This window comes from Anabrus simplex, chromosome 5, assembly GCF_040414725.1.
Source record: "Anabrus simplex isolate iqAnaSimp1 chromosome 5, ASM4041472v1, whole genome shotgun sequence".
Lineage (NCBI taxonomy): Eukaryota > Metazoa > Arthropoda > Insecta > Orthoptera > Tettigoniidae > Anabrus > Anabrus simplex.
The window spans coordinates 440548258-440692436 of record NC_090269.1 but is presented as its reverse complement, the minus strand read 5'-3'; the positions used below and the strand labels follow the sequence as shown (position 1 = coordinate 440692436).

At 39.0% G+C, this 144179-nt stretch overlaps 1 pseudogene; it reads right to left on the bottom strand.

Annotated features, from left to right (window-relative positions):
* Positions 1–51374: 51374 nt before the first annotated feature.
* On the bottom strand, positions 51375–113754 carry LOC136874624 (uncharacterized; annotated as a pseudogene).
* Positions 113755–144179: the final 30425 nt, after the last annotated feature.

Sequence of the window (144179 nt, the reverse complement as noted above, 5' to 3'; positions counted from 1 at the left end):
AGGTGTTAGTCTAACATAAAATGATTAGAATGTCCTTGGTTAAAATCGTAGTATCAAGCTGCATGTCACAAGTTCACAAGATTACACTTTCCAGAGCCCTGAGTCAATGCACCCAAAATCTGTTGAGGGTAGAGCAATAAACAGCTCAGTCTTTATAAAGAATGTGTTTCCTTGAATACTCATATTGGAGGATAAGAAAAAGTAAAGCTGATAACTGTTAAAGATGTTAATTTTTTATGTTCAGTTAAGACAACAGTCTTCTTAAGTAGCTGTTCAGCTGTCTATAGTCTTATTTAACTGGACTGAAGGAGTGAAAGTTGAATGTGTTACGATAAGATAACAGTCTTCTTAAGTAGTTGTGGGAGCAAGGAAAGTTTTTCGGCTGTCTATAGTCGTATTTATGTTGCTTGAAGGAGCAAAAGTCAAAGGTATATTGACGTTGATTAGAGCTTTTTGTTGTGAAGTCTGTAACAAGAGGAGAGTGAATGCTTAGGAAGGGTATTTTTGAAGTGAATGTGAGTTTAAAAAGAAAAAATTGGAGAATGTATAAACACTTACCCTTGCGTCTGTAAAGATGTAAATCAGTTATGGTAAGGTTTGTTTATGAAAACAATGTTATGTGTGTGTTCATTTATTTCTTTGACTGTTATGGTGTTAATCAGTTACTATGGTAGCATTGAATGAGTGACACTTGTGCTTCTAATATTGTATCAATATGAGATTGGCAGAGGAGGGTGTGGTGGATGGGAGGGGGTAGATGGGGCGTTAAGTTTAGTTGTTGTTGGCTGCGAGAGATTTGCGTGGTCGGACAGGGAGGGAGTCGTGTTGAGTTGCTGGAGATTTGCAGGGGCGGACATGAGGGGAGTCATGTTAGTTAAAGTAGTGGAGGTTCTAGAAGATGTTAATTAAAGATTTTTAAGAATGTAGTTATGTTTTGAATTTAGAGTTTGTAATAATTTTGGTAAACTTTTGTATAATTGATTCTTGACTTCAATTAAATCATTGAGGTTTAGATTTTTGTTGTAGTATTGGTACAAAAATATATATATGGTTTCAAGTTCATTCATCAACTTTCCTATGTCTACTCTTTTAATAATTGTGAGGTCTTGTTCTATTGTTGTGAAGAGATGTCCTGTTTCTTTCATATGGGAGCTCGTAGCAGAAAATTTATTGTGCTTATTGGCATTATAGAGTTCTAAGTACCTAGTTTGAAAACTCTGGCCTGTTTGACCAATATAAGAGACATTGCACTGTGTGCCGGTGAGCCTGTATATGCCTAAGCCTGAGTAAATGTGTTTGCTTGAATTGACTGTTGTGATTAAAAAATAATTTTTGGTTAGTGTTTGTTGTTCTAAAAGCTATACAGGTATTTTTGTTTTTTATTGGGTTCAAGACTTGGTGAAAGTTTAGATTGTTTTAGGTGAAGATAACGAATTTGGATTTTTTGTGTTTGTCAGGAATGAGGTTTTTTGTTCATTTGAATTTGACCTTATTTATTAAACAGTTAATCATTTCAGGTTTATATTGATTTTTGCCTCCTCTGCGAACCATGTGACCTTGCCGCGGTGGGGAGGCTTGCGTGTCCCAATGATGCAGATAGCCGAGCCGCAGGTGCAACCATACCGGATGGGTATCTGTTGAGAGACCAGACTAACGAATGGTTCATCGAAAGGGGGGTAGCAGCCTTTCGGTAGTTGCAAGGGCGGCAGTCTAGATGATTGACTGATACGGCCTTGTAATAATACTCAACATGGCTTAGCTGTGTTGATACTGCTACACGGCTGAAAACAACGGGAAACTACAGCCGTAACCACCTCCCGAGGACATGCAGCTCGCTCTGTATGAATGATGTACTGATGATGGCTTCCTCCCGGGTAAAATATTCCGGAGGTAAACTAGTCCCCCATTCGGATCTCCGGGTGGGGACTACACGAGAGGGGGCGATCATCAGGAAGATGGATACTGACATTCTGCGAGTCGGAGCGTGGAATGTTAGAAGTTTGAATCGTTGTGGTAGGTTAGAGAATCTGAAAAGGGAGATGGATAGGCTAAAGTTAGATGTAGTTGGTATAAGTGAAGTACGTTGGCAGGAAGAACAGGATTTTTGGTCAGGCGATTACCGAATTATCAACACGAAATCAAACAGGGGTAATGCAGGAGTTGGTTTAATAATGAATAAGAAAATAGGGCAGCGGATAAGCTACTACGACCAGCATAGTGAAAGAATTATTGTCGCCAAGATAGACACCAAACCAATGCCCACCACAATAGTGCAGGTCTATATGCCTACTAGTTCAGCGGATGATGAAGAAATTGAAAGAATATATGAGGAGATAGAAGATTTAATACAATATGTCAAAGGTGACGAGAATCTAATTGTGATGGGAGACTGGAACGCAGTGGTAGGCCAAGGAAGAGAAGGTAGCACAGTAGGAGAATTTGGATTGGGACAAAGGAACGAAAGAGGAAGTCGGCTGGTTGAATTCTGCACTGACCATAATTTAGTCCTCGCCAATACTTGGTTCAAACACCACAAACGACGGCTGTATACGTGGACGAGACCTGGAGACACTGGAAGGTATCAAATAGACTTCATTATGATTAGGCAGAGATTCAGAAACCAGGTGTTGGATTGCAAAACTTTCCCAGGAGCAGACGTGGACTCTGACCACAACTTGTTGGTCATGAAATGCCATCTGAAATTGAAGAAATTGAAGAAAGGAAAGAATGCAAAAAGATGGGATCTAGACAAGTTGAAAGAAAAGAGTGTGATGGATTGTTTCAAGGAACATGTTGCACAAGGACTAAATGAAAAGGCCGAAGGAAACACAGTAGAGGAAGAGTGGAGAGTCATGAAAAATGAAGTCGGTAGGGCTGCTGAAGAAATGTTAGGAAGGAAGAAAAGATCAACTAAGAATCAGTGGATAACTCAGGAGATACTAGACCTGATTGATGAACGACGAAAATACAAGAATGCTAGAAATGAAGAGGGCAGAAAAGAATACAGGCGATTAAAGAATGAAGTGGATAGAAAGTGCAAGGTAGCTAAGGAAGAATGGCTGAAGGAGAAGTGCAAGGATGTCGAAGGCTGTATGGTCCTGGGAAAGGTAGATGCTGCATACAGGAAAATCAAGGAAACCTTTGGAGAAAGGAAATCTAGGTGCATGAATATTAAGAGCTCAGATGGAAAGCCACTTCTAGGGAAAGAAGACAAAGCAGAAAGATGGCAGGAGCATATCCAACAGTTGTATCAAGGTAACGATGTAGATAATTTCGTTTTGGAACATGAAGAGGCTGTTGATGCTGATGAAATGGGAGACCCAATTTTGAGGTCAGAGTTTGACAGAGCTGTGAGTGACCTAAATAGGAACAAGGCACCTGGAATTGATGATATTCCCGCTGAATTACTGACTGCCTTAGGAGAAACCAGCATGGTAAGGTTATTTCATTTAGTGTGCAAGATGTATGAGACAGGAGAAGTCCCATCCGATTTTCAGCAGAATGTTGTTATACCTATTCCCAAGAAAGCCGGTGCTGACAGGTGTGAAAACTACCGCACTATTAGTTTAGTATCTCATGCCTGCAAAATTTTAACACGTATTATTTACAGAAGAATGGAAAAACAAGTTGAAGCTGAGTTGGGGGAAGATCAATTTGGCTTCAGAAGAAATGTAGGAACACGTGAAGCAATCCTGACTTTGCGTCTGATCTTAGAGGATCGAATCAAGAAGGACAAGCCCACGTGCATGGCATTCGTAGATCTAGAAAAGGCATTCGATAATGTTGATTGGACCAGGCTATTTATGATTCTGAAGATGATAGGGATCAGATACCGAGAACGAAGAATTATCTACAACCTGTATAAAAATCAGTCTGCAGTGATAAGAATCGAGGGCTTTGAAAAAGAAGCAGTAATCCAGAAAGGAGTGAGGCAAGGCTGCAGTTTGTCCCCTCTCCTTTTCAATGTTTACATAGAACAGGCAGTAAAGGAAGTCAAAGAGAAATTTGGAAAGGGAATCACAGTCCAAGGAGAGGAAATCAAAACCTTGAGATTTGCCGATGATATTGTTATTTTATCTGAGACTGCAGAAGATCTCGAGAAGTTGCTGAATGGTATGGATGAAGTCTTAGGTAAGGAGTACAAGATGAAAATAAATAAGTCCAAAACAAAAGTAATGGAGTGCAGTCGAAAGACGGCAGGTGATGTAGGGAATATTAGATTAGGAAACGAAGTCTTAAAGGAAGTAGATGAATATTGTTATTTGGGTAGTAAAATAACCAACGATGGCAGAAGTAAGGAGGACATAAAATGCAGACTAGCACAAGCAAGGAAGAGCTTTCTTAAGAAAAGAAATTTGCTCACTTCAAACATTGATATCGGAATTAGAAAGATGTTTTTGAAGACTTTTGTGTGGAGCGTGGCATTGTATGGAAGTGAAACATGGACGATAACTAGCTCAGAAAGAAAGAGAATAGAAGCTTTTGAAATGTGGTGTTACAGAAGAATGCTGAAGGTGAGATGGATAGATCGAATCACGAATGAAGAGATACTGAATCGAATTGGTGAGAGGAGATCGATTTGGCTAAATTTGACGAGAAGAAGAGATAGAATGATAGGACACATCTTAAGACACCCAGGACTTGTTCAGTTGGTTTTTGAAGGAAGTGTAGGTGGCAAGAACGGTAGGGGTAGACCAAGGTATGAATATGACAAACAGATTAGAGCAGATGTAGGATGCAATAGCTACGTAGAAATGAAAAGGTTAGCACAGGATAGGGTGGCATGGAGAGCTGCATCAAACCAGTCTATGGACTGATGACTCAAACAACAACAACATTGATTTTTGCAAAATCTTTTATATAATTTAGTTCTGTTTCAAGGTTCTTGGGTGTTAGAGGGATTTTTTTTAAAGCTCTCTATGCCGGGCTGAGTGGCTCAGACGGTTAAGGCGCTGGCCTTCTAACCCAACTTGGCAGGTTCAATCCTGGCTCTGTCCGGTGGTATTTGAAGGTGCTCAAATGCGTCAGCCTCGTGTCGGTAGATTTACTGGCACATAAAAGAACTCCTGCGGGACTAAATTCTGGCACCTTGGCACCTTAAAAAGTAGTTAGTGGGACATAAAACAAATAACATTATTATTATTTATTAAAAGCTCTCTATATTAAACTGTGAAAAGTGGCCAATTTATGGGAGTTAGGATGTAAAGAAGTATTTTTGATTTTTAATGGGGTGTGAGTAGGTTTTCTGTAAATTTGAAAATCAAAGTTGCCATTAATGTGAGTTACTGTCAGATCTAGGAAATTTAAGGATTCATTGACTTCATCTTCCTTGGTGAATTTAATATTTTGGTCTAGGTTGTTTAAATAATTTAAAATATCAGTATTATTAATTAGATCTTTATTGATTATTACCAGGGAACGCATTCATATGTACTGTACTAATAATTGTTGAAATATGTACATATATATTTAGTTATTTTTATTGAAATATAGAATTATATATGGACTTAAAATTACTCTTATAACATTAATTTCTATTTATCAAAGTTCAAAGAAGCTAAACAAAAATAGATCTACTTGCAACATAATGTTGCACTTCTCATTTTAATGTATATGAAGAACACACAATCTTTTATTCTTTGTTACCAAAAACAATGGACTACAAAATGTTCTTTTAAGTGCTGGAAAGTGAATCTTCTCTTATTATCTCTAAGGACAGATTTATATTGACTGAAACTGTGTTCAACATCAGAAAAGGTAATGGGGGCATAAATGAAATGGCGTATGGCTTTTAGTGCCGGGAGTGTCCGAGGACATGTTTGGCCCGCCAGGTGCAGGTCTTTTTGATTTGACGCCCGTAGGCAATTTGTGTGTCGTGATAAGGATGAAATCATGATGAAGACGGCACACACACACCCAGTCCCCGTGCCAGCGGAATTAACCAATGATGGTTAAAATTCTCGACCCTGCCAGGAATCGAACCCGGGACCCCTGTGACCAAAGGCCAGCACGCTAACCGTTTAGCCATGGAGTCAGATAATGGGGGCATAATTCAACTTCACAATATCTACTGGGGTTAAATCCAATGTTAATTTTACACTTAAATCTCCACACAGTATTGCAGCAACCTTTGTCTTTTCTTCATATCCAGGGTTCTTTGAAAGTACAGTGGCCATCTTCATATTTGCTACATCTGCAACTTTACCTGTACCACGATTTAGTTGTTCCACATATTTATTCAGAATTTCACAACTTTCAGAAAGTAAGACATGCAAGTTTTGGAGCTTTTTCAGTGTTTTTGTGATGCATGAAAAATTATGCTGAATGTAACATAAATCATTTCTCACACTTATATTGCAGACAACTGTTTTTGCGGCTTCAATTGAGGCTGCATCTTCAGAGTCCGTGACATGCAGAACGTTCTGAATACAGTCTATATATTCAACATAATATTCAACCGCTTGCAACCACTTACCCCACATAGTTAGAATTGGCTTAGGCGGCAATGGAATCCCTGGGTATATTTCTTTCAAAAGATGAACTTTTCTGTGGGCTTTGAGAATTTTTTTTCACTGAGGAAATCAATAAATCTACTTTGGGGTAACTGCCTCTTATTACTTCTGCCACATGATGAAAGGCATGTGCTACACATGTTATCATATAAGGTGTGGCATCGCTAATAAAAAGTAACACTTTATTATACTTAACGGTCTGTGGCCATAGGATACCCATAGCCTTATTGAACAGTTTAGCTATAGTTTTGTTATCGCACTTTTCTAGAACATCACAGTGTAAGAAAATCCTTTTACAATAATCTTTGCTTAACATACCAATGATTATGTTGCCAATTAGCCTGCCTTCTTTGTCTGTTGTCTCATCAGTGGAAACCCAAATTGGACCGTCTGTAATCTCTTGCCTTATCTTCTGAACAGTTTCATCGTATATGGCTGAACAGTACGTTTTTCTGAACGTTGACTCGTCCGGGATGGATCGTTTAGTATATTTCTAGAGGAATTCCCTGAAGCACTGATTATTCAGTTTGAAGAGAGGTAAAATTTACCACCAAGATGGCCTAGCTATGGGAGATCCCTTAATTAGGCATCTAGCTGACATCTACTTGGATTCTTTAGAACATCATAAAAAATAAATAAAATAAAAGGCCTTAGCTTATGGCTTCAGTATGTAGATGACACATTCGTAATAATCAATAAAGATCTCAATAATAGTACCAATGTCTTAAACTATTTAAACAACTTACACCAAAATATTAAATTCACCAAGGAAGTTGACATCAATGAATTCTTAAATTTCCTAGATCTGACAGTAACTCACATTAATGGCAACTTTGATTTTCAAATTTACAGAAAACCTACTCACACCCCATTAACAATCAAAAATACTTCTTTACATCCTAACTCCCATAAATTGGCCACATTTCACAGTTTATTTTACAGAGCTTTCAAAATCCCTCTAACACAAGAACATTCAAACAGAACTATATTATATAAAAGATTTTGCAAAAATCAATGGATATAAACCTGAAATGATTAACCATTTAATAAATAAGGTCAAATTCAAATTAACAAAAAACCTCATTCCTGACAAACCCAAAAAATCCAAATTCGTTACCTTCACCTAAAACAATCTAAACTTTCACCAAGTCTTGAACCCAATAAAAAACAAAAATACCAATATAGCTTTTAGAACAACAAACACTAACCAAACATTATTTTTTAATCACAACAGTCAATTCAAGCAAAAACATTTACTCAGGCTTAGGCATATACAGGCTCACCGGCACACAGTGCAACATCTCTTATATTGGTCAAACAGGCCAGAGTTTTCAAACTAGGTACTTAGAACTCTATAATGCCAATAAGCACAATAAATTTTCAGCTATGAGCTCCCATATGAAAGAAACAGGACATCTCTTCACAACAATAGAACAAGACCTCACAATTATTAAAAGAGTAGACATAGGAAAGTTGATGAATGAACTTGAAATATATATATATTTTTGTACCAATACTACAACAAAAATCTAAACCTCAATGATTTAATTGAAGTCAAGAATCAATTATACAAAAGTTTACCAAAATTATTACAAACTCTAAATTCAAAACATAACTACTTTCTTAAAAATTTAAATTAACATCTTCTAGAACCTCCACTACTTTAACTAACATGACTCCCCTCATGTCCGCCCCCGCAAATCTCCAGCAACTCAACACGACTCCCTCCCTGTCCGACCACGCAAATCTCTCGCAGCCAACAACACATTAACTTAACGCCCCATCTACCCCTTCCCCTCCACCACACCCTCCTCCACTAATCTCACATTGATACAATATTAGAAGCACAAGTGTCAGTCATTCAATGCTACCATAGTAATTGATTAACACCATAACAGTCAAAGAAATAAATGAACACACACATAACATTGTTTCCATAAACTAACCTTACCATAACTGATTTACATCTTTACAGACGCAAGGGTAAGTGTTTATACATTCTCCAATTTTTTCTTTTTAAACTCACATTCACTTTAAAAATACCCTTCCTAAGCATTCACTCTCCTCTTTTTACAGACTTCACAACAAAAAGCTCTAATCAACGTCAATATACCTTTGACTTTTGCTCCTTCAAGCAACATAAATACGACTATAGACAGCCGAAAAACTTTCCTTGCTCCCACAACTACTTAAGAAGACTGTTATCTTATCGTAACACATTCAACTTTCACTCCTTCAGTCCAGTTAAATAAGACTATAGACAGCTGAACAGCTACTTAAGAAGACTGTTGTCCTAACTGAATATAAAAAATTAACATCTTTAACAGTCTATCAGCTTTACTTTTTCTTATCCTCCCATATGAGTATTCAAGGAAACACATTCTTTATAAAGACTGAGCTGTTTATTGCTCTACCCTCAACAGATTTTGGGTGCATTGACTCAGGGCTCTGGAAAGTGTAATCTTGTGAACTTGTGACATGCAGCTTGATACTACGATTTTAACCAAGGACATTCTAATCATTTTATGTTAGACAAACACCTACATTGATATCCTCTTTTTACTATTTGTAAGAACAATCAGGATCCTGATTATTCACCTTATAGGTTTGAGTTTGGGGCTGATGATGCCCTTAATATGGGCAAAACATGTCCCTTGTAACTTTTTATGATAATATTTAATTCTTAATTTACTAGATCTCTTTGTATTGAATAGGTGGATATTAAAAATAACACTTCTAACATACTTTGTATTTACGTACATTTCAATACGGACCTAACATGGGAATTATAACATGTAATGCACATGCTATTCGCAATGCTGCTCTTCATTGTTTCACAGCTATCATTGTCCTATACTTTCCTATCTTCAGTGATTCAGCCCATTCCTTGGACCCATACAGAATACTGATTGGATTGTTGACATCAGAAGTCGTCGTATGCTGGATCTTGGACCTTTGTTATTGCCCATCAGTCGGCTAAGTGCGGTCAGATATTTCGCTGCCTGGTCTGTCACCCTCCGGATGTGATGCCAGAATGTGAATTTGGCATCAAGCGTAATGCCGAAATATTTCACACTCTTATTTTTTTCAACGGCTATTCCTCCAACTTGAAATGGGACAATGGTCTCAATTCTTTTTCTTCTCAAAAGAACATTTCTGTTTTATGATCAGCAAGTGTTAGTCTGTAGTTAATCATCCATCCCTTTACCCATCGCATCACTTGATTCAGTTTAAGTTGCTCCAATTCCAGATTACGTGTCACAATCAAGACAGCCACGTCGTCAGCATAACCTATAAGTGTTGTTTCTCCGGGCATCTCTAGTCACAGTAAGTCATCATAAGTATTGTTCCAAAGGTCTGGGCCAAGGATGGATCCTTGTGCTTCACCGGCTGTAATCTATTCAGTCTTTTGTCCACTCTCTGTATTATACAGCACTAAGCGATCCTTAAAATAGTCTTTCAATATTCTCATGACATACTCTGGAAGCTTGAATGTTTCTTGAAGTACTTTCAACATGCCCGTCCATCTTGTTGAGTTAAAAGCATTCTCCATGTCCAAGGTCACAAGAAGCGCCACTTTACGGGAATAATGATTGCCCATTTGTGCTCTTTTGGCAATGTTCATGACTTCTAATACTGCATCAACTATCAATATTATTAAATAATAATAATAATAATAGCAGCTGTTGTTCCCGTCATTGATGGAACTACCACTTAGCATCTATCATCCCCTTATCTTGCTGCTGAAATCCTGTCCGCCTTATTTCCTGGTTTTCCCTGGCCCTGTGCTGTTTCATCGTGTTTTACATTTGATCTGTTCCTTCTGTTTGACCACTCCTCATCGTTAATTATTGCTATTATTTTTTATATTGAATCCATTTGCCATTTTTGTAATTGATTATTTATCAGACACTTTATTTCATCCCATTAATCGTGCACAATAGAATTATTCATTTTTAATAGATTTGATAAGGGTAGATGTACAGGGTGGCCAGATGGTTTGTCATACTGATAAATAATTTGGAAAAAATTACTTAGATATTTCACGCTGTTGTAATTTTATTAGCTGTTGAAATTGGCCAATCAGATCGCTTCACAGGCAAATTCAAATGGGCTTTGCGAGGTGGTGTTGCTAAATCAACATGTGAGTTAAGATCACTTTGATAGCCGTATGAAGAAATCAGCATCAAACACAAACACAGCATCACCGTAGCGTACTTGGTGTCACCTCGGAGGTCTGTGTTCAAGTCCGTCCCATCGCGGAAGTTTTTCCTTCAACTGGTGCTTTCGAGTTGGTCTTAAGGAGCCACGTGCAGTTTTAACAACACCGCCTCGCAATGCTCTTTTGAATTTGACTGCGAAGCGATCTGATTGGCTAATTTCAGCAGCCCATGAAATGACAACGGCATTAGATATTATTTATCAATGTAACGCTCATATACTTGGTTCGAGTTGTTTCCAACCACCCAGTGTATACCGAGATTTGTTCAATTTGAACTTAGGGTTTTAACTTCAAAAAGCTGGCAAGGTGGTTAACCAGACACATCCTTATAATTTAGTTTTATGCACACCTTATGGTGAATAACGTTCTCCCCTACCTGTGTTATCAGTGTAAATTGATCCATGGACCTAGCTAAGGAAAAACTACTGTGCAATGTGCCGCACCAAATACTAAGGACCATTCTGCAAACATACATACATTATCATTATTAGCCATCAGCAGCCTCTGTGAATTTATTAAACATCGCCACAATCCTCTATTTACAACTAGCACTGTGGACTCATTTAGTTCTATACCTCTTTTCTTTAAATTGTTAGAAACTGAATCTAACCATCGTCGTCGTGGTCTCCCTCTACTTCTCTTACCTTCCATAACAGAGTCCATTATTCTCCTACATAACCTATCCTCCTCCATTTGCCTCACTGAAGCCAGTTTATGCGTACAGCTTCATTCATCAAGTTCATTCCTAACTTAGCCTTAATCTCCTCATTCTGAGTACCCACCTGCCATTGTTCCCACCTTTTGTACCAGCAATCGTTCTTGCTGGTTTCTTGTCTGTTTCTTCTAACTTACGAATAAGATATGCTGAGTCCACCCAGCTTTCGCTCCCGTAAGGCAAATTTGGTCTGAAAACAGACCGATGTTAAGATAGTTTCATCCAGGAGCTGATTTCCTTCTTACAGAACACTGTTGATCGCAACTGCAAGCTCAATGAATTACCTATACTGCACCTTGATTCAATCTGACTTACTATGTTACCATCCTGGGAGAACACACAACCTAAATACTATCAGCTTTGTATCACCAATCTGACATTCAATTCTGTTGAATTTCTTACTGACTGACATCGATTTAGTCTTCAAAAGGCTAATTTTCATACCATACTCATTGCGCCTATTTTCAAGTTCAAAGATATTAGACTGCAGGCTTTCGGCACAGTCTGCCATTAAGACCAAGACATTGATTCTTAACTGCTTGGTCAGGTATTCCATTATAAATTCTATAACCTTGCGATTCAAAATTTTCTTCTGTAGTGTTCTGCATTTCTTGAAGGCCCACTATTACAATTTTTTTGTTTATCTAATTCATCTGTGAAAGTCTTCCAGTTTTACAGAGAGAATTAATATTGTGTTTTGCAATGTAGTTAATGCTCCAACTCATTGCTGTCCCTCAGTTGGCTACCCACAGAATCCAAAGCAGCCTTCTCCTGAAGCCTAATTGGACAGGATGGTGGAATTATTTTCCTAAAAGACTTTGCCATATTGACTATCAAAGGTAACGAACCGTACCTGGAGGAAGCTCCGATTTACTACTATGGTTGTTAACCGCAGAGGTTTTCGTGTGTTTGGTCTGCGAGAGCTATTTTATTTTGCTCAAGTCCACCGGCAAGCTGGCGAGGACACGCCCTTTCCTCGTTAGATTCACATATTAAACTTATGCTTGAATCTGAAGTCAATAGTTTGTTATATTTTTGGATCTTACAGTTACTAGAAATATTAATTCTTTTACCTAGGATATTAAAGGAAAACCACACAAACCTGGAATATCATAAGACATGGTTCCCAACATCCAGGCAATCAGATAAAAGTCACTTTCTATACAGAGCTCTAAAAATCTACATATGAATGTGGTTGATGTTGTTTCAAGAATGCAGGGATACCATTCCAGAATTATTTGAACAGTTTTTTTTTTTTTTTTTTCTCATTTTCATCTCAGAAATAATCAGCTTTAAGAGGCTGTCTTCAGCTAACTATCACTAATACCTTGGTCAAGACGTATGTAAGACACTTGGCACAGCACAGCATAAATTGTCTCCCTTATGGTGTTGTGCTTCTTGTATGTTGCAGCAATGATAAGAGGACTGGAGGACCGAGATAAGGAAACACCAGGCAGTAAAATGTTAATTGTCAGTGACAGTATAATGCCTTCATTACTGAGCGTACTGGACCGTGACGGACTGGGAGCTACTACCTCGGTCATATCCACAGGAAGCTATGATGGTTTGTTCTCCTGCCCTTTCATAACATGTACTAACTGCATTGTCTATGATAATACCTGACATTTATAACCTTTAAGTTTGAAGCATTCCATAGCAAAACTTGCCTAATCCAAGTATGCACATTTTTCAGGAAGCATATAAACCAAGTGTAGGGTTTGTTACTGGGAATATTGTCTTAAAAAGTTTTCTGTTCCTAAATAAAATTTTTAAAGAGACATTTTGCATTGCAAAATACAGTAGAATCTCAATTATACGTTCCCAGAAACTACGTTTTCCCATATTATTCCTTCAAATTATGTGGTTCCGCGAGTATCCTTATTAAATCATGTTGTGAAAATCCAACATTATCCATTCCTCGAAGAAACGATTTCCCGGATCAACAGTCCAGAAATGTCAGTCCCATCGACACTAAATGCTCGATCACGCATTTTTCAAGAAACTGTGTTTCAGGAAAGGATGGCTATGGCGTACTTACGGATCTTGATGTTAACGTCCGTCATCGTGGTAATTTGAGGAAGTACTGTACTGCACTGCAAAAGCGAACGGCAGTGAACGTGCATAAGGGACCATCTTAGCATTGCATTTGGGTGGTATGGTTTAGAGAATCCTCGGAAATCATATAGCAGAGTGTGTCTACAACAAATGGAAGGAGACAGAGCGCATTTCAACAGATCTGCTTGCAGACGGAACGATTTTCGTCAAATGTTCGTACTTGCAAAATGTCTACATTATGTCCAGGGTTACATGGTGTATCGTCGAACACGTTTTCGGCACTTCCATCACTGGGCTTTCAGGCAGGAATCAAAACTGCTCCTTCTTATTATTACTCCATTATTGTTCCATCTAATGATGAGTTATGTTTTGTATAATTTTTTTCCTTTGTAAAGTGCTCCTTCTTAAGTAACACAAATTTAGTATTTTAATATTATAGTATACGATTATGTTATTGAAGTCAGTCCAGAACAGATGTTGCACCTTACATGGGAGGTTTTGGGATTACCTATTACTGGTTTGGTACTAATATAAGACGTTTTTGTGTTAAAATGTTATAAAAACTGCAGTCGTTTTATTTGCGCATGTTACATTTAGAAACTTTGTATGATTTCACAGTCGTACGGACTTGTACAGCTAAAGTGCTTTCCAGCTGAGCTCAAGGTCACAAATAACCATAATTTCACAAGTGTTAAAAATAATTTTTCTCTTTCCAATCTGATTGTGATTAGTGCATTCGAGAACTTGAGGATCGATATTTACATTCAAAACCATATTCTTGAGTTCAACATAACCTTTAAAAGTTGATATGGGACTAATTTCCGCAGTACTGGTACAAGATTTCCATAAACTGACTACGAACGGTGTACCGGTGACCAAATTACAATGGAAGAAAGAAAAGGGATTTTGCCATCATGTTGGGCACTTTGGTATCTAATATGCTTTATTTTATTAGAGTATGCAATTAAAAAGTACTTATGGTCGATTTTTGTTTGGCTTGGCATTACGGGTATTAGATTTTCAAAGAGTGATCAAAGTTGCTGAACTGAAAGAAGTTTTTAGAGGAAACTGACAAAGTTTTCCCGATAAAACAGAATATAAAGTTTTGAGATTTTTAAGTCGCGTACTAGTAATTAATTATTGAAGCTGGCCCCGCGGTCTAACTTGCCTGCCTCTTATCCGGAGAGCCTGGGTTCGATTCCCAGCCAGGTCAGGCACTTTTACCCGGATATGAGGGCTGGTTCCAGGTTCACTCATTCTATGATTTTGAGGAGCTATTTAATGGTGATATGGTGACCCTGGTCTAGAGAGCCAGGAATAACGGCCGGGAGTATTCGTCACACTGACCATAGGTCACCTCGTAATCTGCAGGCCTTCAGACTGAGCAGCAGTCGGCTGAAGGCCCATTGGGATTTTACTTTGGTTTGGTTTAGGGGTGTTTGTAAGATTATACATATTTTATTTTGTGATGTTTAGCAAAATTGTTGATGGCTCATTTCTTCCCGGATTTTCCGTTTTCCCGTGTTGTATGTTTTTTTCCGTGGTCCCTTCAAAAATGCAGAATCGAGGTTCCACTGTATTGACATACATTGTAAAAATGTAATTATCTGGATATCCCAAGTCTTGCAGTAACTCCTAGTGTGGTTGTTCACATTGATTTGGCTATTAAATTAGTGGAATGTTCAAGAATTCAAGTAAAAGGTGTTCTTTATTGATAAACTCTTCCAGTCATAATAAATTATGTCACCATCACAGATTTTACTGTCACAGTTTTGATGTTTTAAAAGATTGATTATTTTTTTTACTACAAATAGGCAAAATTGAAATTATTAAGTCCACTTGTTCTTCACACCAATAAAGTGATTATTGTAAAATTAGACTTAGCCCTACAGTTTATCAATATGATATTCATAATGACAATGTATAATACACAAAATTCTCTTAAAAAGCTAGAACTTCAGTCAAAAATGTTCAACTACAATCTCATTTTTCCATTCATTCCTATGATATCACCAATATCTATTCAAACATACCAGCTCATACTATTGAACTTATTGCTAAGACTCTCAACACTTACAGTAATTTAAGGAAAAATGAAATTAACAGTTTAGTAACTCTTCTGAAATTTGTCCTTGAAAAGAACTCTTTTTCTTTAATAACATTATTTAAACACAGGATGGCCTTCCCATGAGATGTCATGCTTCAGGAATTCTAGCTGATATTTATTTTGACAATATTTAGCGCACTAAATTACAAGGCATCACATTTCAGACTAGATATGCAGATAGTGATATCATCAAAGAAAGAAAGGAGATAAGAAAATGGACCAGACCCTGTTATGAATGGTGTGAAAATTAAATAATTGAAAAAGAGGTTCAACCTATTCAATGTATTGAATTGTATTTTATTGTATTGTAATTTTTAACGTTAATACTTTCAATACGGAACAGTTAAATTTTTATCTTTAAATGGTGTGAAAATATCGCTCATAGCGTCAGTTGCTGCATGCATTTCAGTGGGCTTGTCAAACTGATATGTAATAGCAACTTCTGGCTCGGTGAGGAAAGCAACGGGAAACTACCTCACTCCTCATTTCCTTAGTATGCCTCTTCAGTGACACCTAGGCTGTTTATGGCAGCTGTTGTCAGAGCTGTAGAGGATCAAACCAGCCTTCGGGTTGAATACCCAACACACAACATAACATACTTATTAGGAAAGGGCCAGTATTCTTATATCATGGTGTGGGCTACTATAGTCACGCCCCAGTTCATGAACTATGGGCAACGGCTGAGTGGCGTAGTAATTGGTCGTGAGTCCGACCCCATGGTGTAGGGGGCAACATGTCCGCCAGTCACCCGGTGACCCCGTGTTCGATTCCCGGCCGGGTCACGGGTTTTTAATTGTAAATGATTAATATCCCTGGCCTGGAGACTGGGTGATTGTGTCATCCTTAACGTTCCTTTCCTCACATTCAACACTTTACACTTCTGCCATTAACATAATACACACGAAGGTTCCTCACATATAGTGCAATTAGGGGCAAAAGATCTTCATAGGTCGACGCCTCAACAAATAGCTTTTTTTTTTTTAAATGGTCATTAGAGTTGGGATGCCTTTTGGGAGTGTTCATCATGGACATATTCTGAGTCATATCCCACCTTGTGCTCAGGCAGTGAAAACTGTACAATCCCCTGGTGGTCCCTAACCTGTTAGAGGAAAGAAGTGGGGTAGCATCCTGCTTCACAGAATTTACCAAGCTCAGAACATTTTAAGCAAGCCTTGGACCTATCAGAGTAATAGAGTCCCCACTCCCTTTTGATAGGTGGGGGCTCCTTGGAAACAACGTGGCAAACAAAATGGAAATTGATGGGGAGCTATCAATATTAACGGGGCTTATGGAAGAAAGAAAGTAGAACTGGCTGAGTCAGCCAGGAGAATGCATCTGGATATGTTAGGAGTTAATGATTTTCAGGTAAGGGGAATGAAAGAGGAAGAGGTAATTGATTATGAAGTGTAATTGACGGGTGTTAAAAAGGGAAGGGCAGAATGTGGGGTAGGGATGTTCATTAGGAATACTATTGCACAAATATAGTTTCTTGTAGGCACGTAAATGAGCGAATGATGTGGGTAGATTTGTCAGTTGGAGGAATTAGGATGAGAGTTGTCTCAGTGTATTCATCATGTGAAGATGAAGTTGACAAGTTTTAGAAAGCATTGAGTGACGTCATAGTCAGGGTCAACAGCAAGGAAATGATAGTGCTACTGGGCAATTTCACTGTAAGAATTGAAAATAGAACTGTAGGATATGAAAGTGTAATTGGTAAATATGGGGAAGATATGGAAGCTGATAGGAATGGGAAGCGTTTGCTGGACTTCTATGCTAGTATGGGTTTAGCAGTTACGAATAGTCCGACTTGTTGGCTGAACGGTCAGCGTACTGGCCTTCGGTTCAGAGGGTCCCGGGTTCGATTCCCGGCCGTGTCGGGGATTTTAACCTTAATTGGTTAATTCCAATGGCACCGGGGGTGGGTGTATGTGTTGTCTTCATCATCATTTCATCCTCATCGGGACGCACAGGTCGCCTACTGGCGTCAAATAGAAAGACCTGCACCTGGCGAGCCAAACCCGTCCTGGGATATCCCGGCACTAAAAGCCATACGACATTTCAGTTACGAATACATTCTACAAACATAAGGCTGTTCACCGCTACACATGGGAGGGCAGAGGCACCAGTTACATAATAGACTATATCTTAACCATCTTTAAATTCAGGAAATCTGTTAGGAATGTGCTGGTTTTCCACGGATTTTTCAATGATACATACTACTATCTAATCTGTAGTGAACTAAGTATCACTCGGCCTAGGATAGAGAATGTGAAATCTATCTGCAAATGAATAAGGATAGAAAATCTCCAGGACAAGGAAATTAGACAGAAGTACATGGATATGATTAGTGGAAAGTCCCAAACAGTGGACAGTAAGCTGGATCAGAATATTGGAAGAGAATGTGTGGCATACAGGGATGCTATAGTAGAAACAGTGAGGGAATGCCTAGGAACAACTGTGTGTAAAGATGAGAAAAAGCAAACATCATGGTGGAATGATGAAGTGAGAGCAGCTTGTAAACGTAAAAGGAAGGCTTATCAGAATGGCTCCAAACAAGGTCTGATGCAGACAGGAAATTGTATGTACATGAAACTAATAGAGTGAAACAAATTGTTGTTGAATCCAAAATGAAGTATACTTTAAGGTTAAGTCAATATTCCACCTTTACAATACCATAAGTTTATTGTTTATTTATTTAAACAACATTATTAAATAATACGGGACATGTTTCGTCTAACTTGTAGACATCATCAGCCGTAAGATATTCAAGAAAAAGCTTTATACGTAGGACAAGACGGACTTTACGATGAAATTTATTTTATGTAACCAAAATGAAGTGTCGGTCAAGCAGCATGGACGGTAAATAATCTTAGGAAGGGAGCGAAAAAAGGAAATTAATAGTGTTTTAGGTGAACTCATAATAGAACCCAGGAAATCAGTGGAGAGGTGGAGGGAATATTTTGAAAACCTTCTCAGCATAAAGGAAAATCATTCTGGTGGTGTCACAAACATTTGAGCTTATGGGCAGGAGGAAAGTGGAAAGGATGTTAAATAAACTCCCATTGTCATAAAGCAGCAGGGATAGATGAAATTAGACCTGAAGTGGTGAGGTATAGTGGGAAGTCATGTATGAAACGGCTTCATAGAGTGTTAAAATTAGCATGGATAAGATACTTACTGAATGGCCAAAACCAGTAATTGCACCTATCTATATGCAAAGGAATGGGAAGGATTGCAACAACTATTGATCAGTATAGCAGGCAAAGTATTCACTGGCAAAAGAAATACTGCTCTTATTTTAAATTTTAAATTTCTTTCCATTCTTTCTGTCATCTTCCTTTCTATTTTCTCTCCAATATTTTGGATAGGCCTAGTTGTGATAATTCCTCGATAATTGTCACATATCTCTTAAACACTGGTATGTTACACCACTCATAAGGTACTTGCTTTTTCCTCCATATACACCTTAGCATCCTATAGAACCAAGTCCTGCTGCCTTTATCATTCCCACGCGTATTTCATCCATCCCTGCTGCTTTTCATTTATTTAACAGCCATTTCCAAGTCTGTCATTGCAATATCACTCTCCATTTCTGGATCATCCTCATTTACCACTACACTCTCTTCTGCATCATTTCTCACTTTCAGAGGTTTATTGAAATAACAGTGTATGCATAAGTCTTTTCCAGTTTTACTATGAGATGGCGCCAGCGAATGGTACGCAGCATATGAATTTGACACACTCGTCAGTTTTATTCATCTGACATTAACCTACCAACACACAATAAACTAAACGCACTAAACATTAGTGTCTATGTTGTATCATTCAGTGATAATGTTGACATTATTGTCTGCAAAAGAACATTTGCGGTATGCGTTGCTTTTCTTATTTAATAAAAAGGAAAAGGCTGCGGAAAGTCATTGTTTGCTGGTAGAAACAGGTTGTGAACACTCTCCATTGATTAGAGCATGTGAGACATGGTGATTTCAATGTGAAAGACAGTGCATGCTCTGGTAGACCACAAAAGTGCGGGTGTTACTGGATGATGACCCAACTCAAACTCAACAGCAATTGGCACAAGCTTTAAATGTATCACAAGAAACAATCAACAAACATTCATGAGCAATGGGGAAGATCAGTAAACTCTGTACATGGGTCCCAAATGATTTGAATGAACAGCAAATGGAAAATCGCAAAGTCACTTTTGAAATGCTGCTTCAGTCCCACGAAAAAAAATCATTTCTGTACCGAATTGTGACGGGTGATGAAACATGGATTTGTTTTGAAAACCCAAAGCAGAGAAAATTGTGGCTGTTACCTGGCGAAGCCGAACCTTCAACACCAAGGTCAAATCACTTCGGCAAGAAGACTATGCTTCCAATTTCTTTGCAATCATTAAGAAAAGACTCGGAAAACAACAGATAGGGAATCTGCCACCTGGGCAACTGACCTAAATGCAGGTCATTAGTGATTGGTTGGTTGATTGGTTGGTCGGTCGGTTCTCCTTGGCATCTCACATTTGCAACTTTCTTATTTCAAGTCTGTTCGCTATATGTACACTCATGTTCATAAAAAAAGAACACCATAAAAGACTAGAGATAGGAAGCTCATATTCACAGAACATGTTCATTAGTATGTTGTGCAGAAACGATTTGCATTTGAGTCACCTAGGTTCAGCATGTGTCATGTTGCCTAGCGGGCACTGATAACTTGTTCCATGCTTGATGGCATCAATGTGATAAGGCATGATTGGCATCCTGGAGTATAGCCATCCATGTTGCATTCACCTTGTTCAACAGTTCATCTTTGGTGGTAGGCATTGGGTCACAGCGCCGCATTCCTTCGTTTCACCATATCCCACACATTTTTGATTGGCGACAAGTTCGGTGATTGGGTGGGCCAGGGTAACAGTTTGACATCCTGTAGCAATAAGAAGGCTCACTTTCGTGCAGCAACATGTGGTCACGCATTGTCCTGCTGAAATATGGCATCTAGGGTATCGTGCAGAAAGGGTATGGCTACGGGTTGCAGAATATCATTCACGTAGGTCAAACTGATCACAGTGCCCTGGACATGCACCAACTGTGATTTGTGGTCGTCCAAATTGCACCCCACACCATAAGGCCTTGAGTTGGTGCTGTACGTCTTGTGCGAATGCAGTCACTGTGAAGCCTCTGCCGCTGTCTGCGGCGAACCAAAACACAGCCATCATTTTCAAACAAACGGAACCTAGATTCAGCTGAAAACACTGTCTAGTGCCATTCTTGTCCCCAGTGACATCGTTCCATACACTATTGCAGTCTAGCATGTTTATGCACATTAGTCAAGGGTAGGCAGAGAAGTGGACAACACGCCAGTAATCCAGACTGTAATAAACGCAACGGACTGTCACTCCTGGTAGAGTATGATGTGTTACATGATTTCACTGTTGCACCAGAGCCAAGGAGGATACAGATCTGTCTGCAATGCCATTCGTTTGAGGTGTCAATCTTCTCGGGGGGTGGTCTGGGTGGTGCGACCATACCAATCTCTTCATGTTCTATGGCCTTCTGTGAACCATTCTGTACACACCCTTTGCACTGCCGACACACTTTGTCCCACATGAGCAGGAATTTTCCGAATGGATGCATCACGTCCTCTCATGCCAATAACGCGCCCTCTTTCAAACTCACTCATTTGGTGGTATGATGCTCGCATACATCTGTGAGACATCCTGCATGTCTGCTCAAGTCACACTGATCCATTACCTTCAGTTTATAGCAACAAGGCGAGCCGCAGGCATATTTTACCAGTCGGTGGGGGTGCGCCGAGATATCGATGTGGACCTTGAACCTGAGGGCCAACATGGTTCCATTGCTAATCATTTCTTCTGAACATAGTAATTCATATGTTCTGTGAATATGAACTTTGTATCTCTAGTCTCTCAAGGTGTTCTGGTTAACATGAGTGTAAAAGGCATTTGAAATATCGAATCCATGTTTGAAGTAGTGATAACTGAACTTAAGTGGTGTTAGGTTAATTTACTCTCTCAGTCACGTCAGGAATATTATTAATCTCTTTAGGGGACACACACGCATATAACACCTTTGGGAAGACCGATAGGAAGACAATGCACTGCAGACTTTTCCATCCACCATAGAGAAATGTTCAACCACTATTGTTTTTTTCATCATTCAGGACTACCGTAGTAGGCAACAACTTCTCTTCCTGGGCACTAATACATTGCACCTAATCCCAGATTAAGTCGGTTGTTTCTTTCTGGAACTCTCTCCACCAGCTAAGAACTGCCATGCACCAGGCCTGGTGAGGTTTCCCATGTTGCGTCAAATTAAGCTGCAGACTCCACTACTGGGGGTCCCCTTCTGTAATTTAATGGGCCTGCAGTAATGAGATGATGAAGGTGTAGGATTGTGCCAAATTGTATCCTGGTTTCCATTGTTAATAATAATAATGTTATTTGTTTTACGTCCCACTAACTACTCTTTTACGGTTTTTGGAGATGCCGAGGTGCCAGAATTAAGTCCCGCAGGCGTTCTTTTACGTGCCAATAAATCTACGGACATGAGGCTGACGTATTTGCGCACCTTTAAATACCACCGGACTGAGCCAGGATCGAACCTGCCAAGTTGGGGTCAGAAGGCCAGCGCCTTAACCGTTTGAGCCACTCAGCCCGGCGGTTTCCATTGTTTGGGTAGCTATAAAATGCTGAAGGGGCATGAGTGAAATGCAAAACAGAGACTCATCAGTTAATGATTGACCGTGTGAAACTCTCTGTTTGTAGCGACTTTGGTCTGAACCCTCATCACAGCCCCACTTCATTACAAGTTATACTGATGTTTTCATTCTTGATTTGCCAAAATCAACATATTTCCTTGTATTTGGTAAATTTGGCATTCTGTATGGTCAAGAATCACTTGTAATCTGACCTCTCCAGATGAATCAGTGATTAAAATATCACTGGGGTAACATTCGTCTTTTACTTCTTCTCACTAGATATCATCATCATCATCATCATCATCCTAAACCATCTCCAGTTTACCGAGTGTGGTATATGAGCCTCCTCCATCTCATTCTGCCCTTGTACCATTCCTCCTCCACTAACTTGTCCCAATCATGACCTCTCAGCAGTACATCTATTCCTATTCCTAATTCTGCTCTAATTTTCTCATTCCTAATCTTGTCTTTCCTGGTTTTCTGGATCATAGTGTATAGGAATTTCATTTCAGCTGCCTGAAGTTTGGAATTATCGCTATTGGTCAGTGTTGTGATTTTGAGACTGTGTGTAAGAATTGGTATATAATAGGACTTGTACAATGTCACTTTTGTTTTCATAGGTATTTACTCATCCCTCAGCAGGTGTCTTACCTGGTGGTAAAATTTGTTGCCTTACTGATTCGATTGTTCACCTCATGGTTTGCTAGGTTGTCATTTGATGGAACGCTATCCAAGTATTTGAAAACTGGAACACTGTCCAGTTAGGCTTCATTTAACATGACTATTGGTTCTGCTCCTTCCCCATACACTTTCATCACCACCGTCTTGGTTTTACTGATGTTTAAACCATATTTCTTGAACTCCTCATTCCAGCTTTGCATTCGCTCTCCCAATTCCTCTTCTGAATAACTCCAGACTGCAACATCATCTGCAAATGTGAAGGCTTTGATATCTCCATGTTCTTTCCTTTTAATAGATTTCATTACTACATCCATCACAATAATAAACAGAAGAGGTGACAATGAGCTGCCCTGCTGCACTCTTCTCTTTCTTTCAAATCAGTCTGACAAACTGCGTCCTTCTTGAATACAACTTCTATTCCCACATACAACATTTTCACTTTGTCTGTGAGGCTGTCTCGCACTTGAAGTTCTTTCATGCATTGCCAAATTCTTTCCCTTGGTACACTGTCGTAAGCTTTCTCAATGTCCAAAAATATTAGAAATAAAGTTCTTCTCCCAGTATTTTTCCATTAGCTCTGTAGCTGACCTTCCTGGTCTGAAATCATACTGCTCTTCTTCCAAAATTGGTTCAACAATACCTCTTATTCTGGTCTCTATTATTTTTTCCAATATTTTCAGGACATAAGACAGTAGTGTAATACCATGATAATTAGTACATTTTTGTTGGTTTCCTTTCTTGAACAGAGGTACAATGATGCCCATCTTCCAGTCCTCAGGAATAGTATTTTCCTCTCATATCTTGTTGAGCAGTCTGTAGAGCCATTGGGTTCCAGGAATTCCTGCCGCTTTCAGCATATCTGCACTTATTTCGTCTATGCCCACTGCCTTTCCTTTCTTCATGCTCTTGAGCGCATTTTCAACCTCAAGTCATGTAATTGGTGGTTCAGTTGTGGTTCCTTGACTTGGCTCTCCTCTATCCGTTGTTATGTTTTCTGTATCTCCATTCAGCAGCTTTTCAAAATAAATCTTGAGTTCATGTTTAATTTCTTCCTCTTCTTGTGCCAGAGTTCCATCATCACGTTCTATTGCTTTATGGTCTTTTGATCCATTCGCTTGTTTTCCACTTCTCTGTATAGCAATTACATATTTCATATTTCCTCTACTGTCCTCTTCCAGTTTGTCTGCAAACTCATTCCATTTCATCTCTTTTTCTTCCCTTACAATCTTCATTAAAGCAAGTTTCTTGTTCCTGTATAATCCTTGGAGTCTTTGTATTTCTTGTTCATTGCGTTCTTCTCCGTGTTTTTATTTTTCCTTGTCCAGTGCCTTCTTTATTTGGTTTCTTTCTTTCACCCCTGTTATCACTCTATCATTTCACCATGGTGTCTCCTTTTTTCTTTTGATGGAACTTGTAACTCCAGATAGGTTATGAGAGTAAAGGAGAGGGCGTACAAGTCTCTGGTAAGACCCCAACTAGAGTACGGCTCCAGTGTGTGGGACTCTCACCAGGACTACTTGATACAAGAACTGGAAAAAATTCAAAGGATAGCAGCACGATTTGTTGTGGGTGATTTCTGACAAAGGAGTAGTGTTAATAAAATGTTGAAAACTTTGGGCTGGGAAGATTTGGGAGTAAGGAGATGAGATGCTCGACTAGGCGTTATGTTTTGAGCTGTCAGTGGAGGAGTTAAGTTTAAGTAGGAAAGACCATAATATGAAGATAAAGCTGAAATTCAAGAGGGATTGGGGCAAATATTCATATATAAGACGAGGAGTAAGGGATTGGAATAAATGTTTGATAAATTTCCAAGTTCGTTGAAAATATTTAAAGAAAATCTAGGTAAACAATTGGTAGGGCGACCGCCCTAAATGCCGATCATTGATTGATTGATTACATCATGTTTGTAATCCCACACTATGTCTTATTACTCCATTGCTACTCTTTACAAACATAGGTATATATTATGGTAAAATGACATTGTATGATATTAGTATCTCAGAATTGAACTGTTAACTCGTAGTTTTCAAATAATAATCAATAATTATGGTTACCAAGTTGTTACCGTTAATCTTAAATTGATAAAATATTTCACCAAGTCTATTTGCGTGTTTATATCTTTACAGAAGTTGGCGCGGTCTCCAGCCGTGAAGCCAGGATAAAGGGGATTTCCAAGATACTGCCTTCCGAAGCCATTCGAAACATCCGAGAAGAAAGAGAAGGAAGACTAACTATCATCTATGAAACTCTGTTCCCCAGAAAGTTCTTGTGTAAGGTCCTGTTGGATATTCATAGTTAGGAAAGTATTTAGGGGTTGTAGTAAGGATGTAAAGAGAGGGGGGTCCCCAACAGCATGATTTATTTGATATTGCTTTCTTGTGAGAGAGGTGACTTACCTTGAATGAGACATTATTTACAAAACTGCTACTTCATAAAGGATTTATTTACATTAATTAAATCTCAACTATAGAAGCTGCCTACTATCTCCCTTCAGCCCATTTATTTATTTATTTATTTATTTATTTACTCATTCATTCATTCATTCATTCATTCATTCATTCATTCATTCATTCATTCATTTGATACAGCCTATTGATGGCCATTTTACAATAATAATAATAATAATAATAATAATAATAATAATAATAATAATAATAATAATAATAATAATAATAATAATAATAATAATAATAATAATAATGTTTAAATAAGTATAAAATATCACAATCGGTATATACAACAATATTAAGTATTAGCAATAAATTATTAACAATAACAACTAGGAAATGATAACTGGCAAGTGTCGGTTACAGAATTAGGAAGAGGAAAGGTCAAGGGTTGGATGGACGGAAGAAAATGGAAATCTGGAGAGAACTGAGAAGGAAGCTTTTAATTTTTTGTTTGAAGGAAGAGAAAGGTGTGAATATGTCAATATCAGGTAGTGAGTTACCAAAAGTAGGGAGATGGTGGAAGATAGAGTGTTGTTGTAAGGTTAGGCATGGATGGGAAACATGATGAGTGTGCCGCTTGCCTGGTAGGTGGGGAGGAACGTGTATAGGAAAGTACGCCGGAAGAGTATTACATTTGGTGCAGCCATTGATTATTTTATGAAGGTAACATAGGTCAGCGAACTGTAAACGGCTTCTCAGGTCAGGTAGTTCAAAATGTCAGATTTAGTTTTGTGAGTCTTAACAATGAAAGTGAAGAAGTTGAAAATACTATATACTATTTAGTTAATACATGTTAGTGATAGCAGATGAGGACCAAACAGGGGAACAAAAGTCAATAATGGGGAGAACATGCGAGACAAGGTATAATTTTAAGGCTTTAATATCATTAATTTCAGCGAACCTATAAAGAATGCCTAGGGTACATATAGCACAGGATTTTATAGAGTGAATATGAGCAGAGAAGGTTAGTTTACAGTCTATTATAACACCTAGGTCTCTTACCTGAAACGCTGACTGCAATGTATTTTCCTGGATGGTACAGACAGTGTTCACTCCTTGCTTTAGCAATGAAAAGGAGATAATATTGAACTTCTTAACATTGGGAGAAAGATCCCATTTCTTAAACCAGTCACCACACGAACTGTGAACAGATTGTAATTCATCACAATCATCAGGCGTAGACACGTCACTTAGGATTTTCAGGTCATCGGTGTACAAGAGGAGGGATCACTGACTATTTTGGGTGCATCGATATAGAGAACAAAGAGTAGAGGTCCGAGAATACTGCCTTCAGATACACCTGATAACACAGATAACCATGATGAGACAGATTCAGAGAATTGCTTTCTCCCAGAGAGGAAACTTGTTATCGATGACAAGACGGGGCCATGGATATTAAATCTGGTAGGAAGCTTATGAAGAAGTGCGTGATCCACTGAGTCGAATGCTTTTGCCAGATCTATATAGATTACATACTAACTGAGATTTATATTCTATTGCTGAAATGATGTGGTGATTGAGAACTGCGAGGTTAGTGAGGCATGATTTTCCGGGAGTGAATCCGTGTTGTTCTTCAGCTGTGTGAAAAAGAGGAGTCGGCAGTGGATTATTCTTTCAAGGACAGAGGATAGTATTGGGAGGACAGGTATCGGGCGGTATGAAGAAATATCATGTTTATTGCCAGATTTGAAAATAGGTGTGATATCAGTTTGTTTCCAACTGTCGGAGAATGTACCAGTAGCCATACACAGGTATAAAATTGTAGATAACTGTGCACAGAGAGATGCAGAAGTATTTTTGAGAACTATTGGGCTGATATCATTGAGCCCGGTGGAGCAGTTTGTTGGTAGACTATTGAGAATATTTTGAACTTTGTTAGGGGTCGTTGATATTTGTGACAGTGAGCAACTGCAAACACTATTGGTCTGTGGTAGTTCTGTGATAGGTGTGGGGGGCTAAAGGTAGAGTGAAAGTACTCATTGTATTTTTGAGACCTTAATTCAGTTGGGACATCATCACTATGTAGTTTAAGATTCAGTAGTAGATTCAGCCTTTCTACGTGATGAAATGATGGTCCAAAATTTTTTAGAGTTGTTTTCAAGGTTTCCAGTTATAGAAGTGATGTGCTGATTGTAGTCATTCTTAGGATGCAATTTTGAAATTTTCCTGAGGTGTTTAAAAGTATTATACATGTGTGAATTGGGGATAGACTTCCAGAGTGGCCATGCACAGGTTTTGTTCTTTAGTAGCAGTTTAGTTTCAGCACTCAGCCAGGGGGGATATTTGTGTGTTCTGGGTATGGAGAAAGGTACATACTGTTTAATAGTGGTAAATATTAAATCCTCAAACAGGCAAACCGCATTGTTGACGTCACGCTCAGCTGCTAACCAGCACCAAGGGAGGGTTGACAAGTCCTGATTGACAACTAGCCAGTCTACTTTACTCCATAGAGGAAATGCTTGCCTCGCAGCGAGTGGGAAGTCTTCATATCGATAAGCAGGTAGGCTGAGGGTAGCTTCGATAGAGTCATGATCAGCGCTAAGAATATGGTCAGCGCTAAGAATGTTTCTGCCAACAGACACTCTAACACTATTTACTTTAGAGAAGAGGAGGTCCAATGTTGCCAGATTTCAGGTGAGTTTTAAGTACAACTGATGTAGATGAAGACCGTTTATGAAGTTCGACAAAATAAATGAGTCTATCTGCAAGAACATAGGAACCTTTGTGACCAGGAGCAAAATAATGACATTTAAAGTACAAGACCAGACACCTTTCCTGGCTCTACATGAATTTCCGGTGAAATCTCAACCTTGTAGCTGCTAAGGATTTGAACCAAAGTCATCCAGCTATTTATTGTAGCCAGATCAGATGAAATGAAATGGCGTATGGATTTTAGCGCCAGGAGTGTTCAGCTCGTCAGCAGGTCTTTTGATTTGACGGCTGTAGGTGACCTGCATGACACATACACCCAGCCCCCGTGCCAGCGAAATTAACCAATTAAGGTTAAAATTCCCGACCCTGCCGGGAATCGAACCCAGGTCGCCTGTGACCAAAGGCCAGCACGCTAACCATTTAGCCATGGAATCAGATGAAATGAAAACTATTAATTACTCTAAAATAAATCCTTGGTTTGTAACAGGAGGATTGTGATCGTCGTCGCCTGTAACTCGATCTGAGTATATATAACTTCTTCCTGTGTACATTGACCAGTTCAACTCAGTTTATGGATGTGTTTATGATGACTAAACAGACCAATCCTGGCATAAAACATATGCCACACAAATCATACTGAATGGATGCAGGAGGACGGGATTGTAATTGGTGGAGTTTTCTTGCTTGTCGCTTGGCCTGTTGATGTCTGCAACATTCTCTTTCAAACAAGTTGACAGCGATGGATGTATACTTCTGCCACAATGAGCAGTCCACAGCACATTATTCCCATGTCTGTATATCTATACCGGTTGTCTTCATGATGTGTTTCAGCTGGTCCTTAAAACGCTTAAGAGGGGCTAAATGAGGTCTAATGCTGGAGTAAAGTTCACCATAAAGAATTTGGTGGGGAAGCCTGGTATCACCCATGCGGTGAACATGGCCTAAACATCTCAGTTAATGAGCGATGATTGTTGCCTCAATGCTATTTAGCTGCGCTTTGTTGAGAACTGCTTTGTTGGTCACAGAGGCCTCCCGCTTAATATTCAAGATGAATCTCATTTTCTGTTGGAGGGAGCACTCAAGTTTTTGGATATCATGGCGATAGAGTGCCCAAGTTTCACAGCAGCGTGGAAATGACAACATCTTTGTACACCATGAGTTTGGTATGCAGTTTTAGGTTGTTATTCATGAAGACTCGATGCATTAACCGTCTGAATGCTGCATGAGCAGCCCCAATTCTTTTATCAATGTCTTGTTCACAGGTACACTGTTTAGACAAAATGCTTCCAAGATATGAAAAGTGATCAACTATTCCAATGTTGTGTCTAAGATGGGACAGGTCGTGCATGTACCTTCGTTTTCTTCACATTAATGGCAAAACCAAAGCAATCCCATGCAGTTTTAAAGCAGTTGACTGACTGTTGTAGTTCTGCAGTTGTTAGAGCAGGAGATTTGGTGTCATCGGCATACTGCAGTTCTGTCACCCGGGTAATCAGACTATGTCTTTGTGAGTGGAGTCTTGCCAGATTGAAAAGGCCTCCATCAAAACAAATTTAATCTCCATGCCTAAGTTGTTTGCAGATGATTCATGCAGCATGGCAGCCTTGTACAGTGCAAAGAGTGTAGGAGCAAGCATACAGCCTTGTTTCAACTTATAAGCTTATAAATCTCATATTTTATCCCGTATTGGCTCAACACAACTAAGGTTACGTTATAAGGAGGTTCCCACCTTCCAATACTTATCAATTTCTATATAATAGTTTTATTAATTACATAATATAAACCAGCTTAATCTCTAGGACATGTTTCGTTCTGATTATGGAACATCTTCAGCTAAAAGATTTGACAAAATGGCAAAACAATTAAAACACATTGATAGTTATGATGATAGCTAAAAGATTTTAGCTGAAGATGTTCCATAATTGGAACGAAACATGTCCTAGAGATTAAGCTGGTCTATATTATGTAATTAATAAAACAATTATATAGAAATTGATAAGTATTGGAAGGTGGGAACCTATTTATAACGTAACCTTAGTTGCCTTGTTTCAATCCATGAGTGTTTGGGAACGAATCTGATACTGAGTTAACCATGAAAAACCTGTCCAGACATGCCATCATGAAGAGCTTGAACCAATTTCACGTAACATTCAGGCCATTCAAAATATCTCAATACTTTTCACAGAGCAGATTTTGGTGTTTTCCAGATCATAGAAAACTAAATGCAGAGGCTGCTGTTGTTTTCTGCATTTTTCCTGGAGTTGTCTAGCTCAGAAGATCATATCTGTTGCGGCTCTGGAGGTTCGGAAATCACATTAAGACTCCGGCAAAATCCTTGCTGAGATAACTCGGAGCCAGTTTAGTAGAATTCTTGTGAGAATTTTACCTGCAATTGACAAAAGTGATATACCACAGTCGTTCTCACATACACTACAATCTTGAAGATAGGATTGAGTTTGCCAGCCCTTTGGTGCATCTTACCATCTGACGTGATTACAGTTGAGGATCTAACCGATGGTGAGATGACGGCCCCGGTCTAGAAAGCCAAGAATAACGACCGAGAGGATTCATTGTGCTGACCGTATGACACGCCGTAACCTGCAGGCCTTCCGTCACCTGGTAGGCTAAGATCCTTCGGTGCCATTCTACCATGCGGCTTGGTTCATTTACTTTGAGTTTAAGAAGCTGATGCGGAATATTACAAAATTTGGATTATGAACCAAAGGGCTTACCAATTTTACAAACTGTAAATGGATAACAGAGTCTACTACCCTGATTCTAGCAATGTAGTTTAGCAAGGAAGCTGGCATATGCAGCCTATGACAACTTCTCATTGAACAGCGTTGAATTAATGCCCTTCTGGCACTATTAGGGATATACTTCTTAAGGATCACTTCATGAAAATCATTAATGGGACAACATTGTGATGTAGCATTTGATATCTCATCTTTTAACACACCTGTTGTGTGTGGAAACAAGACCCCAAAAATGTTGGAAGAGTTCAAATTAAAAACTTTAGCAGACTCTAATAGTTCCACAAAAAATCTTAGGAAGCGGACAGTTTCTTCTACTGGTTCTACAGTAAAATCAGAATTCCTTTTGAATATGTCAGTAATCGAAGTTGGGATGGGGTTTAGTTTCATTAGGTCATGCTCATCTAAGGGAATAACACAGTCCTTGGTTTCAGTTTTACAAGCACGATGGTCTGGAGACCATAAAACGGAATTATTTTCCTCATCACACTTACTATTATGGTCACGCAAGGGTTCTGAACAAGAGCTAGAAATATTTTACAAGTTCACATTGATGGTTAACATATCAATATCACATGCTAGTGTAGTAACCTCACATAAAAACATAGAACACTTTTCTAGGTAATTGGGGTTTTTAATTTCAAGAGATCCCTCACTCTATTCAGGTAATGTGACGTACGAGCTTTTAATCTTTTCAATTGACTAATAGATGGGTTACTATCCTCTAAGCAACAAATGCAGCACTTAATTTCATTTACAGCATTAGCAATAAAGGAAGTCGACCTACTCACCTCTTCCTCAGAGAGATCGGGTATGATAACAGGTACCTGCATTGAGTCCTTTAGTAAGGCAATATCTCCTTGGTTAGTGCCAGTAGATTGTAAATTACGAATGGATAATTCATAACAGAGCTTGGTTTTCCTCAGCAGGTAAGGTTCAGGAATCAACCGTGAACTCACAGCCATATTTACATGCAACAGAAGGAAAAAATACAAGTATGAGACAAGTTATCTGAGCCTTACAATAATAATTTAACCCTACCTAATGGTCTCACTTCACAATTTATAGCAAGGAGCAGATAACATGAACATTTAAGGTAATAAGGGTGGCATCAAAATAGTAGCACAAGGTAAAAAAAAAAAAAAAGAACCACGCGTAGCTGCTAACAAAAATTACTGTCACAGAACAATACTTACCGAGGACAGAATTCAAAGTGGAAGGGAGAAGCCCACTCCAAGAGTAGAATCATCAAAAGGCCAGGAACAACTCCTACCTAAAGCTTTAATCCTCCTTACCATGTTATGAGAAATGAGCCGCGCCATAAAGGTTAAAGTTTTTAATTAATGCATTTATACTTACAGAAGCAGTTAAAATTTTACTAAATAAAGAAATGCCTTGTCAATAAATTAATATCAGAAGTTGAAATATTTCTTAGATCGAGATAAAATAAAAACAAAGGTTGAGGTACCTCAGAACAACCTTAATTATATCTTAATCACTTATTATTATCACAATAAATTATTATTGAAGTGTGAACAGTATGTGGAACCTCAAAATTAGATTAGGCCTTGATTAACTAGGCAGGGAATACAGTTAAAAATAAAAAGGAATTTTGGTACTTGACATGCACAATCAACTGGCAATATCAAAAAATCGACTAGCACAAGTAATTCAATAAACAGGATCCACATTTAACGGATTAACTAGCAGAATAAATGACCAAGTCATCAAGCACTATTCCAACCATCAGTGGCTCATTGTCGCTCACCATGATGAACTGAAAGCTATATTTGAAAACAGTTTATTTCATATAATAGCTGTAAGTGAGAGTTGGCTATGTAGTTCAATTCCTTCCAGTGTGGTTGAAATACAAGGGTATCGTATTCGTCGATTTGATAGGATGAGCAGGCATGGAGGTGGTGTTGCATTGTTTTGTAAGCTTAATCTCAGGAGTACAGTGGTAAAAACTTCTACCACTATACAAATCCTGTTCCTGAATTTATGTTTGTTGAAATTATTATAGACACTGTTAAAGTACTCATTGGGGTTGTATATAGGCCTCCAAATGCAGGGGGCATTGGTGAGTTAGAGGCCGATTTAATGAGACTTTTACCATCTTATGAATACGTGATTATACTAGGCGACTTTAATACAAATTTGTTAATTCGGACTAGTGAAACAATACGTTTTCGGAATATTTTTCTCTCCTGTGACATGACAATATTGCCCTCGGAACCAACTAACCACGTTCATACTTCCACCGTCTCTTCCGATACACTAATTGATCTCATGATAACCAATAATCCATACAAGGTTCTTAAACATGGTCAAATACCTGTTCCTGAAATATCAACTCATGACCTTATATACTTAGCGTATTCGCTAAGAGTTCCTAAATATAGGTCAAAATACGTGACTTTTAGAGACTTTAATAATATAGATTTCAATCACCTAAAAGAAGATGCATGCAAATGTTCTTGGAGTGACATAATACTAATGAATGACATAGATGAAAAACTGGAAAATATTAATTCTCATATTCATGGACTTTACAATAAGCATGCTCCTAAGCGTTGTGTGAAAATAACACGGCCGCCCTGTCCGTGGCTGACAACTGAAATTAAATCTTTGATGGCTCAGCGTGATTCGTTATATAGACGTTACAAACGAAATTTATCAGCTGACACATTTGAACAATACCGTGTACTGCGAAATCAAATTAAACAAATTATCCGCAATAAGAAATTCGATTACTTCCGGCGTCTATCCAATAATATAAACGCTGGTAGTACTTGGCGACAACTTCGTTCATTAGGTATTGGAAGGCCTCCTGTGAACCATGCTAAACCAGAAATACCGGTTGACGAGATTAATAGACACTTTTCAACACATGTTTTTACTCCTGAACACGATATAGTGCAGGCCACCATCAAGTCTATAATACGACAAAAATCATCTGATCGTCCATATTTCGAATTTCGAACAGTTTCAGAGTCTGAAGTGAGACGAGTACTGATTTCAATTAAATCTCATGCAACAGGGGCTGATGAAATCCCTATTTTCTTTATTACTAACATTATGGATATAATATTGCCGGTTATTACTGACTTATTTAATGCATGCCTCTCCCGTAATTATTTTCCGACAAAGTGGAAAGATGCACAGGTTGTCCCAGTTGCAAAAAGGTCGCCACCTAATGTAGCATCCGACTTTTGTCCTGTATGTATTCTTTCAGCACTGTCTAAAGCTCTAGAAAAATTGATCTATAGCCAACTTGAACAATATCTGGAAAAATATTCTCTGCGTGACCCCTTCCAATCTGGTTTCAAGAAAGGACATAGCACAGGGACAGCACTACTAAGAATTACGGACGACATTAGACAAGCTATAGATGAGCGGAAAGTGACTATACTTATTTTACTTGACTTCAGTAGTGCGTTTGACACAGTAAATATTGACATATTATTAGCAAAACTACAAAGATTTAATCTGAGTCCCTCTGCTATTCAGCTCTTTGCTTCGTACCTCACCAATCGGCGACATCAATGATGGCTCGGCTGCATGTTGTCCTATTGGCAGCATCCAAAAATGAACAGCTTGCCAAATAAACTTGTTGTTCTGCAGTTGGCATGGTCATCCTGAATAGACCAGCAAGGACACATCTACCTTGGTTTTCCGATGTCTCATCTTTGATTATTACATTGGGCTTCCTTGTCCAATGCAGCATTCACCTCTGCCCTTGCTGAATCATAATCTTTGAAACATAATCTTTGCTAAGGGTACTACCTTGAGGCAGATCTCCAGATTCCAGGATGTACCTATGAGGCTAATAAAATTTAGTTAAACATGCTAATAATAATAATAATAATAATAATAATAATAATAATAATAATAATAATAATAATAATAATAATAATAAAGTTTAGGGGCAAGGACAAATACTTAAGTATTTAGTGAGTCACTTAATGAGTTTTGAAGCTTTTCCCGATTAACTTCCAAGTGATTAGTTTACACCCTAGATGGTCTATTAAATTGTAACATTTTAAAATGACGTCCGTCCACATTTTTTTATGGTCAAAAATTTGAATAACCCAACCTAAAATTCCATGTGAAGTCATCATATTAGGAAATGTGCATCCACGAGGTTTTTGGTCGAAAGTTTAAGAGACCTAACCTAAAATTCAACAAGGCCATATAGCAATTGTAATACTTCAAAAAAAAAAATCCATTACATACATACATTATCATTATAGACTGTTATGCCTTTCAGCATTCAGTCTGAAAGCCTCTGTGAATTTACTAAACGTTGCCACAATCCTCGATTTGCAACTAGTGTTGTGGCCTCATTTAGTTCTATACCTCTTATCTTTAAATCGCTAGAAACAGAGTCTAACCATCATCGTCTTGGTCTACCTCTACTACTAAAAAGAACATATACGTGGTTCTTTTTTTGGGACGGGAGGGGGGTTTTAAGCTAGTTTATGAATATTTCACAGTATTTTAGGCTATACCACTCAAGGTGGTGTAAATGTATTTTAAACAAAAACATAAGTAACGCCCAAAAATAAATCTGAAATCGGCACTTACTTTTGAAGGTAGTCTCTTAAATCAGAATGGTCCAGCTTGTGGATGGGGATATTAGTCTGCAGGCACATCTTCACAGTATCCTCAATGAATGTTTGTTTCTCACTTCTTGCTCCTTTTTGCCTTTCCACCCATTTTGGATATTGTGGATTGCCGCTTGATGCCACACTCTTCACATGCTGATCATAAGTAATAAATTTCATATTATTCCATATTGAAGAGCGATATAATGTTCACATGCTGGTTGGAAAAAAAAACGCTCCTTTACTAACGCATGGTCTTTGCTCTTGCAGCGTTTATCGAAACATATTTCTTCTTCCATCAAGTCTTTGATTGCAAAGTCTGCACATCAATATATCTGTATCACTTACATAAAAATGTTCCAATTTGTAAGTCTCAGCATGCTGGTTAATCATCACTTCACTTCTACCCATGGCCACCAGCCAGTAAATCACTATCGTACTTTAAAGCAGAACTACTACTCAAGAGAATAACTGCTATGATCAAGGTTCAACACAAAGTGAATGAACATGTGTGTTTGAAAGTATATTAAACTGTTTGATTGGTTGGTCCTTGCACTGCTCTTTGGCCATTGCATGATATTTCACACATTGAAAGATATAAGGTGCCGTAATAAATCTTTCCCCTGAAATAACATATATCTTATTTTTAAGAAAAATGCATCGGTTTTGAGAAGATATATGTTTATTTTGCATGAAACCCAGAATTTTGTATCTATTTCACATAAATTGTAAAATTTTTCATTTTCAACCAATTTTGCATTTCACTGCTAATTCAAAATCGCTAAAAACCACTTGTAGGGGTCATAAAAGCTGAAAGCACATACACTGACAAAGTTTCAAGATGTTTACCATTTATTGCAAATACTAAAACCCACAAACTCTAATGATGAGTTCTTCCTTGGCCTTGATGTGCAGGGTGGAGAGGTGAGGAGTGTTAGCATCAGGGGAAGGGAAGTGAAGTGGTTGGAACACTGTTAAAATTGCTGTACTTGTACATCAGAATTTTAGTGGAAGATTTCTTCTTAGTGCAGAGAAGAGAGAATGGGTGCCCAGTTAGAATCTTAAAATCAGTAATGGAAAAGAATGGACTATCACTATCTCTACTGATTTGCATTTAGGGCAGTCGCCCAGGTGGCAGATTCCCTATCTGTTGTTTCCTAGCCTTTTCTTAAATGATCGCAAAGAAATTTGAAATTTATTGAACATCTCCCTTGGTAAGTTATTGCAATCCCTAACTCCCCTTCCTATAAACGAATATTTGCCCCAATTTGTCCTCTTGAATTCCAAATTTATCTTCATATTGTGATCTTTCCTACTTTTAAAGACACCATCCAAACTTATTAGTCTACTGATGTCCTCCCACACCATCTCTCCACTGACAACTCGGAACATACCACTTAGTCGAGCAGCTCGTCTCCTTTCTCCCAAGTCTTCCCAGCCCAAACTTTGCAACATTTTCGTAATGCTACTCTTTTGTCGGAAATCGCCCAGAACAAATCGAGCTGCTTTTCTTTGGATTATTTCCAGTTCCTGAATCAAGTAATCCTGGTAAGGGTCCCATACACTGGAACCATACTCAAGTTGAGGTCTCCCCAGAGACAAATATGCTCTCTCCTTTACATCCTTACCACAACCCCTAAATACTCTCATAACCATCTGCAGAGATCTGTACCCTTTATTTACAATCATATTTATGTGATTACCCCAATGAAGATCTTTCCTTATATTTATACCTAGGTATTTACAATGACCCCCAAAGGGAACTTTCACCCCATCAGCGCAGTAATTAAAACTGAGAGGATTTTTCCTATTTGTGAAACTCATAACCCGACCTTTATCTCCATTTATCATCATACCATTGCCTACTGTCCATTTCACAACATTATCAAGGTCATTTTGCAGTTGCTCACAATCTTGTAACTTATTTATTACTCTGTACTGAATAACATCATCTGTGAAAAGCCTTATCTCTGATTCCACTTCTTTACACATATCATTTTTATATATATAAGAAAACATAAAGGTCCAATAATACTGCCTTGAGGAATTCCCCTCTTAATTTTTACAGGGACAGATAAAGCTTCACCTACTCTAATTCTCTGAGTTCTGTTTTCTAGAAACAGAGCCACCCATTCAGTCACTATTTTGTCAAGTCCAATTGCACTCATTTTTGCCAGTAGTCTCCCATGATCTACCCTATCAAATGCCTTAGATAAGTCAATCGCAATACAGTCCAATTGACCTCTTGAATCCAGGATATCTGCTATATCTTGCTGAAATCCTACAAGTTGGGCTTCAGTGGAATAACCTTTCCTAAACCCAAACTGCCTTCTGTCAAACCATTTATTAATTTTGCAAACATGTCTTACATAGTCAGAAAGAATGCCTTCCCAAAGCTTACATACAATGCATGTCAAACTGACTGTCCATAATTTTCAGCTTTATGCCTATCACCCTTTCCTTTATATACAGGGGCTACTATACCAACTCTCCATTCATTTGGTAAAGTTCCTTAATGCAAACAAAAATCAAACAAGTATTTCAGATATGGCACTATATCCCAAACCATTTTCTTTAGTATATCCCCCGAAACCTTATCAATTCCAGGTGCTTTTCTAGTTTTCAACTTTTGTATCTTGCTGTAAATGTCATTGCTGTCATAGGTAAATTTTAATACTTCTTTAGAATTAGTCACCTCCTCTATCTGGACATTATCCTTGTAACCAACAATATTTACATACTGCTCACTGAATACTTCTGCCTTTTTTTAGACCCACTGTTAGGGGCAGGTGCTTGAAAAGTCTACTCTTCAAGTTAGCAGCAGCCTGATCAGTTCTAAAATGTCTTTGGGTGTGGCATCCCCATCATATTAATGCACTACAAAATCGATGTAAATGTGGTGGCTGGGAAAATGGTATTTTGTTTTATGGACAGTAATATATTACTTATCAAATGTCAGTTCTAAAAACTTAGTACACAATATACTGTATTTTCACTGCCTGCTATATTTTGTCTCGTCCCCACATGAAAAAGTTCTAGAAGATTATTGGGACGAATGTTTCTTCAACTGTGCGAGTATACTTTTAATTGGTGAAAATGACATTGTGACATTTGTAAACACGTGTACTGCCAGTGTAATTGTGACAGGTGTATTTCAGAATGAATGAAAGCAATCTTATCCTAAAAAGAAAATTTATACATGATTTTTGGTTGCGTATTTCATTCAGAGTTCCGACCTCTTTCTCACGTGCCGTGAAGTTTTATCCTGGCACTAATTACTCACAATACAGGCTGATTTCAACTGGTGAAAATATGATTGAATTAGGGCCGGTTCTACCATCTGCTGGTAAAGTGGCTGGCAGCTGCCTGGGAGGTAAACTACCTGGAGGTGTAAATCGGCTGGTACTTTGGCTTGCGTCCAACCACCTCCGCGCAAGCGCTAGGTAGCTACCTGGAGCTAGACACCGATATACGAAGTTGGCTAGACTGATTTTCAGCGATTTCTCGCTTTCGAGTGTGGTGCTATCTATCGTCAGATGCATGAAACCCATTTCGATTGTCTTATTTCCCTGTGGTTGCGTCTGCTGATTATCACCAAAAAGCCTAATAAGGGGAGTCTTAAGAGTTATGGACAACGATTCATGTCAAGCTTTCGTGATTTTAATCTATGATCTTCAATATCAATACCTAATTGGGATTAAAATCTCGAGATTGCATTTTCTTACGCCAGTTATAACCTGCCATGCAAGGCAGCGTTTTTGAAAGGTATTCTCGTATTAGACTGGTCAAGTCGCTCGCTCCGTAATAGAAGGTACGCAGGTTTTCATCGTATTTCTAATTTACATTTTAAAGTGTATTTTCGTTCCCTGCCGTTGTTCTTAACTCTCTTTTACGCGCTTCCATATACGTATATACACACATCTTCTTTACGGACTTATTGCCTTTGAGCATTCTATCTGCAGGCTTCTGTGAATTGATTAAGTATCTCCGCGATGCTCTATTTGCAACTAGTTCTGTGACCTCGTTTAGTTTCAGATGCTTCCATTTATTGATAAAGCATTTCATTTTAATTTTTAACTTTATGAAGATAAAGTTGGAAGGTACTGTAAATGTAAAGAACTAATCGGGATAAATATCCATTCATAGGAAGCGGAATTTGGGAATGGAATAGTTTCCAATTTCTTCGAAATAATTTACAAGCCTATGTAAACAACTAATAGGGAATCTGCTACCTGGGCGACAGTCCTATATGCTATTAATCATAACATCACTTACTATAGGTAGCATACATATAAAGCAATTTTCCTAGTAGACATAATATTGTGATAAGAACGTATGAAAAGAGGCATACAGATTAACACAACGCTAATAATGGAAATAAAAAAGATTCGTCATAATAAAGACTCAAACCTCCACACTTCGTATTACGAAGCGTACGTGTTAACCACTACGCTACGAAAATGCTTGGGTTAAGTAGGATACATACAGTAATATATATCTCCTGTCCAAAAACTGAAAAAGTAGAAAATTAAAGCCCATTTGAAATGATTTCCAAATAGATTTTGATTTTACATCCTTTTAGAGTTTCTTTACGAAAGCTTGACGTATAAAATGTGTTCCCTGCGCTACCGATGCGAGAGGCTGGTGTGACCGTTGCAACTAAAGGGAAGCATTAATGTTCAAAATCCTGCAATACAATATCGATGACTGTTACAGTTGCATATCACCAGAAATACAGCTAATAATGTTCAGCTCTCAGAACTTGCCCGGCAGGTAAAGTCTTATCGGGCCCTCAAAGTGGCCGAGAAATTACGCGCCGGGTAACGACGATGTATGCTGCCGATAGCGCTACCTGGGAGTGGTCGGACGGAAACATCCTTTTACGCGGAGGGCAAATTACGCGCTACTTTACCAGTAGGTGGTAGAACCGGCCCTTAGTTGTTTTAAATACCTGTACTGCCATTGTAACCGTGTTATGTGTATTTCATATTGACCGGAGAAATCTTAACCTAAAAGCAGCCCTTAAACATGATTATTGGGTGCGAATTTCAGTGTTCAGACTGTTCGTTCATGTTCCATGCAGCTTTATGCTGGACTTGGCTATAACTACACACAGGCACACACCAACCACACAGCACGTTCGATACAGGCACATTCCCGCTGGCGCGGAGCGTGTAATGTTGCCTCGCTAAGTTCTCTCTACTGCGCAGTTACAGTCCCGCGTCCCGTGCGCCCACTGCACATTCAGCTAGTTGGCGAAGGGCAGTGCTTAGTGGCGCTTCTGATGGGAAGCGATCAGTATCTCCGTCTCGCTTGAGAATGTTTCGGAACAATTGACACTTGGTGTCCTAATAATGTTTCCTGGTGTGACAGGCTGTGTAGCAATGATCTCGGTGCAGCGGCACACAGCAACGTTTGAGGGGATCAGTTGTCTAGCAGTCTTTCCAACATGACTCTTTTTTTTTTTACGTGTCCTATCAAAATAAACAAAGCAAGAAATGTTCGCATCTCACTACCAGTTATACCAGTCCAGTTCAAGCTCTTAGGGGCATCTTGTGTGATGTAGCAGTTTTCTGGTGATACAAGTTCATCTCCTCGGCAACAAGTTCAAAGAAATTGCAACAAAAAGTTAGTCCTACTACTTGGTCAATGTTCTGAGATTCATCAAGTCTTACCGTTATGCCAGGAACTTCTGGGAAATCCTCTAAAGTTGCTGAACTATTATTTTCTACCCATTCAACAGAAGAAACAGACATATCACTTCCATTTGCACTCACAACATCACTTTCAGCCTCTTTCTCTAGCACCACTACTTCACGTTGTTTTGGAGGGCATACATAATTATCACCCGAGACACTTTAGTCAGAATAGCTTTCAACATCAAACTCATGATCGTCAACATCACTGGGGAATCCAAATACTTATCCGTATATAATTAATTGAAAATCTCACCTGCGAGTTACGAGTTACAGTTTGCTTTACGTCACACCTACACAGATAGGTCTTATGCGACAATGGGACAGGAAAGGCCTAGGAGTGGGAAGGAACCAAGCCTGACCTTAATTAAGTTACAGCCTCAGCATTTACCTGGTGAGAAAATAGGAAACCATGGAAAACTATCTTCAGGGCTGCCAACAGTGGGGCTCAAACCCACTATCTCCCAGATCCAAGCTCACAGCTGAGTGCCTATAACCGCACATCCAACTTGCCCGCTAATCTTGTCTGCGTCTAAACTCGTGTTCAGTCTGGGAAGCGCCATCTTACCCACCACATGAACGATGTAAACATGAGGTCGGAAAACTTAGCAAAAGGATCATAAAGCAAAGCTAGCATGGAATAAACAAAAGCTTCAGCACAGAGATTCTAGTAACCTTGACTGCCAGCTAGTTTCAGATGTTTCAAAAGATGTCACAGAAGGTACGAGTTAACTCATCTCCCATCCGCAGTGCTCGGCCAGTCTCCCATTTGCAATGTGCTGAAACGTTGAAGTGCGTCCCACAGCCCAAGGCTGTTCATTTCACTTGCAGAGTATAGAGAGCTGTCTGGCATGTCTGAGGTAACTGTGCTTCTCACAATCTTGCTGACATGAATTAAGAAGGACTGAGGGATTTTGTGATATTATCGTGGTATTGAGTTATACTCAAACAGTTAAGTTGTTTATGTTAGCCTTGTTTGCATTCTCCTACCCTTTTCTATCATTTGCAGGGGGTCAACAGCTTTTATGAATACTAGCTGCTATAAATTATTATCATTGTTATTAATATTCTAAATTGAGGGAACCTATGGCACCCATCTAGATGCAGTTTTGGCAAATTATAAATTATAGTTGTTATTGTCATCATTTATCTTGTTTTAAATGTTATTTTAGTGCAAGTTGCCAAGTTATTATTACATTTCATTGTGGGAAAAAAATGAATAGAACCTATTTCCATAATATTAAAATTGTTAAGTTAGTGTTTATGGGATTTTCACCAGGATTGCTTCATCAAAGAAGTTGAAAAGATCCAAAGGAAAGCAGCACAAATTGTTCAGAATGATTTGTGTTATGAAAATCTTGCAAATTTTGGGTTGGGAAGTCTTGGAAGTAAGTAGAGGAGCTGCTCAACTGAGCAGTATGTTTCAGGCTGTCATCTACATGTATAAAATAAAGATTTTTGTCTGTACATTGCTCAAAATTTGAAAAGAATGGTATTTCTTTATTAGTTATGTCCACAGTAACAAGGAAATGCACTTTTTACTTTTCCGTAATGTCTGTCGTCTGTCTGTCTGTCTGTCTGTATGTATGTATGCATGTATGTATGTATGCATGTATGTATGTATGTACATGCATCACTAGAAAACAGCTGAAGATAATTTAATGAAAATCGGTATGTAAAGTCGGGGGATGAGCCACTACAGTCTCACGCTGAGTGAAATGGTAGTTTAGGGGAAGGCCTCATATTTAATTCTCAAATATTGATATTATTAGTGGTCCTATCGATAAATAGTACATAACTAAAGTTACATTGAATTCAATTTCTGATCATTTATGTCATACATTTTTACCGTACTGGCTATGATAACACAGATATTCATGAATTTGTATTTTTGTTGCTAAGTCCACATCAACGTCGAGCCATGAGAAAATGGGTTGACATAATTTAATGAAAATCGGCATATGGAGTCGGGGAACAAGAAACTACAGTATAAGTTATAAAAAAATTTATTCACTCTGGACAAAATTGTAGTTTAGGGAAAGGCGCCTAAAATTTAATTCTTAAATACCTATGTTATTGGTCCTATTGAAAAGTACTACATAACAAAAGTTATAGAGAATACAATTTCCAATCATTTATGTTGTATTCAGTTTTACCGTACTGACTATGGTAAGAGTGATATGTTACAGCCAGAAGATAACTAAACGTGAAGGCCTACAATATCGAAACCACATAACATTGATCAACAATAACATTACATTGGCCATTGTTTGTTGTGATGTTCTGCCAGTCAAGTCTGAGAGATGGGATTACTGTTGCGTACCGAGTAAAACTGCCTGACTGAATATTGGTGGGAAATAGCTGGGGAGTTGGAATACTCTTCTTAGCATGCCATTCCTCTGTTTCATATATTTTCTGATAACGTTCTGCTGGTACAGAACTCACTTGTTCATCATAGTATTCCAGCAATTCGATCCCTACTCTGACGCGCTGTTTTGAATGAGCGGTGTGGACTCTTAAGGCAGAGGCTCACTTAGTAGTAGTAGTAGTGTGACCTGGTCTAGAATTACAATTTAGGCCTATTTCAAATTATAGTTTCCCAGTTCACTAAATAACTCAAAATTCAACCCTGAAAAGAGCCATTTCTTAAGAAAAGCTTCTTCCTCTTCACTTTTATTAAATTATACATTCATTTTGTTCCAGTTTTCTCCTGTGGCTTGGAGTAAAAGTTTGCCTCCAAGTCATATAGATTTTTCCGCCGCCAGTGTAGTGAATTGAGGTTTCCGACTTATCGGATATTCCTAGGGAAACAGATTAGTAAGAGGGCATAGATTTTGCCCTGGGACTCTCCACTGTTCGTCGTCGCCGTCATCCCGCCCCCCTCCCCCCCCCCACGCTGCCAAAAAAGAGCGTTCACGGATCACGGCTGTCATCATCTTGGTTATTCCAGCTCTGGAACTTTGGACTGTTAGATCAGCGGCGTAGTACCATTTGTTAAAAGTGAGAAATGTGGCGTTTTTCATTTGATTGAGTATTTTGTATGAAAGCATTGCTTTTATTCATGCCATTCCTACTGACATCATTGTAATGACCTACGTTCATTTCAATTGGGAAAACCAGTAAGACAGTCTTTTTGAGGATGTAAAAAGGCAGGTGGAGAGTGAGTGTCTGCCATTATAAGGAAAACTCTCCAACCTGATACTGACTGATGGTAGGCTAACCCAGTCTTCATATGTGAAAAGTCGTTTGGTGACTGCTCCGTTGTGTTTCTAGGGTAACGTTAACAGCTATGCAATTTAATACAGTCTTGCTCACAATGTGTACACCACCTAACCTAGAATTCTGTATAAATTATAGAATTCCATAGTGAAGCATGGGTACATCAGCTAGTGTTGGATACAGCGTGGATGGAGTTTTTAAAAGTAGAAAAGATAATAGGAAATGGAAGTTGGAGTTCAAGAGAAGAAATTAAGGCAAATATTTATTTGTGGGAACAGAAATTAGTAAATGGAATAATTTACTTTTGATTGATTGATTGATTGATTGATTGATTGATTGATTGATTGATTGATTGATTGATTGATTGATTGATTGATTGATTGATTGATTGATTTGCATGAAGTCTGAATATTTTCCTTCTTGCAGATCTCCTGAATGAATTACCATTCCAAGTAGACAAAACTCTGGTGTCAGAATGTAAAGAAATCTGTGAATGTCATGAGCAAAAATTTGTGGCAGAGTCCAGTGTCCACAGACCTATTCTCCTAAAACTAATGCAGATGTTTGAGACCATTGGAATGGAGGATTTCGTTCTTCCTCCATTTGACGGTAAGACTTCTTTCAGATAGAGTTACATCTAATTTCCTGTATAATACCATGGTTATGCTTGAGTAAGCAGTTGAAAACATGTCAGTTTTATATGTTTGTTTTTATCTAGATGCAGTATTACCCCAAACAAATGTTGTGTACATAAACATTAGATGCCTGTACTGGTATGTTTGTTGTTCCCTGTCGTGTTGTGATGTCCGCAATGCACTTCAAGGATTACACACAATGTGGTTTCTGCATTTCACTTCCTTAGTGACAGTTGACAGTGTGCAATCATTATTATGGCTCCAAGAGTGGAGATATCCATACGAAAAGTGCCGCAATGGTAGCACTCTGGCAAGCAGGTTTATCAATTCACCAAATTGCAAAACAATGTAGTGTGTCTGTACGGGGAGTGCAATACACCCTCCACTACCAGACAACAGGTTGCAGTAAGGAGAGATCACGACCAGGACAACCTCGTAGAACAATTAAAAGTGATGAGAAATTCATCAGAATTTCTAGTTAGAGAAATAGGTTCCAAACAGTGCCACAAATTTGTGCAGAATTGGTAGAAATGAACAAGAAAAAAATGTCTGTTGCAACAGTAAAAAGAAGACTGATTGGAGGTGCCTTGAAAGGATGCGTAGCAGCAAGAAAACCCCTTCTGATGCCCATAAATAAAAAGAAGAGACTCAAACGGGATAGAAAACATTGTAATTAAACACATGAAGAGCATAAAAATGTGTTGTTCACAGACAAATGGAAAATTCTAAGTTCCCATGGAGGGAATTAGATATTTTTCACCAATAGAGCTTGTCAAAAACAGATCAGATGTAAGGCTTTTCAGGCATTTGCTCTATTAATCAGCATTCAAAGTTCAAGATTTTTGGAACCAGAAGGAGGATATTTTTTCATTGATCTGAAAGGGAAAAGGTGGGTTGGCAGTGCATTTTAGTTATAATTAAGTATGGTGGGGGTTCTGTTATGGTTTGGTGGGGGGAGGGGGGTGTGTGTTGCAGGACATAGAATTGGAGACATTACTTCACTATCATTCAATACCATGTGGATTGTACTTAATAGGGAAAGGGTTCACCTTACAACAGGATAATGACCCAAAACATTGGTCAGCCTTCTATAAGAAGTACATTGGATCAAAGGAAAAACAGAAAGTACTGAAAGATATGATCTGGTCATCCCAAAGCCTGGATTGTAATCCCACTGAAATGGTCTGGGATGAAGTGGACACATGTATCAGGGAAGTTCTTATATCCAGCAAGGAACATCCCTGGAATGTTTTTAAGAATGTGTGGAATCATATAAACTCAAAATGCCTACAAAAACTGATTAACTGCATGCCTCAAGTTTCTGAGGCAGTCATTCAATCCAAGGGAGGATACTTTGATGAAATTAAAATATTATTCTGTTTGTGTTATAAATGTTTAAGTTTATATAGTTATATTTTTGGAAAAATAAATTTTGTTTTATATTCATATCTGAAATACCAGATAACAGTCTTGATGTATTGAAATTAATGAGCAGTAGGGTATAACATAAGTATTCAATCCTGTTTTCCCTCCCTGTCTTCTGTGCATCTGATGAGATGCTTGTAGAAATGTGATATATTAATATTAGAACTAATTTGATCATATCTGCCAAGATGCATTATGTGCATAATCTGCTTGTAGATAGAGAATTGGTTAAAAATTTTCTTCATCAAAATAGCAATGCGGAAGTATTGCAGGCCATGTAAAAGCACATAGTAGTAGTCCTCCGCTGGTCACCGTAGTAAAGCTGCTAATTGTCTGTTACTGAGCTCGATAGCTGCAGTCACTTGAGGGCCAGTTGTACAAACGAGGAATAAAGCTGGGCATTCCAGCATTAGCACCAGAAACCAGTTGTACGACGACTGGATAAGTTGTATTCCGAGTATAACCTCGGAAAACATTACACGGGCATGAGACGGAGGGATAGTGCGTTATTCTTAGAATAAACATGGCGGATATAGTAATAGAGTCTGATAGTGACGATGAAATCTTTCGTGATTTATTTTTAAGAACAAGGAAGAAGCGGAATGTGAGACCTCGTCCAGATTTGTTTAATAAATTTGATGATAATGAGATTTTCATCAGATTTTGCTTGACGAAAGTGACTGTTTTGCATCTTCTTGAAATGATCAACGATCGCTTGGAGCATATGACTGACAGGTAGGTTAGCCTAATATTATTTTTGATTTAAATTAATCTGCTGTGTCTAAATTGTAGTGTAGCAACACTTAATCATCAAATATAGAACTAGGTTTATTACTGTTGTTGGAAGTAGGCCTATTTTAAGTTTAATAAGTTACTTTGTGGAATTGTATGTCACTAGGAATTTGTTACACATGTGCTCATATAGAAAACTAGTAGTGCTTCCCTACAGTAGTTCCACAGAATTTCTTGCTTTGTGAGCCTATAATTGTTCTATAGTTTTTAATGTTGTATGGAACAGGAAAACATTTGTGAGGATTTAAGAAGTTTTCATAATGTTTAGCAAACTGTTAAAATTTGCACCATGTATCTGTGTGTTCTTCTGCTATGTTTGAGTTTACTTATAGTTTTCCTATATTTTTATTACCGCATTTTGGAATGTACGGTAATGCCTTAAATTCTACAGAAGTTTAACAAAAGTGGGATTAAAATAGAATGCAGTTAGGCCAGTTCTATGAAAATTTATGAACAATTACAGAGTATAAAAAGGTGTTTCTAATTAATGTTCCATAGTAGGTCTATCACATTAGCATCTCTTGAAGAAAAACAAAATAACTGTAGCCTATATGAAATTGCTGGCATTTGAAAAATCAATTCTTCACAGTACAAACCGTAAAATTACCAGTATATTGTTTAAAAAGGAATTTGATTCCACATGATTACTTCATTCAAAAAATTTAATTGTTAATCACTATAGGCCTATATGAAAGAAAGAGCACTGCATATAGAAGGCCTCAGGCTATAGTTCTATTTCACTGTTCTACTCTTGAAAATATTTTTTTAAAAATTCATGTCTATATGTTAGTACCTACTGTACATAATGGAACATCTAAATATTCTTCGTAACTCTGCTTAGAAAAGTGTTCATTATGGTGGCGTGACCTAATGTGTAGTGTGAAGTATATCTGTGGGTATGGGCTAGATCAAATTTGTTACTATTATTGGCCTGTCTTGTCCTTAGATTTGACCATATTTAAGTGGTTGTGGTATGAGCGATGCTAGTAATGCCATTTCTTGTGCAGCCAGCCCCTGTTAAGAATGATGGGAAAATGTCTCTCATAGGGTCGGTTGGTGCATGCATTTCAGTGGGCTTGGCTAACTGGTATGTAATATCAACTTCTGGCTCAGTTAGGTTAGAACAACAGTTGAGTAGCTGCACTATAATGGACAAAGTGTCATAGATTTAAAAGTAAAATAAAGGACTAATAATAGCTTCTCCTTTTCAGGAATCATTCCATCTCCCCGATGAACCAGCTGCTGCTAACACTGAGATATTTTGCTTGCGGAGATTTTGTTATATGTGCAGTAGACTTCTGCAGCATTGACAAAGGAACTGCAAGCAGAATCATCCACAAAGTTGCAGAGTCAATTGCTCATATAGCTCCAAGATTCATAAAATTTCCAGACACACGGATGAAAATTGCTTGCGTTCACCAAGACTGCTTTTCCTCGAGTGACAGGAGCAATAGATTGCACACACATAAAAGTCAGATCTCCAGGAGGAGAAAATGCAGAGGAATATAGGGGAAGGAAAGGTTTCTTTTCCTACAATGTGCAGACTGTGAGTAGTGCAGACTTAAAAATTATTGACGTAGTTGTAAGGTGGCCAGGTGCTGTACATGATCAAACAATTTTTAATAATTCTGCGCTCAGAGCTCGATTTGAAGGTGGTCTAATGGGGAATCATGTCCTTCTAGGTGATTCAGGGTATGCCGCAACATCCTACCTTTTAACTCCCATTACACATCCAAGGACACCTGCAGAAAATCTGTACAATGAGTCACAGATAAGAACAAGGAATGTAGTTGAGAGGACATATGGGGTGTGGAAGAGGCGTTTTCCAGTACTGGTAAATGGAATTAGATTGAAGACTGAAAGGGTGGAAGCAGTAATTGTGGCAATTTAGCAGTCGAAATGAACGAGGACCCCCAGCTTCAGGGAGCTATCAATGCTGAGAGAGGAGCAGTGGGATATGGTGCTGTTAGGGATTACTTTGGATCTAGGCTTTAGGTTTTCAATCACAACTGTATGAAACAACTTTTCTTCATATTTAAATCTTTTATTTTTTCAGATTTTTAAGGTTCTCCTCCTTAATTTTAATATTTAGTTCTAAGCTCCTTTTCTTTATAAGAAAGAGAGCTGCTTCTCTTTCATCTCTTTTCTGCACTTCTCGCAATTGTTCCTCCAGCAGCCTCTTCTGCAGCTGAGCTACTTCAGTCCTCGCTGTGACCCATGGTTCAATTTTCTTCCCCGTTGCAGACAGTGGTAAGCTCTTCTTTCTAAATATTGGCTTACGCCGACTAAGTAGAGGACGTTCCACCTCCGCCTCTCTTGTGTTGGTACCCGAAGTACCTGCAACTATAAAAGCAATCTTATATTTTCATACTAATTGTTAGTATGGAAAAGGAATTTTTTTTGTCATAATAGGTACATACCATCATGATTTTCCATCTGCAACGGCAGAGTAGGACTACTTGATTGGTCTGTTGAGTAAGAGAAATGAAGTCTATTATAATATTGTATCACTTATTATTTTCACTTACCGTACATGCCAGCAGAATGTAATTGCAGTGGGACACAAATTGACAAGAATATCTACAGTTAATGATTTAATTTAATTAATGTTTGTAGCTGGGCTGTTTGCATAAGCTATCACTAAAAAGGTACTTTTAAAAAATGGAAGGTATGTAGTTTTTGTAGTGTGAGACAGTTCGCTAAATGCACACTCACTCAAAACATGAGCAAGTGTACGGTATTGAGCCTTGTGGTTTTCTCTACCTGGCACGCTAGCAAAGTCAACAGTAACTTAGAAGACAAAATACTGTGTAGTCGACATACTTTGTCCTTGTGGCAGCCTCCGCATGGAAGAAGTTGTAATAATAATAATAATAATAATAATAATAATAATAATAATAATAATGTTTGTTGTGGTTTGTATTTAAAGGGGAGAGAAATTAAATTTTGATCATAATTAAATTAAGAGTCCGCCTCTGTGTTGTAGTGGTTAGTGTGATTAGCTGCCATCTCCGGAAGCCCGGGTTCGATTCCCGGCTTTGCCATTATATTTGAAAACTGGTGTGAGGGTTCAGCCTCGGGAAGTCAACTAAGTAGAAGGGGTTTCGAATTCCTCCTCAGTTATCATTGAAGTGGTCTTTCGTGGTCTCCCCACTTCTCTTTCAGGCAAATGCCAGGATGGTACCTAACTTTTACGGCCACTTCCTTTCCTCTTCCTTCCTCCCCCTTCCAACCTTTCCATTCCCCTACAAGGTCCCTGTTCAGCATCACGGATTAGGTACAGGACCTCATCCCCAGTTTTAACCTCAACCCAAAATCTCACGCTCCAGGACAGTGCCCCAGAGGCAGCAGAGGTGGCATCCCTCACTGAGAGTCCGAAGGAGGGAACCAACCCTGGAAGTTAAATGGATAATGATGAAATAATTAAAGCAAAGCCCACTTTCATGAACAGTTGCTAAAAGAAGGCTAAATACCATGAGTTGTTTAAAACAGTGTTAAGATTCTTGCGTTTCCTCAATCTTTCCTCAGAAAATGTCAGCTAGCACGATGTTAAGTTTCACGAGAGTTACAAACAATGCAAATCTTTAATACAGCTGTAGAATATGTTGCATAAAATCAACATAAAGATGTTGACCAACATTTGATTCACAGTCCCAAGGTAAGAACAAAATATTGCCTTTTCCAGACCTTTATAATCCTCTCCACAGAGTTCTGTGTGTGTGTTATGTTGTTATTTATAACAGTTTTGAGGTCTCATTTTAGGATGTAAGTAGCACAGAGTTAAACACTTTTCCTTAAAGGGCATCCATGATCTCGTAACAAGACCACTTCATTAATTGTCCCCACTTCAAACCGTGCTCCGACATGGGAGTTAAATATTGTATGATCATGTTCAGAACCTGGCCATCTAGCAACTACATCCCTGATTTGAAGGTTAGGATCACTAATCACTTGAACATTAATAAAAAAGTATCCCTTCTGAATGCAGTATATTGCAGCTGTATTGTCTCCAAATGATTGGATTCTTATGTTTGTATGGTCTATTTTTAGTATGTCACAGTTTGTCTGTTAGTAGAATGTTTTGATTAATAGTTAAATGTCTGTATTGTTGGTAGTTTGAGAGAGAGAGAGAGTGTGCGTTAGTCATGATTCTCACCTTTGAGAACATCAGGGATCGGTACCGAGTCGATCAAGTAGCAGCCAGCATTTAAAGCTGGATGCTTTGGAGTCCTCAGCATTCCTGGTGAATATTTGTTCCAAGTGATTTCTAAAAATAAAAAAATGTGTAAAAATGTGTAAGTCACTAAAATATTAATTATATACAATGTGATAATACATATATTACACCCCTGCATTACATTTATTATTACAAGATTTATTCAAAAATTAAATTATTCACATATGAAAGTTTATAAGCTGGAAGGTCTCCATATCAGATGATGTTTGCTAATACTGTATAGTCTAGAGTACTTAAGAAAATTAGAGCTTTTAACAGAAGGCAGAAAATCATGTGAAATTTGGTTGATACAATTCATAAGATGACTCATTTGTAAGTGGAGGAGATGTGCCTCTCCAAACTGACAACACTCCCTCATATTATGTATGTCATGACAATTTGGAAAGTAAAGGTGGATGCCCATATAGGGGTATGTTATACATAGTCTTTTCAATGTACAGCTTCATTTCTGAGACAATATGTGTTACATGTAGAAGATTTTACAGCGTTCTTACATGGGTAGACAATGCGTTGCCTACGTATGGCATGTACTACTTTTTCAATGAATGTGTGTTTGAAGATCTACTGTAGGGCCTGCTGTATTTCTCAAGTACTTCTATTACAGATCCAGTTTTTGTTGTACTGTATATGGAAAATCCAGTCTTTTGGCAAAATCATTTGTTACATGTGACAATGAAATGTTCCTCCTCATATTATGTATATGTCAGAATATAGAAAATTTATTTTAAATTGACATGGAGGAGTTATTGCACAACCTAGATGCAGTTCCCACCCGTTTACTTGTTTTCAGAGGGTTAGGTAAGGCCTATAACAGATGTACCAGTACATAGAAGAAATTTACCGTGCTCTATCTAAATTCGATGTATCCATTTTGGTGAACTCCAGCACCCACATTACAGACGTTACAAATTACCTAGCATTCTTTCTAAACAAATGTAATTCATTATTAAATTCATATCTACGAGACTCCCTGCATTAACATTATTGCATCTTCTGCAAAGAGTGCATAATACATACCAGAACTACTACTTGGGAGGTTATCAAACGGCAGGGAGACACTATCATCTTCCTCAATTTGAATGTCTGTATCCTAAACATAAAAGAAAATGCTCATAATATCATGTATGGAAACCGCAAAAGCCATTAAAAATAAAGGGTTAACCATAACAAACAAAAGAGAAAGTGTGATTACTTAGCTCTGTATGTTTGTATTAACAGTACAGTACAGTAATGATCGCTTCTCAATTCACTTTTATCTATGTTTATGATTCAACAGGTAATGCAATATTATGTTTTTCCACCACAATGGTGTTTATTAGGGCAGTTCTCTGATAAATGTTAATGTTCTTGGCAAGATATGTTGTCTAATTAAATGATTACATAGAACACATCATAACATAAAAGTTCAACCTTCAAGTCAAGTGATGACACTTTCTTACTCTTTGGTATGGTTCAACTGGAAACAGTATTGGCAAGAGTAACATAAATGGGTCAACACTTGACGTAACCTAAACCTAGCATTGTCTACAGAGGGATGTCTGGACCATTTCATGAGACCCATGTTAGGAATTACATTCATTTTTAAATCTTGAACTGTGTAACTTTATGAAAAATTAAAGCCATAATTATCACAGTGATGATGGCTTGATACAATTGACTAAATTACAATATGGCGTGTATCAACCCACGTTGTAAAAATCATTTAATTCAGAACTGGCTTTCAGAAACTACGTTGAATCTTCAGTTGTTTCTGAAAGTCAGTTCCAGAATAAATGATTTTTAGAAAGTGAACTGATACAGACTGCATTTTAATTCAATAAATTGTAAAACTTAATTCACTTAAAATGTGGCACAGCATATCATTTCATCATGCAGGGAAAAAATAGACAATAAAATGCCTTTGCTCAGAAGGAACCTGAGAATGTTCATCTGCCTCTCACTCAGATCTTTATTGGGTGTGAGGGTCCATAATACCACTTGAGGTTAAAAGTCAGGGTGTGACTTTCACAGATAGGAAAATTCCTCTCAGTTTTAATTACTGCATTGATGGGGTGAAGGTTCCTTATGGGAATCATTGTATGTATAAGGAAAGATCTTCATTGGGGTAATCACATAAATGGGATTGTAAATAAAGGGTACAGATCTCTGAACATGGTTACGAGGGTATTTTGGGGTTGTAGTAAGGATGTAAAGGAGAGGGCATATGTCTCTGGTAAGATCCCAAGTAGAGTATGGTTTCTGTATATAGGACCCTCACCAGGATTACTTGATTCAAGAACTGGAAATCCAAAGAAAAACACCTTGATTTGTTCTGGGCGATTTTCAACAAAAGAATAACATTACAAAAATGTAGCAAAGCTTGGGCTGGGAAGACTTGGGAGAAAGGAGACGAGGTGTTTGACCAAGTGGTATGTAATACCAATATAAATGATCCGTTATTGGACATTATAAATTTTCCAGCTAACTCATTCCTGGTTGCCAGCGATTCACCCCTGTGTGCTAAGTTGGGCTCATCAGTTGGTACTTAGCACACCCACCAAGACGCATAGTCTCTCATACTGCATTGGCACTGCCAGTAGCTCCAAGTAGCCTATTCATGGCCTCCACGGTATGCACTAGCCATGCGTCATGGTGAGTGTGCTAAGTACCAACTGATGAGCCCAACTTAGTACACGGGGGGCAAAACGCTGCCAACCAGGAATGAGTTAGCTGAAAAATTTATAATGTCTAATAATGGACCATTTATATTGGTATTATAAATTTACTCATTCGGTACAAATATTTCAGGTTCACTATGGAAATCATCATCTATATCATAAGCGATATGCACCAAGCTGTCAGTGGAGAAATTAGTAGATGAGGAAGTTTGAGTGGTGCCTTTATCAAAATATAAAGATAAACTTGGAATTCAAGAGGACAAAATGGGGAAAATATTTGTTTATAGGAAGGAGATTAAAAGATTGGAATAACTTACCAAGGGAGATGTTCCATTTTCTTCAAAATCACTTTTGGTCGGTCGGTCGGTCGGTCGGTCGGTCGGTCGGTCGTCCTTAAAGAATAAACCTTTTCACCCCAGAAATAGCATATCCTAACTGCAAGGGAACACTTCAACATACCAGCAAATCATCATTGTGTATCACTTACTCTGCAAGAAACAAAACAAAAATACAAACTGCTGATGGTTAATGGTTCTATATAGTACTCATGACATTATGGACATAACAACTATTTAAAATTCATTAAAATCTGCTCTCTTCATTTTTGCAGACTGATTCCCAGGTGAAGTTGTCATGAATTTAGGAACCAAGGATTGAACACTTACAAAATAGTATTTAAAATCACTTTTGGACACATGTTCCATTCTCATGCCAGGTATAGCAGCACAGAAACTAAATTTACCTACTCAAATTTATACTCTTCACAAGATAGAATCAATCCAGGCCCTGTACTGTATTTCTTCATAACACTTCCAATTTTCATGCCCATATCTCACTTTGCAAGGAATTATCCTTCTGATATTGAGGTACAGCTGTTATCCAATCTACATCACTCCCTTCCTTTCTTGTTTAAATTCATGCTGATTACATATTTAATTATACTGCAACCCCTTTTCCTTGGTTAATTTAGGTTACAAGTGGGAGATTACTTCATAATCTTGCACTGCGACCAATTATAGCTACTATGCTCCCCTGCCGCCGCCCATACGGAGAATGTGAAACCCAGTGTTGGCACATAGCTTGTCCCTGTTGAATAGCACGAAGGGTCCTGCTCAAAGCGCAACGTCTGATGGACGAATCATTACCAACAGCATGACATGCCCTTATTCTATACGAGCACTGAAGAGAGGTTTGCTACTGAAAGTGAGCTTTTGGCATGACCAGCATTCAGATGGTGAAATTTTTCCACCAACTGAACTCGAACAAACTAAGCGCAGCATGAGACCATAAAGACTTGACAAGTTAACGATCATGGTCACCATGCAGGCTAATTTCCAAAGTAAATCCTTACAGTAAAAGCAGGTGACGTGTTGTTTTATTAGACAGAAGATACTGAATTAATATTACTGTATCAACTTGCATATAGGTAGCAAGAAGGCAGTTGTCACAAAACCATCAAAGTTTCTGTGTGAACCCACACAGTTCATGTATGGGTTAAAAAATATATAGTATTTATAAAACTGAGTAGGCTACATAGATTAATTGCTACCCACGCACTTAAACAAAGCATGTTATCCATGGTAAGTTACCTCCATACAAATCTTGCTTATTAAAGACTTACCTTATCTAATTCAACATTAGGCAACTGCAACGAATCACCACTTGCAGATTCTATTGGCACTGAAAATACAGAATTGTAGATCAACTTACATTACTCTGAAAATTCATATTTATTATTTTTCATAATACGAATACCATTTTTGATCATTTACATAATGAAAAACCAACCTTCACACAGAAATGTTGCATCAGAATCAAAGACACTTTGATTACCCTCTGCAGATAGTCCCTGAACTCTATCATACAGAGGGTTGGCCCACCACCAGTTTGCAGTCTCTGCTGCCTCAGCTTTGAACAGTACTTTCTCATTTCCTTTTTAAGGGAGTCAAATTTTTGGTGTAGCTGCTCACCTGTTCTTCCTGTTGTGGTCTGGGCATTGAAATCTGCAGGAATTTTCTCCCAAGCCTTTGTCTATAAAAATGAGAACAATTATTTAGGATCCAGATGTATACCTATATTTACTTTACTTGCATTTGATTATATAGGCTCTTACTACAGGGCAAAGAATAACTTATTGGGAGACTAGAACCAATGCTACAATGAAGTAATCTGAATCAAATTGTTAATGGTCAGCAGTCTATAGTAATACTAAAATAGATTACAATTTGACTGCACAATGAAATAATACTAAACGAACACTAACCTTTTCGTTAGACATCACTGCATACTTTCTCTTATTTTTGACGATATCCTTATAGCACTCTACAGTGCGTAAAGCATCTGTAAAGCTTCTTCATAAGTGTAATTTTGAGCCCTTTTCATCTACTGCTGCGATATGATGTTCAATAACTACTTCAACACATGCTAAAAATGAATCAGAATTACTAATGCACACATGGTGATGTTGTTGTTGTCGAAAAGTAACAGTAGAAGATCGCAGTGCGGGTCGATTTTATGATGCAAGCATTGCCAAACTTTTTCATCACTGGCGTTATATCCGGTATAGCTAACCACAGAATAATGTGGAATGGTATAACAGACTCTATGGGGCTATACCGGGAATAGCTATACGGAGATTTATTCCTTGTTCATACATCTCGCCCTAAGTGCAGTCAGTATCCAGTATTCAGGAGATAGTAGGTTTGAACCCCAATGTCAGCAGCCCTCAAGATGGTTTTCCGCGGTTCCCCATTTTCACACCAGACAAAAGCTAGGGCTGTACCTTAATTAAGGCTATGGCCCCTTCCTTTCCTGTTCCATCATCACCATAACTCATATCTGCATTGGTACAACATAAAGCCAATAGCAAAAAAGAAATTTTTAAAATAATTGTCTGTTACCTCTAGCAACTACGTTTATAGTGAAGATAGTTCCCGGTAAGGTGTATTTGTTATGTTTTAATGAATCATCTGCAATTGGATATAACCTGTTGATGATAAATAAATCAATCTATGTATTTAGGGAGTGACGGGAATGCTGTAGGCATTAACTCTGTTCAGTGGAGAAGTGTAGGGGAATGATGGGAATGCTGTAGGCAATAACTCTGTTGAATGGAGAAGAGTAGGGGAGTGATGGGAACGCTGTAGGCAATAACTCAGTTCAATGGAGAAGGGCAGGAAAGTAGGGGAGTGATGTGAATGCTGTAGGCAACAACTCTGTTCAATAGAGAAGGGCAGGAAAGTAGGGGAGTGATGGGAATACTGAGGGTAATAACTCTGTTCAATAGAGAAGGGCAGGAAAGTAGGGGAGTGATGGGAATACTGTAGGCAATAACTCTGTTCAGTGGAGAAGAGTAGGGGAGTGATGGGAACACTGTAGGCAACAACTCTGTTCAATGGAGATGGGCAGGAAAGTAGGGGAGTGATGTGAATGCTGTAGGCAACAACTCTGTTCAATAGAGAAGGGCAGGAAAGTAGGGGAGTGATGGGACCATAGTAGGCAACAACTCTGTTCAATAGAGAAGGGCAGGAAAGTAGGGGAGTGATGGGACCATAGTAGGCAATAACTCTGTTCAATTAAGAAGGGCAGGAAAGTAGGGGAGTGATGTGAATGCTGTAGGCAATAATTCTATTCAATGGAGAAGGGCAGGAAAGTAAGGGAGTGATGTGAATGCTGTAGGAAAAAACTCTTTTGTCAATGGAGAAGGGCAGGAAAGTAGGAGAGTGATGGGAATGCTGTAGGCAATAACTCTGTTCAATGGGCAAGATTAGAGGAGTGATGTGAATGCTGCAGGCAATAACTCTGTTCAACAGAGAAGGCCAGGGAAGTAGGGGAGTGATGGGAACACTGTAGGCAACAACTATGTTAGGTGGAGAAGAGCAGGAAAGTATGGGAGTGATGGGAACACTGTAGGCAACAACTCTGTTCACTGGACAAGAGTGGGGGAATGATGTGAATGCTGTAGGCAATAACTCTGTTCAATGGACAAGAGTAGGGGAGTGATGTGAATGCTGTAGGCAATAACTCTGTTCAATAGAGAAGGGCAGGAAAGTAGGGGAGTGATGTGAATGCTGTAGGCAATAACTCTGTTCAATGGACAAGAGTAGGGGAGTGATGTGAATGCTGTAGGCAATAATTCTGTTCAGTGGAGAAGAGTAGGGGAGTGATGGGAACACTGTAGGCAATAACTCAGTTCAATGGAGAAGAGTACGGGAGTGATGTGAATACTGTAGGCAACAACTCTGTTCAATGGAGATGGGAAGGAAAATAGGGGAGTGATGTGAATGCTGTAGGCAATAACTCTGTTCAGTGGAGAAGAGTAGGGGAGTGATGGGAACACTGTAGGCAATAACTCAGTTCAATGGAGAAGAGTACGGGAGTGATGGGAATACTGTAGGCAACAACTCTGTTCAATGGAGATGGGAAGGAAAGTAGGGGAGTGATGTGAATGCTGTAGGCAATAACTCTGTTCAATGGAGAAGAGTAGGGGAGTGATGTGAATGCTGTAGGCAACAACACTGTTCAATAGAGAAGGGCAGGAAAATAGGGGAGTGATGGGAATACTGAGGGTAATAACTCTGTTCAGTGGAGAAGAGTAGGGGAGTGATGGGAACCCTGTAGGATAATAACTCTGTTCAATGGAGATGGGCAGGAAAGTAGGAGAGTGATGTGAATGCTGTAGGCAACAACTCTGTTCAATAGAGAAGGGCAGGAAAGTAGGAGAGTGATGGGACCATATTAGGCAATAACTCTGTTCAGTAGAGAAGGGCAGGATAGTAGGGGAGTGATGTGAATGCTGTAGGCAATAATTCTATTCAATGGAGAAGGGCAGAAAAGTAAGGGAGTGATGTGAATGCCGTAGGAAAAAACTCTTGTCAATGGAGAAGGGCAGGAAAGTAGGGGACTTATGGGAATGCTGTAGGCAATAACTCTGTTCAATGGACAAGAGTAGAGGAGTGATGTGAATGCTGCAGGCAATAACTCTGTTCAACAGAGAAGGGCAGGGAAGTAGGGGAGTGATGGGAACACTGTAGGCAACAACTATGTTAGGTGGAGAAGAGCAGGAAAGTATTGGAGTGATGGGAACACTGTAGGCAACAACTCTGTTCAGAGGAGAAGAGTAGGGGAGCGATGTGATTGATGCAGGCAATAACTCTGTTCAATAGAGAAGGGCAGGGAAGTAGGAGAGTGATGGTAACGCTGTAGGCAATAACTATGTTCAATGGACAAGAGTAGGGGAGTGATGTGATTGATGCAGGCAATAACTCTGTTCAATGGAGAAGTGCAGGGAAGTAGGGGAGTGATGGTAACGCTGTAGGCAATAAATCTGTTCAAGAGAGAAGGGCAGGGAAGTAGGGGAGTGACGGTAACGCTGTAGGCAATAACTCTGTTCAATGGACAAGAGTAGGGGAGTGATGTGATTGATGCAGGCAATAACTCTGTTCAATGGAGAAGGGCAGGGAAGTAGGGGAGTGATGGGAACACTGTAGGCAATAACTCTGTTCAATAGAGAAGGGCAGGGAAGTAGGGGAGTGATGGGACCGTAGTAGGCAATAACTCTGTTGAATGGAGAAGAGTAGTAAAGTAGGGGAGTGGTGTGCTTGATGCAGGCAATAACTCTGTTCAATGGAAATGAGTAGGGGAGTGATGTGATTGATTCAGGCAATAACTCTGTTCAATGGAGAAGGGCAGGGAAGTAGGGGAGTGATGGGAACACTGTAGGCAATAAATCTGTTCAATAGAGAAGGGCAGGGAAGTAGGGGAGTGATGGTAACGCTGTAGGCAATAACTCTGTTCAATAGAGAAGGGCAGGGAAGTAGGGGAGTGATGGGACCGTAGTAGGCAATAACTCTGTTGAATGGAGAAGAGTAGTAAAGTAGGGGAGTGGTGTGATTGATGCAGGCAATAACTCTGTTCAATAGAGAAGGGCAGGGAAGTAGGGGAGTGATGGGACCATAGTAGGCAATAACTCTGTTCAATAGAGAGGGGCAGGGAAGTAGGGGAGTGATGAGAATGCTGTAGGTAATAACTCTGTTCAGTGGAGAAGGGCAGGAAAGTAGGGGAGTGATGGGACCGTAGTAGGCAATAACTCTGTTCAATAGAGAGGGGCAGGGAAGTAGGGGAGTGATGGGAATGCTGTAGGCAATAACTCTGTTCAGTGGAGAAGGGCAGGAAAGTAGGGGAGTGATGGGACCGTAGTAGGCAATAACTCTGTTCAATAGAGAGGGGCAGGGAAGTAGGGGAGTGATGGTAATGCTGTAGGCAATAACTCTGTTCAATAGAGAAGGGCAGGAAAGTAGGGGAGTGATGGTAACGCTGTAGGCAATAACTCTGTTCAATAGAGAAGGGCAGGAAAGTAGGGGAGTGATGGGAATGCTGTAGGCAATAACTCTGTTCAATAGAGAAGGGCAGGGAAGTAGGGGAGTGATGGTAACGCTGTAGGCAATAACTCTGTTCAATAGAGAAGGGCAGGGAAGTAGGGGAGTGATGGGACCGTAGTAGGCAATAACTCTGTTCAATAGAGAGGGGCAGGGAAGTAGGGGAGTGATGGTAATGCTGTAGGTAATAACTCTGTTCAGTGGAGAAGAGTAGGGGAGTGAAGTGATTGATGCAGGCAATACCTCTGTTCAATAGAGGAGGGCAGGGAAGTAGGGGAGTGATGGTAACGCTGTAGGCAATAACTCTGTTCAATAGAGAAGGGCAGGAAAGTAGGGGAGTGATGGGACCGTAGTAGGCAATAACTCTGTTCAATAGAGAGGGGCAGGGAAGTAGGGGAGTGATGGTAATGCTGTAGGTAATAACTCTGTTCAGTGGAGAAGAGTAGGGGAGTGAAGTGATTGATGCAGGCAATACCTCTGTTCAATAGAGGAGGGCAGGGAAGTATGGGAATGATGGGAACACTGTAGGCAACAACTCTGTTCAATGGAGAAGGGCAGGAAAGTATTGGAGTGATGGGAACACTGTAGGCAATAGCTCTGTTCAATGGAGAAGGGCAGGAAAGTATTGGAGTGATGGGAACACTGTAGGCAATAACTCTGTTCAATGGAGAAGGGCAGGAAAGTATTGGAGTGATGGGAACACTGTAGGCAATAGCTCTGTTCAATGGAGAAGGGCAGGAAAGTATTGGAGTGATGGGAACACTGTAGGCAATAACTCTGTTCAATGGAGAAGGGCAGGAAATTTTTGGAGTGATGGGACTGTAGTACGCAATAACTCTGTTCAATGGAGAATAGTAAGGGAGTAATGGAAATGATGTAGGCAATAACTCTGTTCAATGGCGAGGGGCAGGAAAGTAGGGGAGTGATGGTAATGCTGTAGGCAATAACTCTGTTCATTGGAGAAGAGTGGGGGAGTGATGGTAACGCTGCAGGCAATAACTCTGTTCAATTGAGAGGGGCAGGAAAGTATGGGAGTGATGGGAATGCTGTAGGCAATAACTCTGTTCAATTGAGAGGGGCAGGAAAGTAGGGGAGTGATGGGAATGGTGTAGGCAATAACTCTGTTCAATAGAGAAGAGTAGGGGAGCGATGGGAATGCTGTAGACAATAACTCTGTTAAATGGAGAAGGATAGGAAAGTAGGGGAGTGATTTGAATGCCGTAGGAAAAAACTCTGTTCATTGGAGAAAGGCAGGGAAGTAGGGGAGTGATGGGAACATTTTAGGCAATAACTCTGTTCAATGGACAAGAGTAGGGGAGTGAAGTGATTGATTCAGGCAATAACTCTGTTCAATAGAGGAGGGCAGGGAAGTATGGGCGTGATTGGAACACTGTAGGCAACAACTCTGTTCAATGGAGAAGGGCAGGAAAGTATTGGAGTGATGGGAACACTGTAGGCAATAACTCTGTTCAATGGAGAAGGGCAGGAATTTATTGGAGTGATGGGACCGTAGTAGGCATTAACTCTGTTCAATGGAGAATAGTAAGGGGTAATGGAAATGATGTAGGCAATAACTCTGTTCAATGGCGAGGGGCAGGAAAGTAGGGGAGTGATGGTAACGCTGTATGCAATAACTCTGTTCATTGGAGAAGAGTGGGGGAGTGATGTTAACGCTGCAGGCAATAACTCTTCAATTGAGAGGGGCAGGAAAGTAGGGGAGTGATGGGAATGCTGTAGGCAATAACTCTGTTCAATTGAGAGGGGCAGGAAAGTAGGGGAGTGATGGGAATGCTGTAGGCAATAACTCTGTTCAATGGAGAAGAGTAGGGGAGTGATGGGAATGCTGTAGACAATAACTCTGTTCAATGGAGAAGGATAGGAATGTAGGGGAGTGATGTGAATGCCGTAGGAAAAAACTCTGTTCATTGGAGAAAGGCAGGGAAGTAGTGGAGTGATGGGAACATTTTAGGCAATAACTCTGTTCAGTGGAGAATGGCTGAACCTTCAAAATAAGATGAGTAACTGCTTTTCTAGGAATTTGTGAGTGTGAGCACATTTTTTTTTTTTTTTGCAAGTTGCTTTGCGTCGCACTGACACAGATAGGTCTTATGGCGACGATGGGACAGGAACGGTCTAGGAATGGGGAGGAAGCTGCCGTGGCCGTTATTAAGGTACCGCCCCAGCATTTGCCTGGTGTGAAAATGGAAAACCACAGAAAACCATTTTCAGGGCTGCCGACAGTGGGGTTTGAACCCACTATCTCCCGAATACTGGATGCTGGCCGCACTTAAGCAACTGCAGCTATCGAGCACTTGTTTTAATGTAGCCCAGGGGATAGGTTACGATACATACATACATACATACATACATATATACATACATACATACATACAAGCTTACATACATACATACATACATACATACATACATACATACATACTTACATACATACATACATACATTATCATTATAGACTGTTATGCCTTTCAGCGTTCAGTCTGCAAGTCTCTGTGAATTTAAAAAACGTCGCCATAATCCTCGATTTGCAACTAGTGTTGTTGCCTCATTTTGTTCTATACCTCTTATATTTAAATTGTTAGAAACTGAGTCTAACTATCATCGCCTTGGTCTACCTCTACTTCTCTTACCGTCCATGGCAGAATCCATTATTCTCCTAGCTAACCTATCCTCCTCCATTCACCTCACATGACCCCACCATCGAAGGCGGTTTATGTGTACAGCTTCATCCATCGAGTTCATTCCTAAATTAGCCTTTATCTGCTCATTCCGAGTACCCACCTGTCATTGTTACCACCTGTTTGTACCAGCAGTTATTCTTGCTACTTTCATGTTTGTTACTTCTAACTTATGATTAAGATATCCCGAGTCCACCCAGCTTTCGCTCCCGTAAAGCAAAGTTGGTATGAAAACAGCCCGATGTAAAGATAGTTTCGTCTGGGAGCAGACTTCCTTCTTACAAAATACTGTTGATCGCTTGTGCTAGCTCACTGCATTAGCTTTACTACACCTTGATTCAATCTCACTTACTATATTAACATCCTGGGAGAACACACAACCTAAATACTCAAAATTATCGACCTGAGTCGACATTCACTTCTGTTGAATTTCTGACCTACTGACATCAATGTAGTCTTTGAGAGGCTAATTTTTATACCATACTCATTGCACCTACTTTCAAGTTCCAAGATATTAGACTGCAGGCTTTCAGCAGAATCTGCCATTAAGACCAAGTCGTCAGCATAGGCCAGACGGCTTACTACATTTCCACCTAACTGATTCCCTCCCTACCATTTTATACCTTTCAGCAGATGATCCATGTAAACTACGAACAGCAAAGGTGAAAGATTACAGCCTTGTCTAACCCCTGTAAGTACCCTGAACCAAGAACTCACTCTACCGTCAATTCTCACTGAAGCTCAATTGTCAACATAAATGCCTTTGATTGATTTTAATAATCTAATAGGTTAGGTTTGGGTATGTAAATTTATTGTTGTTGTTTGAGTCATCAGTCAATAGATTGGTTTGATGCAGCCCTTCCATGCCACCCTATCCTGTGCTAACCTTTTCATTTCTATGTATTATTGCATTCTACATCTGCTCTAATCTTCTTGTCATATTCATACCTTGGTCTACCCCTACTGTTCTTACCTCCTACACTTCCCTCAAAAACCAACTGAACAAGTCCTGGGTGTGTCCTATCATTCTATCTCTTCCTTTCGTCTAATTTAGACAAATCGATCTCCTCTCACAAATTCGATTCAGTATCTCTTCATTCATGATTTGATCTATCAATCTCACCTTCAGCATTATTCTGTAACACCACATTTCAAAAGCTTCTATTCTCTTTCTTTCTGAGCTAGTTACCCTTCCTGTTCCACTTCCATACAATGACGCGCTCCACACAAAATTCTTCGAAAACATGTTTCTAATTTCTATATCAATGCTTGAAGTGAGCAAATCTCTTTTCTTATGAAAGCTCTTCCTTGCTTGTGCTAGTCTGCATTTTATGTCCTCCTTACTTCTGCCATAGTTAGTTATTTTACTACCCAAGTAACAATATTCATCTACTAACTTTAAGACTTCATTTCCTAATCTAATATTTCCCGCATCACCTGCCTTCGTTCGACTGCACTCCATTACTTTTGTTTCGGACTTATTTATTTTCATCTTGTACTCCTTACCCAAGACTTCATCCATACCATTCAGCAACTTCTCGAGATCTTCTGCAGTCTCAGATAAAATAACAATATCATCAGCAAATCTCAAGGTTTTGACTTCCTCTCCTTGGATTGTGATTCCCTCTCCAAATTTCTCTTTGATTTCCTTTACTGCCTGTTCTATGTAAACATTGAAAAGGAGGGGGACAAACTGCAGCCTTGCCTCACTCCTTTCTGGATTGCTGCTTCTTTCTCAAAGCCCTCGATTCTTATCACTGCAGACTGATATTTATACAGATTGTAGATAATTCTTCGTTCTCGGTATCTGATCCCTATCATCTTCAGAATCATAAATAGCTTGGTCCAATCAACATTATCGAAAGCCTTTTCTAGATCTACGAATGCCATGTACGTGGGCTTGTCCTTCTTGATTCGATCCTCTAAGATCAGACGTAAAGTCAGGATTGCTTCACGTGTTCCTGCATTTCTTTTGAAGCCAAATTGATCTTCTCTCGACTCAGCTTCAACTTGTTTTTCCATTCTTCTGTAAATAATACATGTTAAAATTTTGCAGGCTTGAGATACTAAACTAATGGTGCGGTAGTTTTCACACCTGTCAGCACCGGCTTTCTTGGGAATAGGTATAACAACATTCTTCCGAAAATCGGATGGGACTTCTCCTGTCTCATACATCTTACACACTAAATGAAATAACCTTGCCAAGCTGGTTTCTCCTAAGGCAGTCAGTAATTCAGAGGGAATGTCATCAATTCCAGGTGCCCATCAACAACCTCTTCATATTCCTGAACCAAATTCTCTACATCTTCACCTTGATACAACTGCTGGATACGTTCCTGCCATCTTTCTGCTTTGTCTTCTTTTCCTAGAAGTGGTTTTCTATCTGAGCTCTTAATATTCATACACCTAGATTTCCTTTCTCCAAAGGTTTCTTTGATTTTCCTGTATGCAGCATCTACCTTTCCTAGGACCATACAACCTTCGACATCCTTGCACTTCTCCTTCAGCCAGTCTTCCTTAGCTACCTTGCACTATCTATCCACTTCATTCTTTAATCGCCCATATTTTCTGCCCTCTTCATTTCTAGCATTCGTGCATTTTCGTCGTTTATCAATCAGGTCTAGTATATCTCGAGTTATTCACTGATTCATAGTTGATCTTTTCTTCCTTCCTAACATTTCTTCAGCAGCCTTATTGTAATCAGGAGATAGTGGGTTCGAACCCAACTGTCGACAGCCGTGAAAATGGTTTTCCGTGGTTTCGCATTTTCACACCAGGCAAATACTGATGCTGTACCTTAATTAAGGCCATGGACGCTTCCTTCCCATTCCTAGGCCTTTCCTCTCCCATCATCGCCATAAGACATATATGTGTCGGTGCGACGTTAAGGAAAAAAAAAGCAGCTCTACTGACTTCATTTTTCATGACTCTCCACTCTTCCTCTATTGTGTTTATTCAGCCTTTTCATTTACCCCTTGTGCAACACATTCTTCGAAACAATCCCTCACACTCTTTTTTTTCAACTTGTCTAGATCCCATCTTTTTGCATTCTTCCCTTTCTTCAAATTCTTCAACTTCAGGTGGCATTTAATGACCAGCAAGTTGTGGTCAGAGTCCACGTCTGCTCCTGGGAGAGTTTTTCAATCCAATACCTGGTTTCTGAATCTCTGCCTAATCATAATGAAGACTATTTGATACCTTCCCATGTCTCCAGGTCTCATCCACATATACAGCCGTCATTTGTGGTGTTTGAACCAAGTATTGGCAAGGATTAAATTATGATCAGTGCAGAATTCAACCAGCCAACTTCCTCTTTCATTCCTTTGTCCCAATTTGAATTCTCCTACTGTATTACCTTCTCCTCCTTGGCCTACCACTGCATTCCAATCTCCGATCACAATTAGATTCCTGTCACCTTTTATATATTGTATCTTCTATCTCTTCATACATTCCTTCGGTTTCCTCATCATCTGCTGCACTAGTAGGCATATAGACCTGCACTATTATGGTGGGCATTGGTTTGGTGTCTATCTTTACGACAATAATTCTTTCACTATGCTGGGTGTAGTAGCTTACCCGCTGCCCTATTTTCTTATTATTAAACCAACTCCTGCATTTCTCTTGTTTGATTTTGTGTTGATAATTCGGTAGTCACCTGACCAAAAATACTGTTCTTCTTGCCAACGTACTTCACTTAAACCACCTACATCTTTCGTGTATCCATCTCCCTTTTCAGATACTCTAACCTAGCACAATGTTTCAAACTTCTAAAATTCCACGCTCTAACTCGCAGAATGTCAGTATCCATCTTCCTGATGATCACCCCGTCTCGTGTAGTCCCCACCTGGAGATCCGATTGGGGGACTAGTTTACCTCTGGAATATTTTACCTGGGAGGAAGCGATCATCAGTACATCATTCATACAGAGAGAGCTGCATGTCCTCGGGAGTTAGTTACGGCTGTAGTTTCCCTGTTGCTTTCAGCCGTGTAGCAGTATCAATACAGCTAAGCCATGTTGAGTATTATTACAAGGCCATATCAGTCGGCAATCATCCAGACTGCCGCCCCTGCAACCTCCAAAAGGCTGCTACCCCCCTTTTGATTAACCATTCCCTAGTCTGTTCTCTCAACAGGTAGCCATCCGATATGGTTGCACCTGCGGCTCGTCTATCTGCTTCATTGGGACATGCAAACCTCCCCACCGCAGCAAGGTGACATGGTTTGCACTTTAGGGTAAATTTATTATGCTTAATGTATTTTGTTCTACCAGACTACATCCTAAGATGTAGGATAGATTTGACATTGAGATATAAATATTGTAATGTACATGTTTGACTATATATTTGGAATAACAGTTTGCCACTTTAATTAAAATTGTGTAGGTGATTGGTTAACATTATTTACGAGAAAATACTTTTTCTGTTTAATCAGTGGTTCGTACTTTCTTTTCTTGACGTAGAGACACAAGGGACGTCTTGAATTAACTGTAACTTTAAATGGGATTAGAATTCAATTCAGTAATGGATATGTTTAGTTAGATGACGGGTTTTCAAAGGGTATGTCTACATGCCATCTTATTTTCCAGGTCATTTGCATGAAGTATGAGAGTGTGTGAATGCCGGTGGGGTTCTGATCCACACCTCTGTTTAATGTCATCTTTATGTTTGTTTGTGTATAAATATATGAATTATTTTTGTGGCATCAAGTGCGCAATGTCATAAGTGTTGGAAATTTATTGGTGGGTTTTTCGTTCTGTCATTGCAATCTCATATTTCAAGTTCAAATTGTAGGAGTTTGGTTGTCTTTAAAATTCCATCATCATCATCATCATTATTATTATTACATACATATCCCACGTCGTTCCATCTTAAGCGATGGGTCGGCAAATGAGGCTTCTCCACCAGTTCCGGTCCCTGAACTTCTCTCCTTCTTCAATGCTTTCCAAAGTATGCCCTCTCTGTTGAATGTCAATCTCCACCATGTCCTTGTACCTGAGTCTTGGTCGCCCTCTTGGTCTTTTGTCTTCAAGTTTTAGATCGTACATTTTTTTTTGTAATGTGTTATCACCCATGCATCGCATATGTCCCTACCATCTCAGTCGCTGCACTGTTATTTTGTCCTGCAGTCTTACAACTCGAGCCTGCTTGCGGATTTCCTCATTACGGACTCTGTCCCTCCGTGTTTTGCCGATCATGCTACGGACAAATCTCATTTCTGCTGCCTGGATTCTACTAACATCTTTGTTTCTCATGGTCCATGTTTCGCAACCATATGTCAGGAATGGTACGTAATAAGTTTCATATATGACTTTCTTACCTTTTCTTGTTCGATATAATGTCTTTGTCTATTTTGTAAAAGTTGCTACCTGCCTGAATTCTGTGGGAAATTTCCTTAGCTATAGAACCAGTATCAGAGATAACACTTCCAAGATATTTGAATTGATGGTTCGTCTCTAGCTGTTTCCCCTCCATTTCAATGTGTCCCATTGGTTGCCCGTATCTCTTCATGACCATAACCTCACTTTTCTCTTGGCTGAAGATGAGTCCATATTCCTTGTTCATACAACTGGCCCTAAGTGCAGTCAGTATCCAGGAGATAGTAGGTTTGAACCCCAATGTCAGCAGCCCTAAAGATGGTTCTCCGCGGTTCCCCATTTTCACACCAGACAAAAGCTAGGGCTGTACCTTAATTAAGGCTACGGCCCCTTCCTTTCCTGTTCCATCATCACCATAACTCATATCTGCATTGGTACGACATAAAGCCATAAGCAAAAAAAAATTGTTTTAAATAATTGTCTGTTACCTCTACCAACTACGTTTATAGTGAAGATAGTTCCCGGTAAGGTGTATTTGTTATGTTTTAATGAATCATCTGTAATTGGATATAACCTGTTGATGATAAATAAATCAATCTATGTATTTAGGGAGTGACGGGAATGCTGTAGGCATTAACTCTGTTCAGTGGAGAAGTGTAGGGGAATGATGGGAATGCTGTAGGCAATAACTCTGTTGAATGGAGAAGAGTAGGGGAGTGATGGGAACGCTGTAGGCAATAACTCAGTTCAATGGAGAAGGGAAGGAAAGTAGGGGAGTGATGTGAATGCTGTAGGCAATAACTCTGTTCAATGGACAAGAGTAGGGGAGTGATGTGATTGATGCAGGCAATAACTCTGATCAATAGAGAAGGGCAGGGAAGTAGGGGAGTGAGGGGAACGCTGTAGGCAATAACTCAGTTCAATGGAGAAGGGTAGGGGAGTGATGTGATTGATGCAGGCAATAACTCTGTTCAACAGAGAAGGGCAGGGAAGTAGGGAAGTGATGGGAAACCTGTGGGCAAAAACTCTGTTCAATTGAGATGGGCAGGAAAGTAGGGGAGTGATATGAATGCTGTAGGCAACAACTCTGTTCAATAGAGAAGGGCAGAAAAGTAGGGGAGTGATGTGAATGCTGTAGGCAATAACTCAGTTCAATGGAGAAGGGTAGGGGAGTGATGGGAATACTGTAGGCAACAATTCTGTTCAATGGAGAAGGGCACGGAAAGTAGGGGAGTAATGTGAATGCTGTAGGCAACAACACTGTTCAATAGAGAAGGGCAGGAAAGTAGGGGAGTGATGGGAAACCTGTGGGCAAAAACTCTGTTCAATGGAGATGGGCAGGAAAGTAGGGGAGTGATGTGAATGCTGTAGGCAACAACTCTGTTCAATAGAGAAGGGCAGGAAAGTAGGGGAGTGATGGGAATACTGTAGGCAATAACTCTGTTCAGTGGAGAAGAGTAGGGGAGTGATGGGAACACTGTAGGCAATACCTCTGTTCAGTGGAGAAGAGTAGGGGAGTGATGGGAACACTGTAGGCAATAACTCTGTTCAATGGAGAAGAGTAGGGAGTGATGGGAACCCTGTAGGCAATAACTCTGTTCAATGGAGATGGGCAGGAAAGTAGGGGAGTAATGTGAATGCTGTAGGCAACAACACTGTTCAATAGAGAAGGGCAGGAAAGTAGGGGAGTGATGGGACCATAGTAGGCAATAACTCTGTTCAATAGAGAAGGGCAGGAATATAGGGAAGTGATGTGAATGCTGTAGGCAATAACTCTGTTCAATTGAGAAGGGCAGGAATCAATCAATCAATCAATACTGATCTGCATTTAGGGCAGTCGCCCAGGTGGCAGATTCCCTATCTGTTGCGTTCCTAGCCTTTTCCGAAATGATTTCAAAGAAATTGGAAATTTATTGAACATCTCCCTTGGTAAGTTATTCCAATCCCTAACTCCCCTTCCTATAAATGAATATTTGCCCCAGTTTGTCCTCTTGAATTCCAACTTTATCTTCATATTGTGATCTTTCCTACTTTTATAGACGCCATTCAAACCTATTCGTCTACTAATGTCATTCCACGCCATCTCTCCGCTGACAGCTCGGAACATACCACTTAGTCGAGCAGCTCTTCTTCTTTCTCTCAATTCTTCCCAACCCAAACATTGCAACATTTTTGTAACGCTACTCTTTTGTCGGAAATCACCCAGAACAAATCGAGCTGCTTTTCTTTGGATTTTTTCCAGTTCTTGAATCAGGTAATCCTGGTGAGGGTCCCATACACTGGAACCATACTCTAGTTGGGGTCTTACCAGAGACTTATATGCACTCTCCTTTACATCCTTACTACAACCCCTAAACACCCTCATAACCATGTGCAGAGATCGGTACCCTTTATTTACAATCCCATTTATGTGATTACCCCAGTGAAGATCTTTCCTTATATTAACACCTAGATACTTACAATGATCCCCAAAAGGAACTTTCACCCCATCAACGCAGTAATTAAAACTGAGAGGACTTTTCCTATTTGTAAAACTCACAACCTGACTTTTAGCCCCATTTATCAACATACCATTGCCTGCTGTCCATCTCACAATATTTTCGAGGTCACGTTGCAGTTGCTCACAATCTTGTAACTTATTTATCACTCTATAGAGAATAACATCATCCGCAAAAAGTCTTACCTCCGATTCCACTCCTTTACTCATATCATTTATATATATAAGAAAACATAAAGGTCCGATAACACTGCCCTGAGGAACTCCCCTCTCAACTATTACAGGGTCAGACAAAGCTTCACCTACTCTAACTCTCTGAGATCTATTTTCTAGAAATATAGCAACCCATTCAGTCACTCTTTTGTCTAGTCCAATTGCACTCATTTTTGCCAGTAGTCTCCCATGATCCACCCTATCAAATGCTTTAGACATGTCAATCGCGATACAGTCCATTTGACCTCCAGAATCCAAGATATCTGCTATATCTTGCTGGAATCCTACTAGTTGAGCTTCAGTGGAATAACCTTTCCTAAAACCGAATTGCCTTCTATCGAACCAGTTATTAATTTCACAAACATGTCTAATATAATCAGAAAGAATGCCTTCCCAAAGCTTACATACAATGCATGTCAAACTTACTGGCCTGTAATTTTCAGCTTTATGTCTATCACCCTTTCCTTTATACACAGGGGCTACTATAGCAACTCTCCATTCATCTGGTATAGCTCCTTCGGCCAAACAATAATCAAATAAGTACTTCAGATATGGTATTATATCCCAACCCATTGTCTTTAGTATATCCCCAGAAATCTGATCAATTCCAGCCGCTTTTTTAGTTTTCAACTTTTGTATCTTATTGTAAATGACATTGTTATCATACGTAAATTTTATTACTTCTTTGGCCTTAGTCTCTTCCTCTATCTCGACATTATCCTTGTAACCAACAATCTTTACATACTGCTGACTGAATACTTCTGCCTTTTGAAGATCATCACATACACACTCCCCTTGTTCATTAATTATTCCTGGAATGTCCTTCTTGGAACCTGTTTCTGCCTTAAAATACCTATACATACCCTTCCATTTTTCACTAAAATTTGTATGACTGCCAATTATGCTTGCCATCATGTTATCCTTAGCTGCCTTCTTTGCTAGATTCAATTTTCTAGTAAGTTCCTTCAATTTCTCCTTACTTCCACAGCCATTTCTAACTCTATTTCTTTCCAGTCTGCACCTCCTTCTTAGTCTCTTTATTTCTCTATTATAATAAGGTGGGTCTTTACCATTCCTTACCACCCTTAAAGGTACAAACCTGTTTTCGCATTCCTCAACAATTTCTTTAAACCCATCCCAGAGTCTGTTTACATTTTTATTTACCGTTTTCCACCGATCATAGTTACTTTTTAGAAACTGCCTCATACCTGCTTTATCAGCCATATGGTACTGCCTAACAGTCCTACTTTTAAGACCTTCCTTTCTATCACATTTATTTTTAACTACCACAAAAACAGCTTCATGATCACTAATACCATCTATTACTTCAGTTTCCCTATAGAGCTCATCTGGTTTTATCAGAACCACATCCAAAATATTTTTCCCTCTGGTTGGTTCCATCACTTTCTGAATCAGCTGTCCTTCCCATATTAACTTATTTGCCATTTGTTGGTCATGCTTCCTGTCGTTCGCATTTCCTTCCCAATTGACATCTGGCAAATTCAGATCTCCCGCTACAATCACATTTCTTTCCATGTCGTTTCCCACATAGCTGACTATCCTATCAAATAATTCCGAATCCGCATCAGTGCTACCCTTTCCCGATCTGTACACTCCAAATATATCAAGTTGCCTATTATCTTTAGAAATGAGCCTTACACCTAGAATTTCATGTGTCTCATCTTTAACTTTTTCGTAGCTTACAAATTCTTCTTTCACCAGAATGAAAACTCCCCCTCCCACCTTTCCTATCCTATCTCTACGATACACACTCCAGTGCCGTGAGAAAATTTCTGCATCCATTATATCATTTCTCAGCCATGATTCAACTCCTATTACAATATCTGGTAAATATATATCTATTAAATTACTTAATTCTATTCCTTTCTTTACAATACTTCTACAGTTCAACACTAACAATTTTATGTCATCCCTACTTGATTTCCAGTTCCCTGTTCCCTTATCACCGCTCCCTAGGCCATCCCGTTTCCCTGAATGTACCTCCCTATTACCCTTCCAAACAAATTTCCTAACTTATACGTACCACTGCGGTTTAAATGAAGGCCATCCGAGCGCAGATCCCTTTCTCCTACCCACCCATTAGGATCTAGAAATTTCACTCCCAGTTTCCCACATACCCACTCCATAGTCTCATTTAAATCCCCAATCACCCTCCAGTCAGTATCCCTCCTACACAGTATTCCACTAATAACAATCTCCGCTTTCTTAAACTTCACCCGTGCTGCATTTACCAGATCCCACACATCTCCAACTATGTTGGTACTTATATCAGCTTGCCTTACGTTGTTGGTACCAACGTGAAACACTACCACCTTCTCCTTCCCCTCCTCCCTCTCTTCTACTTTCCTCAACATCTGCCTCAACCTAATTCCTGGATAACATTCTACCCTGGTTCCCTTTCCTCCATACACTTTCCCCACGTGTCTAACGATGGAATCCCCCATGACCAGAGCCTCAACCCTACCCACCTCATTTGATCCCCTCCCCTCCTGGTCAGCCCTATCTTTCCTGATAGCTGCAGAAGCTACTTCCTCCTCTCTTTTCTCCTTCCCATGACCCTGTTCCACCTGTCTTTTCCTATCCTCTACTCTACATTTCCCTTTCCTACCTTTTCCCTTCCTCCTACTTCCATGCATCTCAGCAACAGTTCCCTGTCCCTCATCTTCCCTCTGTTGTTCTACCTGGAGTGACTCGTACCGATTTCGCACTGACACCTGTCCTGAATTCTGATCCTGAATAGACCCCTTGGCCTGCAATCTCCTTCCCCTTAGAACATTAGACCACCTGTCTTCTACTACAACTCCTCCCTCTCCTTCCCCTCCTACTGTAACCTGTACATTGTTTGGGGGAGTCCTATCTTCCTTCCCGTCTTCTGTGAGAATCCTAATTATCTCCCTCAAACTTTCCAACTCCTCCCTCATACCCCTCAATGCCTCACCACACCCACAATAAGTACACTCGCGCTCCTTAGCCATTCTTTACGGGGGGGAAATTTTAAATTAAAAAAATAAAATAACTTATTTGCAAAAAAAAAAAATGAACGGAGGGATATATTGTCTGGGATAGTACACAACAATAAGGTAATTAATATACGACTACACTACAATACTACTTAGTCGTGCTCTATTTTTTTTTTAATCCTACAACCCCTAACAGGATAAAAGCTGCTGTTAATTACTGAATATCGAAAGTAATACACAAGAACTACACAATTCCAAACTGCAATTAAGCCTATCCTAATTTCAACAATATTTTAGTAAGAGTTTCTACGGATACCTCTACCACACCAGTACTACACAAATATTTTACAATAATAAAATAAGCACACTAAATTCTAATAGGATATTACTCGTATACTACTGTACAGTACACTACAGTAATTTTTAAACTACTTTCAGACGTATCGTAATTACGATACCGGTACCGTACCGTATGTCACTACTAAGCACAACAGAAATGAAATTTGCAAGAACTACTGTACTCAAAGATTACCAACGAAGCTAAATGGTTAGACAAATTATTATTAGTATTACGGTCTAATAGATATACACGAAAGATAACACACGAATATAGCAAGCAAGATACGGCACTATCTAAATGCACTGTATCTATACTACAATGTACCTACACTACACTACACTGCGTTTGGTTAAAAGCTTAAGTATCAAAAGGATTGCCGTACACGAAGAAAAAAACACGAATATAACTGGCAAGATACTATCTAATATATTATACCTTATCTTCACTACAATTCTACTGAAATGTGGTTCTGTGATTATTACAGCTGGTGGATTACTATTATTTTCCCTACTCCACGGGACGGAGAAAAAAATGTCCTTAATTAGGCCTACTGAAAAATACGAGGTTGTCTACAATAATTTCTCAAATATTTCTATCAAAACTACTACGGTACTACTACTACTACTCCAGGGACTTGAACTGCAATGACTGGGATATATGAACTTTATTATTATTAGCTAACCGCTCATAAATACTGAAAGATCGAGGGAGCGAAATATAAATTACGGATACTAACTACCTACTCAGAAGTACAAATGAATGGAATACAAGGTCAGCTGATTTTTATTTATATTTACTTGACTACACTACACCCTTTGTTTACGACTGTAGCCAACAATGCAATATTTGAATATGAGGAGCAACAATAATCAATAACAATACGACTGTTAACTATTACCGTGTAATCTCTTTAACTTCTTTTTAAATGGAAGTTTACAGGCGTATCGTGTCTTTTAATGTAGTAAATTATTACCTTCGCGATAGTTTGAATGTATATCTATACGAAATACTGGAAAAGTTGCTGCAGAAGTTACGGTACTATTCCTTATGATAATCTGCCTTTGTAAGTACAACCAACGAATCTACAGATATTTACAAATATTTTTAAAGTTAATATTGTTACCTAAAGTATTACCTAAACCTAAATTCGAAACAAGGTGCACCTAGCTAGCCTACTTAACCTAGAAAACGTAATTTACTGAAGACCAACTGAATTACTTGTTACAAAATTTAAATAGGAAAGTAGGGGAGTGATGTGAATGCTGTAGGCAATAACTCTATTCAATGGAGAAGGGCAGGAAAGTAAGGGAGTGATGTGAATGCTGTAGGAAAAAACTCTTTTGTCAATGGAGAAGGGCAGGAAAGTAGGGGAGTGATGGGAATGCTGTAGGCAATAACTCTGTTCAATGGGCAAGATTAGAGGAGTGATGTGAATGCTGCAGGCAATAACTCTGTTCAACAGAGAAGGCCAGGGAAGTAGGGGAGTAATGGGAACACTGTAGGCAACAACTATGTTAGGTGGAGAAGAGCAGGAAAGTATTGGAGTGATGGGAACACTGTAGGCAACAACTCTGTTCAATGGACAAGAGTAGGGGAGTAATGTGAATGCTGTAGGCAATAACTCTGTTCAATAGACAAGAGTAGGGGAGTGATGTGAATGCTGTAGGCAATAAATCTGTTCAATAGAGAAGGGCAGGCAAGTAGGGAGTGATGTGAATGCTGTAGGCAATAACTCTGTTCAGTGGAGAAGAGTAGGGGAATGATGGGAACACTGTAGGCAATAACTCAGTTCAATGGAGAAGAGTAGGGGAGTGATGGGAATACTGTAGGCAACAACTCTGTTCAATGGAGATGGGAAGGAAAGTAGGGGAGTGATGTGAATGCTGTAGGCAACAACTCTGTTCAATAGAGAAGGGCAGGAAAGTAGGGGAGTGATGGGACCATAGTAGGCAATAACTCTGTTCAATAGAGAAGTGTGGGGAAGAAGGGAAGTGATGGGAACAATGTAGGCAATACATCTGTTCAATAGAGAAGGGCAGGGAAGTAGGGGAGTGATTGTAATACTGTAGGCAATAACTCAGTTGAATGGAGAAGAGTAGGGGAGTGATGTGATTGATGCAGGCAATAACTCTGTTCAATAGAGAAGGGCAGGGAAGTAGGGAAGTGATGGGAACACTGTAGGCAATAACTCTGTTCAATAGAGAAGGGCAGGGAAGTAGGAGAGTGATGGTAACGCTGTAGCCAATAGCTCTGTTCAATGGACAAGTGTAGGGAAGTGATGTGATTGATTCAGGCAATAACTCTGTTCAATGGAGAAGGGCAGGGAAGTAGGGGAGTGATGGGAACACTGTAGGCAATAAATCTGTTCAATAGAGAAGGGCAGGGAAGTAGGGGAGTGATGGTAACGCTGTAGGCAATAACTCTGTTGAATGGAGAAGAGTATGGAAGTAGGGGAGTGATGTGATTGATGCAGGCAATAACTCTTTTCAATAGAGAAGGGCAGGGAAGTAGGGGAGTGATGGGAACACTGTAGGCAATAACTCTGTTCAATAGAGAAGGGCAGGGAAGTAGGGGAGTGATGGGAATGCTGTAGCCAATAACTCTGTTCAATGGAGAAGTGTGGGGAAGTGGGGAAGACGGGAACACTGTAGGCAATACCTCAGTTGAATGGAGAAGAGTAGGGAAGTAGGGGAGTGATGGTAACGCTGTAGGCAATAACTCTGTTGTATGGAGAAGAGTAGGGAAGTGATGGGAACGCTGTATGCAATAACTCTGTTGAATGGAGAAGAGTAGGGAAGTAGGGGAGTGATGGTAACGCTGTAGGCAATAACTCTGTTCAATGGACAAGAGTAGGGAAGTGATGTGATTGATTCAGGCAATAACTCTGTTCAATGGAGAAGGGCAGGGAAGTAGGGGAGTGATGGTAACGCTGTAGGCAATAACTCTGTTGAATGGAGAAGAGTAGGGAAGTAGGGGAGTGATGTGATTGATGCAGGCAATAACTCTGTTCAATAGAGAAGGGCAGGGAAGTAGGGGAGTGATGGTAACGCTGTAGGCGATAAATCTGTTCAATAGAGAAGGGCAGGGAAGTAGGGGAGTGATGGGACCATAGTAGGCTATAACTCTGTTGAATGGAGAAGAGTAGGGAAGTAGGGGAGTGATGTGATTGATGCAGGCAATAACTCTGTTCAATGGAGAAGGGCAGGGAATTAGGGGAGTGATGGTAACACTGTAGGCAATAACTCTGTTCAATAGAGAAGGGCAGGGAAGTAGGGGAGTGATGGTAACACTGTAGGCAATAACTCTGTTCAATAGAGAAGGGCAGGGAAGTAGCGGAGTGATGGTAACGCTGTAGGCAATAACTCTGTTGAATGGAGAAGAGTAGGGAAGTGATGGGAACGCTGTAGGCAATAACTCTGTTCAATAGAGAAGGGCAGGGAAGTAGGGGAGTGATGGTAACGCTGTACGCAATAACTCTGTTCAATAGAGAAGGGCAGGGAAGTAGGGGAGTGATGGGACCGTAGTAGGCTATAACTCTGTTGAATGGAGAAGAGTAGTGAAGTAGGGGAGTGATGTGATTGATGCAGGCAATAACTCTGTTCAATAGAGAAGGGCAGGGAATTAGGGGAGTGATGGTAACACTGTAGGCAATAAATCTGTTCAGTAGAGAAGGGCAGGGAAGTAGGGGAGTGATGGTAATGCTGTAGGCAATAACTCTGTTGAATGGAGAAGAGTAGGGAAGTGATAGGAACGCTGTAGCAAATAACTCTGTTCAATAGAGAAGGGCAGGAAAGTAGGGGGGTGATGGGACCATTGTAGTCAATAACTCTGTTCAATGGAGAAGGGCAGGGAAGTAGGAGAGTGATGGGAATGCTGTAGCCAATAATTCTGTTCAATGGAGAAGTGTGGGGAAGTAGGGAAGTGATGGGAACTCTGTAGGCAAATGCTGATGCTGTACCTTAATTAAGGCCATGGACTCTTCCTTCCCATTCCTAGGCCTTTCCTCTCCCATCATCGCCATAAGACATATATGTGTCGGTGCGACGTTAAGAAAAAAAAAAAAAGCAGCTCTACTGACTTCACTTTTCATGACTATCCACTCTTCCTCTATTGTGTTTCCTTCAGCCTTTTCATTTAGCCCTTGTGCAACACATTCTTTGGAACAATCCCTCACACTCTTTTTTTTCAACTTGTCTAGATCCCATCTTTCTGCATTCTTTCCTTTCTTCAAATTCTTCAACTTCAGGTGGCATTTAATGACCAGCAAGTTGTGGTCAGAGTCCACGTCTGCTCCTGGGAATGTTTTTCAATCCAATACCTGGTTTCTGAATCTCTGCCTAATCATAATGAAGACTATTTGATACCTTCCCATGTCTCCAGGTCTCATCCACATGTACAGCCGTCATTTGTGGTGTATGAACCAAGTATTGGCAGGGGTTAAATTATGATCAGTGCAGAATTCAACCAGCCGACTTCCTCTTTCATTCCTTTGTCCCAATTTGAATTCTCCTACTGTATTACCTTCTCCTCCTTGGCCTACCACTGCATTCCATTCTCCGATCACAATTAGATTCCTGTCACCTTTTATATATTGTATTAAATCTTCTATCTCTTCGTACATTCCTTCGGTTTCCTCATCATCCGCTGAACTAGTAGGCATATAGACCTGCACTATTATGGTGGGCATTGGTTTGGTGTCTATCTTTACGACAATAATTCTTTCACTATGCTGGGTGTAGTAGCTTACCCGCTGCCCTATTTTCTTATTAGTAAACCAACTCCTGCATTTCTCTTGTTTGATTTTGTGTTGATAAATCGGTAGTCACCTGACCAAAAATAATGTTCTTCTTGCCAACGTACTTCACTTAAACCACCTACATCTTTCATGTACCCATCTCCCTTTTCAGATACTCTAACCTAGCACAATGTTTCAAACTTCTAAAATTCCACGCTCTAACTCGCAGAATGTCAGTATCCATCTTCCTGATGATCACCCCCTCTCGTGTAGTCCCCACCTGGAGATCCGATTGGGGGACTAGTTTACCTCTGGAATATTTTACCTGGGAGGAAGCGATCATCAGTTCATCATTCATACAGAGAGAGCTGCATGTCCTCGGGAGTTAGTTACGGCTGTAGTTTCCCTGTTGCTTTCAGCCGTGTAGCAGTATCAATACAGCTAAGCCATGTTGAGTATTATTACAAGGCCATATCAGTCGGCAATCATCCAGACTGCCGCCCCTGCAACCTCCAAAAGGCTGCTACCCCCCTTTTGATTAACCATTCCCTAGTCTGTTCTCTCAACAGGTAGCCATCCGATATGGTTGCACCTGCGGCTCGTCTATCTGCTTCATTGGGACATGCAAACCTCCCCACCGCAGCAAGGTGACATGGTTTGCACTTTAGGGTAAATTTATTATGCTTAATGTATTTTGTTCTACCAGACTACATCCTAAGATGTAGGATAGATTTGACATTGAGATGTAAATATTGTAATGTACATGTTTGACTATATATTTGGAATAACAGTTTGCCACTTTAATTAAAATTGTGTAGGTGATTGGTTAACATTATTTACGAGAAAATACTTTTTCTGTTTAATCAGTGGTTCGTACTTTCTTTTCTTGACGTAGAGACACAAGGGACGTCTTGAATTAACTGTAACTTTAAATGGGATTAGAATTCAATTCAGTAATGGATATGTTTAGTTAGATGATGGGTTTTCAAAGGGTATGTCTACATGCCATCTTATTTTCCAGGTCATTTGCATGAAGTATGAGAGTGTGTGAATGCCGGTGGGGTTCTGATCCACACCTCTGTTTAATGTCATCTTTATGTTTGTTTGTGTATAAATATATGAATTATTTTTGTGGCATCAAGTGCGCAATGTCATAAGTGTTGGAAATTTATTGGTGGGTTTTTCGTTCTGTCATTGCAATCTCATATTTCAAGTTCAAATTGTAGGAGTTTGGTTGTCTTTAAAATTCCATCATCATCATCATCATTATTATTATTACATACATATCCCACGTCGTTCCATCTTAAGCGATGGGTCGGCAAACGAGGCATCTCCACCAGTTCCGGTCCCTGAACTTCTCTCCTTCTTCAATGCTTTCCAAAGTATGTCCTCTCTGTTGAATGTCAATCTCCACCATGTCCTTGTACCTGAGTCTTGGTCGCCCTCTTGGTCTTTTGTCTTCAAGTTTTAGATCGTACATTTTTTTTTGTAATGTGTTATCACCCATGCATCGCATATGTCCCTACCATCTCAGTCGCTGCACTGTTATTTTGTCCTGCAGTCTTACAACTCGAGCCTGCTTGCGGATTTCCTCATTACGGACTCTGTCCCTCCGTGTTTTGCCGATCATGCTACGGACAAATCTCATTTCTGCTGCCTGGATTCTACTAACATCTTTGTTTCTCATGGTCCATGTTTCGCAACCATATGTCAGGAATGGTACGTAATAAGTTTCATATATGACTTTCTTACCTTTTCTTGTTCGATATTATGTCTTTGTCTATTTTGTAAAAGTTGCTACCTGCCTGAATTCTGTGGGAAATTTCCTTAGCTATAGAACCAGTATCAGAGATAACACTTCCAAGATATTTGAATTGATGTTTCGTCTCTAGCTGTTTCCCCTCCATTTCAATGTGTCCCATTTTGCCCGTATTTCTTCATGACCATAACCTCACTTTTCTCTTGGCTGAAGATGAGTCCATATTCCTTGTTCATACAACTGGCCCTAAGTGCAGTCAGTATCCAGGAGATAGTAGGTTTGAACCCCAATGTCAGCAGCCCTAAAGATGGTTCTCCGCGGTTCCCCATTTTCACACCAGACAAAAGCTAGGGCTGTACCTTAATTAAGGCTACGGCCCCTTCCTTTCCTGTTCCATCATCACCATAACTCATATCTGCATTGGTACGACATAAAGCCAATAGCAAAAAAAAAATTTTTTAAATAATTGTCTGTTACCTCTACCAACTACGTTTATAGTGAAGATAGTTCCCGGTAAGGTGTATTTTTTTATGTTTTAATGAATCATCTGTAATTGGATATAACCTGTCGATGATAAATAAATCAATCTATGTATTTAGGGAGTGACGGGAATGCTGTAGGCATTAACTCTGTTCAGTGGAGAAGTGTAGGGGAATGATGGGAATGCTGTAGGCAATAACTCTGTTGAATGGAGAAGAGTAGGGGAGTGATGGGAACGCTGTAGGCAATAACTCAGTTCAATGGAGAAGGGAAGGAAAGTAGGGGAGTGATGTGAATGCTGTAGGCAATAACTCTGTTCAATGGAGAAGGGAAGGAAAGTAGGGGAGTGATGTGAATGCTGTAGGCAATAACTCTGTTCTCTAGAGAAGGGCAGGAAAGTAGGGGAGTGATGGGAATACTGTAGGCAATACCTCTGTTCAGTGGAGAAGAGTAGGGGAGTGATGGGAACACTGTAGGCAATAACTCTGTTCAATGGAGAAGAGTAGGGGAGTGATGGGAACCCTGTAGGCAATAACTCTGTTCAATGGAGATGGGCAGGAAAGTAGGGGAGTAATGTGAATGCTGTAGGCAACAACTCTGTTCAATAGAGAAGGGCAGGAATATAGGGAAGTGATGTGAATGCTGTAGGCAATAACTCTGTTCAATTAAGAAGGGCAGGAAAGTAGGGGAGTGATGTGAATGCTGTAGGCAATAATTCTATTCAATGGAGAAGGGCAGGAAAGTAAGGGAGTGATGTGAATGCTGTAGGAAAAAACTCTTTTGTCAATGGAAAAGGGCAGGAAAGTAGGGGAGTGATGGGAATGCTGTAGGCAATAACTCTGATCAATAGAGAAGGGCAGGGAAGTAGGGGAGTGATGGGAACGCTGTAGGCAATAACTCAGTTCAATGGAGAAGAGTAGGGGAGTGATGTGATTGATGCAGGCAATAACTCTGTTCAACAGAGAAGGGTAGGGAAGTAGGGAAGTGATGGGAACGCTGTAGGCAATAACTCAGTTCAATGGAGAAGAGTAGGGGAGTGATGGGAATACTGTAGGCAACAACTCTGTTCAATGGAGAAGGGCACGGAAGTAGGGGAGTGATGGGAAACCTGTGGGCAAAAACTCTGTTCAACGGAGATGGGCAGGAAAGTAGGGGAGTGATGTGAATTCTGTAGGCAACAACTCTGTTCTCTAGAGAAGGGCAGGAAAGTAGGGGAGTGATGGGAATACTGTAGGCAATACCTCTGTTCAGTGGAGAAGAGTAGGGGAGTGATGGGAACACTGTAGGCAATAACTCTGTTCAATGGAGAAGAGTAGGGGAGTGATGGGAACCCTGTAGGCAATAACTCTGTTCAATGGAGATGGGCAGGAAAGTAGGGGAGTAATGTGAATGCTGTAGGCAACAACTCTGTTCAATAGAGAAGGGCAGGAAAGTAGGGGAGTGATGGGACCATAGTAGGCAATAACTCTGTTCAATAGAGAAGGGCAGGAATATAGGGAAGTGATGTGAATGCTGTAGGCAATAACTCTGTTCAATTGAGAAGGGCAGGAAAGTAGGGGAGTGATGTGAATGCTGTAGGCAATAATTCTATTCAATGGAGAAGGGCAGGAAAGTAAGGGAGTGATGTGAATGCTGTAGGAAAAAAAAACTTTTGTCAATGGAAAAGGGCAGGAAAGTAGGGGAGTGATGGGAATGCTGTAGGCAATAACTCTGTTCAATGGGCAAGATTAGAGGAGTGATGTGAATGCTGCAGGCAATAACTCTGTTCAACAGAGAAGGCCAGGGAACTAGGGGGGTGATGGGAACACTGTAGGCAACAACTATGTTAGGTGGAGAAGAGCAGGAAAGTATTGGAGTGATGGGAACACTGTAGGCAACAACTCTGTTCAATGGACAAGAGTAGGGGAGTAATGTGAATGCTGTAGGCAATAACTCTGTTCAATGGACAAGAGTAGGGGAGTGATGTGAATGCTGTAGGCAATAACTCTGTTCAATAGAGAAGGGCAGGCAAATAGGGAGTGATGTGAATGCTGTAGGCAATAACTCTGTGCAGTGGAGAAGAGTAGGGGAGTGATGGGAACACTGTAGGCAATAACTCAGTTCAATGGAGAAGAGTAGGGGAGTGATGGGAATACTGTAGGCAACAGCTCTGTTCAATGGAGATGGGAAGGAAAGTAGGAGAGTGATGTGAATGCTGTAGGCAACAACTCTGTTCAATAGAGAAGGGCAGGAAAGTAGGGGAGTGATGGGACCATAGTAGGCAATAACTCTGTTCAATAGAGAAGTGTGGGGAAGAAGGGAAGTGATGGGAACAATGTAGGCAAACCCTCTGTTCAATAGAGAAAGGCAGGGAAGTAGGGGAGTGATTGTAATACTGTAGGCAATAACTCAGTTGAATGGAGAAGAGTAGGGGAGTGATGTGATTGATGCAGGCAATAACTCTGTTCAATAGAGAAGGGCAGGGAAGTAGGGAAATGATGGGAACACTGTAGGCAATAAATCTGTTCAATAGAGAAGGGCAGGGAAGTAGGGGAGTGATGGTAACGCTGTAGGCAATAACTCTGTTCAATGGACAAGAGTAGGGAAGTGATGTGATTGATTCAGGCAATAACTGTGTTCAATGGAGAAGGGCAGGGAAGTAGGGGAGTGATGGGAACACTGTAGGCAATAAATCTGTTCAATAGAGAAGGGCAGGGAAGTAGGGGAGTGATGGTAATGCTGTAGGCAATAACTCTGTTGAATGGAGAAGAGTAGGGAAGTAGGGGAGTGATGTGATTGATGCAGGCAATAACTCTGTTCAATAGAGAAGGGCAGGGAAGTAGGGGAGTGATGGGAACACTGTAGGCAATAACTCTGTTCAATAGAGAAGGGCAGGGAAGTAGGGGAGTGATGGGAATGCTGTAGCCAATAACTCTGTTCAATGGAGAAGTGTGGGGAAGTAGGGAAGTGACGGGAACACTGTAGGCAATAACTCAGTTGAATGGAGAAGAGTAGGGAAGTAGGAGAGTGATGGTAACGCTGTAGGCAATAACTCTGTTGAATGGAGAAGAGTAGGGAAGTGATGGGAACGCTGTAGGCAATAACTCTGTTGAATGGAGAAGAGTAGGGAAGTAGGGGAGTGATGGTAACGCTGTAGGCAATAACTCTGTTCAATGGACAAGAGTAGGGAAGTGATGTGATTGATTCAGGCAATAACTCTGTTCAATGGAGAAGGGCAGGGAAGTAGGGGAGTGATGGTAACGCTGTAGGCAATAACTCTGTTGAATGGAGAAGAGTAGGGAAGTAGGGGAGTGATGTGATTGATGCAGGCAATAACTCTGTTCAATAGAGAAGGGCAGGGAAGTAGGGGAGTGATGGTAATGCTGTAGGCGATAAATCTGTTCAATAGAGAAGGGCATGGAAGTAGGGGAGTGATGGGACCGTAGTAGGCTATAACTCTGTTGAATGGAGAAGAGTAGGGAAGTAGGGGAGTGATGTGATTGATGCAGGCAATAACTCTGTTCAATAGAGAAGTGCAGGGAATTAGGGGAGTGATGGTAACACTGTAGGCAATAACTCTGTTCAATAGAGAAGGGCAGGGAAGTAGGGGAGTGATGGTAACGCTGTAGGCAATAACTCTGTTCAATAGAGAAGGGCAGGGAAGTAGCGGAGTGATGGTAACGCTGTAGGCAATAACTCTGTTGAATGGAGAAGAGTAGGGAAGTGATGGGAACGCTGTAGGCAATAACTCTGTCCAATAGAGAAGGGTAGGGAAGTAGGGGAGTGATGGTAACGCTGTACGCAATAACTCTGTTCAATAGAGAAGGGCAGGGAAGTAGGGGAGTGATGGGACCGTAGTAGGCTATAACTCTGTTGAATGGAGAAGAGTAGGGAAGTAGGGGGGTGATGTGATTGATGCAGGCAATAACTCTGTTCAATAGAGAAGGGCAGGGAATTAGGGGAGTGATGGTAACACTGTAGGCAATAAATCTGTTCAGTAGAGAAGGGCAGGGAAGTAGAGGAGTGATGGTAATGCTGTAGGCAATAACTCTGTTGAATGGAGAAGAGTAGGGAAGTGATAGGAACGCTGTAGCAAATAACTCTGTTCAATAGAGAAGAGCAGGGAAGTAGGGAGGTGATGGGACCATTGTAGGCAATAACTCTGTTCAATGGAGAAGGGCAGGGAAGTAGGAGAGTGATGGGAGTGCTGTAGCCAATAATTCTGTTCAATGGAGAAGTGTGGGGAAGTAGGGAAGTGATGGGAACACTGTAGGCAAATGCTGATGCTGTACCTTAATTAAGGCCATGGACGCTTCCTTCCCATTCCTAGGCCTTTCCTCTCCCATCATTGCCATAAGACATATATGTGTCGGTGCGACGTTAAGAAAAAAAAAAGCAGCTCTACTGACTTCATTTTTCATGACTATCCACTCTTCCTCTATTGTGTTTCCTTCAGCCTTTTCATTTAGCCCTTGTGCAACACATTCTTTGGAACAATCCCTCACACTCTTTTTTTTCAACTTTTCTAGATCCCATCTTTTTGCATTCTTTCCTTTCTTCAAATTCTTCAACTTCAGGTGGCATTTAATGACTAGCAAGTTGTGGTCAGAGTCCACGTCTGCTCCTGGGAATGTTTTTCAATCCAATACCTGGTTTCTGAATCTCTGCCTAATCATAATGAAGACTATTTGATACCTTCCCATGTCTCCAGGTCTCATCCACATGTACAGCCGTCATTTCTGTTGTATGAACCAAGTATTGGCAAGGGTTAAATTATGATCAGTGCAGAATTCAACCAGCCGACTTCCTCTTTCATTCCTTTGTCCCAATTTGAATTCTCCTACTGTATTACCTTCTCCTCCTTGGCCTACCACTGCATTCCATTCTCCGATCACAATTAGATTCCTGTCACCTTTTATATATTGTATTAAATCTTCTATCTCTTCGTACATTCCTTCGGTTTCCTCATCATCCGCTGAACTAGTAGGCATATAGACCTGCACTATTATGGTGGGCATTGGTTTGGTGTCTATCTTTACGACAATAATTCTTTCACTATGCTGGGTGTAGTAGCTTACCCGCTGCCCTATTTTCTTATTAGTAAACCAACTCCTGCATTTCTCTTGTTTGATTTTGTGTTGATAAATCGGTAGTCACCTGACCAAAAATACTGTTCTTCTTGCCAACATACTTCACTTAAACCACCTACATCTTTCGTGTACCCATCTCCCTTTTCAGATACTCTAACCTAGCACAATGTATCAAACTTCTAAAATTCCACGCTCTAACTCGCAGAATGTCAGTATCCATCTCCCTGATGATCACCCCCTCTCGTGTAGTCCCCACCTGGAGATCCGATTGGGGGACTAGTTTACCTCTGGAATATTTTACCTGGGAGGAAGCGATCATCAGTACATCATTCATACAGAGAGAGCTGCATGTCCTCAGGAGTTAGTTACGGCTGTAGTTTCCCTGTTGCTTTCAGCCGTGTAGCAGTATCAATACAGCTAAGCCATGTTGAGTATTATTACAAGGCCATATCAGTCGGCAATCATCCAGACTGCCGCCCCTGCAACCTCCAAAAGGCTGCTACCCCCCTTTTGATTAACCATTCCCTAGTCTGTTCTCTCAACAGGTAGCCATCCGATATGGTTGCACCTGCGGCTCGTCTATCTGCTTCATTGGGACATGCAAACCTCCCCACCGCAGCAAGGTGACATGGTTTGCACTTTAGGGTAAATTTATTATGCTTAATGTATTTTGTTCTACCAGACTACATCCTAAGATGTAGGATAGATTTGACATTGAGATGTAAATATTGTAATGTACATGTTTGACTATATATTTGGAATAACAGTTTGCCACTTTAATTAAAATTGTGTAGGTGATTGGTTAACATTATTTACGAGAAAATACTTTTTCTGTTTAATCAGTGGTTCGTACTTTCTTTTCTTGACGTAGAGACACAAGGGACGTCTTGAATTAACTGTAACTTTAAATGGGATTAGAATTCAATTCAGTAATGGATATGTTTAGTTAGATGACGGGTTTTCAAAGGGTATGTCTACATGCCATCTTATTTTCCAGGTCATTTGCATGAAGTATGAGAGTGTGTGAATGCCGGTGGGGTTCTGATCCACACCTCTGTTTAATGTCATCTTTATGTTTGTTTGTGTATAAATATATGAATTATTTTTGTGGCATCAAGTGCGCAATGTCATAAGTGTTGGAAATTTATTGGTGGGTTTTTCGTTCTGTCATTGCAATCTCATATTTCAAGTTCAAATTGTAGGAGTTTGGTTGTCTTTAAAATTCCATCATCATCATCATCATTATTATTATTACATACATATCCCACGTCGTTCCATCTTAAGCGATGGGTCGGCAAACGAGGCTTCTCCACCAGTTCCGGTCCCTGAACTTCTCTCCTTCTTCAATGCTTTCCAAAGTATGCCCTCTCTGTTGAATGTCAATCTCCACCATGTCCTTGTACCTGAGTCTTGGTCGCCCTCTTGGTCTTTTGTCTTCAAGTTTTAGATCGTACATTTTTTTTGTAATGTGTTATCACCCATGCATCGCATATGTCCCTACCATCTCAGTCGCTGCACTGTTATTTTGTCCTGCAGTCTTACAACTCGAGCCTGCTTGCGGATTTCCTCATTACGGACTCTGTCCCTCCGTGTTTTGCCGATCATGCTACGGACAAATCTCATTTCTGCTGCCTGGATTCTACTAACATCTTTGTTTCTCATGGCCCATGTTTCGCAACCATATGTCAGGAATGGTACGTAATAAGTTTCATATATGACTTTCTTACCTTTTCTTGTTCGATATTATGTCTTTGTCTATTTTGTAAAAGTTGCTACCTGCCTGAATTCTGTGGGAAATTTCCTTAGCTATAGAACCAGTATCAGAGATAACATTTCCAAGATATTTGAATCGATGGTTCATCTCTAGCTGTTTCCCCTCCATTTCAATGTGTCCCATTGGTTGCCCGTATCTCTTCATGATCATAACCTCACTTTTCTCTTGGCTGAAGATGAGTCCATATTCTTTAGCAGCTTCTGTCCAGTAGTTTATTTGTTCTTGAAGGTCTTCTTTAGAGTCTCCCCACAAGCATGTATCATCCGCAAACAATATAACTTTTATTTTCTTACCTCCAATGGTTTGGTGAACTTTTCTCTGGATCTCATTCATCACAGTGATGAAAAGGAGACAGAACACCACTCTGTCTTAACCCAGATTTTATATCAAAGGTTTCAGTCATTCCTACAGGTGTTTTGACTTTACTTCGGGTATCTTCATACAAATTCTTGATCCAGTGTATCATGTCATCCTGTATTCCAATTTTCTTCAGTGCTTCCCACGCCTTCTCTCTATTCACTGCATCAAATGCTTTCTTGATATCCAGAAAGGCTAGCCACAAATCTCAGTTGTGTTCATAGTATTTTTCCATTAACTGACGGACTGTAAAGATTAAATCAGTTGTTGATCTCCCCTTCCTGAATCCATACTGTTCTTAAAAGAGGTTGTCTTCAATAAGGGGTCTGATTTTACGCTCTACAATTCTTTCATAAAGTTTACCAGCTTGAGGTGTTAAAGTGATGCTTCTATAGTTGGAACATTTCTTTCTGTCTCCTTTCTTGTAGATTGGAATTATGATGCCTGTTTTCCAATCGACTGGTATGTCCCCTTCTTTCCAGATCTTATGAAAGAGTCTGTAGGTCCTATGTTTTCCAGAAATGCCCTTTGCCTTGATCATTTCTCCATTAATTTCATCAGCTCCTGCTCATTTTCCAGTTTTGATGTATTTCCAGCCATATTCTACATCATTCCATGTTAATTCTAACCTGTTGTCAGAGGCAGACTTGCAGGAGGTAGTACCGGTACTGTATTTTTGTGTAGGCTGCTTGCAATTCACATTTAGTAATTCATCAAAGTAAGTCCTCCAAGTCTCTTTGATCTTCACATCTTCATTATCATTCTTCTTCTTTTTCTTTGTCGTTTAGGCCTACTGAGGACCACGGGGCTCGTATCTACTCTTGGGTAAAGTTGTTGCTTTCTTCTTCTTCCAATACTCCTTCATTTGCTGACTATGAGCCAGCTTTCTCTCCTCGGTCCACTTAGTTCCTGTAGTCTTCTTACTTGTAAGGGACGTTGGGGAAACTCCATGTCGGATGGCTTGACGGAACAGTAGTCGGTCATGAGTTTGTCCCAGTGGGATATCTAGTTGTTCCATATCTGACTTAACTGATGTGATCCATTTGTTCTTAGAAGCCTTGCCTCTTCCTGTTACTGTGAATATCCTGTTGGTGAATCTTTTGGAATCCAGACGGGTCAAGTGTCCATAAAAGGTCAGACGCCTTTTCCTTATAGACATGATGATGTTCTCCTGGTGTTCATACAGTTCATCATTATGGCGGATTCTGTAAGTGCCTCCTTACAGGGGTTAGACACAAGGATGTAATCTTTCACCTTTGCTGTTCGTAGTTTACATGGATCATGTGGCCGTGCACGTAGAGGCGCGCGGCTGTGAGCTTGCATCCGCGAGATAGTAGGTTCGAATCCCACTATCGGCAGCCCTGAAGATGTTTTTCCGTGGTTTCCCATTTTCACACCAGGCAAATGCTGGGGCTGTACGTTAATTAAGGCCATGGCCACTTCCTTCCAACTCCTAGGCTTTTCCTATCCCATCATCACCATAAGACCTATCTGTGTCGGTGCGACGTAAAGCCCCTAGCAAAAAAAAATACATGGGTCATCTGCTGAAAGGTACAAAATGGCAGGGAGGGATTCAGTTAGGTGGAAATGTAGTAAGCAGTTTGGCCTATGCTGACGAGTTGGTCTTAATGGCAGACTGTGCCGAAAGCCTGCAGTCTAATATCTTGGAACTTCAAAATAGGTGCAATGAGCATGATATGAAAATTAGCCTCTCGAAGACTAAATTGATGTCAGTAGGTAAGAAATTCAACAGAATTGAATGTTGGATTAGTGATACAAAGCTAGAACAGGTCGATAATTTCAAGTATTTAGGTTGTGTGTTCTCCCAGGATGGTATTTTACTAAGTGAGATTGAATCAAGATGTAGTAAAGCTAATGCAGTGAGCTCGCAGTTGCGATCAGCAGTATTCTGTAAGAAGGAAGTCAGTTCCCAGATGAAACCATCTTTACATCGGTCTCTTTTCAGACCAACTTTGGTTTACGGGAGCGAAAGCTGGGTGGACTCAGGATATCTTATTTAAAGTTAGAAGTAACAGACATGAAAGTTGCAAGAATGATTTCTGGAACAAACAGGTGGGAACAATGGCAGGAGGGTACTCGGAATGAGGAGATAAAAGCTAATTTAGGAATGAACTCGATGGATGAAGCTGTACTCATAAACCAGCTTCAGTGTTGGGGTCATGTGAGGCGAATGGAGGAGGATAGGTTAGCTAGGAGAATAATGGACACTGCTATGGAGGGTAAGAGAAGTAGAGGGAAACAAAGACAACGATGGTTAGTCTCGGTTTCTAACAATTTAAAGATAAGAGGTATACTGTAGAACTAAATGAGGCCACAACATTAGTTGGAAATCGAGGATTGTGGCGACGTTTAGTAAATTCTCAGAGGCTTGCAGACTGAACGCTGAAAGCCATAACAGTCTATAATGATAATGTATGTATGTACATATTAATTATTCGGATACATTTCCATCAAGATTTCATAAGTGAGATCTGTCAGAATGTGGTGGTCTTTGGTCAGTGTATATTTGTTGCTTTTATTGTGATTTATGGTGTGTGGCCTGATCCAAAGTTGAGTTTGATGTCTTGTTTACTGCTCATTCTCAAGTTATAAATTGGTAGGATGTGTTACCACTCAGTGTATATTATTGTGCACAGCTAGACTAGGTTATTTTCTCCCTGAAGGGCATTAGAACATGTATAAAGTTAGGGACCTCCACTGCAATGTTAAGTGTGCACGTAAGGGAATACTCATCTGAAGAGGAAAGAATTCTCAAACAGCCAGGTGCATGGTGTGGGCATGCTAGCCAAATTGCCTCTTAAGAGGTGATAACTTTACAATCTGTTTCTTGTGTCAGTGTGAAGTACATGTATTGGCGTCTAGTTGCTTATTTGTAAATGTATATTTCCTCAAGATAAGCCCTATGAAAGATTGAGACAATCTTTCCATCGTGTAAATTTTTGTCCCACTTTGATTGGAGTGGTCTATTTCCATTTTTTTCCTGTTTGTTTTAATAAACATGTTTCCCTCAAAACTGACATCATGCCTCAACTTGTATTATTTATAGCTATTAGTTGACCTTGTCTCAACCATATTAGAGGTATGTTCCCCATCAAGTCCAGGGTGTAATTTTAAGTGATTTTCTTAGTTTGAGTTGTTCCAACTGAGCACATCTGGGAGTGGCTGACTAGTCTGGGGCAGTTTACCTTGGTGGTAGCAAAGGGGACAACCCTATGTCATGGGCTTCAGGATCTACCGAAAACAAATGAAAAATGGGCCAAGAGGGTGATAAATGTGATAGCTATAAAAATGATGTGTATACAGAGATGGTTAAAATTGTGTGCAGTTACTCTTCCTTGTTTCATGCTGTGTGTGTTTTGAATGGAAATAATCAATACTTTGCTTGCTCCAGTGACAAGCGAGAGTCAGGTGTCTGTTTGCTCAGTACTTCATTATTTCTGAGCAGAATATCAACTTTGATTAAAAATGCCATGTGTATTATTTGAACTAACATATTAGTGATACAAAATAGAAAAATAGAAATTTGAAATTGACGACACACTTATAGTGTCCATTTGCCCCACCATTACCTTACAGAATACTATAAACAGGATTGTTAATGAAGGGTACAGATTTCTGCACATAGTTATGAGGGTATTTAGAGTTTGTAGTAAGGATGTAAAGGGGAGGACATACAAGTCCCTGGTAAGACCCCAACTATTATATAGTTCCAGTGTATGAGACACTCACCAGGGATTCAAGAACTGGAAAAAATGAAAATAAAACAAGCTCTATTTCTTCTGGGTGATTTCCAACAAAAGAGTAGTGTTATGAAAATGTTGCAAAGATTGTAGAAGGGAGATGAGTTGCTAGACCAAGTGGTATGTTCCAAGATATAATATAAGATATTTATTTTAACATCAACCTATTCAATACAGTACAAGATGTTAACGTATTAGTTAAACATCGTTAAAATAGTTGAGACATGTTTCACCCCTTCTGTGGGGCATCATCAGTCATATCAATACCTCAAAATTATACCAGACGTTTGGTTGGAAATTATAAAAATATGTTGCATGAGTGAATACATTAAAACATTACAAGTTTTTATCATTAACAAAATATCAAGTTGATTAAAAAATGTTACACTAGTGAACACGTTGGTGAATTTTCACTTAAAACAAGACTATCATATGTACAGTATTGACAATGTAACCGCTACTACAGCGATTACACTAAACAAAACACTAAACACAATAAAGGGAGGAAAGTAAGACCAACTACACAATACCAAAAACCACTACACACTCAGTGAAACATCAGCTGAAACTACGCGGATCTCCGCCGATAACAACTTTAGTACGTATCAGTAGGGCCAACAAGATGACAATAAACTAGGAAGGTGGGAAGAGGCTGGGAACCTACCAAAGGCATGGATATGGCTTTGGTCGCAGATTCAGAAATAATCAACCGTGATCCTTAATTTTCAAAATATTATTTACAAATGTATTTTACAAATAAATTCCGAACAAATTCTGCCATGCGGAAGGTACCGACACATAACGATAATAAAATACAATCTCCATGTTCGGCTGACACACACCAATTATTAATACACGTTCTTTGACAATAGCTTCCTACAAGTTTGAAGATTCAAACGAACTATACATCTAGTTACAAATCCAGTTGTAAAATGCAATTTAGTAAGTAAGAAGAAATGTAATACGCTATAATTTCCAGTGAAGTTAAACGTACTTTTCAAAAACTCTGGTGTGCATCAAGTGACTCGGAACTACCAGAGGCAAAACCCCAAGGTAAATATATTAAACTACAATTTACATATTTAGCGAAACAAGAAACGGGGAATGCCTCGAAAACAAACAGGCAAGCCCAGCTGAAAAGCTACGGCGTCATAAATAATTAAGTGGCGAATCTAGATGAGGTTGAGGTAGACTCCTATATGAAAAGGCAAGCGAACATTACAGGAAATTTAAGCTGGAACAGAAATCAAGAGTGCTTACCCACAAGGTGGCCAATCCCGGTAGTGAGACGACGTCAAAACGTCGGACAACCAGATAGACTGCTGACAGACCACAGGCAGACCAAGACAGACCACGAAATGCTGCCTCGCTCTCTTAATAAGGGAAACCCTGGCCTTGGAGTAGCCAATCAGAATGCATGAGCCCGCCTATCGTCTCCCAGATTCACCAATCACAACTCCTACTTCAGTTGCGAACTTTAAATAAGTTTCTCGAATACACACACTCGCGAATCTTCCATTTCCAGAATAGTCAGAACATACATTCTAGAATACATAACCAACAAAAGGCAACACACCCTGTTCAAAAATTCGCGTCACAACTTTTCTGGACACTTCCAGTAAATATAGAACTGAAATCTACTATTTACAAATACAAATGTTATCAAATATTATACTGTACAGGTTAGGTCGTTACAAATAAAACATCTCACCACACTTCAGATTATACAGTAAGTACTACGGAAGGTCTTCAATAAACACTTCCCACTTTCTAGCACATTCTACACCTGTGACATCTTCCTCCCCCCCCCGGAAAGTCGAGCCACGCTCGACCAATAACATATTTTTACCGGGGAGAAGATGATCAATTTATAAAACGTTCTCATATATTATAGATAGGAAAGATACATTACCCTAACAATTGTGATTTCTTGAAGTTGACTTTCTAACAAAAACAAAACAAACTGTCACTACACTTCAAAATGCCTTCTGAACCTTTTACAATTGTTTCGACAATCTCTACTTTGTCCACCAAAGGATGTACACTCTTTCCTTCTGCCAATTGTTAGTAAACCAGAAACTTCTCACTTTGTTGCCATACATCCTTCAAAGCCTCGTTAGTCAAGTTATGGTTTAAGTATTTTGCACCTGTTTCCACACGAGTCACAGCACAGCTAGGCCACAGGTTCTCGCTGATGATGCGGCTACCGACACGGCTGTTTGTCGCCAGCCTCCATTCAATTTCAGTCCAACCTAGGTAGCTATGTAAATTGCAGTCCAGTGGTATCTTGCACCAGATAAGCAGATGGGTGAGACACTGTCCAGTTATGCCGGATGGAAACGCCCAAGGCACAGAGTGCGCCTCCCAACTTGGCACTTCAGGTTGCCGCCAGAAGAAGCTGGTCACTGCAGCCACCGTAACATAAACAAACCGCAGCAGACAGGGGAATACTGAGGTAAAAGTATGCTGCTGGGCTCAAAGATCTTGCGAGGAGTCACCCAATGGGTGGCTTAATGAGTATGCAGTAGGGACTCCCTCTCGCACACTAGGGTTATTAGGGCACCTAGCCCCGGGGTAAGCACTATAATTCATTCATTGACAAGTTTATGGTGGGGGTGAAAGGAACTACAGGAGTTTACCCTAAACTTGAAAGTAAGGGGAATAAATTCCTAGCAGTGAACCTAAACTAAAACCTACCTAACTTATAATACTAAATCCATTACACTAGGGGATACCTAAAGTATGTACCTACACAATAACAACTAACTTACAACAAAACTTATTATTACAACTAAAACCTTATAAATACCTTACAATAAACTTATCATTATTTTATAACTAAACTCTTACAAATAGCTTACAACTAAATCTTCATGGTCACCAACAATGGTATTTACCCCTCCCTACCAGACTTAAGGCACCTTCACATGGGAGAGATGGACTCTGCTGATCCTTTCCCTTTTGAGTGCCCTTGTGAAAAGGACGGAGTACAGGTTAGGTTAGGACTAACGTTAGCCTGCAACGTTACGGGCACAGACAACCTCACTAGTGAAAGTTTCTCACTAATCTGAGAGACCATCGGGGCATTAACCGGTTGTGTAGGGGTTATGCAACCTAAAGGAGCACTTGATACCAGTGGTGCTAAGACAGGGGGGTGGTTTTGCACCATTGCATCAGAACCGGGCTGATTAACAATACAGGGCAGACACTGAGCCTCAACAGAATTACCAGTTAGCACAGGAAAACTTGTGCGGGTACCAACATGCAAAGGAGATAGATCATTAGAATGACTTACAGGTGTCCTAGTTCCAGACAATGAAACAGAAGATCCCAGGGCAGCATTAGTCACCTCAGACTCTTGAATAACTCCAGCACTATGTGTCAGATTGCACCCTTGAGCAGCAACAGATGCATTACCAGAGTTAACACTGTCACACCTTTCAGATGGGATAGACACTTGAATTTCAGAAACTGTGTTATTTAACTTATTGCCTTCAAGAAAACCTCTGATTCTGTCGAAAATTCTCGAAAACTTGACATTTCTGCCGCTTAACTTCCGGCAATTCGAGAGACAACAAATCCTTAATTCTGTCTAAGTAGTGTAATAACAGCCTCTTAACCCGCGCTAATTGGCCATGCGAGGGCTTAGAAGCACAAAAGGACACAAGAATGGCATTAAATTCAGCTAACTTATCTTTAATCATGGCCCAAGACTCACGAAACTCGTCTGTAGTTAACTCAGGTATGGTTACAGGTGAGCGACGGTTTCAATAGGCTAGTGGCATCTCTGACATTGCCTGTTGGATTAATTTTTCGGACACAAAGTTCATAAATGAGTTCTGCTTTTCTCAAATGGAAAGGATTAGGAACAGCGCGAGCCATCCTGACGGGTAGAAACAAGCTTTCAAGCGATACACGAATCATAACTTTTACGGTGTTTTAGGTTAGGTACGATCACGGTGGCAAGGTTATTTCATTTAGTGTGCAGGATGTATGAGACAGGAGAAGTCCCATCCGATTTTCGGCAGAATGTTGTTATACCTATTCCCAAGAAAGCCGGTGCTGACAGGTGTGAAAACTACCGCACCATTAGTTTAGTATCTCATGCCTGCAAAATTTTAACACATATTATTTACAGAAGAATGGAAAAACAAGTTGAAGCTGAGTTGGGAGAAGATCAATTTAGCTTCAGAAGAAATATAGGAACACGTGAAGCAATCCTGACTTTACGTCTGATCTTAGAGGATCGAATCAAGAAGGACAAGCCCACGTACATGGCATTCGTAGATCTAGAAAAGGCATTCGATAATGTTGATTGGACCAAGCTATTTATGATTCTGAAGATGATAGGTATCAGATACCGAGAACGAAGAATTATCTACAATATGTATAAAAATCAGTCTGCAGTGATAAGAATCGAGGGCTTTGAAAAAGAAGCAGCAATCCAGAAAGGAGTGAGGCAAGGCTGCAGTTTGTCCCCTCTCCTTTTCAATGTTTACATAGAACAGGCAGTAAAGGAAATCAAAGAGACATTTGGAAAGGGAATCACAGTCCAAGGAGAGGAAATCAAAACCTTGAGATTTGCTTATGATATTGTTATTTTATCTGAGACTGCAGAAGATCTCGAGAAGTTGCTGAATGGTATGGATGAAGTCTTGGGTAAGGAGTACAAGATGAAAATAAATAAGTCCAAAACAAAAGTAATGGAGTGCAGTTGAACGAAGGCAGGTGATGCTGGAAATATTAGATTAGGAAACGAAGTCTTAAAGGAAGTAGATGAATATTGTTACTTGGCTAGTAAAATAACTAACGATGGCAGAAGTAAGGAGGACATAAAATGCAGACTAGCACAAGCAAGGAAGAGCTTTCTTAAGAAAAGAAATTTGCTCACTTCAAACATTGATATCGGAATTAGAAAGATGTTTTAAAGGCTTTCGTGTGGAGCGTGGCATTGTATGGAAGTGAAACATGGACGATAACTAGCTCAGAAAGAAATAGAATAGAAGCTTTTGAAATGTGGTGCTACAGAAGAATGCTGAAGGTGAGATGGATAGATCGAATCACGAATGAAGGGATACTGAATCGAATTGGTGAGAGGAGATCGATTTGGCTAACTTTGCATGTAATCAGCTTCATTTTCCGTATCAAAATTTAATCACTAAATTTTACACTATTGAGATTCTTCCACCATTTTGATACTGCCCCCGTTTTGCCGGGCAGCTCAGCCGGTAAGCTAAAGTCCCAGAGGCGGAACGTTCGTTTACAGGCAACGCTAAATTATAGGGGTCAGGGACAATCTAAGGACTGACGACAAATGAAAACACTAAAAAGAAATGGGTTTTAACATTTATTAAATAAAATATCAGCACTTTCCAGGTTCTATAAATATTTTCAAAATCTTGAAATAAAAATATTTATCTCTTCCCTGCTGGAATGCACCCGCAGTTCTCCATTAAATTTCATTCTGTAAAGATACGAAAGTGGGTCTTAATAAATCGTCTTAGGAAATGAAATAAATTATTATTTGAGAAAATCCTATCTCAAAATTTCAAAATTCTGAATTATTTTCCTTTTTTGAATTATTATTTAAATTAGCAATACTCTGCGATTCATTTAACCGTGAGTCAAATTTTTATCTCACACGAAAAATCAAATAAATCATTTCTATCAATTAAATATTATTCTAATTAATTATTTAAGCTTCAAATTATATAATAAAATTATTTTGAAATCAAATATCCAACTCATTAAATTCTTATTTTTATATCAATTGACCTAGTGTTGTGCGCAACTCACAAAAAGGCTTAAAATTCTCGCATTATAGCGTTAAACATTTTACATTTTGTGAGCTTAGTTCATTGACGCGATCCTTGCTTAAGTATTTTCCCTCAAAGCAAAGATCCTAATCTATCTTATTCCGTCATAAAATTACTTAAAGATTCACAATTGAGCCAAATATGCTCGCCACAAAACAACAAAATAGATCGAACTTTACGCGCTCAGCGTACACATGTCATGACGAAATATAGCCATGGAAATCACAATTATAAACAAAATCATTCATTCATCCATCTCACATTCAAGCCTTGGTCCACGGTAATATTATTAAATAGATTTAACGAATCCTATCTCTTGATTTTTAATTTTAAATTTTATTTGAAATATGAGAGCTTCTCTCGATGACAATATCAGACAAGGGCTACCATTACAATCGTCTGACGTGTGATTGTGACAGGATTATCACTTTTCCAATGAAATAGATTTCACAACGATGTTCCAGGATAATTTTGCAGTAGAAATCATCACTAAAAATTCCATAGAACTGCCTACAGTCACAGATAAATAAACATTCGCGCATACGGTCTATGAGTCACGACTTCGTTATTTTTAATCTCCTATTATCTCAAATTATTGATCAACATGTGCTGCATAAGAAGAAATTATGTTCAAAGACACACTCTCTTCCTTAACTGACTCATGTAATGGACACACAAATAAAATCCTATCTTAAGATCCATCTACAAGTCTCAAAAATACCAATAACAGTAAATGCAAAATTTGTGGACATTCAAACCACGACCAATATTCCAGGCCAACATCTACTTCAATATAGCACACATTAATCACTTATAAGCACAGTAATAATTACATTCATGACCTTTAAACATTCTATTAGACCGTAATAATGTCAATTATTATTATTATTATTATTATTATTATTATTATTATTATTATTATTATTATTATTATTATTATTATTATTATTATTATTATTATTATTATTATTATACGCGCGCGGTCGCGTCATCGCAGGCTATGGTTTAATGAAATCATAGATGACTCTATTCTATCTCGAATCTATGGTAAACCACAAAACATCAAGGAAAAATCCTAAATTCACAGAACAAGTCGATATTCTGTCCCAAATAATTCAAAAATTTATTCCATCATTATTTTATAAATTAATAACTATTATCGCGTGGGTCAAATATTTTTCACACTTTCCTCAACTTATCATGGGACAGTGAGAACATGTCACGAAGCACTCACTCAAATAGAACAAATTATAGGTCCCAAATACACTCTCGCACACATCAAATCTACCAACACCAGTGAAAGAAGAGTGAAATTCCTAACTACAAAGACTATTAGAAATGAACTCAAATATTCAAGCAAGGACTACGTCTACATAATTATTACAACAGAAAATAGAGAAAAGTATAATTTAAAATCTTAGCTGTAGTAGACTTGGCTTCTGGACTCGGCTGATGATCAGTGAATATTTAACCAAACTCCATCTCCGATGTTATTCTCTCCCGGGCTGAATTTTGCCTCACATTTTAATGATACATGGCTGCAGCAGGCGAGGACTTAGGACAAATACAAGCTCCGTCGTAATGCTGAAGTTTCATTCTTCCAAAGTACTTCAGGACTGCTAGGAATCTTGCGTCTTCTGGTGAAAGCTGAAACTAAAAGATCCGTCTTAGAAATAGCACACACTCGATTCTTCGAGATGGCACAGTTTTTACCTACTTTAAAAATTTTCTTCAGATTTATAAATTAAAGGAAATCTGAACTGCGGCGTTTCCGATATTTCTATGTCCCAAAATTTCCTCAGAAGCAGAAAATTTATCGTCTTTCCTCAAATGAATGCTGGTAATATTCCACGTCGGATACGTCGTTCCCAGTAACACATGTGCTCGAACAATTATTCCCGTAGACAACTGAGCAACTGAGCAACTGAGCAAATTAGCAGAATAAGCAGAATGAGCAATGAGAAAGATTTCCCCAAGTACATGGGTATTTATTTCTTCAAGACATAGGTGTGTTTGTTAATTAATTTTTATTGGCCGAGATTTTGCGATCGGGCTAACCTTGCGGTCCAATTGGTTAAATATTATGACGTCAAAATCTCAAAGTATTGATCGCTTTTAATCTGGTCGAGTTCCTGTCCACGTGCCACCCCTCTGATGTCTTCAACAAGGCACAAAAAAAACCAGGCTCGCATACACGGCACGGGAAAAACCTGTTTCCCTGCTGGCTAGCAGACAGTGCAGAGTTGAAATCACCTTCCTGGATGATAATTTTATACATTGTTCCACACAAGTAATAAAATATTCTTTCTATCCAAACCAATAACCAATTTTCAAGGGTGCATATTCTCCCGTGGCTGAAAAAATGATTTGATGGGCAGATTAAATCATTATTATCTGGAAATATAATTAACATGTCCCTTGAAAATTCTGAAGTACAGTTATGTGTCACATTATTCCAGATGACGTTCCAGCACGTAGCCTACTATTGTCCAGTTGCAGCGCAGCACAAAGCAGGCGTAATTGGCTCATGGCGGAATCTTGTAACTCCTGACAATCTTTATATACTTCCTCCGTCATATCGACCTGCGTTGAAGCATGAAGGTAGATCGGATCCTCATCTTCGTTCCATGACGTTTCCTCTTCAAAGATGACGTTTATTTGATTTATAGCAGATTGCTTAGGACAGTTATAACTCTTCAAATTTGAACCATTATGAACTCCTTCATATGATTGATCAAGACTTTGTATGCGATAGGCATTGTTCCCATAGACTTTAATAATTTTGTACGGCCCAATAAATAACGGTGCAAACTTGGCATAAAATTTACTTGTGGTTTCTGAGGAAGCTGGTTTCTTGAGTAACACAAGCTCATGTAATTTTAATGGACGACGAAACTTCTTGTTTCTGACACGTCTTTGTCTTCTCTCAGCTTGTTCCTTTAGAGATTTAGCTGCCTTCTCAATATTCTCCTCCAGGGTAGGTTTTATATTTCCTGGGCATTGAATGATACTATCTCAAGGTCGGTAAGGTCGTCTGTCAAAATGAAGAACAACTGGAATCTCAGATGTTGCCTCGTGCATAGTGTTATTTAAGCATTCCATCATAATTGGTAACACATCTACCCATAACCAATGTGTATTTCCGCAGAAAATACGGCAGAATTTTGACAGTTCCTGCATTACTCTTTCAGCTGGATTGCTCGATGGATGGTGGACAGAATTCAATATATGTTTAATGCCCAATTGTTCCATAGCTTGACGAAATTCAGCGGAGGTAAATTGTGATCCGTGATCAGTCAATATGGCTTTTGGCTTGCCCATATGAGGTATCAGGTTGCGGATTATCCGACGGATTACAGATTTGGAATTCGCCTTTTGTATAGGATACAAGGCAATATACTTAGAAAATACGTCGATAGTGACTATTACATGTCGGTTTCCCCTCCTAGAGATCGGGGCTGGTCCAAAGAGGTCCATTGCAAATAATTGTTTAGGCCCTGTAGGTATTATGGGAATAGGACTGTGCTGAAGCAGATGAGAGCTAGGTTTTACTCGCTGACAAGTATCACAGGTGCGGACTACATTACGAACAATGGTTCGAAGTTTCTCCCAAGTGAATTTCTCTTGAATAGTGGCAACCGTCTTGTCAATACCACCATGACCTGTTATTCTGTGCGTATGCCAGATAAGGGATTCCTGTAATTTTGGAGGCACCACAACTCTAAGTTCAGATTTTGCAGAAACAATGAATTTAAATAATATTCCATCCAAATATTGGTAACGTGAAGCTTTCCTCTTATATCTTCTATAATTAGGTTCTCCGGGTTTGATTCTCTTCTCCAAAAAGTCTATGATGTTTCTTAAATCTTTGTCTCTTTTCTGGGCTTGCCGAATATAACGTAATTTTCTTAAAAATTCGTGGTCCTCTGGAACTAATTCAATCTGATGGATATCCTCAGTATCGGCATTCGGGTTACGACTTAAACAGTCAGCTAACAAATTGCTTTTTCCAGTACAGTGCTCCAGTTTGATGTCAAATTGCTGGACAAACATCGTCCACCTGAATATTCGTTCGGATGCCATGGTAGTTTTCAACATGAAAGTCAAAGCTTTGTGATCAGTCCTGATAATAATTTGATAACCATATATTATCTTCTGCCAGTATTTGAGAGCATAAACTATTGACAACATCTCCAACTCAGTAACCGTGTAGTGCTTTTCGTGATTTCTCAATTTTCTGCTGACGAAGGCAAGATAAATTCTCCTTTCAGGGTCTTCCTTATTTTCTCGGAATAACACAGCTCCAATTCCAATACTTGATGCGTCTGTTTGTAATATGAACGGTTTTCCAAAGTCTGGATATCCCAATTTGACGTGTTGTATCAGCATTTCCTTGGTCTTATTAAATGCTATCTCACATTCATCATTCCATTTCCATCTGTTCCCCTTTTTTAGCATATCCTGTAAAGGTGCGACAGTCTGCGTAAAATTAGGGCAATGGTTGGCGAAAAAGTTGGCCATCCCTAAAAATTGCCTTACATGTTTTACTCTTATGGGCCTTGGAAATTTACTTATGGCTTCAATCTTGACCGGGTTAGGTCTGATTCCCTCACCATCTATTATATGTCCTAAAAATAAAATTTCAGTCTGACAGAATTTTGACTTGGCTAAATTTATATGAAATCCCGTTCTAGATAGATTTTCCAGCAATTTCTCCAGTTTAGATAAGTGATCTTCAAAGGTTTCACTGGCCAAAAGTAAGTCATCAATGTACCTCGACGTGAAGCTCTTTACTTCCTCCGTAAGACATCGATCCAATGCTCGAATAAGAGCGCTTCCTGCATTACATATGCCAAAGGGCAATTTTCGGAAGACGTAGGTCTGTTGATTGAACATGAGTCCAGTTAGGAGTCTAGATTTTTCCTCCAGGAGAATGTGATAATATGAAGAAGTGACGTCGACTGACGTAAAGAGATTCATCCCTCGAAATTTCCTCAGAACTTCTTTAATAGCAGGTGCCTGGTCTCTTTCAGGGATTAGCTTGCGGTTTATCTCACGAGCGTCTAAACACAAACGAAGGGATCCATCTGGCTTGCTTACGATGACTAAAGAACTAAGAAAAGGTGTACTAGCTTTCATTATAATCCCATCTTTCTCCATGCCTTCGATTAATTTTTCCACTCTAGAATGGAATTTCTCCGGGATCGGGTATGGCTTCTTCTTGAAAGGAGTCCAGTCAGTTGCCACCAATGAATATTTAAAATCTGGAATTTGTCCCGGTTTGTCATCAAACAAGTTCTTATATTTTAATAATAAATTTCGAAGTTGTTCCTTTTCTTTATCAGTTTCCTGAGCTGAATTCACCTTCTGATTTATAAGATCCAAGGGATGTGTTCTATTTTCGCCCTCTTCAATGATGTCATCCAGAACCTGATGAATTTCTTCTAAGGCCTCATGGTCTTCTTTCTCCCTCGATGTTAAGGCGCAATTTATGTGGAACACCTCTTGGTCGGTTACATCAACAGGATTCATGACTGCAATTTCTGAAAATTCCTCCAGACGAAATACTATTTGGTTGGAGTCCAAACTAATGTCTGCGTGGTATAATGTAAGAAAATCCATTCCAAGAATGATATTAAATTTGATATTTGTCATAGCCAAAAATATATTAGGGAATTTGGTGTTTCCGATTTCCACATCGAGAAATGTCTGCTGCTTGCAACTTACAATCTTGTCAGGGATAATTCCTTTAATTTTAACATGTGAGACTGGAATGATGGGTATTTCATGCCTTTCTCTTAAGTCATTCATAAATGATGTTGATATTACACTAATAGTGGAGCCGGTGTCAACTAAGCATTTAACTCTCACGCCACAAATTCTAGCTAATATTATTGGTAATGTCCTTGCATTAATTCTACTAGTCTCATGATTTTCTTCTAACAGATCATCAGATTTAGTAACCCATGAATCAATCTGAACTACAATCCATTCCTTCGGGACCTCTGAATTACAAGAGTTAGGATTCGTACTATCATTTTCTAGTTGGATGGATGTTTTTTTTAATAGCCCCTTGACTATAATCTTCCTTTTCATAGCGCTGGCGATTTTCTTCTTGCTTAGCCCTTTGGTATTCTAAGCTTTCTGCTCCTACTATATCTGGGTTCACGTCCTGGTCCTGAATCGCGTGACGCCACTTGGATTTCTCCTGATTTTCCTTGCGTAATTCCTGGATGTATTTCTCTCTCTCTTCTTGTCTCCAGTTTCTTTTTCTTCCTCCCGTATAGTTAGTTTCACTATTTCTTCTCCACCTTCCTCGAATATTTTCATAGGGTCTGCGTCGTACATTCCTTCGGTAATAATCTCTCTCCTCGTCACTTCTGTGTCCTGACCTAGGAGAACGGTCTCTCGATGACATTTCCTTTGTAGTTCGACCGCTAGGTCTCCCTTGGTTGAACGAAGTTCCACTGTCGGCTCAGACGACTGTAGCTTGCAACACCTGTTGTTCTTGACCTTGATTACGTCGTGGCTGCTCTCTCGAAGTTAAATCGAGTTGACGAAGCACGGCCTCAGCCTGAATTGCGGTCTGTGCGTTCGAAGCAATCATTATACGTTGAATGTCCGCTGGAAGTTGCCTTATTATTACACGGACTACTTCAACTTCTGAGGGTGGCATATCAAGCTCCTTTAGTTTACGTAATTGAGCTGAAAAATAATCAGCGTAGCGTGTGGGCGTAGAAGAAGCGTACCTCTTAGCGTAGAGTTCTGTTTTTAAATTATGCTGTAAGTCACTGTTCCAATATCTCTCCAGAAATGCTTTCTTAAACCCTTCAAAATCTTCAAATGAATACTTGAACGCTTCATACCATGTTAATACTGAATTCTCCAAATAGCGTTCAGTCACCCTTAGTTGGCGTTCAGGAGGTATCTTATTATCTCTAAAGTATTTCTGAAGTTCACGGATGAAGCTTTTAGGAGTAACGCCTTTAACATTATTGAACTTCTTTGGCTGTTCCTCATGAAGTTTAATGATATTTACAATTTGAGTCTGACCTGAAACATTTGCTGAATTTATCCCACTACTGTCCTGATTTATGTAAGGATTGGTGTTATTTATGGGATTAGCCATGTCCACCACTTTTGGAGTTGAAGACGGGACTTCACCAGACATCCGCTTCTCCAATTGACCTTGCCTTTCCAATAATGTAGAAGTGACAATATTATGACTCTCGCCCTGAAGTTTGATTATCTTAAGCTCTTCGACAAGTTCCTTAATTCCGTCCTGAAGTTCTCGCTTCGATGCTTCGGACTCAGCTTTTACTTCGCTAATTTCCTTGTCCATTTTCGTTTTTATTTCTTTAAGACCTGTCTGTGTCTCTTCGATAGTCTCATAGAAATATTCTAGCCTTTCTGACGTAGTTACTTGGGAAACTTTTATTTCTGCTATGACTCCCTTTTCCACCTGTTTCAAAGTTTCGTAAAGGCCGGTAAACTTTTTCCTCCATGCTGCCTTAGTCGCTGTAAGGTCCTCTGCATTGTCCACAATTTTCTCCTCAATATTCTGAAAGTTTTTCTCCACCTCATTTTTGTATTTATCAAGCCCCTGTAGTACGTCTGTCTGGACTTTAGCGAGTCTCTCACTAACTTCGTTCGACATCTCAGCTAACGAACTTGTAATACCCGCCTGTATTTCACCTTTAAAGTCTGGGAAATTCTGTTTGACTGCTACAAGTTCACTTTGAATGGATGCTATTTTCCCATTAAATAATTTCACATCCATGTGCAGTTTATTAATGTTTTCGTCCGTCCTATTCTGTATTTCTTCCAATGCACTTTTAAGATCGGATTTAAATTTATCCTGTCCCTCGTTCAGTTCTAATTTCAGTTTTTCGTTATTCTCACTTAATTCAGCACTAAGTTCCTGTTTTAATTCCTGTTTTAATTTAGCATTATTTTCACTCAGGTCCTGCTTCAAGCTATCTTTCAAATTTCCTAACGCATTCTCCAAAAATGCACGCCATTCATCCATAATAATAAACTTTTTCAAAGAAACGGCAGTTCAGACCTCGGGGAGAATAATATCAGAGTATAAACCAGTTCCACGTCTACTAATGAATTAAGCTCACCTCCTTAGGGGAAGATTTGTATATCATTTCAATAATATATAACTATTAAAATCCGAAATATTGCGCAAATGCAGTAGCATAAAAATATGAAATTTTCCTAATCTCCAAGATTTTGTTTCAAGCATTCAACATGGCCCTTCCTAACTTTAACTAAAGTGCTCTCTGCCACAGAGATCTGGGCTAATAAATGTTATCAAATAACCCAAAAATCCTATTGTCGCCGCATCTTGCTTATGTCCAAATTTTGGACTACAAGATCGAGTCCTTAGATTGGCGTCGCCGATGAAATTCGGGCCAAGCACGTTACGGGCGCCAAATTTGTACTACCTGCCCCCGTTTTGCCGGGCAGCTCAGCCGGTAAGCAAACGTCCCAGAGGCGGAACGTTCGTTTACAGGCAACGCTAAATTATAGGGGTCAGGGACAATCTAAGGACTGACGACAAATGAAAACACTAAAAAGAAATGGGTTTTAACATTTATTAAATAAAATATCAGCACTTTCCAGGTTCTATAAATATTTTCAAAATCTTGAAATAAAAATATTTATCTCTTCCCTGCTGGAATGCACCCGCAGTTCTCCATTAAATTTCATTCTGTAAAGATACGAAAGTGGGTCTTAATAAATCGTCTTAGGAAATGAAATAAATTATTATTTGAGAAAATCCTATCTCAAAATTTCAAAATTCTGAATTATTTTCCTTTTTTGAATTATTATTTAAATTAGCAATACTCTGCGATTCATTTAACCGTGAGTCAAATTTTTATCTCACACGAAAAATCAAATAAATCATTTCTATCAATTAAATATTATTCTAATTAATTATTTAAGCTTCAAATTATATAATAAAATTATTTTGAAATCAAATATCCAACTCATTAAATTCTTATTTTTATATCAATTGACCTAGTGTTGTGCGCAACTCACAATAAAGGCTAAAAATTCTCGCATTATAGCGTTAAACATTTTACATTTTGCGAGCTTAGTTCATTGACGCGATCCTTGCTTAAGTATTTTCCCTCAAAGCAAAGATCCTAATCTATCTTATTCCGTCATAAAATTACTTAAAGATTCATAATTGAGCCAAATATGCTCGCCACAAAACAACAAAATAGATCGAACTTTACGCGCTCAGCGTACACATGTCATGACGAAATATAGCCATGGAAATCACAATTATAAACAAAATCATTCATTCATCCATCTCACATTCAAGCCTTGGTCCACGGTAATATTATTAAATAGATTTAACGAATCCTATCTCTTGATTTTTAATTTTAAATTTTATTTGAAATATGAGAGCTTCTCTCGATGACAATATCAGACAAGGGCTACCATTACAATCGTCTGACGTGTGATTGTGACAGGATTATCACTTTTCCAATGAAATAGATTTCACAACGATGTTCCAGGATAATTTTGCAGTAGAAATCATCACTAAAAATTCCATAGAACTGCCTACAGTCACAGATAAATAAACATTCGCGCATACGGTCTATGAGTCACGACTTCGTTATTTTTAATCTCCTATTATCTCAAATTATTGATCAACATGTGCTGCATAAGAAGAAATTATGTTCAAAGACACACTCTCTTCCTTAACTGACTCATGTAATGGACACACAAATAAAATCCTATCTTAAGATCCATCTACAAGTCTCAAAAATACCAATAACAGTAAATGCAAAATTTGTGGACATTCAAACCACGACCAATATTCCAGGCCAACATCTACTTCAATATAGCACACATTAATCACTTATAAGCACAGTAATAATTACATTCATGACCTTTAAACATTCTATTAGACCGTAATAATGTCAATTATTATTATTATTATTATTATTATTATTATTATTATTATTATTATTATTATTATTATTATTATTATTATTATTATACGCGCGCGGTCGCGTCATCGCAGGCTATGGTTTAATGAAATCATAGATGACTCTATTCTATCTCGAATCTATGGTAAACCACAAAACATCAAGGAAAAATCCTAAATTCACAGAACACGTCGATATTCTGTCCCAAATAATTCAAAAATTTATTCCATCATTATTTTATAAATTAATAACTATTATCGCGTGGGTCAAATATTTTTCACACTTTCCTCAACTTATCATGGGACAGTGAGAACATGTCACGAAGCACTCACTCAAATAGAACAAATTATAGGTCCCAAATACACTCTCACACACATCAAATCTACCAACACCAGTGAAAGAAGAGTGAAATTCCTAACTACAAAGACTATTAGAAATGAACTCAAATATTCAAGCAAGGACTACGTCTACATAATTATTACAACAGAAAATAGAGAAAAGTATAATTTAAAATCTTAGCTGTAGTAGACTTGGCTTCTGGACTCGGCTGATGATCAGTGAATATTTAACCAAACTCCATCTCCGATGTTATTCTCTCCCGGGCTGAATTTTGCCTCACATTTTAATGATACATGGCTGCAGCAGGCGAGGACTTAGGACAAATACAAGCTCCGTCGTAATGCTGAAGTTTCATTCTTCCAAAGTACTTCAGGACTGCTAGGAATCTTGCGTCTTCTGGTGAAAGCTGAAACTAAAAGATCCGTCTTAGAAATAGCACACACTCGATTCTTCGAGATGGCACAGTTTTTACCTACTTTAAAAATTTTCTTCAGATTTATAAATTAAAGGAAATCTGAACTGCGGCGTTTCCGATATTTCTATGTCCCAAAATTTCCTCAGAAGCAGAAAATTTATCGTCTTTCCTCAAATGAATGCTGGTAATATTCCACGTCGGATACGTCGTTCCCAGTAACACATGTGCTCGAACAATTAAGTAATTACATACGACTTCACCAGACGCAAAGCAGCATCAAACGTCCTTCCAGGGTCACAGTAGAATCAGAATTCAGCTATAGCAAGAAATTTGAAACGAGGCTCCCTTCACATTAATAGATCAGCAATCAGCTCCAAAGTTTTCACATTAGACTCAATCAAAAGCAATATAAGCAAGCACACAACATACAACAACTTACCTGGAAGGAGAGGAAGAAAAACTTTCAACAATTCGAACAATGTTATGAAGTTAAACATATTTTAAAAATTTTAATTGCATACAGACTTTTTATGTAACAAAGTGAAAAATGTTTTGAACAACTATTCTAATGAATAGACATAGTTTTAAGTCAATCAACCATGTAATCATCTGCTCTCATACCAGTAACACACTAACCCCACATTGTCTTTAATATCATCTATCTTAATTCATATTTAGTTTTTAAGTGAATCAATGTATTTGTAAATCTATGTATTTAAAATCTTAACCATTGACCTAAGCCACTATAACAGCTGAGGATGTTCCTAAATAAGGAACGAAATATGTACTGTTGACATATAAATAAAAAATTTGCCAAAAGGCAAAATAAATTATCAAAACGGTGGAAGAATCTCAATAGTGTAAAATTTAGTGATTGGCTAAATTTGACGAGAAGAAGAGATAGAATGATAGGACACATCTTAAGACACCCAGGACTTGTTCAGTTGGTTTTGAAGGAAGTGTAAGTGGTAAGAACGGTAGAGGTAGACCAAGGTATGAATATGACAAGCAGATTAGAGCAGATGTAGGATGCAATAGTTACGTAGAAATGAAAAGGTTAGCACAGGATAGTGTGGCATGGAAAGCTGCATCAAACCAGTCTATGGACTGATGACTCAAACAACAACATGATCACGGTCCACTTTTCTTCGTCCGCACCCTAGTGCTTGCCTCTGCTACCAAATGTAATCGCTATCACAGAACGCCAATATATAACAGTAGTGCACAGTCCATGTTAGAGCTTGGAAACAAAGATGAGCGCAGCGCTCCTAGTGGTATGGCTTCTAAGTGATACCACGGCCGAGTGGATCCCTTGCTGTGCTAGCGAGGGCGACGAATCAAGCTGGCCGTGGTAATAGGTATGAGAATCTTAGCTTGCAAAGTACCTCCTAGTATGAAAACTTTCGTTTTGTTATTTAAGATATCACACCTCCCCACAAGTTGCTCAGTAATTTAACATATTGAATAACACGTAATAGTCTACAATTTTTTCTCGCATAATGAAAATGGCATGACTGTGCAATATGTTTTATTAGGTTCATAAATCTCTTTGTATTTTCAGAGTTTCGTAAAAGTCATCATGAACTGATAAATACAAGAAATGTCACAAATTTTCTTGAGCTAAAAAGGTCTATTTGGTTTCATTTTATTTTTTAGATATGCTTTTCTGTGTGCTTTACGTCGCAACGACATGGCGAGGATGGGATAGGAAAGGGCTAGGAACGGGGAAGAATCTACCGTGGCCCTAATTAAGGTACAGCCCCAGCATTTTTCTGGTGTGAAATTGAGAAACTACAGAAAACCACCTTCAGGGGCTGAGGACTGTGGGATTCGAACCCATAATCTCCCGAATGCAAGTTCACAGTTACGCGACCCCAACCGCATGGCCATCTCGCTCCATTTGGAAACCAACAAGCTGTAAAATAAACTTTGTCACTGGGAACAGGACCACAGTGTGGTATGCTATGCCATTATGCGTACAGTTTGGAATAAGGAGCTTTAGGTGATTTGTATTCTGTGGGTGAAACACAAACATAACCTCATCAACCAATAAAAACAACATCATGATGACATTTGATGTTTTAAAGTTTATTGAAAACATTATAAATAGTATAAATGACAACAAGATAAGCAGAGGAAACTTATCTTTCCTTCAGAGAAAGGTTATGTACATGGAAAAAGACAATCAATCAATCAATCAATCAATCAATCAATCAATCAATCAATCAATCAATCAATCAATCAATCAATCAATCAATTAGTGATCTATATTTAGGGCTGTCGCCGAGATGGTAGTTTCATTACAATGTACACAAACAATGTTTACCACCATACAAGTCTTAAAATCGCCTAGGCCTTCATTAATTAATGTAGAGAATACGGTACCATGCCTTCAGCAAAAGTACAAGCATCAATAAAATACACACATAAATCTTCATTATACAGTAGACGCTTATGCCCTCCACCGTTTAGTCTACAATCCTCTGTGAGTTAACTACTGTATGTCTCTTGAAAGCCCTCTTATATCAATAAGCTCTGTGGTTTCATTTAGTTCTACCCCTCCGACCTCACAACGAAAAGCTGTTCGTACATCAAGTTCAGTCCTAACTTAGTCTTCTCTCCTTGTTGTGAATAAAGTCCTGCATTGGATCGATCTGATTCTCATATAGTTGTTCCTATACATTCCCTTGCTGTTTCTACCATTACATACCTGGTATACCACCCACCCATCCTCTTTCTTTATCCTGAACCTGCTGGCTGTCTAATCCCTGGAAATTTTCACAAATCTTATCCATATACTCCTGTCTAATTTGTTCATTCTAGTTTTTCTACCCTTAACCGTCTGCAGACGGACTTCACTTTCATTATCTTAGATAAAATTATGCAAAGAAGGGTGCTAACCTAACCTTACTAACACATAGTCCCAGTGAGTGAAAATACTTCCCTCTAACGGGTTATGGGACCACCGGTGGATTTTATAGTCCTAGCCGCCTGAGCACAAGGAGGGCGACTACTCAGAATATGTCTGAGATGCCCACTCCCCTTCCATAGCAACTGGTATCCCAACTCTCAGGACCACTTGCTAGGCCACTCAACCGTTGCCCATGGTTCACGAACTAGGACATGACTACAGGAACCCACACCACGAACCCATACAGTATATACAGATAATATTACAACCACACAAGTCTTAAAATACCTGCGCCTACATATGACAATATGTAACCTAATCAACGAAGGACAAGCAGTATACAATACACTATACACATATAATACTGTACTTACAACCACACAACTCTTAAAACTAAATTATCCAGGCCAACATATGGCAAAGCAAACCCAATCGGCCAATGAAGAAAATATCACTGTATGATCAGTTGGATGAAATAAAATACAATACAATCTTCACGCCAGCAAAAAGGACAAGCACTCATGCAGTCTATACAGAAAACACAACTATACAACTCTTAAAAATAAATTACCTAGGCCAACATATGGCAAAACAAACCCAATTGACCAATGAAGAAAATATCTTAGTGGCAGCAAAAAGGACAAGCAATCATGCAGCCTATACAACTACACAAGTATCAAAACTACCTGATAATAAATTATAGCAAAAAGAACATGGTTTACTGGGATTTGAATTTTTAACTTTTTTTCATGTCCAGCTGAATACTTCCTCTTGACCAAATGTTTACAATCTCTTACATACTTGTAAATGAGAAATGGTATAGCTGCCTGCAAAATTATATTTTCGAGACAATGTTTTCTACAAAAGGAATAGTCTGGCCTAGAGAATACACCTTTAAAACTATCTTCTAATGCTCGTGTATGACCATATTTGTCCAAAAATATATACAATTGATCGGGAATATGAAGCAGAAAATCTTTCATTTGTTCATTGGCATACTGCAAGTTAGTTGATGAACTGTTTTCTTTGAAAGATGTAAATAAATGGCTTTCAGTCAAGTTAGGTGAATACAGATTTCCCCTACACACATCACACTCATTATTTACATTTAAAACTTTCAAAATATATCCTGCTACATATGTCACAGCTTGATTGTCTTCCAACAGTTCAGAGTGGGATTCACTAGTCTGACTTAGTAATTTATACCTTCATGATCAACATAGTCAGTGCCACTTACTCTTGGATTATCATCATCAGCACTCTTCAAAACTGGCATAAATTGCTAAGAGGAAAACAATCATCACTCTTGCAGTTACTCATAGTCTTGAAGGGCAAAGCCATATTATTTACGATAAAGGTTTTTAGAGCTGCTGTAAACTGAAAACATGTAGGATTTGTGTTGGAAATGCCGTGCTGTCGTATGCAACAAAATGCATTCTCCAAGGGGTCCTGATTGAGAGTTTTCAAATTAAGATATTTGAATCCTACTTTCTTCATCCTATTCCACAAAAATATAACAGCTCTTACAGTGATCTTCCACTCGTCAATAAAGCTAAACATGCATGTCTTATCTCTACCAGTTTTAAGGTCTGTTGTCTTCCAGGTAAGTTGTTCCAAAACTCAATGTGTGGAGAATTTTCTGAAAGGGCACATCTATACAGCTTACTTTCATGGGCATTCTGGTTACAACTGTTCAAGGAATCCAGAAGGTTGTCAATTGTTTCTAGAAATTCTGCTGTGTATATAGCTTCTGAGGGCAACACTTTAGTAGCTACATATGTTTCAATTACAGCTGCCACAGTATGGCTTAACTGTGCAGCAGCAACTTTAACTTTCATTTTTACATAACTATCCTGGAAGTTGAAATGTTGTTTTCTCAGTTTGGGCAAAATTTTAAATCTTTTCTTTTGGTCTATATTGAATACCCTCTCAATGTATTCAAAGTTTACATCCTTATGATCATTAACCTAAATCTTATTTTCTATTAAAGCATTTCTGGTATTTTTAGAAGATGGGGAACATCATATATTACAGCAACTGGTTCACTATTCACAAGAAAATGGAATGGGCTGGGTCTATCTAAATTAGCTTGACAAAGATTTCTCAATGCTCTCTGATTTGTCGAACCTTGGTTACAAACTGTGCAAACAACTTTCAACCCAAGTTCCTGTAATTTAGTTATAATAAACACAATCAGCTGTTGTAAGGCTACAATACTTACTGAATTTGTGGTAAAATAATAGGCAATTATTTGTTGCCAAGTTCTGTGAATACCTCTTAACATGAAAACGAATGCATGATTTGCTAGAGCAGGTGACCTTCCTAAATGACCAAGATCTTCATACCCACATATGCATTGTTTATTAGCCTCATAATATAACTCCTTTTCTAGTTACATTTCATCAAATAGGAGGGCACAGTATTTGTCACTGTCAGACATTTTAGAAACCTCTACTTTGAGCACTTCAACTATGAATGGATTAAGACCAGTGTCGAAAGGTATTCGAGATAGTAAAGACTTCAAAAGCCTGACAGAGGGAAGATAAAAGTGAGTAGCCAAATATCTATATAAGTGAGGCCCATGTTTATAAATTGAAAGTGCCATAACTTTATCCTCAATATTCCACCGCATAGCAGATAGAGCTTTGTTAGCGTTCCATAACTGAGCATTGATAAATGATTTGCTGACCTCATTTAGATTTTCCTCAATATATTGGAATTTCTTGGCTTCATACAAATCTTTCAGCACTTTTAATTCCTGTCTTTCACTTTTTAACACCTTTCTCAACTTTGCTAACTTCGCAATTGTGTTTCTATGAATAGTGTACATTCTTGACTTCTTAGGTGTCAAATCAGATTTTTTTACACCTGACCCTAAAACACCACACTTTTGTTTTGTCTCTGTTATGGGTGACGACAAAAAATGATACTCACCTCCATCCATATCAGATTGTGTGTTTTCTCCAGTTTCAGTCCCTTCAACATCACTTAGCACTGAAGGATCTGGATTACAAATTACAAATCCTGCTTATGAAATTACTGAAATTTCATTTCTATTTCGTGAAATACTATTACCGGTACTTGACATGGGTATCTCTAAATTACAGGGTTTATAGGGGATAAGTTCCAGGTGTTTGGGAACAACATCATAATTTAATCGGTGCCTAGTGTGGTTAACGAAGTCCTTCTCAAGAAATGGTCTTCAGATACAAAAAAAAACTGGAACAATTTACACTATCACTCACACGACACACATGCTTCCACTGCTTCAGAACGTCCTTCTTTGTTTCCTTATGAAATGTATAAAAATGCTTGTTCTTGATTTTGAGGTTGCCAGTCAAATCGACATAATAGCCACTTGTACGTGCAGGAGTACGGTGTTACCGGTACCTCTCTGAAATAAAGAACAAGACATTTGAAAAAAAAGTTTAAATACCGAAAACAAAGACAAGGAAGGAATGAAAATGTATAATTTAATACAATATTTACAATTATATTTCCATAACTTACCTTCGCTGTAGTTAGCATCTTCGGGCAGAAAATAACAATGTTTATGTTCTGATTACATGTAGCTTACAATGAAATTGCAAAACTACAGGATTCAAACATACAGCAACACTTGGATATTAAGCGTACCATATCTAAACACTTTAACCGGTTCCTTCTATATCGCAACTTCTTTGCATAACCATACAGAATTGAACAGTATTAAACAATACAGAACTGAATCGCCATTTTCAATTTATGGCTGTGATTACGAGCATAGGCTTCTTCTTCTTCTTGAAGAAAGCCAGCCAATCAAGACGCGCATAGGCCACGAGGCAAGCCAGCCAATCAAGACGCGACTCTACCCCTTGTAGCGCTTCCGAGTGATATGGCCCTGAAGTACGGCCTATTGTAGTTTTGTCGTATCTCACCTTCACCCCCGTGACCGCTACTACAGCGGTTACACTAAACAAAACACTAAACACAATAAAGGGAGGAAAGTAAGACCAACTACACAATACCGAAAACCACTACACACTCAGTAAAACATCAGCTGAAACTATGCGGATCTCGGCCGATAACAACTTAGTAAGTACTGGTATCAGTAGAGCCAACAAGATGACAATAAACTAGGAAGGTGGGAAGAGGCTGGGAACCTACCAAAGGCATGGATATGGCTTAGGTCGCAGATTCAGATATAATTAACCGTGATCCTTAATTTTCAAAATATGATTTACAAATGTATTTTACAAATAAATTCCGAACAAATTCCGCCATGCGGAAGGTACCGACACATAACGATAATAAAATACATCCTACATGTTCGGTTGACACACACCAATTATTAATACACGTTCTTTGACAATAGCTTCCTACAAGTTCAAAGATTCAAACGAACTATACATCTAGTTACAAAGGCAGTTTGTGCTGGTTCCCGGTGGCGTGTGGACGTGTGGCTATCGGCGCTAGCGTATTACTCAGTGTAGTGTGCGAGTAGGTTCGGATTTGGTAGTGTGTTTCACCTTTTTTTTCCTTCATTGGGAGTGGTGAGAGAGTTTGTGAGTATTATATGTGTTAATTTCCCAACTCAGTCCGAACCTCATGGTGGAGTCAAGTGGGGGGCAGAGTATGGAGGAGGAGTCTATTGAAGTTGGTAGTCGTGAGTTCTCTATGGAGAACACACTGGTGTTAAATGACAAAACCCCACCTGAAAGTAACCGTGCTCCCTCTATTAATGTTGATGTGTTTTCTCCAAAACCTGAAACACAGATATACGATGATAGACATACGGGCCCCTACCTAGTCTTTGTGGAGGCCATTGATGAAAGTAAGAAATTGGGCAGCATACATCCCATGGCTTTGGGAAAAAAATTTATGACCGTAAATTTGAGGGTGTTACTCAAATTGCTAGGCGAGGTCGCTATAGGATTCAAATTGAATTTCAGACAAGAAATAAAGCTAATCAATTCATCACCAACCCTATATTAAAGGAAGAACATCTTAAAGCGTTTATTCCTTCCGCATCTCTATATAAGATAGGCGTTATCAGAGGGGTTGATAAGGATTTGTTGGTAGATGAAATGTGTAAGGTTGCTGATTTGACCGTCCCTCTAGTAGGAGCTCAGTACATGAAATGGCGCTCCATTCAGGATGGACGGGTCATTTATATTCCAACTGGTACCATTAAACTCACGTTTCGCAGCCAGACTCTCCCTGCCTTCATTTCCATTTATCGGGTTCGTACCCAGGTTGAACCATTTGTCTTCCAACCGACGATCTGCCAGCGATGTCAACGGTATGGCCATACTAGAAAAGCTGTAGGACTCAAAATCCTCGATGCACCAATTGCGCACACGATAATGAAACTCCAGAATGTAAGAATTCTACCAGACTTCTTCTCAATTGTTCAGGGGAACATTCAGTCGGATCTCTTCATTGCCCAGAACATAAGCGACAACAAGAAATGAAAAAAAAGAAAGCAGGCTTTGGAAGTTTCTACTTTCTCCTCAGAGTCTTTTTTCACTCCGGTAGCCAATAGATTCAAACGACTTTTGTCCCTACAACAATTTCCTCCTCTTCCGAGCACTTCTCTGGTTCTACAGCCCCCGCCGCCAAGAAAACGTAAATTTATGGCGGTTGTTTCATCGCCTCCACCTAGTCAGGATCGTTCACCCGGTTACGACGTACAGGGATATCGTGCACTTCTAAAAACGCCTCCTTCTGCCACCAATGCAATACCTCCTATACCTTCTGTATCTGGGAAGACCATACCGGTTACTTCCAGGCAGGTAGATTCGACTGTGACCTCGAAGCAAGAAATATCCCGGGCCTCGAACCCGGTATCAGCCACCATTACAGCTATTTCAGACAAACTCTCTGCTTATGCCAGGACAGCTGAAAACGATTCTAAATGGTCAAAAATGCTCCTCACTATGCAGGAGGAAGTTCTGGCACTCCTCAATTCCTTAACATCATCTGTTTCTTTAAATTATAATTCTTCAGTGGAATGCACGTAGTGTAGTACACAAGAGACATGAACTATTTTTACTAATTGATTCCTATAAACCTCATATAATTTTTATCAGTTAAACTTGGTTGGCTCCAGCCAAACGCTTTAACATACCCAATTATACCTGTATTCGACATGACAATTATGCTTTTGACGGGGCTTGTATTTTGGTAGCTAACAGCCTACAATACTCGTCGGCATCGTTGCCGTATAGAATACCTGGTACACAGGTGGTCGCTATAGTGGTCGCCAACATACATTTTATTTCCATCTATTGCCCCCCACGAATCCAAGGCACATATGCTAATTGGACGGACTTTTTCTCGGAACTTCCGCACCCCCTTTATCCTCGCGGGAGATCTAAACGGGCACCATCAGAGTTGGGGATGCGACGTTTCGTGCCCTAAAGGCAATAAAATAGCTAAAATAGCGGCATTGTATCACTTCCGAATTTTGAATGATGGTTCACCTACTCGAGTTACGTCCCCTTTCACAAATAAGAGTGCAGTCGATTTAACCATATGTTCGCGCAATCTGGCACAACGCATGGAATGGGAGGTCGTCAAGGACACTCATTCCTGTGATCATTTCCCTATCTTTATTGGGTTGGGTGACATCCTGCCAGCCGCTCTACCCCCGTTTAAAGCGAGCAGACGAATGCGCCCCTTCAATACTTCACAGTTTCAACAGTTTTTGGTCCAAAAGTTATCTGCCTTAGACGGTCAACCGGTGTCCTATAATTCCTTCACAGCACTTATCACTGAATATTTAGATCCATACCATCTAATACAACCACATTTCCGACCCAAATCTATTCAGTATGCACGCTGGTGGGACGCAGAATGTGCAGCCTTAATATCACGCCGGAAAGCAGCTCTGCGCTCTTTTCAACGTTTGGGTATGTTACAATCTTACTTACACTATAAAGTCATGGTAGCTCAATCAACAAAGGTTTTTAATGACAAACGCCAACTAACTTGGAAAACCTTCATTGCCTCTCTAAATAGACAGTCGTCGTCCAAACATATATGGCGAGCCATAGCCGGCCTATCCAACCGCCTATTTAATACCCCATCTAAAATACATTTCAATTTTTTTTTTATACATCGAGTTGAGCCTCTATGGACTGCGTGGTAACAACCACTAGGTCTTGTTCTTGTTCCGGCTTTGACTTCCTGCCAGTATCTTCTGAGCCCAGCGACGAGTGCCTGTTTATGCTCATCAGACAAAGGTCCTTTCCGTCTTCTGGAAGTTGATGCCATTTGGAAACCTTGATAGTTGTTCACCAATCTTCTGAATGTTCTCCTGTCATGAATTTCTTGGTCTGAAATACCAATCTGCATCAGATCTTTTTCCCATTCCTGGAACCATCTCGGCCTTGTTGCCTTAGATTGAATAAAATTCCATATTCTTTTTGTTAGCCGACCATCAGTCATCCTCAAGAGATGACTAGTTCAATATGGAGGCTTTGATAAATTTTTTTCATCAACTAACGCCGGATTCTGTAGCCCCACATTATAGCTTCGTTATTCCCCCTAGTTCCAATAAATTTTCGTCGCTCATGAGCCTAATTGATGTCCAAGAATTAAATCTGGTCATCAACACCTCACATAATTCAACACCAGGATGGAATGCGATGCGATCTCGTATTCAGTATTAAAACAGCTTCCCCTTTTAGCTAGGCAGCACTTACTACAGATTTTCAATCTTTGCCTTGAGACGGCTTGAACCGCTTCCACCTGGAACGCATTTTATCTAGTCCCCCTGTTGAAACCAGGTAAAAATCCTGTCCTTCCTGACAGTTATAGGGGCATTTAGCTGGGACAATGCCTTAGAAACCTTTTCCAAAAAATTCTTCTGGAACACCTCAAATGGTCTCTCGATTTGCTCTACGACTGAATCTTGGGGATCGGATCCCAGTACGATGCTCCTGCTATATCATAATATTATTCGTTCGTCCTTGGATTATGGCTCGGGGTTTATCGACATGGCGGCCAATCAAAAACTTACTCAATTGGATTCGATTCAAGTACAGTTTGTTAAACTTTGTATTGGGGCTCTGCAATCATCCCCCAACAATGCAACACTGGTTGAGGCTGCAGAATTCCCATTAAAACTCCAGAGAAAATTACTAGCCACCAAGTTTCTTCTAAGGACTCTATCTCTTAACTCACACCCTCTCCTCCCTAAATTATCATTACTAGTTCATTACTATCACGATATGGGTACAGCTCTACACCGATTCCCAGCACTGGCATGGGCTTATTGGAATTTTAGTTACCTTCGTACTTCTATTCTGTGTAACCCGTCCACAGCTAATTACATTCTTCCCTTTCAGGCAAACTATTATGTCCCTGACATGATGCTGCCAACTTCAGGAGATGTTCAACCCTTTGGCCCGGCCCGGACACAAACTGCTAGGAAATATGTCCATTGGATTTTGTCCCAGGATGTTCACTCATTTACACCAGTATTCTATGCTGATGGGTCCAAAACTTGCACCCCCCTCCCAGGTGTGGGGGCGGCCTTTTTCTCCCCGGATTTAGATATTTCCAAACAATTTTCCCTCCCATCGGAGACTTCTATTTTTACGGCTGAAGCTTTCGCAATCCGTCCAGCCCAACTATACGTTAAATATTCACACCTCGATAATGCATACATTGCTTCTGATTCCTTGAGTGTGCTTCACGCTTTAAATAATCCCAGTTCCCGATCACATTGACACATTCAAAATCTTCGTAAACTCTCTTTCGATCTTCACCAACGAGGTAAAAAGATTACCTTAATCTGGGTTCAGGGTCATTCACGTATCACTGGTAATGAACAGGCGGATATCTTAGCTCAGGCAGCAGCGCACGGTCAGGGTGTGGTGTTTCATTTGATGTTGCCATTCATGGAGTATTGGAGCGGTTGTCGCGAGCAGATACGACAGATTTGGCAGACTGAGTGGAGTAACCCGCGTATTGTAAAGGACGTCATTTGTTCACGATCCTTCCGAACGTCCCACGTTCTCCGTGGTTTACCAAACATCATTACACTAGACGTCATATTACTAATCTTATCCGTATGCGGCTTAACCATATGTGCACGCCGGATCAATTATTTCGTATGAAGTTGGTCGAGTCTAACCTCTGTAAGTGTTGTATGTCGGTTGCTACTATTAATCATATATTCTTTCAGTGTCCGTTGCTCGAAGTTAGCAGGCATAAATGGTTACATCCTTTTTTCCGGAAACAATTCGCGTTACCCACTCAATTGACGTGTTGGATACTCGATCCCACGCCAACTACAGTAGTTGTATTATCGAATTTCCTTTATGACACCCACATTTTCCTGTCGGTTATGTCCCTTTATCTCTTCCTTATGTGTAGATCCTGTCGTGCGTGATTGGTAGAAAGTCGCCAAGTATCGGTCGCTCTGGCGTGAAGCTTAGTACCTCGTGTCCTTGTGTTTTTCCTGTGTGGTAGATATGTAGTTGAATTCATAAATCCCCCTTTACATTTTATATTTTGTTTTTCCGCCTTCTCCATACTTTGGTTTTGATTATAGGATGCGTGGCTGGGTATACCGGTCCCAAGCGAAGCCCGTTAAATTATCAAATCAAGACAAAACAAGACAATCTAGTTACAAATCCAGTTGTACAATGCAATTTAGTAAATAAGAAGAAACGTAATATGCTATTACAATTTACAGTGAAGTTAAGCGTACTTTTCAAAAACTCTGGCATACATCAAGTGACACGGAATTACCAGAGGCAAAACCCCAAGGTAAATATATTAAACTACAATTTACATATTTAGCGAAACAAGAAACGGGGAATGCCTCGAAAACAAATAGGCAAGCCCAGCTGAAAAGCTAGGGCGTCATAAATAATTAAATGGCGAATCTGGGTGAGGTTAAGGTAGATTCCTATATGAAAAGGCAAGCGAACATTACAGGAAATTTATGCTGGAATGGAAATCAAGAGTGCTTACCCACAAGGTGGCCCATATTAGACTGTACAGGTTAGGTCGTTACAAATAAAACATCTCACCACACTTCAGATTATACAGTAAGTACTACGGAAGGTCTTCAATAAACACTTCCCACATTCTACACCTGTGACAGACAATAATGATAGTTTAAAGTCTTGTTTGATTCTAAGTTCAAAGACAGTTTAAAATTTATATACAAACATTAGGAATGAATGCAGAATACAATATAATTTACTGTTACTGTACACGTATTTTACGTTGTAAAATGATGTGGAAAAGCATTCCAAATTTGTATTCATTACCATAAGAGTTTTTTAAAATCTCGATATTACATTCCTGATGTAGTCTAATCAGAATTAGCTTCAAGATATGAAATTTTGTATGTGATTTATGACCAGCTCATGTGAAAAATGTTGCATTATATCATAATTCAACTTGGATATCTATGTAGACTAATTGTATTTTAGACTCAAACGAAATAGTTCGCCAAAGTATCCATGGGCTAATCACCTCTGTTGGACACTCTCTATGAAGACGGAGTGCCTAATGCATGTAAACAACAGTTTATATGTGATTCAAAATGAACCTATGTTGAATAATGGCTTGAATGAAGGCAGTTAAAATGTCATAATCTTTCTAATTGACCAGTATTTTTAAGTTTTTCCATGTGTTCCATTTGTTGAAGTATGAGATGTCAGTTTATTGGTTGAATGGGCGACAGTCGAAATATTGTGCGATGTAATTAATATTGAGCTGTCTTACGTATGTGAAAATGTGAAAGGAAGGAGAAGTCCTTAATTAGTTGAGTGAAGTGACGAGAAAAGAGAAAGAATGAATACATTAAAGAATTGAGACTGTGAAGTTAAAACTTACCTTAAGTGTTATTGGGCTGTTACCTTATTGCTAACGTCTTGCTCCTCATGTGGTACGTGTGACGTTTTGGTGGAGGGGAGTGGACCTGAGATGGTGGGGCTGTGGGCCTGTAATTGGTGCACGGGGAGGAGTTGTGTGTATTGGAGGGAGAACAGGAACGTGATAAATTGAACGGCTTAGTGGGGATGCTTGAAGAGGTTGTTTGTAATGATAAAGCCAACCAGGCTAAAAAAAGTAAAAATAGGTATCAAAACCTCAAAATCAAAATCAGTACAATTTAAAAGATATTCTATTTTTGAAGGAATGTTAAAACTAGGTCTGGTACCCAAGTTTTTAAAATCAACCCAAAGGAAACACATTCCAAAACATAAATCTAAAGACATCCAAAACATAGTCAACACCATCTGGCTCAAAAACGAAATAAAACTAATGTATAGAAAAATTCCCTATTAAACCTCCAACTTTACCGGGAACATTTGACCACTGCTCAATCATTATCACCTCATACCAAAGACATATCGCACACAATTACAGAACATGCTGGACAAAAAGCAAAAAACCTTAAACCACAAGTTAACATGTCTAATGGAAGAGATAACTAAATCCTTGAACCAAAATAACAACGGAGAAACTGCCACCTCCTCACTCCAACCACGATCAACTTATCCAACACCACATTTTCGGACAACAAAATACATTTGTTTGACCAAGGCCTAAAATATAATTGGCCTAGTCCACACGAAGCTGAGGACATAATTACCAAAATAGCGGAAGCCGAATCAAACATAAACAAACAAATTCCCTTTGATGGACGGAACGATATGAGATAAAAAAGAACTTACCCACTCTTGTAAAAGAAGTTTCTAACATCAATAATTTCACCTCACTAAAGCAAACCCATGAATTAAAAAAGGTTGACACCAATAATGTTATAGTAACGAAAGCCGACAAAGGCAATACCGTAGTCCTAATGAATAAACATGACTACATCCAAAAAACAGAGGATTTCTTTTCCGATGATTCTTACTCAATAATCTCTGAAGACCCTACCTTAAAAACTCAACGTAATTTAAAAACACTCCTAAAAACTCACCTTTCTTATTTAATGAACACGAATACCAAAAAGCTCATCAACATGAATCCCAAATTACCCACCGTCAGATCATTGCCAAAAATACATAAACAGGACGTTCCAATTCGACCCATCATAAATAGCCGAAATAGTCCGACGTACAAAACTTCACAATTCCTCAAGAAATTTCTCAAGAAACATTTTACATTCCACAACAAACACCCTATAAAAACTCAATAGAACTATGCGAAACCTTAAATAAATTTAATTTACAACCTAACCACATAATGTGTTCTTTCGACATTAACAGCATGTACTCTAACATTCCCGCTAAGAAACTATAGAAATCATACGAAATAATCTTTCCAAACACAGCACCTTAAGTCTATTAGAAATAGAAGAATGCCTAAAACTGCTAAATTTCGTTCTTCATAACAATTATTTCACTTTTAACAACAAGATATACAAACAAAAAGGTCTAGCCATGGGAGATCCCATCTCGGTAATACTCGCCGAAATTTACATGGATAATCTCGAAAATAGTAAAATAACTAATGGCATTAATGGATTGTGTCTTTGGCTACACTATGTCGATGACACATTAGCAAAAATAGATAAAAGTTGCAACAATATTGAAGACATACTCATCATCATCATCATCATCGGTTTGCCCTTCCAGCGAGCCGGGTAGGGTGTTTGAAAACAAGCGTCTTCCAAATTTGCCTATTCAAAAACATTTCGTTGACCAAGACAGATTCCCAATTCCATCTTCTTCTCTCCACGTCTTCCCTCAGTTGGTCCATCCATTTTCTTCTTGGTCTTCCAGCTGGTCTTCTACCTGTTATTCTCTTTTCCAAATAAGCACATGGTAACCTTGGGCTATTCATTTGTTTAACATGCCCAAAACATTTAAGCCTAGATGACCTAAGCCTTTCCTCCATCGATTCATTTAGACCTAGGTTAGATCGGATCTCATCATTTTTCACATGATCACGTCGGGTCTTTTGGAGGGCAGATCTAAGAAATTTCATTTCACAGGCTTGAATCCTACTACAATCCTTTGATGTTAGCGTGCAGGTTTCCAGAGAATATGTAAGGATGGGAATGAAATATGACTTGTACAGGGTCATTTTTGTTTTTTGTGGGTCCTTCTCATCCCATTGTAGGTGTCTAACGATACTGTAAAAGTTAGAGTCTTTGGTTATTCTGTTTGTTATTTCTATCTCAGCTCTGTTATTACTAGCCATTATGCTTCCTAAATAACTGAATTCGTGTACTACTTCAACTTGGTGGTCCTCTATTTTTATGTTGCTTTCTGTGTTATGTCTGCTGATTTTCAATGCTACTGTTTTTGATGGGTTCAGTTTCATTCCATAATCATCAAACTTCTTACATCATGCATTCGGATTAATTTGCACTAATCTACCTAAATAGCCTAGACAACTGCATCAATTTCACCAAAGAGAACGAGGACATTTTCTCCACATTACAATTACTAGGACCTTAAGCAGTTTCGAAGTCCAAATTTACAGAAAACCTTCGTTCACTCCCACAACCATCAAACAAAATTCCCTTCACCCACAGTCACACAAACAAGCCTCATTTTACAGTTTTGTGTACGGAGCGCTAAAAACTCCCATGTCAACCACCAATTTGAAAAAAGAAATTAATACCATAAAAGAAATAGCTAGTTTCAATGGATACAATCCCTCAATCATACATAAAGTAATCAATAAAGTGAAATTAAAATTGATCATGAACCTCTCCCCAATGGAAATAAACAGATCAAAGTACACAACATTTACCTATATGAATCCCATCATACATCAAATCGCTACCCTTTAAGGAAACATGATATTAAGATAGCCTTTAAGACCCAAAATTCAAACCAAAAGTTATTCTTCAACCACAACAAGATAAACTCGTACAAGAAATTTTCAGGTTCCGGCATTTACAGACTGAAATGCGCTGAGTGCAATAGTTCGTACATCGGTCAAACCAGAAGGAGCTTCACAACTAGATATGCAGAACATTGTAATGCCCAGAAACACAACAAACACTCAGCAATGAGCATCCATATGAAGGACACAGGACACAGTTTCACCACAATCGAACAAGATCTCCAAATTTAAAAAAGACTAGTTACAGGCAGACTTATGACCGAGTTTCAAATATTTGTACATTTTCTTGGACCAAAAATACTACAGTAAAAAATACTTAAATGATCCAATAGACAGCCGAAGCCTTCTTTACGAACAATTAATAGTTTTGTTCAATAAGGTAAATCTGAAAGACAAAAGACTTGTTGACATCCTCAAAACAACCTCTTCAAGCATCCCCACTAAGCCGTTCAATTTATCATGCCCCTGTTCTCCCTCCAATACACACAACTCCTTCCCATGCGCAATTCACAGGCCCACCGTCTCAGATCCACTCCCCTCCACCAAAACGTCACACGTACAACACGAGGAGCAAGACGTTAGAGACAGCCAGTGCTTCACTAACCTCTTAGCAATAAGGTAACAGCCCAATAACACTTAAGGTAAGTTTTAACTTCACAGTCTCAATTCATTAATGCATTCGTTCTTTCTCTTGTCCCGTCACTTCACTCAACTAATTAAGGACTTATCTTTCCTTTCAGATTTTCACATACGTAAGACAGCTCAATATTAATTATATTGCACAATATTTCGACTGTCGCCCATTCAACCAATAAACTGACATCTCATACTTCAACAAAAGAAACACATGGAAAAACTTAAAAATACTTAACGTCATTTCAACTGTCTTCATTCAAGCCGTTATTTCAACTTCTGTCAACATAGGTTCATTTTGAATCAAATATAAACTATTGTTTACATGCATTAGGCACTCCGTCTTCATAGAGAGTGTCCAACAGAGGTGATTAGCCCATGGATACTTTGGCAAACTATTTTGTTTGAGTCTAAAATACAATTAATCTACATAGACATCCAAGTTGAATTATGATGTAATGCAACATTTTTCACATGAGCTGGTCATAAATCACATACAAAATTTCATATCTTGAAGCTAATTCTGATTAGACAACATCAGGAATGTAATATCGAGATTTAAAAAAAACTCTTATGGAAATGAGTACAAATTTGGAATGCTTTTCCATATCATTTTACAATGTAAAATACGTGTACAGTAACAGTAAATTATATTGTATTCTGCATTCATTCATAATATTTGTACATAAATTTTAAACTGTCTTCGAACTTAGCATCAAACATGACTTTAAACTATCATTATTGTCAATACTGTACATATAATGGCCTTATTTTAAGAGAAAATTCACCAACGTGTTCACTAGTGTAACATTTTTTAATTAACTTGATATTTTGTTAATCATAAGATCTTGTAAATTTTTTTAATGTATTCACTCATGAAACTAATTTTTATAATTTCCTACCAGACGTCTGGTAGAATTTTGAGGTATTGATATGACTGATGATGCCCCACAGAAGGGGCAAAACTTGTCTCAACTATTTTAACGATGTTTAACTAATACGTTAACATCTTGTACTGTATTGAATAGGTTGATGTTAAAATAAATATCTTATATTATTACTAGATTCTTTCAATATGGAGAAAATGATTTTCATTACTTGTAATGTTCCAAGGTGGTGCGGAATGACACTAGTAGACAAATAAGTTTGAGTGGTGTTTCCAAAAGTAGGAAAGATCACAATATGAAGGTAAATTAGGAATTCAAGAGTAAAATTAGGGTAAATATGTATTTATAGGAAGGGGAGTTAGGGATAGGAATAATTTACCGAGGGAGAGGTTCAATAAATTTTGAAATCCTTTGTAATTATTTAAGGAAAGATTAGGTAAACAGATAGGGAATTTGCTCCCTGGGCAACTGCCCTAAATGAAGATGTGTTGACTGATTGATTGATTGATTGATTGATTGTATGATTGATTGATTGATTGATTGATTCAAATCTAAACATTTCAGCATTCTTCCTGGAGAAATATTAAATATATAGGAGTATAAAATGGACAGTTTTAACATTGGTGACATATAGCTTTCCAACTCATCTCAAGAACAACAGCAACAAAAAATACAAAGAGTTTCATGTTGCTTCTAAGAAAGTGTTGAAATTATTGATGAATTGTTATGTAAAATTGTCATTTCTTGTGTCTTGTGTGCATGTCATACTATACTTATATGTCTTATACTAATGATACTATTTATTGTTTTATTGCAGAGATTGGAGAGGACATTAATGCTCCATCGGATGAGGCTTTCATAAGTCAAAAAGACATCATTGTAAATGACGCCCTCATCGATATAACATTACGCGGGTTGATAGAGAATGTGGGTGATGAAGTTTCTCCTGAGGAGTTGACTGGAAAGTTAGAAAAGGCCAAAATGGATGCGGGAAATGAGGAGGAATTTTTTAATACATCTGAGGTGTTTTCTGGGGAAATACGTGAAAGTGATGATGATGATGATGATGATGATATGAATTTCTTCATTGACTTCCGGGACGAAGATGGCAACCTTTTTGTTAAAGTAAAAAACAATGATGAAACATTTCATGTGGACGTTAATGAGGAAGTTTACCTTCGTGTCAGTACAGGTCGTGGTGACAAACGCGAACTACGGGAGCAGATTGGTGAGAGTGACTCCAAGAGAGCTGATGGAGTTAATGGACTTCTTCTGGTAGATCACCGTGGGGCACGTGAATCAAGAGGTAGGATTTCATAATGTGTTCAGTACATGATTAGCTGTAAATTGAGTAGTGGCAGCGTAGTCCAGGTCAGGTGGTGGTGATGTTCGTCTGAATGTTATCGAGGATTATTTGAAGCCTGTGTAGGGTGGTTACAGAATGTTTCAAGGTGTTTCGTGCGGGTTGGAACAAGACTGCAGATTTGCAACGCACAGGTTGGCCGTCCATTCCTCAAAACCAGATTGATATTGTGAGTAGCCTTCTTTCTGTAGACTATTGATGCATTGTCTGGGAATTATCTATAGAGGTTGTCTCAGTCATCAAATGTTGTGGCACGTACTAACAAAATGTCTTAACATGGGGAAATAACATCATGTTGTTTTCCGCATCAACTCACGACGTACAAATATGGCACCAGTATACACTGGCTGGCATCCACTTGTACAGATACCGTAACAAAAGAGACGCATTTCTGCAGCGTATTATGGCCATTGATGTGATATGGGCAAAAGCCTATGAACAGGAATTAAGGAGTCAATAAAAATGAATGGCATCACCCAGTTTTGCCATGTCCACAGAAATTTTGTCAGAAACTCATTCAGGTAAACCTTATGCCAATGTGGCATATGCCTACGAAGGTGTTATTCTTGTGTCTGAGGGACAAACCGTCAACAGTGACTACTATTGCCAATTTCTGGAGTGACATCTGCATCTAGCTATGCGGCGTGCGAGGTGTTCACCCTATTGTGTTGCATGACAACGCACAACAGTGTCAAGCTTTTATTGCAACAGTGGCCTTGGGAAGTCTTGAAACACTATCGGTACTCACCAGACATGAGTCCTTGTGAATTCCACCTGTTTCTGAAGTTGAAGGAACCACTCCTAGATCACTGATTTCCTATTGTGGCATCTGTACACCACACAGTAGGGCATTCTGTTGCTGTCATCAACAGAGAATGCCTTGCCAATGGTCCACAGCACAGAACACCAATATATAACAGAAGTGCCCAGTTCATGTTAGAGCTTGGAAAAAAGACGACCACAGCACTCCTAGTGGTCTGGCTGCTAAGTTATAGCACGGCCGAATGGATCCCTTGCTGCGCTAGTGAGAGCGACGCACCAAGTTGGCCGTGGTTATAGGTATGAGAATATTAGCTTGCAAAGTACCTTCTGGTATGAAAACTTTCGTTTTGTTATATAGGATATCCCACCTCCCCACACGTTTCTCAGTATTTTAACATGTTGAATAACATGTAATAGTGTACAATTTTTTTCTGTCATAATAAATATTGCATAACTGCCCAATATGTTTTACTACTGGTTCAGAACTTATTTTGTATTTTCAGACTTTCGTATACATAATGAAAGGAAATTCAATATGTTAAAATACTGAGAAATGTGTGGGGAGGTGGGATATCCTAAATAACAAAACGAAAGTTTTCATACCAGGGGGTACTTTGCAAGCTAAGATTCTCATACCTATACCATGGCCAGCTCGCTAAATTTGGAAACCTACAAGCTGAAAAATAAACTTTGTCACTGGGTACAGCACCACAATGTCGCATACTATGATACTGTGTGCTCAGTTTGGAACGAGGAGCTTTACGTGCTTTGTATTCTGTGGGAGAAACACTAACATGATGACATTTCAAGTTACAAACAGAAGAAGCAGATGAAACTGGATACGTACGTGAAAGAAGACAATCAATCAATCAATCAATCAATCAATCAATCAATCAATCAATCAATCAATCAATCAATCAATCAATCAATCAATCAATCAATCAATCAATCAATCAATCAATCAATCAATCAATCAATACACCAATCAATCAATCAGTCAGTCAACCAATCAATCAGTCATCAGTGATTGCATTTAGGGCTGTCACCGAGGTGGTAGTTTCATCACAATGTACACAAACAAATGTTTACCACGACACAAGTCTTAAAATTGCCTAGGGCCTTCATCAGTTAATGAAGATTATAATAGGCCGACCATGGTTTCAACAAAAGTACATACCTATATGTTCATGATAGACGGTTATGCCCTTCACTGTTCAGCCTACAATCCTCTGTGAATTAACTATTGTCCCCTTCTCCGGGGTCGCTCAGTCGGCGGAACGAGAGTCACAAAGGGTGGACTGTTCGCAGGGCCAACTTGCTGTTACGGGACCGACCGACAGAACATTTATTTTTACAGGGCCATTGGTTACTGGATAGCAGACATAATGTTAAATGAAAATCAGGACAAAATAACAACAATGTTTATTGAAATATAAATGAAAATCAGCCTGGACAAATGCACAATAACAAAAACATAATACAATATTTCACCAAAGTGATTCAATTCATTATTGCTTGTGAACAAATAAAATGACTGAGTTCTTGCATACTTCTCGGTTTCATTTGATTCCATTACTTCTTCAATGAAACTCCCTCCAACATTTTACTCTGCAACATTGAATTAATCATGTGATTAGCAATGCTATCATTTTCAATTGCAACACAGGTTTAGAAAATTCTCAGGTAAATTACTTTAATACCACTTTGAGAAACTTCACTATCGAAATTTGCATTTACTTATTTAAAAAAAAATTGTTAAAGATTTACTGTACCACACTTGTGAAAAATCCTTTCTAAATCATTTATCACTATCATGAAATTCTCTAGCTTATTCTTAATAAGTTCTGTATAAATCACTTTTGGAAAACTCCTTACAATGTTTGAGATCGTCGTTATAAATTTTGGAAAACTCTTTACAATATTTGAAAATTTTGAAAAATCCTTTGGCGAACTTCCCCTCTCTCGTAGACTTCGCTCGACTGTTTTCCTTTAGAATTCTTAATAACATTTCCTAACTAACTAGCATTCTATAGATGGATAGAGTATCACGCAACACTATGTGGAATCAACAAGAACATTATCAATGCATCATCAATCACATCAAATACACAAAGATAAGCATTCCTGAATGATGTGGGTAAATGTCACGAAATAACATAATTCTAACAATTGTTTAAAAGTAGATTTATCACACAATAGAACTATATTATTATTATTATTATTATTATTATTATTATTATTATTATTATTATTATTATTATTATTATTTTATTGTAACTTTCTCTTCCTCTTGAATTCGGTTGAAGACCCTTACAACATTACCTGACCGTAATGAGAACTCCTCATGACAGTAGTTATAAGATGAAATAGGATGACAACATTTTCCAGCTAACTCATTCCTGGTTGCCAGCGTTTTGCCCCAGCGTGCTCTGTTGGGCTCATCAGTTGGTAAATAGCACACCTACCAAGACGCATGGCTGGTGAATACCATGGAGGCCTCTGTGTAGGCTATTTGGAGCCACCGGCAGTGCTAATGCACTATGAGAGGCTTTGTCTCATTACACTGGATCCATACTCAAGTTGAGGTCTCACCAGAGACAAAAATGCTCTCTCCTTTACATCCTTACTACAACCCCTAAATACTCTCATAACCATGTGCAGAGATCTGCACCCTTTATTTACAATCATATTTATGTGATTACCCCAATGAAGATCTTTCCTTATATTTATACCTAGGTATTTACAATGACCCCCAAAGGGAACCTTCACCCCATCAACGCAGTAATTAAAACTGAGAGGACTTTTCCTATTTTTGAAACTCACAACCCGACCTTTATCCCCATTTATCATCATACCATTGCCTACTGTCCATCTCACAACATTATCGAGGTCTTTTTGCAGTTGCTCACAATCTTGTAACTTATTTATTACTCTGTACAGAATAACATCATCTGTGAAAAGCCTTATCTCTGATTCCACTTCTTTACACATATCATTGATACATATATTAGAAAACATAAAGGTTCAATAATTCTGCCTTGAGGAATTCCCCTCTTAATTTTTACAGGGACTCATTTTTGCCAGTAGTTTCCCATGATCTACCCTATCAAATGTCTTAGATAGGTCAATCGCAATACAGTCCAACTGACCTCCTGAATCCAGGATATCTGCTATATCTTGCTGTAATCCTACAAGTTAGGCTTCAGAGGAATAACCTTTCCTACATTCAAATTGCCTTCTGTCAAATCAATTATTAATTTTTTCAAACATGTCTTATATAATCAGAAAGAATGCTTTCCCAAAGCTTATATACAATGCATGTCAAACTGACTGGCCTGTAATTTTCAGTTTTATGCCTATTACCCTTTCCTTTATATACAGGGGCTACTATAGCAACTCTCCATTCATTTGGTAAAGTTCCTTCGTGCAAACAAAAATCAAACAAGTACTTCAGATATGGTACTATATCCTAACCCATTGTCTTTAGTATATCTCCTGAAACCTTATCAATTCCAGGTGCTTTTCTAGTTTTCAACTTTTGTATCTTACTGTAAATGTCATTGCTGTCATACGTAAATTTTAATACTTCTTTAGTATTAGTCACCTCCTCTATCTGGACATTCATTCATTCATTCATTCATTTATTTCAATTAATTCCAACGAGCCTGCAGGCTCATACAGGGGAATTGTACAGGACATTACATACTGGCGGGCACTTACACATCAAAATATAGTTTGTGTATATAAGATAATTAGTAAACGGTTGAACATATAAACTCATACAGTATATAAAATATGTACATCATCAATATGAGGATTACAGAGAATTATTTCTGACTGTATTTACGTTTACATGACATGAAAGTTGCAAAGGTACAAGAATGGATTATGGAGTATTTTCATTTACATAACATAAGAGTTGCTGAAGTACAAGAATAGATTTCAGATTATTTACAATTACATAACATAAAAGTTGCAGATGTACAGGAATTGATTACAGAGTATTTACAGTATATATACATAACACAGAGTTGCAGAGGTACAAGGACAGATTACAGAGTATTTACGTTTACATAACATAAAAGTTGTAGAGGTACAAGAGTAGTTCCGGACAGTTTGCAAGATTGTTTGGGAGAATGCCTTAAATGACAACTGATATTTTGATTTAAACAGCACTGTACTTTTCCCAAAAATAATGCTTGACTCTTTGTTTGAATTTTGCCAAAGTTGGTGCTGTTTTTATCTCCACAGGGATGTTATTAAATAACTGGATCGCAGAGAACTTCAAGCTGTTTATACCATATTTATAAGAGCAAACATTGTATAAGGCAAAGTCATTTGCCTGCCTAGTACTATATAGATGGTTAACAGAATTCAAAGTATATGTAGTGTTGTGTTGTATAAATTTATGTTTTATTTTATACATGAGTACAGCTGTATTGAATTCTGCACTCATGCTTAGGGGTGGTATTTTAGCACTTAGGTATAGATATTTTATTGGTGTTAAGTAGGGAAGATTAAGTATATTTCTAACAGCTCTATTTTGTACTACCATTAGCTCATTCAAGTCAGACTTCTTACAGCGCATCCTGATTACTTTCAAATATTGTAGGTGACTATGAATTAAAGAGTAGTAGATCTGTTTTAGAAGATGTTGTGGGATAAGATAACTAAGTTTCTTTAAAATTCCTGCAACAGGTGTGATCTTGTAACCAACAATCTTTACATACTGCTCACTGAATACTTCTGCCTTTTGAAGATCCTCGCATACACACTCCCTTTGTTCATTAATTATTCCTGGAATGTCCTTCTTGGAACTTGTTTCTGCCTTAAAATACCTATATTTACCCTTCCATTTATCATTAAAATTTTTATGACTGCCAATTATGCTTGCCATCATGTTATCCTTAGCTGCCTTCTTTGCTAGATTCAATTTCCTAGTAAATTCCTTCAATTTCTCCTTACTTCCACAGCCATTTGTAACCCTATTTCTTTCCAACCTGCACCTCCTTCTCAGTCTCTTTACTTCCCTGTTATAATATAGTGGATCTTTACCATTCCTTACCACTTTTAATGGTACAAACCTGTTTTCACATTCCTCAACAATTGCTTTAAACCTATCCCAGAATCTGTTTACATTTTTATTTACCGTTTTCCACCGATCATAGTTGCTTATTAAAAACTCCCTCATGCCTGTTTTATCAGCCATATGGTACTGCCTAACAGTCCTAATTTTAATCTCTTCCTTTCTTCACATTTATTTTTAATTACCGCAAAAACAGCTTCGTGATCACTAATACCACCTATTACTTTGGTTTCTCTATAGAGCTCATCTGGTTTTACCCGCACCACATCCAGAATATTCTTCCCTCTAGTTGGTTCCATCACTTTCTGAATCAGGTGCCCTTCCCATATTAACTTATTTGCCATTTGTTGGTCATGCTTCCTGTCGTTCGCATTACCTTCCCAATTGACATTTGGTAAATTGAGATCATCCGCTATGATCACGTTCCTTTCCTTATCGTTTCCCACATAGCTGATTATCTTATCAAATAATTCAGAATCAGCATCTGCGCTACCCTTTCCCGGTCTGTATACTCCACAGACATCTAGTTTCCTATTGTCTTTAGAAATGAGCCTTACCCCTAGAATTTCGTGCTTGTCATCTTTAACTTTTTCGTAGCTTACAAATTCTTCTTTGACAAGAATGAATACACCCCCTCCTACCTTTCCTATCCTATCTCTACGATACACCCTCCAGTTCCGTGAGAAAATTTCTGCATCCATTATATCATTTGTCAGCCATGATTCAACTCCTATTACAATATCTGGTAAGTATATATCTATTAAATTACTTAATTCTATTCCTTTCTTTACAATACTTCTACAGTTGAGCACTAACAGTTTTATGTCATCCCTACTTGATTTCCAGTTCCCTGTTTCCTTAACACTGCTGCCTAATGCACCCTGTTTCCTTGAATGTACCTCCCTATAACCCTTCTAAACAAATTTCCTAACTTATATGTACCACTGCGGTTTAAGTGAAGGCCATTTGAGCGCAGATCCCTATCTCCTACCCACCCATTAGGATTTAGAAATTTCACTCCCAGTTTCCCACATACCCACTCCATAGTCTTATTTAAATCCCCAATCACCTTCCAGTCAGTATTCCTCCTACACCGTATTCCACTGATAACAATCTCTGCTTCCTTAAACTTCATCCGTGCTTCATTTACCAGACCCCACACACCTCCAACTATGTTGGTACTTATACCTGCTTGTCTCACGTTGTTAGTTCCAACGTGAAACACTACCACTTTCTCCTTTCCCTCCTCCTTCTCTTCTACTTTCTTCAACATCTGTCTTAACCTAATTCCTGGATAACTCTTTACCCTGGTACCCTTTCCTCCACACACTTTCCCGACATGTCTAACGATAGAATCCCCCATGAGCAGAGCCTCAACCCTACCCACCTCATTTGATCCCCTCCCTTCCTGGTCAGTCCTATCATTCCTGACATCTGCAGAAGCTACTTCCTCCTCCCTTTTCTCCATCCCATGACCCTGTTCCACCTGTCTTTTCCTATCCACTACTCCACATTTCCCTTTCCTACCTCTTCCCTTTCTCCTACTTCCAAACTTCTCGGCAACAGTCCCTGTTCCTCATCTTCCCTCGGTTGTTCTACCTGAAGTGACTCGTACCGATTTCTCACCGACACCTGTCTTGAATTTTGATCCTGAATGGAGCCCTTGGCCTGCAATCTCCTTCCCCTTAAAGCATTAGACCACCTGTCTTCCACAATTCCTCCATTTCCTTCCAATCCCTCTATTTCACTTACTGTACCCTGTACATTGTTTGGAGGCCTACTTTCTTTCTTGTCCTCTGAGAGTATCCTAATTATCACCCTCAAGCTCTCCAACTCATCCCTCATACTCGTTAATGCCTGGCCACACCCACAGTTCCTACACTCGCACTGCTTAGGCATTTTTTACTAAATAATGAAAAGAAAAGGAAAAATAAGAAACTTATTCTGTGCTAAATAAAAATGAAAGGAGAGAAATATTGTCTTGGTTAGTTCTCAAAGAACACACAACAGTAAGTTATTTAATATAGGCTACTACTACACTACAATACTACTTAATTGTACTATTTTATTCCTACAACACACTAACACGATGAAAATTGCTGTTAATTACTGGAAACAGAATAATACACAAGAATTACACAATTCTTAACTGCAGTTAAGTCTACCCTAATTACAACAACAGAATTTTTGTAATAAAGTTACTACAGATACCACAGAAACGGTACTATACTACACAAATATATCACAGTGATAGAATAAACACACTACTTTCTAATAAGATGCTATAATACACTACGTAAATTTTAAACTATGTTCAGACCAAGTACAGATACTACAATACACTACAATAATTTTAAACTACTTTCAGATGTATTCTAATTACAACAGGTTATTACCAAGAAAAAACAGAAAAGAAAATTACCATTAAAGTTTGAAATTTGCAAAACTACTCAAAATTATAGAATAGGCACTCTTATTTCTAATAAGTTACTATACTACACTACAATAATGTTTAAACTATGTTCGGACGTATCTTAGCTTCTTACTAAACACAAATAGAAATGAAAATTCTAATTAGGCCTAAATTTAGATATTCCCAAGAACTACCGGTAGGTACGGTACTCAAATTTACCAACAAATTTAAACACGTATACAGATTAATATTAGTACTACTTTGTCCTAGTATGCTGTAACAGAAATGAAACCTGCCGTTTGCACAAAAATACACACAAATTTAACAGGTAAGGTACTATCTAATATACTGTATCTACACTACAATTCTCAACTGAAATGCAGTTATGTGATCTTTACAGATGATGGATTACTAATATTTTCCCTACTCCCTGGGACGGAGAATAAAAGTGTCCTTAAATGTTGAAAAATATGAGGTTGTTTACAATAATTTCTCAAAAGTATTTCTGTCTAAACTATGCCAGGGACTTGAATTGCATTTATTGGAATGTAGGAACTTGATTATTACTGGTAGCTAACTGGTCATAAATACTGAAATGTCGAGTGTGTGAAATATAAATTACGGATACATTAACTGCCTATTCAGAACTACTAATGATCGGAGTACAAGAATCAGCTGATTTTTATTTATATTTCCTAGATACACTACACCCTTTGTTCACAGACTGTAGCCAACAATGCCAATATTTGAATAAGAAGAGCGACAATAATCAATAACAATTACGACTGTTAACTATTTCACCAGTGAAATACTGTCTATTCTGTTGAAATCCTTTCTTTAAACAAAATTTACAACAGTATCGCGTTATTGAAAGAAGTTATTACCCTCATGAGGTGGGACCGTTGAACTGCTATTTGAAATACCGGTACCCTGTCAAATGCCTGTACTAACAGATATAACCGCTGCCGAAGTTACAATTCTTTTTAATATCCCGTCTTTGTAAGTACTATATTTTTATCGACAAACCTACTGATTTTAATAATACTATTAAAAAGAAAGATATATTTCTTCTTTCACACAGACCTAAATTACCGGTTGTAATCTAGCAAACGTCTACGGAGCTACTCAGTGTGAAAACTGTAAATAAATGCCACTAATTGCAGATTACTACAAATAAACACTAAACACAATTATTTGTGGAGCTAAATGTATCACACACACACACACACACACACACACACACACACACACACACACACACACACACAAAATTTGGTTAATTTCTACAATTATTAACTACCTTATCACTGAGATAACACAGAGCTCTTGGAACAGTCAACCACTTGCTAGTGCATTTAACAATGGAAATTCAAGTGTAGACACATTGTAGTATAGATACAGTACATTTAGATAGTGCCGTATCTTGTCCGCTATATTCGTGTGTTATCTTACGTGTGTATCTATTAGAGCGTAGTATTAATAATAATTTGTCCAAGCATTTAGCTTTGTTAGTAATCTTTGAGTACAGTACTTCTTCCAAATTTCATTTCTGTTTGTGCTTAGTAGTGACATAAGGTACCGGTATCGTAATTAGGATACGTCTGAAAGTAGTTTAAAAATTACTGTAGTGTACTGTACAGGAGTATACGAGTAATATCCTATTCGAATTTAGTGTGCTTATTTTATTATTGTAAAATATTTGTGTAGTATTGGTGTAGTAGAGGTATCCGTAGGAACTCTTACTAAAATTCTGTTGTTGTAATTCGGATAGGCTTAACTGCAGTTTTGAATTGTGTAGTTCTTATGTATTACTTTCGATATTCAGTAATTAACAGCAGTTTTTATCCTGTTAGGGGTTGTAGGATAAAAAATAGAGTACGACTAAGTAGTATTGTAGTGTAGTCGTATATTAGTTACCTTATTTTAGTGTGATCTTTGAGTACTATCCCAGACAATATATGCCTCCATTCATTTATCAAAATCAAATCAAATCAAAATCTCTTTATTTGCAAATGAGGTGTCTACCTCGGTGGCAAATGGTACTGGTATTTTTTGCAAATCAGTTTTTTTATTTTTATTTTCATTTTAATTTTATCTGTAAAGAATGGCTAAGGAGTGTAAGAGTATGAACTGTGGGTGTGGCGAGGCATTGAGGTGTATGAGGGAGGAGTTGGAAAGTTTGAGGGACATAATTAGGATTCTCACAGAAGACAGGAAGGAAGATAGGACTCCCTCAAACAATGTAGAGGTTACAGTAGGTGTACAAGAGGGAGGGGAAGGAGATTGCAGGCTAAGGGCTCTATTCAGGATCAGTATTCAGGACAGGTGTCTATGCAAAATCGGTACAAGTCACTCCAGGTAGAACAACAGAGGGAAGATGAGGGACAGGGAACTGTTGCTGAGTTGTTTGGAAGTAGGAGGAAGGGAAAAGGTAGGAAAGGGAAATGTAGAGTAGAGGATAGGAAAAGACAGGTGGAACAGGGTCATGGGAAGGAGAAAAGGGAGGACATTGATGATGATGATGATGATGATGATGATGATAACTGTTGCATTTAAGGGCGCCTCGAGCCTACAAATTATACATTTTAAAAGTCTGAACAAGCTAGTTGTAGTCCACGATCCAGCTGCATAGGTTAGTATGGGTTCATAAAAGGTTGAATATAATACTTTCTTACGTTTCTTCAGGACATCTTGGTACCACAAAACACCCCTTACACTCTGGTAGAAGCTGTTTGCTTGTTTTATTATTTTCCCAATTTCCTCCGTTATTTGTAAAGAGCAACATTCTATACCTAGAATCATTCGTGGGGTGAGAGAAATTTCTAAACACCTGAATAATTTAACAAATGGGATGGCTATATACTGAGCAGATCATGGCTACCCTCCATAGTTAACTTCTCAGCATCTTTCTCCTTGACTCTGGAGGCCTTGGATTGAACTATATTTGTAACAGGTCTCTCTATCTGGAGACTGGTTGTTATGGAGTGACAGTTGCCAGTAAAATCTTTGTTATTGTTCTGAGGACGATCCTGGTATGTCTTCAGCGTATTAGAATATCATACAACCTAACATCCCCAAAATTACATGTTATAATGTCATTTAGTGGTCATGAAAGTCTGTGTCTTATGATGAAAATAACAAGAATTACTTCAAAATGAACAGATTACGTTGTAACTAAACTGCCAGCTAAGGAGATAGTTAAAATATTTCTTACAGGTTGTATGGGTATAGATACATGGTTCGACCTGTTACTCTAGTGTTGGAACATAAGACGACGTAGAAACCCTTGTGTCAATTCAGGAGGTCTACATTCTTCTAAGTAATGCATCAGTGACCTCTACATGTCTTTTTTGTTTACTATGTTCTTTATAATAGATTTATACAATGGTAAATCAAATAATTAAGTAATTTTCTTATTCTTACAGCCTTCGGCGAGCATGATGATGGAAGCTCCTCGACATCCAGTACTGAATTTGAAGGTGAGGTGAGGAAGAAACGAAGAAGCATTGTATTTAGTGCTATTGTGTCAGAGCAGACTCAGGGAATCACGAGCATGTATGAAGATGCTGCAACGAAGGGGCAGTATCAATCCATAATTGATGATCCAGTTCTAAGATTTGAATTTCTTAGAATATTGTCAAGAAAAGCTGATGAATTAATTGCAACTGGAGGGCATGAGGAAGCAATATTCGAGGATGTCGTTCGAACTTACAGGATTCTAAGAGCGTTGACAGATATGTCAAGAATCCCGAATGGTCTTCTGGGAAAGACGAAACGAAAAGATGCTATCATCGACGATCCTATTCTAAGACTGAAAATTCTTCATGCGTTATCTGACTTATCCCGAGCTGATGTTCAGAAAAGAGGCAAAAAGGATGGTATTGCTGATGAATCTGTTCTGAGAGCACACATATTTCTAGCATTGCAAAGTGAACTTCAAGGGAATATCACTGCAAAGAGAAGGCCGTTCGCTCTTCATGATCTTTACAGGCTTAAGAAAGCCCGTAGCTGGCCTATGATAGATCCAGAAGGAGTAAAACTTCGGAGAAACACTATTGTTGGTGATCCATCTTTGAGGTTCCAAATGACTGATGGAAGTTTGTTGCCAAGGTACTCTCTTCACAGCTATACATTTAATGTGTTAGAAGATAATATCAAACCTGAGCAAGAAGAACAGCATACAATTGTTCGCTCTTCTTTCAGAAGAGGATCTTCAAGCTCTCTTTCTAAGGGTAAAAGAAGGTTGTTTCCTCACTCTGATGATGTCTTCCTCCACTCAAAAATAATTTCAAAGATTCCCAAAGATCCTTCTGTAAAACCAAAAAGGGCTAAGGAAGATGTAGGTATCTTCATTTCGTCTATGGACATTGACTCTGACCCGGGAATTGAGGGGTCTGTTGAAGTTTGGGCTAGGGATTCTTTTTGGGGCAGGTTCCGAGATCTGAGAAGGCATTCAGATAGGTTAAGTCAGACACAATCATCGGCAAGTGGACCCTCACAAAAGCCAAGTTTCCAGCTTGGGCGAAAAGAAGAAACCATGAAGAGGTCTCGGAGAGAACACACACTCCCGTTAAGAATGCACCAAAGATCAAGGAGCTGGCCTCGAAGAGAAATAAAGAAGGAACAAATTCCTGAGTTTGAACATGACCCAGTCATTTTATCAGAAGTGATTCTGAGACTGCTTTCCAAATCTGAAGATGATTTAGAGAAGACTATTTCTGAAAGAAGGAAATCCCACGGAGTATCCGAGTTATATAGACAAAACCCTGTCAGTTATCCAGAAGTTGATGGAAAGAAGTATTCTGAATTAGGAGAACCAGGGCGACAAACAGAACATAGTGATATTGAGAAGGGACTTGCAGAAGAGAAGAGAAAGAGTAAGCGATGTAAGTTTGAAACCAACGATGAAATTATTTCTTCTGTTCGGAAGTTACTAAGCAGTGCAGGTGGACAACAGCAAAGAGCTCTTTCTGAAGACCCAGTTCTTACATCTAGGATTCTACGAGCTATGCAAAGAATTTCTGAGGGACATCGTACTGTGAGCAGAGCGAGTCAAAACTCAAACAGGGTATTTGAAATGTTAATAAACAGAATCGTTGGAGAAGATAGTGCATTGAGGGGAAGCAATGCAGCTGACCCCTTTCTGGTATCAGAAATGGTTCAGAAATTAATATTAAGCTCCATGGAAGATACACAAGATCTTAGAGGGACGGACACACTCGTGGAAGATGCTCTTCTGAGACCGAGGATTCTTCGATCACTATCAATAATGTCTGAAGAAGATCAACAACTGAGACAAAGAAAGGTCACCATGGCAGGTGAACTCGTTGAAAGAACGAGGATATTTCTGGACACATTAGAAGGGAGGGTTGGCAACATAGAAAGCCATGATCCCATTCTTAGGTTATTGATTCTTCTAGCACATTCAGAAAAACCAGAAGATGAGTTTAATGCGAAGGAACTGAGCGGTGGAAAGGAAGCAATTATTGAAGACCCTGTTCTCAGAACAAACATTCTTCTTACACTATTAAAACTGTCTGGAAAACAGGCACGAAAGCAGTTACAATGGGAAGCCGTAGTTGATGATCTTCTTCTCAAGACAAAGATTCTCCTTTCCCTATCAAAGCTTCCAGAAGAAGAAGGAAAAAGCAGAGGAGACTGTCTTGTTGAAGACACTGTTCTCAGAGCCATGATTATTATAGCGTTATCAGAATTACTTCCAGGCAACCTTCAAGACCGACAGTTATGTGATGTGATCAGTTTTCCACACGAATCACAAATATACGAAGACCTCGCACACAGTGATGTAAGTAGATTCTCCAAAGATGATCCTGATGAAAGAGGGGTCTTCCCAGATAACTGTGGTAGATGGGAACAGAGTGAGGAGTTTTCAGGGCACTCAAATGACAGAACAAGAATTCTACAGGGCCTGTACAGAATGTCTGAAGGACTTCAAAAGAGGGAACGAAGGGGTACAAATGTCCATGAACCTGATCTAGAGACATCAATTCTTCTCTACCTCTCAGAATTGCCAGAAGAAACTCATGGAAGGATGGGAAAGAAGCGGGCCACCATTATTGATGACCCTCATGTTAGAACAAGAATTCTTTTAGCACTATCGAAACTTCCCAACGAAAATCGAAGACTGTCGAAAAAGGAAGTCTCTTTCAGAAAGAAGGTCTTCTTAGCATTTGCAAAAGACGATGAAGAATTTGGAGTATCAGGGAAAAGGAGGTCTGAAATTTATGAAAGTTCGCGGCCAAGATCGCATTCATGGCCTGGAAATTATGATACGAAGGGAGGACATAGTCGTGTCATTTATAAAAGCCCTGCCATATTGAAGGACTTAATACGGAGATTCCTAGACAGTTCTAAGCAGGAAGAACTTAAGAGACGCAGAATGACTTTTATTGTTGATGAACCATTTCTCCGAACAAGAATTCTTGAGGCATTATCAAGGAAGTATGTAGAAACTCAAAAATTACTTCATGACTCCTGGAAAGAAATGGGACGCCTTCAAAATACCTCTAAGGAGCCTGGCCTGAGGACAAGTATTCTGATGGCAATGTCAGAAATGTCTGATGAAGACCTTGGAAGGAGAAGTAGAAGAGATGGTGTTGTAAATGATCATTTTATGCCACGTAGGAGGCGGCGATCATGTAGCTGGCCTGCAGGTTATAGTAGAGGAAAATTGAGAAGGGAAACCTTAACCAATGACCCTTTAATATTATCTGAAATGATTCAGAGACTATCAACTGGCTCAAAAATAGTATCACAGGTGTCGTATAAAGATCTGGAAAGCAGGGAAAGGGAAGAGACTGATGCAGATTTCTCTTTCCATTCAACAAACAATTTTCCAGGGTCATGTACAGTGTCTAAAGAGTTTGAATGTGGAGGTCGAACAGCAGCCGTTTGTGATGAGTCTTATTTCACGAAACCTTTTCAAAAAGTTACTGAATCTGACCCCAGAGGGAGTACTCCTGTTGATGATTCTCTCTTCAAAACAAGAATTCTTGAAGAGATATCTCTAATGCCTGAAGAAAATGTTGGAACTAAAGAACGAAATAATGAAGACGCAGACTTAAGAACTTTGCTTCTCTTATCACTAAGCAAGATGTCTGAAGAAGTGTATGGAAGAAAAACGACTACCATCATTGACCCTGTACTCAGGTCCAGAATTCTTATATCATTATCTAATGAAGATGCCTCTGCAAGAGGGCATCACAGTTTTGATGATCCTGATCTCAAGGAAAAGATACTTAAGGCAGTCACAGAAACTGCTGAAAAAGATCTAGCAAGGAAAG